The sequence below is a fragment of the Taudactylus pleione genome, unplaced genomic scaffold, assembly GCF_031769625.1.
Source record: "Taudactylus pleione unplaced genomic scaffold, aTauple2 ptg000053l, whole genome shotgun sequence".
Classification (NCBI taxonomy): domain Eukaryota; kingdom Metazoa; phylum Chordata; class Amphibia; order Anura; family Myobatrachidae; genus Taudactylus; species Taudactylus pleione.
Genome location: NW_028284455.1, coordinates 24169053 through 24313231, shown reverse-complemented (window position 1 = coordinate 24313231; position 144179 = coordinate 24169053). Strand labels below are relative to the sequence as shown.

Below are 144179 nucleotides of genomic sequence, written 5' to 3'. Positions count from 1 at the left end.
GTGATCGCGCACAGCGACAAAATATGTGGGTCCCAGGGACCCGCCACTTAAAAAAAATGGGGTCCTACCTGACCATTTCTGGGTCCCATTGTAATTTATGCTTCAGAGCTCCCACGTACCCCCCAGACCTCCCCACATGCCACCACACTTTCCCACATAACCATAGAATGCTCATCTGATACCCCCAAAGGCATCAGTCTTGTACATAGATGTCAGACTTAAGTACCCATTGACAATAATGGGGACTGCAGCCTGCTGCGGTAGTTAGTCTTCTGCAGGAGATTTCTGTGAAATCTTCTGTTTTAGACTGTTTTTACATAGTGGTGCTACATAAAATTATGCAGAAACTGTAGTTTCTGCATAATTTTACGAAAAACCACTGCCCAATAAATACATTTTAAAAATATACCAAAAAGATTTTCTTCTCTTACCTTTGAAAAACATCCTCAAGAATTATCTGCTTCAAGCTGTGCACTCTTCTGTCCTTTTTTTCTGTGTGAACTGGATGGGGAGGGCTGCTCTCATCCTGCAGGTGCTTATGGCTCCTCATCTTCTTGACGTGTGGGAGGCGGAGCCGGGGACAGGAGTAGGAGGTGAGGAGCTGGGGACAGGAGGATTTGGGCTAGGGAGCCGGGGATGGGAGTAGGAGTTGGGGAGCCGGGGACGGGAGTAGGAGGTGGGGTGCCGGGGACAGGAGTATGAGGTGGGGAGCTGAGGACAGGAGTAGGATGTGGGGAGCCGGGGACAGGAGGAGGTGGGGAGCAGGGGACAGGAGGAGGAGCCGGGGACGCGAGGAGGTGGTGGGGTCCCGGGGACGGAAGTAGGAGGTGGGGAGCCGAGGACAGGAGTAGGAAGTGGAGAGCCGAGGACAGGAGGAGGAGGTGGGGAGCCGGGGACAGGAGGAGGAGGTGGAGAGCCAGGAACAGGAGGAGGAGGTGCGGAGCCAGGGACAGGAGGAGGAGGTGGGGAGCTGGGAACAGGAAGAATTGGGGAGTCACATTATAGGTGGAGGGGAGCTGGGACAGAAGTAGGAGGCGGGAAGCCGGGAACAGGTGTAGGAGGTGTGGAGTAAGAGTTGGGGAGCAAGGAATAGAAGGAGGAGGTGGGGATCCGGGAACATGAAGAATCGGTGAGTCAGAGTATAGGTGGAGGGGAGCTGGGTACATGAGGAGTAGGCGGGGACAGGAGAAGGGGCTGGGTACCAGTATTAGATGTTGAGGGGGAGCTGGGGACAGGAGGAGTAGGCAGAGACAGGAGAAGGGGCTGGGTGCTGGTATTTCATGTGGAGGGAAGCCACAGACAGGAGGTGGAGTGGAACTAGGGACTGCAGAATCAAGCAGGGACAGGAGAAGGGCTGGGTACAGGATATTAGATGTGGAGAGGAGGCAGGGATTAAAGGTACAAAGCCAGGGACTGCTGGAGCCAGGCGCGTTGCGTACTCCGTCATAATTGTCAGCATTATTCTGTCAGGCCTGCTGCTGACTTCTGCTCCACCTTGTGAGCCTGATCTCCACACAATATGACAAAACCCCATCACACTAACAAGCCCACTACTGCACCAACTTCCTCCCCCCCACGCTCCCACTATCGCGGCGCTAACCGCTATATACTTACATGTCCCAGGGAGTGTAGCCAGTGTCTTGCCTGGTCCGCGGCGCCGTCTGTATACCAGGTGCTGTCTTTAAGCCGGGTCACAGTCTTCACTCCAGGGGCCGGGCTGCAGTCTTCACTCCGCGGCAGTTATCACCAGTCCTCACGTATGAGCTGCTGCTGGCTCCACCCCTTGTTAGTCTTGCCAGCAGTTAAGCCAGGGGAGACGTCATTCATCTAGCCAGAAGCCCTGGGATTGCCCGACAGAGAAGCGCTCCCTGGGGACCCTCCCATTTTGAAAAAGTGGGTCCTGGGTCCTCATATGTGGGTAAAATACGCGCTATAGCGTGTATTTGCGCACACTATATATATAATATGTAGAGGAATACCAGGAAGGCGGCACTCGGAGAGTTGCTTTCAGGGTGAAGAAAACTTCTGTTTATCAGTCGATGTTTCGGAGGTCGAATCCCCTTTCTCAAGACACTGACATACAAATAACATACTGCAAAGAACATACTAAAATACCTGATATACACCACAGACCCGCCTCCTCGTGAGCCCAGGATGCCAACTGCACTTCCGGTAATTAAGAGAGGCATCCGGACAAGCCGGCGCTCACCTCATTACGTCACACCAAGCAACACTGTCCCCCGTAATAAAATTTACAAAACTGTATAACGGCAGATCACCATAGCAACCACAAAGAATGTGGGAGCTAATGGAGATGCCACACTACCCAGAACAATACGTGCACATGAAATATAAAATACATTAACAGCGGTGAGGATAATGTCAAATAATACATAGTGGAAACAATTGTACATACTTTCCAAAACAGAATAATGAAGAACATCTTAGCTAAAAAGCATAAGACTGCAATATATATTAACAATAACCATGGAAAGCACAGTACCTCATATAGATAAATGTGAATCAGTAAAACATGAATACAAAGAAGAGGTTGTGACTAATAGCAAGGTTGTGAGCTTTATTGCTATTTAAATGATGGAAAAAATTCTCGCACATATATCTGAATGAAAGCAGAACTTATACAGATAAGGACCCCATCAATCCTAATAAAAATATCAAATGGCATTCAGTTATAAAAAACAATGTATCCCCAAGGAATCATTTAGACCTCTTGGAGACAATGTATCGAACAGAAAAATCCACTTGGACTCAAGTTGAAGAAGCCTCTCAGCCCTATTGCCACCACGTAATGACAAAGGTACCTGATCTATTCAATAACTGAGTGTAGCCATGCCATGTCTCACAGAGGCAAAGTGGTGAGCCACTGGTTGCTCTCATGAATCTGTATTTATAGCTGCTCTTATGGCAGAGCGGTGCTGAGCCATCTGCTCCTTGAATTGTCTTTGTCTTGCCCACGTAATGTAACTCACATGGGCAAGACAGGAGGTATACCACAAACTTAGAAGTACATGACAAGGTATGAAAGATCTTAAATTTTCTTCCAGAGCAAGGGTGAGCAAAATGGTCGCCCGTAATCATGTAACGGCATATAAGGCAACTGATACACTTAAAACAACCATTTTTGCGCTGCAAAAAGTGTAGCAGCAGAAGCTGAGAAACCTGTAATGTCAGTTTGTCCCAAATAATCCTTAATGTTCCGACATCTCGTGTAGCATGGCCGGAGTTTGGTATTAGATAAGACAGATAAATCAGGGTCAAATTGTACCAAGGGCCAGAGCTGTTTGGCTTTTTTGTTACTATAGATGCTGCTAGTGCTATATCTATTAACTGATGTGATCACATTCTGGTTAGGGGATTTATATGAAGGTTTTAAAAGCTTCATTCTGTTACAAGATAAAGCTTTGTTCTTAGCTTGTATCAAAAACACATTAATAGGGTAGCCTCTATCCAGAAATTTCTGTACCATGCGATCAAGCTGTGTTAGTTTTTCTGTGGCATAACTGGTAATTCTACATACCCGCAGCATCTGAGAGCAAGGTAAACTGTGCAGTGTTGGAGTGGGGTGAAAACTATTATGTCTCAAGATTGTATTATGATCAGTGGGTTTCACATAGAAGGATGTCTGCAATTGACCCAAAATAGCTGAAATCTTCACGTCCAGAAAAGTGACCTCATCCATATTGATGGTGTAGGTCAACTTTGCTGGTGCGTTGGAAGAGTTATGTGCAGAGAATAAGATGATGAAACAGATCCTCCATGCCAGTCCAGAGGATCAGTATGTCATCAATATAATGCAACTATAAAAATATAACCCACCTCTTTAGTGCCAAACCCTCCCCCTGACCCCGCACCCAAATGCCCGATACTTACCTTCTGGATGCCGGTGGTCAGGATCCTGGTGCTGGGATCCCGACGCTGACGGTATTTCGACCATCAGCATCCTGCACGCCGGGATGCCAACTACATCCCTATATTATAGAGTGACAGGGTCAGCATAATTCCACATGAAGTAAATGTGGACTATCCAGATCTCCCAGGTTTGGCAGAGCAAAGGCATTGGGATTGTGTAAATGTCCAGTTCAGGTGTTACCTCAATCAGTGCCTGGAAAAGCAACTGATTGCAGACACCTGTGAGAAGCTGGTTTAAAAACTGCAGAGACACTGGGGAAACAGCCTGACGGTGAAATAGTCGCCCAACTTATAGGCCTGGGGGTGACTAGTGTGAGGGTTTCTGGACCTGCGAGTGCACTGAAGTAATATTGCTGTATTGGAAGACTTTGTATGACATCTTGCCTGTGAAACTGCCATATCCTGTGTACCTGCCTGGGTTGAGCAATACAAGCTACTGATGGATTTTACCCGGTCTATGTGATTCTTGTCACATTTGGCGCCCGAACAGGGACACTTGCTGGATACTGCTACGCAGCAAGAGCCCAGATACAGTGACCAGATCCACCCACAGTGGCAGTAAGACACTTTGCAGGACGCTACTGACTTTGCAGTGGCTTGGTGAGTAAGTCACTTTACTAGAAGCTGGGTGGGTGAGAGTGGCAGGCCAGTCATAAAACGGCAGTTCACAGTGATAATGTCTGTGTATAATGCAAATTGTGCACAATATAAAAACTGCTTAATTCCTGTGTATGGGTGAATGGCCAGGGAATGTGGTGCAGTTTTAAGAGAAGCCAACTGATAGTTTGTTGGGAATCTGGCTTTCAAAAGAGAATTTATAAAGCCTTCTAAGTTTGTCCATAAAGGGATAAAACAGAGTAATGTGGATGAGCTTTTGAAAAGTTTTGCTGAAATAGCTGCAGGGCAACAAGCTCTGGCAGCAGCGCATCAAGCACAGATGCAAGAGCAACAAGCTCTGCAGCAGGGCATCAAGCACAGATGCAAGAACAACCTCAAATTTAGTTATTACATGCAGAGCTAACTAAAATAAGGAAAAGTAGGCGTGAACGAGAGGTGCTATAGAAGCTTACGACATTGGAGCTTTTCTGTGCACCTTTGAGCGTACTGCTGCATGTTTAAAATGGCCTGAGGAGTGGGCTGCCAGACTTGCTCCGTATCACATTTTAACCTCAGAGAGCATATGTTGATTTTAAATTGACTGACACAAACTCCTATCCGCACTTGGAAAAGGCCATATTAAGCAGAGTGGGAGTGACTGGACCTAGCAAAGCTAAATTCGTCTGAAGCTCCAAGGGTAGTAAAGCACGGTTGCAGCTGGACAAGAACTCTGCTCAGTGTACAGTAGAGATGGTGGCTTTGGACCATGCTGTGTGGGTACTAGATCATGTGGTGCAACAGTGGGCTCTACAGGCTGATCCTCAAATGTTTGAGGAGTTAGCGGTGGTGATTGAATGGTACCTGACTCTTTGGAAGTTAAACAAAGCCAAACAGGGATTCCAGCCAGTTTCCAAGCCTAGAAACCAGGTCCCAGTTGTTAAAGCCAACAACTCACCTCCAGCTGTGTGTTTTAACTGCGGTGAGCCCGGTCATTTGCGCCAGCAGTGCCCAAAGCAGGACGAGCCAATGGACTGTAGTGCTGGAAAAACTCGACTAGTGGTCAGCATGGCTGCTGGAAGCACTTCCCCGGCGCAAATTACCTTGTTTTGTTAGATGGTGCGAGTGGAAAGCCGGGAGGTCTGGGCCTTAGTGGGTACTGGCAGCAATTTAACCATCATCTCTGCCGACCTGGTTTCACCTGGGGCTGGTCAGGTGCTACCCCCTGTTAAAGATTATATGTGTACATGGGGATGTAGAAGAATGCTCCCGAGTGCACTTCCCAATAGTGATCAAAGGGTGATCCCTGACGGTGATAACCGCAGTAGCCTTTGTTACAAGAAGTGATTACGTGGCATGATTACAGCAGAAGATCCACATCAGAGGTGTCCCAGGAGCCAAGCTCTGCTGTTTCCCAATGTTTGGTGGCTGTAACGCCCTCCTTGGCCAGTGAGAAACTGGAGAGGAGTGAGACCGAGACACAGTGGGTTCCCATTGGTAAGGAAGTGTCCTTGCAGGACTTTGGCCAGGATCAACAGAATGATGGGAACTTGATAAATGCATTTGAAAATGTAGTAGAGATAAATGGTAGAGTAATCACGGCATTACCAGCAGAAGGTGTACCATACTTTGCATTGAAAAATGATGTTATATCGTGTAACCTATTTGGAGGGTGAGAGAGTAGACCAGTTGTTGGTTCCCCAGAAACATGAGCAGTTGGTGTTAATGGCGGCTTATACACACCTGTGGGGTGGCCATTTGGGGAGGAAAAAACTCCAGCGTATTCAGTTAAGATTTTTCTGGCCCAGCATTCACGCAGCAGTAAAAAAGTATTGTCAGAAATGTCCAGTCTGTCAGAAGAAAGCATCCCGGCCAGGGTTTCGGGCACCCTTGGTTCCTCTCCGTCATTTCTGTACCTTTTGAGAGAATTGGTATGGATCTGATAAGGCCGGTGAAAAAATCTGCTCATGGGCATCAATACATATTAGTGGTGGTAGATTATGCCACAAGGTACCCGGAGGCCATCCCACCACATAACATGAAATCTATCACTATTGCCCAGGAATTGTTGATGCTATATACCTGCTTGGGAATACTAAAGGAGGTCTTAACGGACCAAGGTACCCCTTTTGTCTCTAAACTAATGAAAGATATGTGCCGACTGTTAATGGTGGATAATATATCTATCTCAGTTTACCACCCACAAACAGATGGGCTTGTTGAATGCTTTAACCAGACCCTTAAATTATAAAAAGGGCATGTCTGAGAAAAAGAGAGATTGGGACTTACTCCTACCCTATTTAATGTTTGCAATGTGAGAGGTGCCACAATCCACTACGGGATTTAGTCCCTTTCAACTCCTCTATGGGAGGCAACCTAGAGGGATTTTATATCTGTTGAAAGAAGGGTGGGAACAACAGTCATGCCAAGAGCCTAACATCGTTCAGGTTGTGACCCAATTGTATGGCCGTTTAAGGCAAATTGCACCACTTGTGAATGAGCTCATGGATAGGGCAAACAGCGGCAAAAAAGTCGATATGACGTGACCGCAGTTAATTGGGTCTTTTAAACTGGGAGACAAGATACTGGTTCTGGTACCCACCACTGAAAGTAAAATGTATGCCCAGTGGTGAGGCCCTTATGAAGTTATAGAGGCAGTGGGACCTGTTAATTATAAGGTTTGACAGGAGGGTAGAAGGAAAAAAGTGCAAATCTACCATGTAAACCTGTTAAAACCCTGGAAAGAGAGCGCTGGTCAGCCCTCTTTGGTTGCCAAGAAAACCCCAGAATGTCAGGTAGCCATTGAAGTTACCCTTAATTCCCGCCAGAAACAGGAGGCGGTGAGTTTAGTAGCACGGCACCAAGATGTTTTCTCTGCCATTCCAGGAAAGCCCAAATTATCCAGCATAATATAGTTACTCCTCCGAGGGTGGTAATAAATAGAGGCCATACCGTATACCCGAGGCAAAGTGGGCAGCGGTTAAAACAGAAAGTAGAGGAAATGCTGCGCTTAGAGGTCATAGAGGAGTCAAATAGCGAATGAAATAATCCCATAGTTAACATTTACTCTAGCTCCGGCGGCAGACAGGGCGCCGAAGCTAGAGAGGGCAACTTTGTGCGCGCACTGTAGGCACACGCGCGTCTGAAAAAGGGGTGTGGCCATGAAAAGGGGGCATGTCTATAAGACGCGTCCCCTTTTCGTCATACTTGGGGGCGTGCCAGCACTTACGGACACGCTGGGAAGCCCCCAAGCGTTGCAGTGAGAATAGATGCCGGGCGCATGTGCCCAGCGTCTATTCTCCGGTGGTGACCGGGTCACTGCACATTTCTCCACCCGCAGGACACTGCGACCCGTGGGTGAAGACGGCACCCGCAGGCTGTGAGGGCAGGGCGCTTTTTGCCCTCCAGAAGGAGGGCAGGGTGCTTTTTGCCCTCCAGAAGGAGGGCAGGGTGCCGCGCCCCGCTAAAACAGCCTAGCGGGAATGCTACATAGTTTTAGTGCCTAAGCCTTCAGGTGCTTTAAGATTCTGCAATGATTTTCGCAAATTAAGTAAAGTGTCACAGTTTGATTCCTATCCGATGCCCTGGGTGGATGAGCTGGTGGAGAATTTAGCAAACAGTCAGTATCTCACAACCCTAGATTTGACAAAAGGGTATTGGCAGATTCCTTTAACTGAGGCTGCTAAGGCCAAAATAGCCTTTTCGACCCCAGAAGGTTTGTTTCAGTATAAAATGCTGCCGTTTGGTCTCCATGGAGCTCCGGGAAACCTTCCTGAGGGCTATGAACAGATTGCTGCGACTTCACAAGGAATATGCAGCTGCATATCTATATATAGTCATCTTTAGCCTCTACTGGGAGTCACACCTACCAAGAGTAGAAGCAGTGTTGCAATCTTTACGGGGCACATGGGTTTACTGCTAATCCTGAGAAGTGTGCCATTGGAATGGTGGAGTCAAAATATATAGGATATATTGTAGGCTGAGGGCAGGTAAAAACTCAGCCCAGTAAGGTGGACCGGTCCTCACATGGCCTAAACCCAAATGTAAGTCCCGGCTCATAACATTTCTTGGCCTAGTGGGTTACTACCGCAGATTCATTTGTGATTTTGAGACTAGGGCAGCACCATTAACTGAATGTCTTAAAAAACAGTCTCCAGCCAAGATACTGTGGTCTAGAGCAGCAGAAGCTCCATGGCAGGATTTAAGGCACGCCTTGTGTGCAGAACCTGCTTTGCAGGCTCCTAACTTTAAAAAGCAGTTTATATATATATATATATACACACACATAGACACAGTGCATTGCAAAAGTATTCACCCCCCCTTTGCATTTTTTATATTGGGTTGCCTCACAACCTGGAATTAAAATGGATTGTTTGGAGGTGTGCATCATTTCTTCCACAGAACATGCCTACAACTGTGAAGTTGTGTTTTTTTATATTGTGAATCAAACACTTAGGACAACAGAAAACTTCAGCGTGCATAACAATTCATCCCCCTAAAATCAGTACTTTGTCAAGCCACCTTTTGAGGCAATTACAGCTGCAAGTCGGTTTGGATAAGTCTCTATGAGCTTGCCCCTGGGATTTTTGTCCATTCCTTAAGGCAAAACTGATCCAGCTCCTTCATGTTGGATGTTTCCACTTGTGAAGAGCAATCTTCAAGTCTGACCACAGATTCTCAATTGGATTGAGATCTGGGCTTTGACTAGGCCATTCCAACACATTTAAATGTTTCCCCTTAAATCACTCGAGTGTTGCTTTAGTGGTATGTTTTGGGTCATTGTCCTGCTGGAAGGTGAACCTTCATCCCAGTCTCAAATCACAGGCAGACTGAAACAGGTTTTTCAAGAATATTGCTATATTTAGCACCATCCATCTTTCCCTTGACTCGAATCAGTGTCCCAGTCCCAGCTACTGAAAAACATCCCCACTGTACCAAACTAACAGACTACTACGAACAAGGAAACCAAATGAAGGAGCAGTTCATAGCCAAAAACTACAGCAGCGAAACACTCGAAGTAACTCTAAACTAAATAGGCAACGAGGGACGCTCACCACTACTACAATATAAAACCCATTAAGACACAACACACGGAAGACATATCATTCATAATGCAATACAACACTAGTGCAACAAGGATAAAACAAGTTATTAGGAAACACTGGAATTTGCTGCTTAAGGACGATACACTGGCCACGATACTCCCCACACACCCAAAGGTACTTTATCGCAAAGCCCCAAACATCAAAGACAAATTAGTTCGTAACCACATACCCCCATCTTCACTGACACAAATCACCATAGATCATGAACCCCTCAAGAAAGGCTTCTACCACTGTGGGACATGTACCAATTGCCGGACACTAGGACACAGAAGTACCAAACCCACAACCACATTTTCTTCATCAAGAACAGGAAACACCTACAATATCCAGGAACACATAACATGCAACACCAGTCACGTGATATACATGCTACAATGCCCATGCAACCGTCAGTAGATAGGACGCACAATAAGACCCCTCAAAACGAGAATCGCAGAACACATAAGAGGCATAAAAAACAAGACTGATACCCACAACGTCCCTCTACACTTCCAAGAAAATCACAATAGTAACATAAAAGGCATGACATTCACAGGCATCAAAGCACTGAACAAAAACTGGAGAGGAGGAGACGTACTTAAAAGACAAAGAAGAATTAAAATGGATTTTCACCATGCAAACGTTCGCACCACATGGCCTGAACATTGATAATGAAATCAAATCAGTCATAGCCCGTTAGATTCACACCCGTAAGGACAGGTCCAATAAAACAGGAACACACCCACATACTACCAATTACCTAAGAACACCCAATCACTCCACCCCATAAGAAATCCATTAATGTGACCCCACTCGCACCATGACACTCCACAGCGATCCACATATGGACCCCACATCCCACCCAACCTCTTCAGCGTTCACCCAACAATACCACACTACTACACATAAATGCTGGGAAGCATGCAACACAGGCACCCACAAGATGACCAACCTCAAAACACAACCACCACCACACCAACACTCATGGGACACCTGAGCATTGAGCCCCCCCTATATCCGCACCCCAACCCTCACCACTATTAATTTTATGAACCAACACCGGACACTTCCCCCAACTTCATACCCCACCGCACACACACCCAGTGTAACGACTGTCCGATCGGGCTATTAATCACACTCCATGGTTGCATCCCCCCACATCTACTGTATTGACTTTCATCACGGTAACCACTCCACTTCCCTTACAATGCGCCTGCCCACAAACACTTAGGAGAGTTTGATTCATGAGATCGTGCACAGGGACATCCCCTCCACTCAGGCACATATCGCGTTACACATGTCCATTATTATGACACACTAACCACACAATTTTGTTAGTTTAATGCATGCACAAGTACGATACACGGGAACACCCCCACTAACAGGCGTCAATTGCGCAATACACTCTGCACGTAGCGCCCGGGGTAACATTATACCCAATGTAGAGGGCGGCACCATGACAACCAGCATCAACACCGGGACCCCCCCCTGATAGGCCGCACCAAAACACGTGATCCTACGACACAGGGGTATACCTGGACATACACGTCACGCGGCGCGTCACACATCCCCGGGTCACATGACCTATCAGGCCCCCACACAATAGGTCCAAGCACTCACGTGACCGTCAGAGGAGCACCCGACGTTACCAAGACAACGCTCACCTCCCTGCAAGCCCGGCCATTACCACATGGAGGTAACTCCGCGCCCACACACCAAGAGGTCACGCTCGCAGCAGAAGTACAGCACTCAAAGATTAGCCATCACTAATGTCAATCACCGACACTGCCCCCCTCCCACCAACCGCGTCCTACCCAGATCAGCCCCAATGGCTCCGATAGGTCACATCACGTATTGGACACGCCCACACACCCACCCTCCACATATAAAGCACCTTCAGTTCACCACTCAGTAACTCCTTGATAAAGGCTTCAGGCCGAAACGCGTTGGAGAACACGAACCCCCCACGTATCACTGCTGCATCACCTTAACATTGGTGAAATCACCACCCCACCAAGGTGGGACTGAACTGTACGCGGACCGCCGCATCACCCCAAGCCTCGGAACAGTGACGAGCGCCCATCCAGACAACACCCTGTGGGCCCGCAGGGTGCCACCAACCACTGGAAGCACACCAGAGAACACACCTACTGTGCACCAACCAAGGACAACAAACCTACCGGTAGGTAACAACTCACTAGTGCGGGACGCCGCCATTGTCACTGAACGGGACATCTTTGTTAACACACATATCCTGGTCCACTAAGACTGAGGCCATAGGTCCTGCAAAGGGGACGTGCAGAAGTAAGGGCCGCACGGCAAGGAGCCCCCTAAAAGGGCCCACCAACACCCTGACCAGGATCTACAGGAACTACCTATTCATCCCCAACCCATCCCACGATACCACCTAGGGAGCATTGTGCCTCACCAATAAACAGGTGGATTCAAATCAATTACAGTGTCTGACTCATCATTTGTGCATCACCCATCTACCCACTTAGATACACACGACACCCCATTAGCACACCTCCCATCCTTTTCCCCCCCATTCTGTATTCCTCTCCCCCCCCTCCCCTGCACACACACCAAGGAGCGCACGTGTACCTCCTTCCAAAGCATAACCCAACAGGATTGGTACGCCTGTTCCACGTGCAGCACCATTGCCAACCCCCTCCCCCTCTCTCTTTCCTCGCCCCTGTCCAGCCAAACCCCCCCCTTTCCCTCCCCTGCACAATCATTACACCCACCCACCAGAACCTGGAGCGCGGATCAATCTGCTTATTGAATCATCCCCACAGCATGATGCTGCCACCACCATGTTTCACTGTGGGGATGGTGTTCTTGGGTGATGGGATGTGTTGGGTTTGCTCCAGACATAGAGTTTTCCTTTGTGGCCGAAAAGTTAAATTTTAGTCTCATCTGACCAGAGCACCTTCCTCCAGACATTTGGGAAGTCGCCCACATGCCTTTTGGCAAATTCAAATTGTTTCTTATTTCTGGCCACTCTTTCGGAGTGTATGGCTTATTGTGGTCACATGCACAGATACACCAGTCTCTGCTGTGGAACTCTGCAGCTCCTTCAGGGTTACCTTTGGTCTCTGTGCTGCCTCTGTGATTAATGCCCTCCTTGCCTGGTCTGTGTGTTTTGGTGGGCGGCTCTCTCTTGGCAGGTTTGTTGTGGTACCATGTTCTTTCCATTTGATGATGGTGGATTTGATGGTGCTCCGGGGGATCATCAAAGATTGGATATTTTTTTATAACCCAACCCAGAATTGAACTTCTCAACAACTTTGTCCCTGACTTGGAGAGTTGCTTGGTCTTCATGGTGTGATGCCTCTTGCTTAGTGGTGTTGCAGCCTCTGGGGCCTTTCAGAAAAGGTGTGTTTATACTGACAGATCATGTGTCACTTAGATTTCACACAGGTGGACTTCATTTCACTAATTATGTGACACCTGAAGGTAATTGGTTGCACCAGATCTTTTGAGGGGCTTCATAGCAAAGGGGGTGATTACATATGTACATGCCAATTTTCAGAATTTTATTTATAAAGATTCTTTTTATATATATATTTTTCTCATTTCACTTCACCAAATTAGACTATTTTGTACAGATCCATCACATAAAATTGAAATTAAAAAAATAAATAAAATACAGGTTGTAATGTAACAAAAAAGGTAAAAAGCCAAGGGGGGTGAATACTTTTGCAAGGCACTGTGTATGTATGTATATATATATAACATGTGATTTTATGCAAAGTAGCTATTACACAAACAATGCTGACATAGGGGAGAATTTAATTCAGTTCACTGATAGCGCCGGGAGGGAGCTCCCAGAGCAATTCAATTCAGCACACTGTTTAGTCCGACAGCTAGAAGTTGGAGAATGCCAGTTCTCGCGACTTAGCCTGGGTGTTTAGTCGCGAGAACCAACGATATTTGACTAAAGTGTCGGCCGCGAGGCTGTTAGCGCCGCTCTAAGCTGGAAAACAGCCTCGTGGACGGCTCTTTAGTCAAATTTTTCTCCTCACACCCTCAGGAGAGTGCGAGAAGAAATCATTTAGCCGGACTAAACAGCTCACTGAATTGAAAAGATTTGCGAGCTCCTTCTCGGCGCCATCAACAGCACACTGAATTGAATTTTCCCCATAGAATGTCTGAATCTCTATAATTAACGAAAATATGCAGAGACTAATGAAGTGTATCACTTTAGAAATAATGAGTTAATGGTGAGATCTGCCGGACTTTGAATGGAGAGTGACTGTTGGCGGTAGCACCAGAAGTGCGAGCATTATCAAAATGGCTGCACTAATGAATTGTTTGAGGGCAGCATTTTTAAAGTGTTCACAGAGTGAACCAACAAACAAAAAAAATGGGTCTGAGCGCAAGGCCTGTGGCCGTAAATGGCAACTGGTTGCTCAAGCAGGACAGAGAGTGGGCAGATTTCATTCCCACAAATGAGTAACAACATATCACATTATGGGTAATCTGAATCAGGGACCAATTCAGATGGCCTCTCAATGAACAGTACGCCGCACATTACATTGTATGTAATCAGGGTGAAAATTCTAGTTTACTTAGAAAAACAGGAGTTGCATAGTAAATGATTGGAACCAGGTCATGTGGACTGATGTATGTTTTCAAATACACCATCAAAATGGTAGGGTGAGGACATGTAGACAAAAGCACGAAAGCATGGATTATTCTTGCATCATCACATCTTCAGTCTGGTTGAGGCAACTTTATGGAGATGCAGTTAATCGCATTTGGGCTAATATTTCCCACGAACTTTAGGGTTGCTTAGAAGTCTGATGCTCGGCACAATGTTTCTCTGATGCTGCATCTTCAGATGCATGCAGATCTGAGAAGCCAAAGGTGGGAGTCTCATTACACAAGACACCACCTGCAGCTTTTGCATAACTTCTCAGCTCTGCTGCAGCTGAAGACTGACCCAGACTGTATCCACCTCTAAATCAGGCCACAAGTGCAAAGCCAGCCCTTTGCAAAGAAAGCAATACATTTTTACAATTTAAGGTTATATCAGTGTTTATTTTTGGTCTATACTGTATCATAGTCATTGTTTATTTGATAGGCGCCACAAATTACACACAGTGTCATACAGTCAGCATACAAATCCCACAAACACAAATTAAACAATAGCTCAGTGGTTTCCAAACTGTGCCACGGCACCCTGGGATGCCTCGGGACACTTGCAAGGGTGCCTCGGGGTGGTGGTCCAGCACCAAATCAAATTCTTTATGGTCAATGTAATGTAAATATGTGCACAAACCTGTCCATCACTATAAAACCAAACCGAAGTATGATAGGTAAGCACAATTTACATCACTTTACTACTTAACTGCATTTTTTTCTGAATTTCTCGATACCAAACTTTTGGCTTATGGGTGCCGTGAAAACAATGCTGATGCACTAGGGCGCCGTGATTCAAAAAAGATTGGGAACTACTGCAATAGCTTATAAAAGCAAAAATTACAAATAAAAATTATACATGTACAATTATAACATCAAAAAAGTATTAATTCCTAATAGTCAATATTTAGCGCTGCAAGCCGCTTAATAAAGAATTGCTTTCCAGTCCAATCGTGTGGTTCCAAAGCACAAAAAGTTATTTATGTAATGAAAAAGTAACACGGTGAAAGAATTAACAATTAGAGTAAAAAGCAATCAATAATAGTACAAGCCAATACATACGCATGCACACTGGTCCCAGTATACAGTCATCAATCCAGAAGTCTGTGATCATCAAAGAGGATGTCTGTACACTGGGGTCGGGTCACTGCAAAAGAACTAGTTGACAGTTTTCAATTGGTTCTTGCTTCAGGATAATCTGGTCATTGGTTGAATCATACGGTGTCATCAGGGGCATGTCTCAGTTTTCCAACGGTCTCTGTAGTTTCCCGCCGAACAACTGGTTAATACTAGCTACAACACTGCATATAGATACTAACATTCAATGCAATAACTCCCTATCATCCATAACTAGCGAACGCAAGATGTGACTCCTTTGCTGATAGGAACGGGAGTCTGCAAATAAACAGGGATTTAGCATGATACCAAGCATGACATGTCCACTATGCTCTAAACCTTAGATCTCATTTAAGTAAAATACCTTTAATAACTCTGGTTAGTAACTATTGTGAATGGGAACCATCTTGCACATATGCGTTCACATATGTGTGTCTGTGTGTTGAATTAGCAACTATATACAAATGAGCGTCCATGTGTAAGTATGTGCATATGAGCGTCCGTGTATATAAGTATATATACATTTATATGTGTGTTGTGAATATACAGTTCAGCGCATTGGATTGCGCGACGCAAAGTAGCGTCGTGGTTTACTCAACATCAGACTATAGATCGTCAGATAATAATTGTGTGCGATCATATTCAATTATTTGACTTCGACAGTCCACCCTTTGATAGCAAACATAAACCTATCACCTTCTAATCTTAACCTACTTAGTCATGCATAATAAATTATTATTCAATGTTCTAGACGGTGTGACACAATTTGGTCACTGCACTGTCAATAATGCGATTCAAGAAAGGGTAAAACAACCCTTATATGCACTCAGCAGATCTATAGGGGACCATTGGTAAGATGTGGGACCTCATCGAACCTATAAAGGAAGTTTGGGGGAACTGAGACTACATTATCTAGGCTGTTTAACGGAACATTTTGCAATATTTTATCATACATGACCAAGCCTATTCACATGTTCTTTATCTGATTGCACACTCAATTTCAGGATTGTAATGCAGTTCCTCAATAACCTTAGTACCTATACCACCACCAGTCACAACCATCATGATCTCATTTTCATGATTTACATTTTCCACATTTTACCACAGTAAGAACACATCTGACACATAAACCAATTACTAAGATGACAATAAGAATAAGAAGCTTACCTACACTAGCAACCATCTCCTGTACCCACTCTCCCAGACCGGCGAACCAATTGACAGTGTTTAACCATGAGAACCATTTCTCTACCTTTACCTCAGTCTCATACAAGGCAGTATTATGGCCCTTCCAAAATTCCCACTTCAGTTGTAGGATTTCATCCATTTTCCGTTCTATCACCTCTTTGGGGTCATCAGTATTATTGGTGATGTACGTGCAACACTTGACACCAAATTGGGTGGCCAAAGTCACACAATATCCACCAGTAACAGCTGTCAGGTAGTTTAACACTAACCTATGTTGTACCAATTCCTTTTTATAAGCCTGTAGCTCCCTACCCGCATACTTGAAAGTGTCATCATACATCTCGGTGATGTTGTCTATTAATTTAGCCAGGTCTTGGATGTATCTAAAATTTTAAGTTCCCCGAGTGATCCTGGTGGGATCTAATTCTACCAAAATTTGGAAGCCAGTTTCACTAATCAACTGTGTGGCTATATGTTATTCACCAGGGATCATATTTCTTTTGTCACGATGTATATACTGTGTGTGTATGTATGGATGTGGTGCGGTTTTATGGATACCAATCATTTCATCATGTGTAAGGGTCATAATTTCTAGTAATACCCTTCCAAGATAACATAAACCTTCAGAAGTCGGAGAGAGCCATTTGTACGCTTTCCTTCCACATATAAAATACACATCATCTGGGAGAATGGAAGGAACAGAATGCATCATTATCATCGAACACATTATTCTTACAAAGAATCCTATCCCTATTTCTCTCATTTGACTGGTACACATTTCTGGTTGTATAACATTTGCACAGTATCCTAATGCTACTCTGCCAACCATCAATTTGTTGCAACTACGCGTGTACCGATGCCGGAAGTATCTCCCACTTGCAATAATACTGTGTACAAGTTCAGAATCGATAGACTCACTATCAGCTCTGTGTGAAAAGGTAATTGTCTGATTGTTCCCGGTCACCTCCCAATTTCCTGATTGTCTGAAATTTGTGATATTTAAGCATACCAGGGATCTATTTACATGGTAGTGGTGGAGCTTAAGGCTAGGGGGTCTAGATATATTAAATTTCTTGTCCACTGTTCTTCCCCCATGTAATTCAAGTACCTCTGCTAACTTTAATGGGTATGGCACTAATCCAGAGTTACTATGTCATTGAGGTACTTGTGAGTACACCCAACATTCAGTCTGGTTTAAGACCTTACCCACTAAGGAATGGAAATCCTCTACAGGATGCTCGCCCAAATATAGATTACTCTTGGACTGGTATCGTTGGATGCATTTCTCATCAATTAGGGACCCACAGTATTCGCAAATACAATATTCATCAGACAATAACCCCTCACACTGTCTCCGAGTTACATGCCTAACAGATCTCTTAACAATTCCTAAACTGAGTTTGACCATATACCGCCCTGATTGTTTTATCGCTCTCTCCTCCAACTCCTCTATCGACATCACTATCGACCTCTCTCTCCAACATCTGTCCTCCATCACAAAAACAGGAAATCCCGAAACATAAAGATGAGAACCCTGGAAGGAAGCAAAAACAAACAAACACAGCCCGCCACTCCATTGCTGGAATAGTGGTCTGCACACGCCTCTAGCTCAGGTGTTTCACTGCAGTCTCTAGCTCTCCTGAAACAGGCTTGCAATTGATAGGTCCACGTTATCTGTCTCATCTCCTTCGGGTAGTTGACCTTTCTGCAGAGAGTGGAATGGACCCAGGTATCTCTTTCCGCTACCTTCAATGATGTGGTACTTGTCATCAACTCCTGATACGGACCTTCCCACCGGTCTGTCAAACAACCTGAGCATAATAAATTTCGGATGATAACTTATTCTCCAGGTTCAACATCATGACAGTTTGTTTCTGGCATATCAGGTGACAACATTTTCAGTTTCTGTTGCTATTGTTTCAGCTGTTTACTCATTTTTATAAGATATTTCACAGTAACCTCATTATTACACTTCAAATCATCCTGTGGACTTACAATCAAATGAGGTTGCCTTCCAAAATGTGTCTCAAAGGGGGACAGATTAAGAGGAGATCTAGGAGTGGTTCTGATGCTATGGAGGACTAGCGGTAAGGCTTCTGGCCATCCTAATCCAGTTTCAGCCACGATCTTACTCAGTTTATTCTAGTACCGTTCACTCTCTCCACCTTCGTGCTGGCTTGCGGTTGGTAGAGGGTGTGAAGTCTACTATTAATACCCATAAGCTTACACATGTTCTGGAAAACATCACCAGTGAAATGAGTACCCCAATCACTTTCTATGATTCTAGGGATACCGTATCTGCATACAAATTCCTGAACAATCTTTTTAGCAGTATTAGTGGCAGCTGGATATGCCTCTGGATATTTCAATTAATTTCTGCATGTCTGTTGTCTGGAAGACCATTACTTTATCAGTTGTTAAGTGTATGCGCAACCCTGCTGCCCATTTGGCAGCTTCATCTGCTCTGTTATTGCCCATTGACACCGGGTCTTCTTCGCATGTGTGGGCTTTACATTTGATGACAGCTACTGCCTTTGGTAGCTGAATTGCTGTCAGATGTCCTTTTATGTCATGTGAGTGTGCGTGAATGTATATATGTGAAGTGTACATGCGTGTGTGTGTGGGGATATATGATATACTGTATGTCTATTTTAAGGGAATGTTAATTATTCACCTGCACTTCCGGCCCGACTAATGGTCTAGAGATAAATTGTGAAGAGCAATCTATCAGAGAAAATAATTATTTGTGCATGTATGTGCGTGTGTGTTGGTGGGGTCTCATGGTAATGTAACCATGATGGTATAAAAAGAGTGTTCCTCGTTATTTACACCAGCATAACCTGTGCATAATTCTCCTGTGTCTGTCTGCCTGTGACAACTCCCATCCGTGTAAAATGTCAAATTTACAGTTTCTAATGGTGTATCACGTATGTCTGATCTTGCAGTAAAAGTTTGATTCAAATACTCCATACAATCATGTGTGTCAGTATACCTGCAAAACTCACCTTCAACCAGAGACTTACCTTCCTCCACCCTTTGTGCATCTCAAGGCACATAGTAAGTACGTCGCTGGATTTAACGTATTGCACTGTTTAATGGTGATATTTGCAGGTGCCATTAGAGCTAGTTCCCATTTTGTGAACCTAGCTGAAGAGGCATGTCTGATTTGGGCAGAATTCAACAAAGCAGATACTGCATGGGGTGTATAGACAGTTGTATCATGCCCTAATACTACGTCCTCACTCTTATTTACCAGAAGAGCAGTTGCAGCTACACTTCTTAAACACGTTGGGAGTGTTCTTGCTACAATGTCCAACTGTGCACTTGTAGTATGCTACAGGTCTGCTAGTATCACCATATTTCTGTGTGAGGACACCTGCTGCGCAGCCATCAGCTTCCGTACAAAATAACTCAAAGGGTTTTTCATAATCTGGTATTTCCAGGGCAGGTGCTCTTGTCAGACTATCCTTAAGATTAAGGAAAGCCTGCTCTTTCTCCTCAGTGTGTATAACATGGTCGTGTTTTGAGGATGAAACTAATTCCTGTAATGTTAATGCCAAAATAGAAAAACCTGGGATCCACGTCCTGCAGTATCCACACATGCCCTAGAAGGTACGGATTTGATGTTGCTTTTGCGGCAGTGTCATGGTCTGTATGGCCTGTATTCTGTCAGTTGTCAAGTGTCATAGCCCCTGGGTTAGACAGTGTCCCAAGTATTTAACCTTAGTCTGGCATGGCTTTGCAACTTTGTGCCCTGTTTGTGAGAGATGAAGCAACAACAGTTTAAACATGACATAAATGAATCAGAGCACAACAAATCATCTACATATTGAATGAGGACAGACCCATTGTTTGGTTGAAAAGATTGCAAACAGTCATGTAAGGCCTGAGAGAAACTACTGGGCTATCTATGAAACCCCGAGGAAATCGTGTCCATGTGTATTGTGCACCTCTGTAGGAAAAAATGCAAATAGATATTGACAGTCAGTGTAAAGAGAAACAGAGAATGCAGAACATAAATAAAGGACAGTAAAATGAGTACTTGACCCCTAGCACTGACTATCATCCTCCAGCAGAGCGTTTGCTGTCACTGTGTGAGAGGGTAGCTGTTGGAAATTCCCTGAATCTTGTGAGTGCCCTCTTTGAGTGTATCTATGTGTTCCCTTCTTAAATGGCGTCCGATTTCTTGATCTAAAATTTCTTCTTATGTGTCCCTCTATTACAATTATAACACCTTTGTGGTTTATATGTATTGTAAGTTTGTGTCCGTGTATATGCTTCCTGTAAAGCCTGAATGCTCGCTGCCATTAACTTCTCACTCTGTGCCTTTTTCTTCCTGCAAATGTTCTATGGCCGACTCTCTAAGTGCAGCTACAGTAGTTCCTCTCCAGTTAGGTAGAGAGATGTGCACCCTGATCTTTAGATTATCCTTGAAACCCTCCATTAGTACCGTAACAACTACTTCCCTGTGGTGTACATTATCTTTAATATCTGCTATCCCTGTGTACTGGGTTATTGCTAGCAGCGCTCGGGCAAAATAATCTGATGCAAATTCACTTTTGTTTAATAGTGAAAATTTTGCTCCAATTCACTAGAACTGGGAAATATATAGCCAATTGTGTAATTATACAGTTTATTTTTACCTGGTTATCCTCATCCATTAAGGATTCATCCTCCTCCAATTCACAATCCTTAATAAACTTTTGTACATTAATATTGGAAGGGAGACAGGCCCCTAACACCACTCGCGAATCTTTATTAGTTGGCTCATGAGCATTACCTAAATCTTTAACAAATTTCTGGCATTTGGCTGTTTCCTAGGGTCTGGGAAGTCTGACATTATTGAATGTAATTCTGCTCTCGTCCATGGACAATGCATTTCTACATTCCTTATGGGAACTATACCATCTTTGTCCGGTTTCCCATTGGGAACTGCAATTGTACGGACAGGGTGTACACCTACCACATCATTATGTTCAGGATTACTACTTATTTTGGTGCTATGGGTGTTACCTCCTAGTACGGTCTCCACTAGTCTCACCAATTTCAGCTGCTGGCCCTGCTGGTTGGATCGCTGCCTTTCCTCTCTGTGAAACATCTAATATATTAAGAGCATGTGCAATGGCTGAAATTACAATAGGTTCATCATCTTCCTCAATAACATTTTCCTTAAGGGGACTTAAAACAGTACAAGTTACTTATTACGATTTTTTAAATTATTTTTGGTATCGGCTGCACTTTCACCTGCAGTCGCATTTGGCGTCCGTGGTGCGCTTGCGCTGTCTCCTTTATGCGTGATAACGCTACCTTGCAGCGTGGGTACGCTACCTGGCAACGTGTTGCTTTGCGGCATGAGTACGCTGTTTTGCAGTGCGCTTCTGTGCCCCGTGTGTACACTATTTTGCCACACGCCATTTTGTGGAGCGCAATGTTGCCACATTTTCCCCTCGTGCAGCCACAGCATTAAACAATCATTATACTTTACTCTCTTTTTCAAAGATTTGACTAAACATGTGTTATCTCTAACATTACTCAGTACCTTCGAATCAAAACTGCCAACTTTGGGAAAGGGTTTCATACATTCTTTGGTCATCTTGACCCATAGGTCACAGTACGCAGTTGCATACTCGCCATACTTCTCATTCATTATAAACCTTGCCGATCCAATCAGCCCATTCATAAGCAGCTCTCCCTCTACAGTCCCTAGCGACTGCTTAGCACCCATCTGGGACAACGCTTTCACATTTTTCACTAGGGACTTCGACGGTGGACGAATTAAATAAGTTGTGTCCACTCACTTCCACCCGTTGTGCACTGCCGACCGCTAAGTGTTTATCCATTAGCGTGCACAATGAGGAAACAAAAAATAGCCAATGCAATTATTCTGCTTTCCAGACAATTTATACCAAGCTTTGTCCGACCGCTTCCTACTTTGACTCTCCCCTGGTAGAATTTAAGTATTCCATTAACACTTTCCCTTGCCAAGGGTATCCTCCACCACAACCAATTTCACAATCACGGTTCTTTACACAACCATGTGGTCCAATCGCATTGCCCAGAGACACTACCTGATCAATGGACTTTGCGATTACAATTGGAAGTTGACCGAGAAACAACCTCCGGTTTCTCGCCCAGTATACCTGCTGTGTATACCTACTCGGTAGTACTTGTGCCTTGTCAGACACCTACCAGGTCTCTCCTGTCTCACTCCGACAGTGAAGAAAAACCTTTTCCATTTTTCTTTTCCCTTATCACATCACAGGCATATGTTCACATACATATACCTTTGTTTTCTGTGCAGAAAAATGCTTTCCCTATTGGCAATACCTATTCAGAGGATTTTAACAAGTGATACAAGACTATTACAACGATTGTTTAAACATGTGGCAGTAATACAGGGAACTCATTTGCAAAGAAAGACTTTTCTCTCTTGTCCCTGGATAATAATCAGCGCTCCTTGAATCACACAAAAACAGACTATCGGTTTCACAACATAAAAAGAGATAAACAGTCTTTGCACGCAGTGCATTCTTACCCGTATATGATGCGCATCTCCACCCTTTGTTGAGGAACTGAAATCTGTACGGTTTGCGTAATTCCTGGTAGCGTGACCTCAAGGCCGGGCCCCCATCTATTGATTCCGAATAGTCGTTAGTCGCTATTTAGCGCTGCAAGTCGCTTAAGAAAGAATTGCTTTCAAGTCCAATCGTGTGGTTCCAAAGCACAAAAAGTTATTTATGTAATGAAAAAGTAACATGGTGAAAGAACTAACAATTAGAGTAAAGAGCAATCAATAACAGTACAAGCCGATACATACGCATGCGCACTGGTCCCAGTATACAGTCACCAATCCAGAAGTCTGTGATCATCAAAGAGGATGTCTGTACACTGGGGTCGGGTCCCTGCTTATATACCTTACAGAGTTCTACGTTAACAAAAGAACAAGTTGACAGGTTTCAATTGGTTCTCACTTCAGGATAATCTGGTCATTGGTTAATTCATACGGTGTCATCAGGGGCATGTCTCAATTCTCCAACGGTCTCTTTGTGTAGTTTCCCACCGAACAACTGGTTAATACTAGCTACAACACTGCATATAGATACTAACATTCAATGCAATAACTCCCTATCATCCATAACTAGCGGACGCAAGATGTGACTCCTTTGCCGATAGGAACGGGAGTCTGCAAATAAAGAGATTTAGTACGATACCAAACATGACATGTCCACTATGCTCTAAACCTTAGATCTCATTTAAGTAAATATTACATCATCATTATTAGTTAAAAATACCTTTAATAACTCTGGGGGTCATTCAGACCGGCTCGCGAGCGCAGGACGCTCGCAAGTGGGTCAATGTTACCCCAATGCGCATGCGCACGACGGAGGGAGACCCGGACAGCGACAGCCAAGCTGTCGCTCCGGGTCTCGCACCAAAGGGGACGTGCTGTCGATGGTGACTGACAGCACGCCCCCTTTGGTGGGTGTGCCAGGGGCGTGGCTGCCAGATGGAGGCGTTCCCATGGGAACGCCTACCGTCTGGGTCCGGCCCCACTGACATCACTAGTGATGTCAGTGGGAGTGATTTTGGCTCTGATAGAGCCAAAATCACTCCAGGGCTTGCGGTCACCGAGACCCTATCGCAGGGTCTTGTCACAAGCCCGATGGTCGTGATGGTCTTGACCATCGCGACCATCTTTTTGGCCGCTCGCATATGCTGTGGGTGGTCACCCACAGCTATGCGAGCGGCCAGGAGGCTGCTCCATTTTTAGGTAGGGCACTGATTCAGAGCGAGCGCTCTGGTCAGAACGTCCGGCTCTGAATCAGGCCCTCTGGTTAGTAACTATTGTGAATGGGAACCATCTTGCACATACGCGTCCGCATATGTGCGTCTGTGTGTTGAATTAGCAACTATATACAAATGAGCGTCCATGTGTAAGTATGTGCATACGCATATGAGCGTCCGTGTATATAAGAATATATACATTTATGTGTGTGTTATGTGCATCAGTGTATGTGTGTTGTGAATACGCAGTTTAGCGCATCAGATTGCACAACACAAAGTAGCGTAGTGGTTTACTCAACATCAGACTATAGACGACCAGATCGTCAGATAATTGTGTGCGATCATATTCAATTATTTGACTTCAACAAAACTGAAAAAGAGAGTAACACTGTGCTCTGTATTAGCCTAAATAAAAGTCAGAATATAACCATGAGGCTACAATAATTATCCAATATTCACTTTATGCAAAAATAAATACACACTAAATGCAAACATGAGTATATGACTGGTATCAATACATAATAATAGTATAAAACACACTGTTGCAAACTTAAAATGTAGCTTAAGAGATATTTCTCATGATCATGAGACTCAAGTTCAAATGCAAATCACAATGTCTACTTGTTCTCATAAACACGTTATGTGGGATCCCAAAAGTAAAATGCATACTGTTCATAAATATGGAGAAATGGCAGTACATCGTGTATGGATAGTAATAGTTACCCGTGCTGGTGTCCCAGCACAGATATACACTGCTCCATAAACCGTACATTTATATTGATGTCAGGACCCGCTCAGTGGAATCAAATGTCCCCGCTGTTATAGTCACCTGCCGGCAGGGTGGTAGTAGGAGCGGCAAGGTGGTAACCGCTTTCCTTACTTATGATCTCTCAGGCTGGACCTGCTTTTCCGGCCTTGTGGAGCGCTGTTCTGGTGTGGGCTAACACCGGGTAAGCAGAGGAAGCAGGTCAGTGGTGGCCTCTCGAGGTGCACGATTGCTGCTGCCAATAAGAGAGCGCGGTCTCTCAGGCTGGACCTGCTAGTTTGAGCCAGATGACTTGTCCTGCTCTATGTACTGGCGTAGGCTGAGACCAGGTAAACAGAAGTAGCGGGTCAGCGGTAGGAGCTCCAGATGAACGATTGCTGCTGCCAATATGGGATGCCGTTGTCATATGCCATCAATGCATTTTGTCTCTGCTGCACGGATACTTTTTTAAGACTGACAGCTTGTAAAAGAGCACTGTATTTATGCTCTGTTAGGGACCGCCTTCGGTGATTACTTTCCTTTGAGGCTTGTAATTAATTTTAATGGCAGCCGGTGCTAGCACTGCACATTCTTGAGTCCAATTTAATAGACCATCATATAACATCAAAAAGACATATACAGAAAAAATATATAAATATACATTGAGCCTCTTAAAATTATTTCTATTCTGACAAATAGATTAAAGACATATAAAATATATATAATATATGTGGAAAAGGAGGGACCTCTGTTTGGAAAGCTACTCTAAATATCATTTGACCTGTGTCTTTGTGCTTGATCACACAATCTAATAGGATTTTCAGCCCGGAAGAACACAAGTGAGTGGAAAAGTAATCATAATCTCAATAGGAGAAACAAACTATGGCCCTCATTCAGAGCCGTACGCTCTGAGCAGAGCGCACGCTCTGAATGAGGGCCGGGCTCCATTTTCATGGAGCGTCCTCCTGGACGCTCGTATAGCTGTGGGTCACCACCCACAGGCTATACGAGCGTGCATTGTGATGGTCGCGATGGTCGAGACCATCGCGACCATCGAATTTGCGAGCCGGAGCCTGCGGTTGAGGTTTTCAACCGCAAGCTCCGGAGTGATTTTGGCTCTATCAGAGCCAAAATCACTCCCACTGACATCACTAGTGATGTCAGTGGGCCGGCTTTTGATGGGAGGCGTTCCCGTGGGAACGCCCCCGTCAGGGAGGCACGCCCCTGGCACGCCCACCAAAGGGGGCGTGCTGTCAATCAACATTGACAGCACGCCCCCTTTGATCGGACACAACGAGCGAAGGACTTTCCTTCGCTCGTCGCGTCTGGCGCATGCGCACGACGGAGCTTCCTCCGTCGTGCGCATGCTCAGTCCATAACATCGACCCACTTGCGAGCGGACAGCCGCTCGCGAGTGGGTCTGAATCAGGCCCTATATTCTTAACAGGTGTCTAATTGTCAAGAATAATCACATCTCTAAAGGATCCCATATGATCGGCAAGAGGACATTTGGCAACAGACGTCCACTCGCATTACTATTACCGAACGTATGGAATCACTCACCTACTGTAAGTGTGCATAATTAAAGGCCTCATTTAAACTCTTAGGATACAGGGTACCTCATTTAAAAATCCAGACGGACTCTACAAAGCATAACTAAATCTGTTACCCCCTCTTTTGGTCTCCAGAAATCTCTCATCTGCCACAATTAGTAGACCTTCAGGGTCCCCATTGTGATGTGTTGAGAAATGTTTGGAATCACTAGGAGTTTGAATTCTCTTTAAAATATTACGTCTGTGTTCCCTAAACCTTGCTTTAACTGTGCAAATTGTCCTACCGACGTACTGCAACAGGTGCATTCCAATACGTATACACAGCACGTTGAGTCACAGTTTATAAATTATTTTATTTGAAAATTCTTTCCATTTACTTTGGAAGTGATATTAGTGTGTTTGTTCTTCATATATTTACATGTCAGACACACTTATTTATTGCAGCAGAAATTACTTAATGGTTAGGGGTAACCACGATGTTGCTTTTTCAATCTTTAATCAGATCTGTTTTCAATTCATTTGGAGCCAGGAGATTCCTTAAGTTTTTATTCTTGTTAAAAGTGATGCTTGGCCTATCATCGATACATGCATCTAGAATAGTATCCTGTTTGAGAATCATATAATCTTTCTGAATTCATTTGATTTCTCATTAAATTTGGATATAAAAGCAACTTTTTCTCTCCTATATACTGCTATAGGAATATCTTCCTTTTTGTTAATATACAGTACCATTTTTTTGGACAAGACTAGTTCTTATCTAGAGTTTTGCAAAATTATAGGCTTCCATGATAACCTCTTCTCTTGAAATGACCTAATATGTTTTCCACCTGCAAGAAAAAAATCTTCATCTCTAGTACAATTACATTGTAACCTTAATAATCCAAGGTTTATAATGTCCACTCTTGTAGTGTACATAATTATTAGCTCCCACTTGTTTTACAAAGTTAAAAGAAATGACTATGTCATCTTATACCGAGAAAGTTAATCCTATCATAACTAAACGTGTTTGAAACATAAATTAAGTGTTATTATTCAAATAATTAACAAACTCATATTCCAGATTAGAACCCCCTCTCCAAATTATAAACAAATTGTCTATATAATGGCCATAGAGGACAACTTCAAGACATTAAATACTATACACCTTTTAAGAAAGATACTACATTCCAATTTCAATTAAAAAACCTTCAGTATACAGCAAAAACCAAGAATGTTATAGCAGAAGATGAGTATCACTTACTATTTCCAGATCACCCAATTACCCCCATATTCTACCACCTCCCTAAAATCCACAAATCCCTCACTGCACCTCCAGGGAGACCCATAATTTGTGGTGTTGGTTCCCTCACATCTAATTTGTCACATTTAGTTGATGCACATTTACAAAGTCATGTTGTCTAATTAAAGTCATTTATAAAGGATATTTCACATATCCTCAAAAAGACTACAGGGGGTAAATTTACTAAAGGTTGATTTGGCATTTTGAGTGATTTGAGGTGCGATTTTCATTCGATTTTGCTTTTGGGTATTTACTAAAGGCCAAACGAATGTACAATCGGACTTCAAATCGAATTTTGAGTCAAATCGACCATCGGAAAAACATTGGTACTTTTACATAGCCCAACACACAAAACCCTTATTTCCTATCATTCGATTTGAAATCGACCTCAAAATCGGACTTCAATCCCCAATAGAATAGACCTGCTTCATGCTTTCTATTTGAACTCGAGCAGGTCAGATTGACACAATACATGAAGACATCAGTAAGATGCCTGCATGTATCTGACTGAATAAAAGTATTTAAACAGTTAAAATTAAGAAAAAAAATCGACGTGAGGTCCACCCCCCAAATCAGAACCAGCCCCGGACGGCTGAAACACAGGTCTGATTGACTAAGTACAGGGAAAAAATGATGTATGGTCTCCCTGTACTCAGTACAACCAGCACTGGGTTATGGGAAGCAGGGCTGGTTCTGGATTTACAGGGAAAAATTTCCGTAGGGTCTCCCTGTAAATCACAGAACCAGCCCTGGACCCTTTCTAATGGGGGACTGATGCCACAGCCAGGGGAGTCCTATCACCGGTCACAGCATCAGCCTTGAGCGCTAGTTAGCCCAGGGATCCCTGGGGAGTTGGAGACCCTCCACAAAATGGGGTCTCCCTCTCCAGGGCACCCCTAGCCTAGGCTGATAGCCCAGGGCTATCCCCACCACCCATGGGTGTTGGGTGACGGGTTGATTATGTGAGTGATGTGTAAAAATAGTGATAAAATTGTCTTTCCAGTAGAAATGCAGGTCCCAACAAGCCTCCCTGCATGCTGTTACTTGGAGAACCACAAGTACCAGCATGCGGGGCATTAAGTGCCCACTGGGACCTGTAGTTCACCTGTAAAGAAATGTTGCAAGAAACACACACACAGACCTTACACAGTATAAGTTTAATACATACTCACACATACTCACCTATATTACCTCCGGTGGTCCCCTTGTCCAGTAGGCATCCAGCCAATGAACGGCTCCTCCATTGAACTCAATGGTGGGAGCCGCAGGATAAACTTTAATTACCCCTAGGTATGCAATGGACCAAAGGCTGGGGCTTCTTGACCCTGGACATCCAAGCATTGTATACAAATATTCCACATCAAAACAGATTAGAGGCAACAAAATACTATTTAAATGCGGATATTAACATCACAGAGGGTCGACGTGACTTTGTACCTTTAACTATATAATTCATACTCAGTCACAATTATTTTCTTTTTGAACACACATTTTTTCTGCAAGCACTTGGGACGGCCATGGGGACTCAATTCGCCCCAAGTTTTGCGACTCTCTATATGAACCGCTTTGAAGAACAGTACCTCTGAAGCAGACCATACAGAGATAACCTGGTCCTCTATGGCAGTTATATAGACAATTTGTTTATAATTTGGAGAGGGGGTCCTGATCTGGCACCTGAATTTGTTAATTATTTGAATAATAACACTCTCAATTTATGTTCAATTTATGTTTCACACATGTTTAGTTATGATAGATTTAACTTTCTTGATATAACATTCTCGGTACAAAATGGCATAGTAATTTCTTTTAACTTTGTAAAACAAGTGGGAGCTAATTATTTACACTACAAGAGTGGACACTATAAACCTTGGATCAACAATATCCCTAAGAACTAAATTATAAGGTTACGACGTAATTGTAGAGATGAAGAATTTTTTCTTGCAGGTGGAAAACATATTACGTCTCAACCCATCACAATGGGGACATTAAGGGTCTATCCATTGTGGCAATGGAGAGATTTCTGGAGACCAAAAGAGGGGGTAACAGATTTAGAAAGTTATGCTTGGGAGAGTCAGCCTGGATTTCTAAATTAGGAACCCTGTATGCTAAGGGTTTAAATAAGACCTTATATTATGCACACTTAGATGAGCGATCCAATACGTTCAATAATAGTGAATGGACGTCCATCACCACATGTCCTCTTGCTGATCATACGGGATCCTTTAGAGATTTCTGTTTTTCCATAAACTTTTGAGATTAATAGATTTTTGGAGGATACTTTACAAATGGTTTTATGCTCCAGAGTAATTTAGTGCAATATTTTATCCAAATGAGAAGTTTTATATATGATCATATCTGTCTGATTTATCTAGTCTAGACTAGTATTATTACTTATGTATTAATTGAAATTACAATTTTTATGTATGTATTTGTTTTATTCATATCATATGTTAGTAGACAATGCTATGTGATTATTCTTGACAATTCAATACCTTTAAGAACATAGTTTGTGTCTCCCATTGAGATTATGATTACTTTTCCACTCACTTATGTTCTTCTGGTTGTGTAGATTGTGTGATCAAGCACAAAGACACAAGTCAAATGCTATTTAGAGTAGCTTTCCAAAGAGAGATCCCTCCTTTTCCACTAATATAAATTATATATATATATATATATATATATATATAGACACACACATATACACACACAGTCAGGTGCATAAATATTGGGACATTGACAGAATTTTCATATTTTGGCCTCTATTCACCACCACAATGGCTATGAAATGGAACAAGCAATATGTGATTTAACTGCAGACTTTCAGATTTAATTTCAAGGTAATTACATCCAAATCAGGTGAACGGTGTAGGAATTACAACGGTTTTTATATGTGCCTCCCCTGGAGGCATGTAGACGCGGACAAAGTACAGTGAAGGTGTTTGATAGCCATCTTGGGATTCATCTAACAGTAGTGAGTGTACCTGCTCTGAATCGGATGACTAGCAAGTACTCAATTCCTGATGCAAATTGCGAGCGGACGATGATTATGGCCGTGGGCTACATCTGATTCACTGAATGCGTCTTAAATACAATTATGCTAGTACAAGTCATGCAGCAACGCTGTAATAGCAGGATTACAGTGCATAAAATACTTGTTTTTTAAAATAAATCATATTTCATACCTATATGTTAATGAGTGTGGACAGAAAAATGCATATGAATTGTGTGCTGTGGATAAATGAATACCTGGCGATCACCAAATGAGATTACTGGCTTGGGTGGCAAAATTGCAAATGGAGTCCCACTTAACCCATGAACAACAAGTTTTTAAAAAGGGAAGCATAATCTCCGCCTGGGTGTTGTTCTGTATCAGTGCAATACATGTTACATAATGGGGATACAGTTATTATGCCGGCGGACTGGTTGCCGGGAGTCGAAATACCGCCGCCGCACGGGCATAATGCCGTTGCCGATATCCCGATGGACATCAGGATAACGGTGTCGGCATCCCGACCACCTGAATCCCGAACGTCCAGACGGCGGGTAAGTATCAAGGTAGGCCGGGGATGGGGGTGGTTAGGATTAGGCTCCCCCGGAGGGGACTTATGGTTAGGCACCCTCCCGGGAGTGTTAGTTTTTGCGTGCGGGGAGGAGGGGTTAGGGATAGGCACCCCTACCCCCCCCGGGAAACTTAGGTTTAGGGTGCCGGGAGGAGGGGTTAGGCACCACTGGGGGGGGGGGATTTAGGATTAGGCAACCCCCTGGGAGGTTAGGTTTAGGGGGGGGCAGGGTAGGGTTAGTATACTTACCTAGTCGCGTTGGGATCTCCTGCTGTCGGGCTTCCGGAGGTGATATTTGAACCGGCGGCTAAAGAGCAGTCCGTATTTCAATACCTTTCCAAAACATGAAAGCTCTGTACGAGTATAATAAGTGTACAATGCGTATTGAAAGCCAATGTGATAAATAGCAAATATTTATTGTATAGCAAGGGTTTCACCATAAAATATACATCTATGCTAATACATAAATTTGTCTAGGCAAATTAATCCTATGAACTATTGTTGTAATGTACACCTAAAGTCCAGTGTTGATAGTGCATCAAGAGATGGGCATGCCTCACCAACCATCTGTAACCTTCCTTAAACTGTAAACAAAGTTCCAGTGTGGCCTCATCTATTACTGATCGCCAATCCTGGGATCTTTTATGTTGTTCCTAGTGCCTTCCTTAGTGTTCACTCTAGGATTTTTTAGGACAGGGTGCCAATCACCAAGGAAAGAACTTTTTAATTTTAAAGGGCACATTTTTTTCGTCGCACATGCCCAAACTATGGTGTTGTCTCGTGTTGAGTTGGTGTGGCTTCATGGCCCCTCAGACCACCTCACATGCCCATTAACACCCCTCCTGTCTCCAAATTCAGCTTTACCAATATTGAAATCCTTCACTACCTTCCATGATCTCATCTGTACAGTCACAAACATAACTTTAACTATGCTGGTCACTACTGTGCTAGCAAAGACAGTACCCAGCAGTGACTATATAAATTGTAAACTTGTTTGACACATTTTACAGCTATAGTTCTCATGACAAATTGGAAACTAGCAGAAGTAACATGCACCCCCAACTTGCTGAGGACAGCTCGTATGTGGTGGCCATTTGTTGTTGATTCAGGACACCTTCTATACTCTTCAGGTGCTCTTTACAGAGAAAATTTCTACGGAAATTAGCGAGGTGACATCCTGCAGCACTATATTCTATTGGCACTTCCGCGTCACATGACTCGGCTGTCAGACTATGAGACTGGCTTCTAGGAGACAATTGCCACGTAGACATGGGCTGGATTTATAATGATAGCAGTATCATGTGACGTGGACAGACCACTTAGCCAGGAGAATTATTCCATCCAATGTTTAATCCAGCGTTGGTGTTAGCACGATCATGTGATCAGAACACCAGCGATCTTATATATAAAATTCATTGGTCTGTTTGTTTGACTGTCCGGTTATGCATTCAAACACCCCTGCAACGATTGGGATGAAACCAATGCGAGGAGGACCAGTTGGAACCTGGCCAGGTTTTAGGGGGGTTATGGTCCCTGTCGGACCTCCCTTTGGTGTACACTGGTCAGAACTTTGACTCGGGGAGCCTGTTCTGAGCCTCCCTGTTCTGGGGCAATTCAATTACCCTCCGTTTTAACGCCGAAAAATTCCCGTTTTGGGTGAAGACACAGAGGATACGGGATACGTTCCCAGGTTCATGTGTTTTCGCAATTGCGGCCACAAAAAAATGGCACTTGTCGGGGGCTTTGTTTTACCTGCCTCACTGCACATGCGCATGTTGCCTGAGCACCTCACCGGCAGTATTAGGTGCTGATGAAGTGTCGAAAGCCCCTGGATTGATACTTAGAACATTTCATAATGACAAGATATGGAATGTTAATTTGTGTGGGGACATCACAGTTATTAATGAACAGAGCTCCTAGGGTGAACTATATAGACTGTTTAATGTGTCCAGCACTTAAAGCTCGACTAATCTGCAGCTATATCTGTAGATGGTGGTTGTTCAGAATCATACACACTGATCAGCCATCACTGCCATCTAAATATATTTGTTATGAGACATTGGGTAATTATTCTTTCCTCTGTACACACTGGCAGATCATAGTCATGAAATGTGCCAAATATTCATGCAATTTACATAATGGACTGGCCTTCTAGAGCACACAGGAAAGGAAATAGACCTTTTTGTCTTCGTTATCTTCTGCTGCTGTAACCACATTTCGTGTCGCACTACCTGGGCTAAATTTTCCAAATATGGATCCCTTTTATCGTTGAACTCTAGCTCAATTTACAATAACCTTTGAAGCCGTGATTTCTCCTCAGAAGACAAAGAAGAGGTCCAGGATTGGGAGATATTGGGATAAGGACAGTCTTACCTCTCATCCTCTCAGCGCTGCTATCAATGTGAGCAGAATTGGTGCTAGGGTGTTCGGAACCCCCTGCAATATATACATTTGCACCCTCCCATTTTTCTATAAAAGGGACAGCGCACGGCTATGACACACGTCACAAAGAGGGGCGTGATCTCACAAGAAAGGGGCATGGTCTCACACGAAAGGGGGGTGGCCACACAAGAGTATCCCCAATTCAAATACCGCCATACAGTAGCACAATGTTATTCACATTACACCGCACATATAGGGGTATTCAATATGGAGCGAAAACGCAGTTTCTGCAAGGTTTTAGCTCGGATGACGTCATTTTCTCCGTTTTTACTTTTACACCGTATTAAATTTGAAAACTTTTCGCCGGTGCGAAAAGTATATGGCATTCAACCCTGCGAAAAAGTATCACCAAGGAATGGGTGGCGAAAAAAAGTGCAGAATTGGGGTTTTGGGGTGCAACATTTTGGAAACCACCCTGCAACCCTCAGACAGTCCCCGAAAGGTAAACTGTGTCAAAACATTTTTAAAAAATACCTCAGAAGGCCCCAAAAAAAGCACTTTCATTTTGGGAGCGAAAAAAAAAGTTGGGGGGTACAAAGTTAAAAACTAGCGAACTACAATCTAGGGGGGACCCCAAGTATGCCCCAGATGTTTTTTTCACTGCAGGTGTTTGCGGCAGGTGGATTTTTCATGTTTTTTAAAACTTCACTTTAGCAACTTTTAAATATGCTCACCCCCATTTTCAAATACCCCAAATTTGCTGGGACTACTTATTTTCAGCAAAAAAAACCTTCTAAATACTATTCTTCACCACCTTCCCAAATCCCCAAAATAGCAGCTATTGAACCCGTTTAAAGACCCCAAAAACCTTCAGCAGGGCTAATCGGGGGTATCCAGAGTGATCCCGTATGTCAGAGCATCTTTTTGGGAGTGTTACGATGATTTCCCCAAAAATCAGCAAAGTTTTCGCTCATTTCACATTCGCCGGGTGCAGATTTCATATTGAATACGAGTATAATCGGGGGCGCGTAATACTTTTTCGACGCAAAAAGCTCCGATGTGCGGCGAAAACTTCGACACGCATAGACGGCAAAGTTTTCCTTTCCTATTGAATACCCCTAATAGTGCCTCTGATTCACATTACACCACATAGTAGTGTTCCTTATTCACGTTACAACACACAGTAGTGCCCCTTATACACAATGCCTACAGCAGTAGTGCCCCTTATGCAGTGTCCACTGTAGAAGTGCCCCCAGTACAAGTGCCCCTTACCCAGTACCCCCCGTAGTGGTGCCCCGTATCCAGTGCCCTCAGTAGTGCTCCTAGTAGCAGTGGCCCTTATGCAGTGCCCCTTACACATAAAGACACAACACTATACTTACCTGAAGCCTCACTCCTGCACCCACCGTTCAACTGTTCCTTGCGCTCAGCACTATGGGAGGGACGTTATGACGTCTCTCCCTTCACCCACTGCTGGAGCTGGAAGGTGGAGCTCAGGAGTGAGCTCCAGCCTCCGGCTACCGCTGCAGGGAAGGAGCTGATGGCAGCAACGGCGCCTCTCTGCAGCGCAGGGCCAGCTGAGCGCATTCGCTGGCCCTGAGTGTGAGCTTGAAGGAGGTGCTACTCTGAATAGAATGTGTTCCCAGGAGGAGCCCTGCTATGATGTTACCACTATACTGGAGCCTACTCCAGGGCCTGCTGAGTGTGTCTGCTGTGATCCCCAGCCCCAGGATGCGTCTTCCTTGATCTCCAGCCACACAATGGCCCCCTCAATAAATTACACCCATTGGCTAATGCTGAGAAATAAATACATAAATAAATGCATAATGTTGAGTACAAAGTGATAGCGAGAGTGCAAACCTCAATAATTATTCTCTCATCCTGCTGTTGGCTTTCCCATATCACAGGTCTATGCTGAGCCTGGAGCTAGTATTCCACATGCATCTGTACTGTGTCCTACATCTGGGCTACCTATCAGCACCTGCTCCTGCACATACTGTAGCACAACCATTATAAAAGCACTTCCTCCAAAAATATCCCCTGTGTATCTATAACAGTGACTGTGGCCCCTGCTCCTATCTGGGTGTGCTTGGATTATTAGTTCTACAGTGTTCCCACGCCAAAGCTGTCTGCTGTGGAGGCCTCCGCTCCCACGATGAGATCAGGACATGCGGTTCTCATCTGGTCCTGCGCTGATGCCGTCTGACCGCTGAACCCTTGTGAGCATAAATTTACATAACCCAGCCCACCTACATGACAGACTAGCTGGCCAACCTATCGCGGGTCGGCCATACACACAGCACGATAAGCCAACATATCTTTAGATATATATCGGCTGTGCTGCTCAGCCGATGCAATATGTCTGTAAATGATATCATTCACAGACATATCACTTGTACACCCACGGTCATTAAACAATATAGCATTGTCCCTGCTGCGGTGGCTGCTAGCTCCAGGGCTGCACGCAGAATTTTGCAATGCTTGCGAGATCTTGTGCATGTTCAGTGGAACCAGCCGAGAGTGAGAGACAGCGCATCAGCACTAGGCTGATGCGCTGTGTGCTCTAGCAGGGACCGCCAGAGGGGGGAGTTTTCACTTCCCCGCACTGGCCGATTAGATGTTAATACATCTCATCATTAGTGGCTCCTGCTTCTCATTTATGTGCTACTACCAACCTCTTGCCACTCTGTGTATGCCACCAGCAGACTTGTGTTCTATATAAGAAACTGTTAATAAAATAATATAACCGCACTCCACAGTCCATTGCGTGCTCTGCGTTCAGCATAAAAACCTCATGCCTTCCACGTACTGTACAGACTACACACACATTTACTTACACAGGCAAACTCATGCCTGCTAGTAAAGCCTTCTCCACCAATCACATAATTGCAGTAGCACTGTGCCCACTAAAATCACACGTCTACAATTACACGTGTCCAGCAAACTAGCCTGATGCTGATGCCCACCACACTCAGGCCCAGAGACGGCTTTTACTGAGTATGCGCAAAATATATAGGTACCAGCCGGGTCAGTTTCGATATTTTCCCCATGGTTATACTATGTATAAATTGCGTATATCGGTTCTAAATATCGATGCGGGCCTGTGATTGGCCTGCTCTAGGGAGGCTTGGAACGCAGCGTGTCAGTGACGTCACACACAGAGACGGTTTATCTCTTTATCTCACTGTCACACACACAGAACTGACGGACCGGCGAGGGAAAATCCATGCTTGGCCTGACAGTGTCACCCCGGGAGCCGCTGTGATGTGGTGCGGAGAAGGCGTCTCGGCTCATCCCTCCTTCCAGCAGCAGCAGGCACCGGTACTCTGGTCAGAGAAGAGGAGGAGGACGCAGCAGCTCTGGAAACAAAACCAAAAGTAACCTGGGTGTCCGGAAGAGCAGCAGCTCCGCCCCGCCCGGTCACCGGGCTCTTCTCTCAGGCCGAGACACAAGTGCAGAAGGAAGGGAGGGACTGGTTCTGTGCCCGTGTAAGCCCTGTGCAGTGAGAGGGCACCAACTTTGTACTGATGAGTCTCGGAAGAGGAGGACAGGACATCTGCTGTGTCAGGCGGATGCTGAGACCCCTCTGCTGCTTCTCCCAGGCATAGAGTACAGTGCATATATCTAACTGTGTGGGCTCAGGCTCCTCTTCAGCACTCCCCGTAAAGGTAAGCCGGTCACAGAGAGTGCTGTACGGGCTGATTACAGGGGGGCAGTCACACAGACGTCAAATGACCAAAAACATAAACATTGCTGTCTAAGTATATCCCCCATACTACATCATCACTTATTATTCATTTGAATTTTAAACACACTCGCTAGCTCCGTGCACAAAGTAACACTGATAACTACATACATATCTTGCCATGTGGGGATTTGAAGGTAGTCTGTCACTTGCCAGGGACAGAACCATTTCAGACACATTTTCAACACCTTTTATAGTCAAGGATAGACTGATAGATGTTTACACCACTACCCTTCCCAGCTCCACCTTTACTGACACCACCACCACCCTTCCCAGCTCCACCTTTACTGACACCACCACCATCCTTCCCAGCTCCACCTTTACCTACACCACCACTACCCTTCCCAGCTCCACCTTTTACTGATACCACCACTACCCTTCCCAGCTCCACCTTTACTGACACAACCACCAGCCTTCCCAGTTCCACCTTTACTGACACCACCACCATCCTTCCCAGCTTCACCTTTACTGATACCACCACTACCCTTCCCAGCTCCACCTTTACTGACACCACCACCACCCTTCCCAGCTCCACCTTTACTGACACCACCACCACCCTTCCCAGCCCCACCTTTACTGACACCACCATGCTCCACCTAAACCATCACCCTTCCCAGCTCCACTTTTTCTTACTTGCTGCCAGGTATGTTCTGTGCACAGTGCTAACTTGTATATAAATTCCACTATGTTACTTTCTTCATATCTAGTGATGAGTGTTTCGGTTTTTGCTCAGATCTTCCTGCCAAGTTCAGATCTTAGAGCGAGGCAAAACTTAGTTTCTACTTCAGGGTCCATAGGGTATCCACAGGATACCTTGGGGTATAGGTGTGACGTCAGTCGCAGGGCACCAAAGAGTTAAGCTTTCAGCCTCCCAGGATGCACTAGGTCCCCCTCCTATACCCCGCCCCCGGGCCAAGGCACCTCAGTTTAGTTTGGTGCCCGGCCGGAGTCGGGTGCACCTGTTGGAGTGGGGGCTAGAAGAGCCCCTGAAGCTTATTCTTCATGCAGCTGTGGCTGCACAACTGGATGAACAGCATGGACAGTCAGTCCTGACGTCCATGCTGTCTTCCCTACACCCCGCCGGTACCAGAACGCCGGTACTGATCCGGGGATGCTGGTGGGCGTCTGGGGTCACAGCTAGCGGTGACCCCAGATGCTCCGGACCATGGCCGGATTCAAGGGGGACAGAGGTAAGCAGCGGGGTCCCGCGGTGGGTCCCCGCTGATTACATGGTCCTAAGTCCCCAGGCAGGGGGCTCCCTGGGGACTGGCTGCAGCGTGGAGCCAGGCGACCAACCTGCGCTTCCACTACCCCCTGGGACAGCGGACCGCAGCAGAGCGGTAGCGCTGCGGCGTCCCAGGGGTTAAATGCATGCCAGGGGAGCGCGCCTTCCCTGTCTCACAGCCGGCGCCTCCCCCGCTGCACACAGCCCTCTCTGCATGCTGCCGACTGGTCCTGTGGCAGCGCTCCTCCCCCAGGCCAGCCTCCTCTCTGCTCCTCGGCGGCCATCTTCTCCAGAACACATGGTGAACGCTGCTGGAAGCGCTGGACGGAAGCATCGTGGTCTGGGTCCCCCCGCATACCTCTCCTCCGCTGGGTCAGGTCTGTGTATGTAGCGCTGTGTCCTACCAGGCCCTGTGTCTGTGTAGTTGAGTGATCAGCGCTGTTAGTGCAGGAATTGTTATTTTTCTGCATTGTATGTGACTGTGCTAGCGCTGCTGCCTGTAATCTTTTCTTCTCTAAACTGTCAGCTTTATTGCTGTCCCTGTTCTTTCTGCTAAAGCCCTTGCGGTGCGGTGCTGCAGGGTGGTCTCTCGCCTATTTAATACTTAATTGGTGAGAGAGGTCACATACGTGGTGCCATCATGTCTGAAAGTGATTTTCCCCTCCGGCTACAGTGTACCACGTGCAAAGTACCGTTAGCGGAGGGGGAGGGTAGCGCGGAGGGCCTTTGCCGGCAGTGTTTGTCCATGGCGCGGCCTATTACGGTTACAGCACCGGTACAGGAGCCGCCCTGGGCTTGTTTCGCTCAGGCGTTAACAGCTTTAGTGGGCCAGTTAGCTCCGCAGCCCGCGTTTACTCCGATGGGTTTGTCCCAGCAGTCTGTGGTGTCGTCACCCATGCAGGGGTTCCCACGACAATTGGTGGTACCCCACAGTCTCCCTATTTCCCCGCTCCCGGGTTCTCAGGAGCCAGCGTGGGTTAACTCCCTGACGAGTTCTGTACAGCACTTGTCGGATGTGTTGCAAGGGGAGTCTGTGATGCGGTCTCATAAAAGGCCGGTGGCGTCTCTGTCCGCTCCTTATGAGGATGACGAAGGGACGTCTGATGATGGGGAGATTCTAGATCCTTACGATCAGGAACCTCTCCATACTAAGGACGCTGATGCTAAGTCCAAAGTATATATTCCTGGACTTATTCGGGCGGTCCGCACAGCCTTGGTGATTGAGGACGAAGTTCCCCCAGCGGCTAAATCTAAGTATGCCTTTTTCAAAGATGTGAAGGGCGATGCCACAGTCTTTCCTCTTTCGGGTCAGTTGGTGGACCATTTAGAGGAGGCGTGGAAACAACCTGGCAAAAGATACCAGCCGCAGAGACGCCTGGCGGTGGCTTATCCGTTCGCGGATAATTATTTTGCGAAGTGGGAATCCCCTCCACAGGTGGATTCTCACGTGACCCGTCTTGTCCGTAGTGCCACATTGCCGATGCCATCCATGTCCTCCCTTAAGGATGCTACGGACCGCAAGGTAGAAATCTGCCTGAAGTCCGCTTATTCCCTTGCAGGGGGGGCAGCACGGCCGGCTATGGCCATTTGCTGGGTTGCCAGAGCGATGGAGCGCTGGGCGGATTCATTAGAGGCTTCTTTTGAATCCGACTGTCCGGCCGATCAGGCGGAGTTGATTGGCAATCTCCGTGATTCGGCCACCTACATCAACGAGGCGGCTCTAGACATTAGTACTCTGGTGTCTAGAATTTCTTCAGCAGCGGTAGCTGCTCGTCGCACCTTGTGGCTGCGATCCTGGAAGGCGGACGCAGATTCCAAGAAAGGTCTGGAAGCGTTGCCGTTTACCGGAGAAGTTCTCTTCGGTCCGGATCTGGATAAGATTGTGGCCACGCTGGCGGCAGCCAAATCTGCCTGTCTCCCGTCGGCCGCTGCTCCTTCTGGTTCGGGACCATCGTCCTTTCGGTCATCTAGGGCCCAGGGCAGGCCCAAACCACAGTCGTTTCCTCGACAGGCTGGCCCTAAGAAATCGGTCAAGCCCCGGAAGCAGGCATGGAGTACCAGACGTCCGGCCCCCAAGCCAGATGACAAGCCTGCGGCCTGATGGTCCGGGCCTCCCTTTGGGGGATCCCAGGGTGGGAGGCCGCCTGCTACAGTTCGCCCAGTGTTGGTCGACCACTACGACAGACACTTGGGTTCTGGAGGTGGTTTCCCACGGATACGCCCTCTCCTTCCGGCACAGACCCCCGGCTCGCTTCTTCACCACGGGTCTCCCATCAGACCGGAACAAGGCTACGGAGCTGCGGAAGGTATTGCACACTATGCTCCAGGCTGGATTTATAGTGGCGGTTCCATTCTCCCAGAGGGGCCACTGTTTCTATTCAAATCTATTTTTGGTACAGAAACCCAATGGGTCATATCGTCCGATTCTCAACCTCAAAGCACTCAACAAGTCTTTGCGGGTCCCGAAGTTTCGGATGGAGACCCTACGGTCCATCATTCTGGCGCTGGAACCTGGGGACTACTTGGTGTCATTGGACATACAGGACGCTTACCTGCATGTCCCTATTCTTTGGCGCCATCAACAGTTCCTCAGGTTTGCAATCAGCAGCGACCACTTCCAGTTTCGGGCGTTACCTTTTGGCCTGGCAACAGCACCACGTGTTTTCACCAAGGTGATGGCGGTCATGGCGGCTTCTCTGCGGCTGCAGGGAGTCCGCATGTTGCCGTATTTGGACGACCTGTTATTGGTGGCAGGATCTCCAGAGCTCCTGTTATGCCACTTGGACCTGACCATTGCACTGCTGCAACGGCACGGCTGGCTAATCAACTGGCAGAAGTCCACTCTAATCCCGTCTCGGAGGATTCTGCATCTTGGAGCCTTATTGGACTCGGGACAGCAAAGGATCTTCGTGACGGAGGACAAGATCTCTGCTTTACAGTCAAGGGTGCGCAGTTGTCTGCACAGCCGCCGGGTGTCCTTACACTCGGCGATGAGGTTACTGGGCTCCATGGTGTCGGTGTTCGACATGGTGGAATACGCCCAGTTTCACTCCAGACCTCTGCAGCACCTGATCCTGTCCAAGTGGAACGGGCTGACTCAGTCTCTGAAGTCCAAGACGATTGTGCTCACCCAGGAGGTTCGCCTGTCCCTTACGTGGTGGTTACAGACGACCCACCTCAACAAGGGACGTCCGTTCTGGGTTCCAAATTGGGTCCTGTTGACAACGGACGCCAGTCTTCGGGGCTGGGGAGCAGTTTCGGGTCCACACTTGTTCCAGGGCAGGTGGACGCCGACAGAAGCGGAGCTTCCAATAAATATCTTGGAACTACGTGCGGTCTTCAATGCTCTCCAGCAGGCACAGCGGTTTCTCCAGGGTCGCCCGGTGCAGGTCCAGTCGGACAACGCTACCACCGTGGCCTACATAAACAGGCAAGGAGGAACTCGCAGTCGGGCGGCTCTCGTAGAGGTCTCTCGGATCCTGGTTTGGGCGGAGCGCAATCTTCCGGCCATATCAGCGGTCTTCATCCCGGGAGTGCTCAATTGGGAGGCGGACTTTCTAAGTCGCCAGGACGTTCATCCGGGGGAATGGTCCCTGCACCCGGACGTTTTTCAACTACTGGTGGACAGGTGGGGTCTTCCAGAAATCGACCTCATGGCGTCCCGGCACAACAACAAGTTGCCGGTGTACGGGTCTCGCACAAGAGACGAAGGGGCGTCTCTGGTGGATGCTCTGTCCGTCCGGTGGACGTTCCGGTTCGCATACCTGTTCCCTCCGGTCTCCCTTCTTCCACGGGTAATCCGGAAATTCAAACAGGAAGGAGGGACGCTCCTGTTGATAGCTCCCGCGTGGCCCAGACGGCACTGGTTCTCAGACCTTCAGGGTCTGTCCGTGGACATTCCTCTGCGGTTGCCGCTACGACCGGACCTTCTGTCTCAGGGTCCTTGCCTTCACCCGGACCTGACTCGGCTGTCTTTGACGGCGTGGCTGTTGAGACGGCCATGCTGAGGTCCCGGGGGTTTTCCAGCTCTGTGGTGCGTACCATGTTGCGAGCTCGGAAACCGTCTTCCGCGAGGATATACCATCGCGTGTGGCATACGTTCTTCCAGTGGTGTCGACCGAGAGGTTATGCACCGCGGGAGTTTCGTCTGTCTCGGATTCTCGCCTTCCTGCAAGCGGGACTAGATCATGGGCTTCGCCTTGCTTCTTTGAAGGTACAGGTTTCGGCCCTATCTGTCTGGTTTCACCGTATGATTGCTACAATCCCGGATGTGCGCACCTTTATGCAGGGTGTTCTCCGCATTCAGCCGCCCTTTGTTCCACCTGTGGCGCCTTGGGATTTGGCTGTGGTCCTGAGGGCTCTCCAAGGACCGCCGTTTGAACCACTGGGCTCAGTGGATCTTAAATGGCTAACAGCTAAGACTGTTTTCCTTCTGGCCATAGCTTCGGCCAGACGTGTTTCTGAGTTAGGGGCTCTTTCTTGTAGACCCCCTTTCTTGGTTTTTTATGGGAACAGGGCAGTGCTCCGCACTCGGCCCGAGTTTCTTCCCAAAGTTGTTTCCCAGTTTCATATTAACGAGGAAATAGTTGTTCCGGCCTTTAACTCACCGGGTCTTTCCGTGGGTGAGGCCTCTTTGGATGTTGTGCGGGCCTTAAGGACTTATGTTGACCGCACTTCTTCGTTTAGGAAGTCGGACGCTTTGTTTGTCCTATTTGGCTTCCGTAAAAAGGGTTGGCCTGCTTCAAAGCAAACTTTGGCAGCCTGGATCCGTATGGCTATTTCTGAAGCTTATCTTCATGAAGGCCTACCGGTCCCTCCTTCTCTGAAGGCTCATTTCACTAGGTCTGTGGGTCCTTCGTGGGCAGCTCGACGTGGTGCCTCGGCAGTTCAGATCTGCAAGGCTGCTACGTGGTCTTCTGTCCATACCTTCGTGAGGTATTACAGGTTTGACACCTTCGCCTCTCAGGATGCTTCCTTCGGGCGGCGGATTCTCCTTTCTGCACAGGAGCGTCCCCACCCTTAAAGGATACTGCTTTGGGACATCCCCAAGGTATCCTGTGGATACCCTATGGACCCTGAAGTAGAAAATATGAGATATGGTAAGAACTTACCCTTGTTATCTCTATTTCTACGAAGTCCATAGGGTTCCACAGGACTCCCGCCCTGTCGCACCTGTGCTGCAGATGGGCTTTGCTCTGGTCACCGGTTTTCCGTCTCCCTCTGGTGAGAATGTGATTCTTGTATGTGTCCAGATCTTTGTTCTCTCTCTTCCTTCTCCTCCTCCGGCCTATGGCTTGGTAACTAACTGAGGTGCCTTGGCCCGGGGGCGGGGTATAGGAGGGGGACCTAGTGCATCCTGGGAGGCTGAAAGCTTAACTCTTTGGTGCCCTGCGACTGACGTCACACCTATACCCCAAGGTATCCTGTGGAACCCTATGGACTTCGTAGAAATAGAGATAACAAGGGTAAGTTCTTACCATATCTCATATTGTTTTTTCGCAGACAAAGATAAAGTTTTGCCTCGTTCCGAGATCTGATGTAGGCTGGAAGATCCGAGCCAAAACTGTCCCACTCACCTCTACTTATAACACCACCTTTGATATGGGTGTGGTATAAAATGGTTGACATTAAATGGTCGACATTCAATAGGTCAGTAACAACCCCCCCGTGGCTGTCCACGGACAGTGGCACCCGCTCCGTGGACAGTGGCAGATGGGGAGTTTGACTGGGGCGGGACACCTGTCAAACCATAATGCAGGTGTCCTAAGGCGAGCTCATGGAGGACAGAAACCTCCCGTGGAGCAGAAGGGCTCCACGGGAGGTTTCTGCCGGGTCTCAGGGAGGATGCCGGTGTCAGGGAAATGTCAGGCGTCTACATGAAACGCCCGGCATTTCACTCTCGCCGGGATATAACAGTCGGGAAGCCGGCAGTCGTTATTAAGGCAGCCGGTTTCCCGATTGTATACCTGCTCACTGACTTCAAGGGCACACCAACAAACGCCTCCAGGCTATGGCCATGCTCTCTTTCAAAAACAAGTGCTCCCTTTTGCCACTCAGTTACTTCACATGTATGACCCATGGTTCCACCTGAATATGTAACAATATCTCAACAAATTCACATACCTCAGATATTCACAATGATCATTCAATAGTTTTAGTGTCACCATCTACACGCATGTTCATGTCCCGTCTTGTTGAACTTGTATCACTTTGCCTTTCTGTATTCCATATGATTTTGTCTGGTGTCTTTAGGCTATCATGGATAAAACAACACTTTTTTTTTTTACTTTTTCTTCCCTGTGGCTCCACCCATGGCGTTGACACCAAAGGGGAGCACACGTCAGAGGTCAATTCCTCCTAGTTTACTCAGCAGTATTGCAGCTAGGTGAGCTACCAAAATAAAGACCGCAATCTACCGGTAGGCGACCACTGATCTAGACCTCATCAAAAGCTAAAAATATGGCCAAGGAAAAGGGGCATGTCTTTAAGACGCGTCCCCTCTTTGTAACTTTCGGGGCGTGCCCAGCATTTACAGACATGCCGGGCTGCCCACAAGTGCTACTGTCAGTGTGAATGGATGCCAGGCGCATGCATTCACCGTTGTGTCCGCTACATCGAAGTTTGTCCCACCGCGGGTGGGGGACGGCACCCGCAGGCTGTTTCAGTGGGACACCGCGCCGGAGAGCTGGGTACTTTTTGCCATTTAGAAATAGTGCAGGTAAACAGCCTAGCGGGAACACTATTATAACCGATTTTTATTTCAATGTTTACATATAAAAGAGATGTCATATCAGTCATAGGGGTCTCAGGGGACACCTGATCAGATTAAAATGAATTGTTTATTGGTGTGATAAAAGGTATGTAGTTCCCCTAGCCTGACCCCCCGAGAGGGTTAGGCTAGGGGAAGGGGGGGTTAGGCACTCCCGGGGGGAGGTTAGAGATAGGCACTGGGGGACGAGGTAAGGGTTAGGCACCCCTAAAGGAGGGTTGGGGGGGGTACGGATTTCAACCGCCGGGCTCATGTCTGGCTTTCATTCATACCGATCCCATGATAAAAGGTCTGAGTGGCCCTGGAGATTCCCGTGACAGAGATGAGTGCGGCCCCTCCTCCGTTGTATCCTATGAATGGTGAAGCAGCTGTGACATATGGCACACACCACAGACTTGTTTTGCAAATACAGTTGGTTTGGGGCTTTACTCGTATACAAAGGGCTCGATTCAATTCAGCGCAGTACTGAATAGTCCTGGGATGGAGCTCCCGGAGCTATTCAATTCAGCGCGCTGTTTGGTCCGACTAAAGGATTTCTTCTCGCACCCCGAGGGTGTGAGGAGAAAACCGACAAAAGTGCCAGCCGCAAGGCTGTTTTCCAGCTTAGCGCGACGCTAACAGCCTCGTGGCCTTCACCTTAGTTGGAGAATTTTCGATTCTCGCGACTAAACATACAGGTTAAGTCGCGAGAACCGCCATTCTCCGACTTAACTGGCAACTGTTGGACCAAACGGCATCGCGCTGAATTGAATCGAGCCCAATGAACTCAGGGAAGAGAGAGCCACATATTTTTCTCTAGAATGCTCTGTTATCTATATGACAACTGGATTTTGTCTGAAATTGGATCATTCAAAAAAGACAATGGATCCTACACATAACAAATCTACAACTAAATACATGAAAAAGATGCACATCAAGGTATTCAAAGGGCGATGTGCTGCTACAATATCTGTGGAATTTGGTGAGGATTAGGTGATTATGTTTTGGAAAAACTCAGGTTTGAATGCTAATTATCTTTATATATTTTTTTTGACTGAGCTCACAGAAGATATAAGTCCTGGGCAATAATGATGCTTTGCAGCCTAAAAATATAGTAAGAAACAAAATATAAATGGTTCAGTGTTGTCGATTCAATTAGGTGCGAATTACTTGCGGCTGCGAGAAAGTGCGGCTATATTCCGCCCTTACGGTACCTTTGGGCTCACAGATTTTTTTTCAGCCACATGGGGTTGAGTCCTGTGCAAGATGAGTCCACGAGGGGGGCGAGTTGTGGTTACTTTGGTGATGTTTCCACACTGTTACAACAGCATCTCACACCCCCCCCCCTCCCACATGTCTTATTGAATTGACCCAAAAGATCCAATTATAAGGAATTTACACAGTAACTAAGCCATCAGTGGTTTCTTATTTTCATTCCATAGAAGAGTAGCGATTCCATCTTTATGTTTTACCTTTCAAAGAACAACTGCTGCTGGGAAATCCAAGACTACGTTGTATGGATTAATCTTTCAGAAATTAAAGCACTTCAAGATGTTTGTTCTGCTAATATATTTATATATTATATATGTACAGACATGGAGGGGGGAAACACTCGTTCCTCATTTGCTTGAAGAAGTACCAAAGCATGTTTTTATATAGCTCTATATGAATGCCGTCTAGGCCTGAAGCCTTGCCCCCTTCTCCTCTGATAGTGGATCGTCTAAAAAGTCTGCATCTTCCTGAGACAAAGAGGTTAAACCAATAGCTGCAACATACAACATTAATTCAGCCTGACTGCAAGACTACCTTGAGGAGTACACCAATTTTAAAGTATGATAGAAACACCACAGCAATGTCTGGGGGTAGTGGACACTACAGAACCGCTATCATCTAGAATTTCTACCACTGTGTTTACGGGGCGGTTGAAGTTAACCAAATTAGCCAAATAACTACTCACCCTATATGCGTGAACATAATGAGAATATGTAGAAAACCTCAATCTGCGACTGGCTTTATCCTGTAAGTGAGACTTCCAGGCGGCTTGTGAAGCCCGCCATTGAAGCTTAGAGGATTCAAGATTCTCACTTAAATATGCCACTTCCAAGTTACGACAAGTAGTCTCGAGCTCCAAATCACGTTTCCTGTGAAACTGGGACGTGCAGTCAGGGTAAGCAGGGGAGGTCATCCTCCAAAGATTTGATATAAAAATGATTAGAATAATACAAAGAAGATATTTATAACTTATAAACATCTTTGTTTATTGTAATAATTTCTATAGTTAACACTCACCAGCTTTGTGGAGCTCCCTGGAACTGCAAGGGGATGAGATATGAGGCAGCCACAGCTCAGCCTCGCTACTGTATAGTCAAACACTGCTTGCAGAGCTGGGGGTGTAAAAATACCACGGGTAGTAATCTGCACAGAAAGAGTGCTAATAGAGGCATGCCTCGGAATATGGGGGTGTGCCTTGAGCACTGATGGACACCTTGGATGTATCATGTGACCAGGAAGTGCCCTGCAGTGATCGGAGCTGAGTCAGCAGCAGCAAGAGAAGACAGTGATGCAGGTAGGAGAATCAATGGACACTGAAGCTTAGTGTAGTGAGGGGAGAGTTACAGTGAGTAGGGGGTGAGACAGGCTCCCAGCACTCAGACTCAACTCCATGTGTGCCTCCCCAGCCATTGACCTCACCACACGTCAGTGTGGTATGTATGGGAAAAACAAGAAAATTGGCATGTGGCAGGATGTTTAAGTCTCCAAGCATCATGCCAGCCAAGGTCAGCCTCCTAGTTAGAAAAACCGCTACCTCCCTGTGGTTATGTCGAGGACTCCTGCCACCTGTCCAAAGCTAAGTTAAAGACATTGTTGAAATCTCCCAAACATATTACTGATGTGGATGGGGAATTTACCGCAAACCCAGCAGCCTTTTTTAAAACCTTGTGGGAAAAAGGAGAGGGGATATGTACAGTAAGAGATGATTTTACAGTCCAAGAACAAAATTCGCCATTTTGGTCAATACGTACAGAGTTTAACACAAATGGGACCATTTTCTTAATTAAAATGGAGACACCCCTAGAATCTGACATATGAGAGGCATGGTATGTCCAGTCCAACCAAGGCCTGTTTAGGGACAGGAGCTTACTCCCTAGTAAATGCGTCTTCGTTAAACATTTGAAAGGTTATGACCCCGACAATTTGTTTGAGGACTGCATAAGCTTATCTTTTAACCCATGATAACCTCCAAGGTACGGTATTAATGAAATCTGCGTCCCATCGTACCCACACAATAAGAAAAAAAAACAACATATATTTCAAAAACAGGCCTATATGTGCTCTGCAGACTCCATATATGCAATTCAACAGATATAAGAAAAAAAGAAAATGTAAAAGAAAAAACATAAAATACACAGAAAAAATACCCCTTACCCCCAACACTCCCCCAACTTAGGCATACTTGGATCGCTAAACTGAACCAAAAAGATTTAACAGGCAAAATGACCTATAAAAAAACTATACATGAGAACTAACCCCCTAGCAAATTAAATGGGGCAATTAATTCCTATAACCACCAAAGCAGTAGAATATATGGGTGTCAATATATAAAGAACATATTAAAGATCTACGATTGTGCGGCTAAAAACATTACGAATTATGCAAATCAGTCAGAAAAGGTAACAGGACAATCTGGCCTCAGCAGAGAAGAGCGAGCATGGTACCACCCCAACACGCAGTAAACCATTCGTAATTAACATAGAGCGAAAGGAGGGCAGGTCGTGCCCAGCGATCTGTAGGGGTATACCAGTCCAGACCAATTTACTACAAGGAACTGTGCAATGGAAACAGCTGCTACCTTTTTACAATATAAAACATATGTTTATTATAATTATGAAATGTATCATCTAGACAAATACAGTACAAAGTATCACTAATGTAACTAACAAAAAATAGAGTAAAAGATAAATAAAAAGCCCAGAGAACCACACACAAAGGGGTAAATTTAAGAATTGTGTTTGGTCGAGATGGCAATCTCAGGTGAGTTTAGGCATTTTTTACAATTCACAAATTTACTAAAGACAAACTCTGGTGAGTTTGGTAGAGATTTCTAATTTTTTACTGAAAAACTCGGGTGAGATTGCAAACACAATTAAATCATCATCAGCCAAACTCGCAAGTACTTTCACTGAAAACAATACAACTCGGGAATTTTACAAAGAATCTTGATTACAATCACGGGTGTAATTGCAACCTCGCAGCTAAATAGAAGTTTCAAATAGACCACCTCCTAAGCTGCGAGTTTGGCAGAAACATACACAGATCAGTGTGATTGTGTATGTTTCTGCATGTATAATACCTAAATTGTAAAAAAAAAAAAGCATAACCAGCCCCGGGCTGATCACGCAGTCTTGGTTCCTAAAATATGGGGGGGAAAACGTGTACGGTTCACCTGTATTTTAGGAACCAGCCTGTCCTGGTTTTAAAAATAGGGGCGGGGAAATTGTGTAGGGGTCCCCCTATTTTTAAAACTAACGCCAGGCTCAAATCTGGCCGGGGTGTAATGCCACAGCCTGGGGACCCTATCCCCGTGTCTCCCCAGCAAAAGCATTATCACCCCAAGCTGGGGATTGCAGGGGAGGTGGGAACCCTGCAATAAAGGTGTCCCGTTCCCAGATGGCGGAGTCCTTAATGCGTTTCGTCGTGTTCACGTCACTTTTTCAAAAGGTACGACTCCATATCTGTAAGGCTGCTTATTTAAGCTCCCAGTGATATCCATAGTAATTACGCTTCAGTAATAGCCGTGATGTATAATGGACCATCGATGGAAACCCAGAGGCACATTATAACATTTATCCCCATATATAAAAGTGCAGTGCATACTTAATATCAAGAGAATATACAGTCAGGTGCATAAATATTGGGACATTGACAGAATTTTCATATTTTGGCCTCTATTCACCACCACAATGGCTTTGAAATGAAACAAACAAGATGTGCTTTAACTGCAGACTTTCAGATTTAATTTGAGGGTAATTACATCCAAATAAGGTGAACGGTGTAGGAATTACAACGGTTTCTATATGTGCCTCACACTTTTTAAGGGGCCAAAAGTAATGAGACTATCAACTCAAAAACTATTTCATGGACAGGTGTGGGCTATTCCCTCGTTATTTCATTATCAATTAAGCAGGTAAAAGGTCTGGAGTTGATTCTGGGTGTGACATTTGCATATGGAATCAGTTGCTGTCGACTCTCAATATGAGATCCAAAGAGCTGTCATGATCAGTGAAGCAAGCCATCATTAGGCTGAAAAATCAAAACAAACCCATCAGAGAGATAGCAAAAACATTAGGTGTGGCCAAATCAACTGTTTGGAAGATTCTTAAAAAGAAAGAACATACCGGGGAGCTCAGCAACACCAAAAGACCCGGAAGACCACGGAAAACAACTGTGGTGGATGACAGAAGAATTATTTCCCTAGTGAAGAAAAACCCCTTCACAACAGTTGGCCAAATCAAGAACACTCTCCAGGAGGTAGGTATATATGTGTCAAAGTCAACATTCAAGAGAAGACTTCACAAGAGTGAATGTGGAGGGTTTGCCACAAGATGTAAACCATTGGTGAGCCACAAAAACAGGAAGACCAGATTAGAGTTTGCCAAACAACATCTAAAAAAGCCATTACAGTTCTGGAAGAACATTCTATGGACAGATGAGACAAAGATCAACTTGTACCAGAGTGATGGGAAGAGAAGAGTATGGAGAAGGAAAGGAACTGCTCATGATCCAAAACATACCACCTCATCAGTGAAGCATGGTGGTGGTAGTGTCATGGCGTGGGCTTGTATGGCTGCCAATTGAACTGGTTCCCTTGTATTTATTGATGATGTGACTGCTGACAAAAGCAGCAGAATGAATTCTGAAGTGTTTCGGGCAATATTATATGCTCATATTCAGTCAAATGCTTCAGAACTCATTGGACGGCTCTTCACAGTGCAGGTGGACAATGACCCGAAGCATACTGCAAAAGCAACCAAAGAGTTTTTTAATGCTAAAAAGTGGAGTGTTATGCATGACCAAGTCGATCCCCTGACCTGAATCCGATTGAGTATGCATTTCACTTGATGAAGACAAAACTGAAGGGAAAATGCCCCAAGAACAAGCAGGAACTGAAGACATATGCAGTAGAGGCCTGGCAGAGCATCACCAGGGATGAAACCCAGCGTCTGGTGATGTCTATGCGTTCCAGACTTCAGGCTGTAATTGCCTGCAAAGGATTTGCAACAAAGTATTAAAAAGTGAAAGCTAGATTTAGGATTGTTTAGTTTGTCCCATTACTTTTGGCCCCTTAAAAAGTGGGAGGCACATATTGAAACCTTTGTAATTCCTACACCGTTCACCTGATTTGGATGTAATTACCCTCAAATTAAATCTGAAAGTCTGCAGTTAAAGCACATCTTGTTTGTTTCATTTCAAAGCCATTGTGGTGGTGAATAGAGGCCAAAATATGAAAATTCTGTCAATGTCCCAATATTTATGCACCTGACTGTGTGTATGTGTGTATGTGTGTGTGTGTGTGTGTGTGTGTGTGTGTGTATATTTATATATAATCTCCCCATTAAGCACTTTTCCCCCTTTGCATCAGACTGGACTCATGCAATCTGTAACAGTTAACCTCCTGAATCAGACTTCTTGTCCTATAAATTATTAGATGGCCATCTTGCCTATTTTCTCTCCTGATGCCCAGTCATGTTTTATTACTGTGTTTGTTCCCAATTGTGAAGTGATGCAGAGTACTGTAAGCTGCTGCTATTTAAATACACATTAATGGTATTTAATAATTCATAGGTATAGATTATCTCTGATAAACACATTTCCAAGTAAAGGAAAATGTGGCAGAGATATAATTTCTTCTATATCTGTAGTTAACAATGTAAGGAAATTAAGTATTTTGGCTAATAGGTTCCATCACACTCTGTACCTCCTGTTTATGCAGTTTAGTTTGTTTCTTTGTGCAGGACGGAGATGGAGTTACCCACCGCAACCAAGCTTGGTGCATATGAGAAATGCGGTCAAACGCGCATTTTCGGGGTTTGACTGCATTTTTCCCTTTCATGTGTGATCTTTTATTTAAGGGCATGTAAATTGTCAGCTCTTATGGTGACTCAGTATTGATCACTATCGCTTCCTGGCAGACAATTCTTCAGTCTTTTACCCCTTTCAGACATAGACAAAAATCTGGGAATTTGCAGGGGCACGCCGAGTTGACCCGGGTCCTGCTTATTTCTGAATGGATCAAACTCAGGTTGACAGTCCAAGGGCTGCGACCCTACAGTCGACCAGGGTTATTCCTGGGACTTGTAACCTGGGTCAGTGCTCTGGTTCATGTCAGAATGCCGCAACCTGCGACCTGGGTTTTTAGAGGAAGCTGATTGGCTGTTCGGGGCTGTTACTCTGCCGTCTACTGCTGACGAGGTCATCTGTATGTCCCCTTTAATTGACTTCACACTGATTGCCAGGGCAGACACGGCTTATGTGTGAAACGGGTCGACCTGGGGAAAAACCCGGGTCTGTGGTGTAGTGTTCTCCAAGCTGGGGCCCAGGCAGAGGCGTCACTAGGGTTGGTGTCACCCAGTGCTGTAACTCATGGATACCGGGCGACACCAGGCGGGCATGATGACATCATGCCCTGCATACTGGGTAGAGAAGATGGACTGGACCAAAATACTGTCGGCGCCAGTCCGTCCGCACCACCCCCTGTAGTGGGGAGTGGACTGGTGGGCGGGGGCAGGGGCGGATTGGGATGAAAAACCAGCCCAGGAAGTTTATGGAAGCAGCCCTAATGGGGACGGGGTCTGTTTAGCACTCCTCATAGTGCCTGATTCTGAATTGCACGCAGTTGTGGCCTGTGCTTCTTTTGCTACAGTTGCGACTGCGACTTTAGGCTAATGCCGCTACAATGGCCTTCTCTGGTGTACATCCGTGTGTCAGAATGTTCAAGGACTGAGATGCCCGCTGTCAGTGCCTACAGATGCTGCAACCTTGCTTTGTGGGTCTTTAGATGCCACTATCTGTCCACCATTGAAACTTTTACCACCCCTATGCTAGGTGCAGGTCATCCGCCTGAGTATGGTCTCGAGTGTGAGCATTTCACTCTCTCTATGCAACCACTTTCAGCAACATGCCCATGTCACTCCAATAACACGCTCATACTAAGTTACATCTGCGTCTAATTAGTCAACGCCCTGTAACTACCTACGAAGGCACAACCCATTTCTAATACACTACACTACTTGGTGCTTGCGTCTGAATCTGTACTGCAACTCTGTACAAATACCATCGGGACGCATGCACAGTGCAACTCTCATGCTCAGAAGAAAAACATAACACGAGAATGAAAAAATGTTGACCCACACAGAAAAAGAAACAAACATATTGGCCCCCACAGGAAAAAAGAATACACGTTAGTCCCCATGAGGAAAAAAAAACACGCAACAGCTTCCACAGGGTAAAAACACCCCCATTGGCCTACACAGGAAAAAATTAAACACATTGATTCAATGATTGCCCCCGCAGGAAAAAAATAAAACACACATTGATTCCCCTCCAGTCCCCTAGAGAAGCCTGAGTGAGCTCACATGCTGAGCTGTCACCAATAGCTGTGGAGCTAATTGCAGGAGACGAGCCTACAGCCGCTCCAGAAAGTCCAGACCAGTGAGTGTCCCATGGTTTCCCTCCAGAGAGTCCAGACCAGACCATTGGGTTGGAACTTAGGGCCTGATTCAGAGCCGCTCGTAAGCGGCCGCTCGTTCGCTCTGAGCGATGTTCGCACAACTGCGTATGGGTCGTAATGCGCATGCGCAAACCAGTCATTGCGGTCGGAAATCATGCGCTCGCAAAACAGCGAGGGGCTGCTAATTTGATTGACAGAATGTACCGTTTGTGGGTGGTAACGGCAAGGTGCTTGAAAACGGGGGAGTGGAGATCCGAACGCAGGCGTGCCTAACGGTCAAAAGGGCGTTTTAATGGGAGTGCATAAATAGTAAAGGCGCGTCATCGACCACGTCACTTGGTTGTCTTTTAGACTGAACTGCTCGCAATGATATCGGTAAGAAAAACCTACCACAAGCACTGCGAGCAGTTCAGATGCCTTTCGTTGTACCTGATTAATCTAATAAATACCGGAGTTGATGTGTGATGCGAACGGCAAAGGGGCGTCTTTACAAAATAGCGAGCGCATTTGTCGTTCGCTTGCTCAGACATAGAGGCGTCAACAAATCGCAAAGAGCGAGCGCTCAATTTAAATAGCCGGCCCCTTTTTTGGAACGACCGTCCGCAAATAGCGTCCGGGTCTGAATCGGGCCCTCAGTCCCGCTCCCTCCCTCACTCACCCAAGCCCCCAGCACCTTATCACCGTCCTCTGCCCTCTTCACCTCAGCCCTTTCCTCTGCCCCTTACCACGATCCTCAGCCCCTCATCACCTTCCCCAGCCCGGCCACCGTGCCATTTTCCCGGTGACCTGCGCATGTGTTCAGCGCTGCCAGCCACCAGAGAGAGAGAGAGAGATGAGGGGGCCCAGGACAGAGACTGCACATGGGCCCCCTCCTCTTTTAATACAGCCCCTGAATAATGTGTGTGTGTGTGTGTGTGTGTATATATGTATCTATATATCTATATCGCGATCTCTAACTTCTTGACACTGCAGCAATTCTCCATAGAAATTAGAACATGAAATGACCAGGCAGATATATCAGATGTAAGTTTACTTACTGACTGTCACTCTGTCAGAAATGGCAGCCTGGTAACAGCTCCTGTTCCCTGCTGATCCAGGCGGCGGGCTGTATTCAGGCTTGAGGCAAAGCTGTTAGTGGTGACTGACAGCTCCGCAAAGGCTTATGGGAGGAGTTGCTGTGGCTGGGCATGCGCTGCAGCTCCTCCATCGGCCATTTTCATTTAACTTTAGTGGCTGATCGGAGCTGATCGTGGCAGCCGGACAGCCTGGAGCAGTGGTGGGCAGCCTTGCTTGAGAGTGGTGGGTGTGGAGGCATGGGGTGCAGACATGAGTGTGCGGATTTTGGTGCCACTCTCTTGGAGGGTGACACCCGGTGCAGCCCGCACCCTCCTAATGACGTCTCTGGGCCCAGGTTACACCTGTGTTGAAAATCCCAGATTGGAGCTGTGTATTTGCCAGGGCATATGTCTGAAAGGGGTGTAAAATTTAACGATACTGGATTTAAACCTCTATACGCTCCTGCCTATACCTTCTAAATCTTGCCTATACCTTCTAGAATTGACGCTATTTGCGTACGCAGTCATACAGTAAATAAATGCCTTCAGACTTTGAAATGTGTTTCCAACGCACAAAGGTTATTATTCAACATAAAAACAGTAGGTTACACGCTGTGATCTAAAGACAATTTAGCGCAAAGAAATCATACAGACCCAAGATATAGTTATTACATACGCATGCGCTCTGGGACCAGTTACCGGCATCAACAAGAAACCTCCGTCAACAGCGTCAGCAAGAAGACTCCAGATTGGGGTCTGAATTCACATATATACCCTTACAGGGATAAACAATACAATAGGCAAGTTTGGCATGATTCCATTGGTTCTCCGTCACAGTGCTTCTGTTACAGGACATTTAACAGGTCGATTCAAATGGACACAGGTCAGCCTCCAACAGCCTTTTGTCTCCTTTTTCCTGCCACATGCAAATCTAAGCTGCTAACATTACATAGTACATTTTAGTGTTTTAACTCTCTACAGTCCATAAGTTGTGAACGCATGTTGCGATCTTCTCACCGATGACACCGGAAAGCTGTTGAGACAGAGTAGATCAGTACAACACCAAACACTGTTTGCTTATCATGTACTAAACCTTAGATATCAAATAGTCTTTATTTCACAACATTTAGTAATAAATGAATAAACCTTGAATATTACACTTTGAAGCTATGGAACCTTTTATGTGAGTGTGCAGTGTGCAAGTATTAGGGGTTTGGGAAAAGACACTAGTTAGATTTATGTAGTGAGGGCTTTTAACTTAGGGAAGATGCATACGCTTGAAGCTAATAAACAGTGTCCGTACGCGGGGAATTATGCATTCGCTAATGTGCGTATTGTTAATGTGTGTGTGGTGTATGGTGAAATATGCGATCGCATGATGCTAATAATAGCATCGCCGTATGTACTTAAGTGTGAGTTTCTCTAAAATGGTGCTGGGCGGCCATTCACAAAATGGCGTCGTGCAGATCTCATTTTCTAAGATGATGTCTTGTGGCCATTCGCAAGATAGCGTCGTTCCAATCTAATTTTAAACTGATTCTGTCTCAGCCAATTATCCAGCTTCGACAAATGGCAGCCAGCTCATCAGGCATGTTTATTTGTACATACAGTTCTGCAGGTCTCTAAATGATCACCTACTTCCGTAGCCAAAAACTACTGTCTTGGCTATATTATGAATTTTGTCAGTATTAGTATCATGAAATCTTAAGGCTGATGCAGGTTGAGATGTATGCCAGCTTGCGTAGTCTACCTAGCATGAAATAGTTCTGCAAATTCTAAAAAGATCGGGTCACTGAAATGTAGACTTATGCGATTTTGGCATTTAGGCTGGCCTCTGTCTGGAGAGAGAGGATGGGATAGTCTACTGTAGTTTATACATATTGTTCTCATGCACACCTGCAGAAACACATATACAGTGGTGTTTGTGAACCCTTCAGAATTTTTTTTATATTTCTGCTGAAATTTGGCCTAAAACTACATCAGGTTTTCACACAAGTCCTAAAAGTAGATTAAGAGAACCAAATCAAACAAATGAGACGTGCTCATTTTTATTGAAGAACATTATCCAATATCACATATCTGTGAGTAGCAACAGTATGTGAACTTTTGCTTTCAGTATCTGGTATGAACCCCTTGTGCAGCAATAACTGCTTCTAAACGTTTCTGGTAATTGTTGATTAGTCCTGAACATCGGCATGGAGGTATTTGACCCCATTCCTCTGTACAAAACCGCTTCATCTCTTATGTTGGTGAGTTTCCTCCTATGAATTGCTTGCTTCAAGTCCTTCCACAACATTTTGATTGGATTAAGGTCAGGACTTTGACTTGGCCATTCCTAAACTTTAAATTTACTCTTCTTTCACCATTCTTTGGTAGAATGACTTGTGTGCCTTGGGTCGTTGCATAACCCATGTTCTCTTGACATGCAGCTCATGGACAGATGTCCTGACATTTTCCTGTAGAGCATTCTGGCATAATTCATAATTCATTGTCCCATCAATAATGGCAAGTTGTCATGGGCCAGATGCAGCAAAACAGGCCCAAACCATAATACCCCACCACCGTGTTTCAAAGATGGTATGAGGAGGTTTTTATGCTGGAATGCAGTGTTCTTTCTCAAACATAACCCTTGTCATTTAAACCAGAAAGCTCTATTTTGGAGTCATCTGTCCACAAAATATTGTTCCAGTAGTCTTCTGGCTTGTCCAGGTGATCTTTAGCAAACTGCGGACGGGCAGGAATATTCTTTATGGAGAGCAGTGGCTTTCTCCTTGCAGTCCTGCCATGCACACCATTTTTGTTCAGTGTCCTCCTGATGGTGGACTCCTGAACATTAACATTCGCTAATGTGATAAAAGCCTTCAGTTGCTTAGAGGTTACTTGTGAACTATTAGACACCTTGCTCTTGGCGTGAACTTTGTTGGTCGACCACTCCTGGGAGGGTAATAATGGTCTGGAATTTCTTCCGTTTGTACACAATCTGTCTGACTGTTGATTGGTGGAGTCCAAACTCTTTTGAGATGGTTTTGTAACCTTTTCCAGCCTGATGGGCATCAACAACTCTTCTTCTGAGGTCCTCAGAAATCTCCTTTGTTCATGGCATGATACACTTCCTCAAACGTGTTCTGAACATCAGACTTTGATGGATCCCTGTTCTTTTAAAAAGACAGGTTGCACACTCACACCTGATATTCATCCTATAAATTGAAAATACCGGATTCTAATTTCACCTTTAAAATATCTGCTAAGCCTAAAGGTTCACATACTTTTGCCACTTACAGATATGTGATATTGGGTCATATTCCTAAAAAAAGAAAAAAAGAGCATGTCTAATTTATTTTGTCTCATTTGTTTGATTGGGTTATCTTTATCTACTTTTAAGGACTTGTGTGAAAATCTGAGATAGTTTTAGGCCAAATTTCAGCAGAAATATAAAAAAATTCTGAAGGGTTCAATACATGCTGATGAATTGTAAACAGGAGCATACTGTATGCTGCTAATTTGGATGTATTGCAAGATATGCAATTCTCTTCATGTGAGCAGAAATGTTTTGGGAATTTTAAAATATAATTTTGATAAACATGTCGAATATAACTTGTAAAAATACAAACTATATAGACATCAGGCGCTCACAACTTCTAATGATGACTAACAATTTGGAATGTTGAGAAATAGCTGCTCCTAATAGTGAAATTGATCACCCTCTGACGAAACCGCCTTTTAATATAGCGGAAGAAACATGTAAGGGTTTTCCCTTCAATGCACCAACCTGGTTTTTCCTGCTCCAGCTGCCAACAGCGATTCGAACATTGTGTACCTGAGCCATTTACAGCCTGAGGAACAATTACCCACACCTTGGTACTATTGACTGTGGAACATTTGTAACGACCAAAGTGAACTATCCATTACATCAGCCGGCCGGCGGTAAGCACTAGTGTCTTGCACGAGTGGGGGAGAATTGACTGGCTGCACACGCTGACAGACGAACACTGCTATCCATATTAAGGCAGATCGCCCTCGATTGCAATACTCTATAAATCAAAGTATATACTGCTGTACGAACTGATTCATAAGAATTATGGGGATGAAACACTTAAGTGAAAACTACTATACTGGCTAAGAGTCTAGCTGGATTATAATCAATAATTTCTCCTGTATGAGAGAACAGACAAACTTATTGTTTACACTATTTGATTAACGCTGTGTGGAGCTGGAGCATATATGGCCATATAAATATTTTTATTTATTTATTTATTTTTTCCTATGTAAGAGACACCCACTGCAGGGGTGTATCTCTTTTTTTATACAGATATAAGCCTATTCACAACCTTTACCATATTGTTTTTTTTTGTATATTTTTGTGTGTCTCTATTTTAACTTTTTATTAAATTTTTTTATTTTTTATATTATTTATTGTGTTTTAGATATATATGCAATTGTACATGTGATGTTAATAAATTGTCATACTTTTTTCTAAATTAGCGCTCTTTGACAAGTTGATACAAGTTTAATAACATATATTATTAGTGATATACAATATATTTTAATTGACGTTATATTCAGACCTTTATTATAATTTTGAAAAACACTATCTGCCTCATTGGGCAGATTCAATCAGTTGTGGGTTAAGTCGCATGTTTTGTTCTCCCTTTTATAAAATGTCCAGAGCTATTTAATTACGGGCTTGCAAGCAGTTCCGCTTATTATGGCTCATACCCTGTGGATGCGAATTAAATCTACCCCAAAGTGTGCTTCCACCAAAACATTGTATTTTACTGTATTTGTATGCATAGTAAAACAACATAAACTATGATGATAGTATTAAAGTATAAATAACTGAATCTCTGCACAGTGAGGATTGAATATGCTGAGTTGTACACCTTTTATGAGATTACTCCACCCCTAACCATACTTTTGATCAAGTTGCCATTATTTCTATCAGCACATCCTTGCCCCAGCTCTATTCTTGGTGCAATAGATCCATATGCACAAGCATATAACCTGTAATTCCATTTGAACACCTAAATCTAGCCTAGATGTTCATGTCCATTCAGCCACGAATGGAGATCTAACTGAGATGCGTAGGACTTGGAATCACTGTAGGTTCTTGGCTACAGAGCAAGCAGAGTGCTAAAAGTCACAAGAAATGTCAGCCACCCTGCATCACCCACAATGGCTTCTTTAGTAACATGCCTTGAGATGCTGGAAGGGCATGTAATTGCTAGGTTGACATTTACAATGTCAATATTGTTAAAATGCCAACAGGCAACATGTCTGCATTTTCAGAATGCCGTCGTGAGGGTTTGGCTGCTGGGATGAAGGGGGTGTGTGGGCTAGGCTGCAGGGGAGTGGGAAATTAGGCCCTAGAGGCAGGGGTAGGGGTTAGGAATAGTGAATACTTACCAGAACGCTGGAGGATCACAGGTGTAACCTGGAAGTAAGAGTCACATGACCTTTGTGACCTGGAAGCCACGCCGAAGCTGGCAGGAGCACGTAGGTTACCGCAGGGCCGCAATAGACTATATAGATATAGACATATATTGCACCCGCTGGAAGTTGCAATGATCATTCTAGGTCCGGAGCGGGGCAGAGTGCTGGACTGTAAAAAGGGCACTGATGCACGCGCCCGTAAGAAAAAGGGGGTGTGGTTTTGAGACACTCCTCCCTGTTCGCTCTTGGGGGCGTGCCCAGCACTTACGGGTATGCTGGGCTGCCCCCAAGCTCTCCACTCGCTGTGAGAAGATGTCGCGTGGTGAGTGCTGCACCTCAACTTTTCCCACCCATGGGACACTGCAGACCGGCAGGCTATTTCAGCAGGGTGCCACATACAATATTGTAGATGCTGTGAACAGAGAGGCTTTAGAATGCCCCTCTGAGCTCTATTTACATTGTGACATACTCACATGTCATGCTGAGCCCAGTGTCCTTCATACTGTTTTGTACTGTACCTCCAGACAATGACTTGTAGTCAGACAGTCTGATGTATGTTTACAAAGGTACTTTTTTAAAATGGAAAATTATGAGGGAATGCTGCTTTACATAAACTAGAAAACAAAAGTGCTCAGAAAAGATATACATCTAGTTCACTGACTTTGAATACTTGATCTCTTTACTGAGATTAAATGTTTAGCAGTATGCTGTAATAAAATGCCTCATTAGAGTTTTTATTACAGTGTGAAAGCTGACCGCAGCAACAATAAGCTCATTTTAATTCTCTTTCTATTTACAGGCAGCATGGATTCCATGATAGATGATGACATTTGTATCCTGACTCATGAGAAGGAAGACTGTATGAGGATGAGAGACCAAGGCGCTCCAGTCTCTGCATCCTCTGGAGAAGCATCGGTGGCCTCTCACTTTGCCCTTGTCACAGCATATGAAGACATCAAGAAACGCTTGAAAGATACTGAAAGGGAAAATTATTCCCTGAAGAAAAAATTAAGACAAATGGAAGAAAAGGTAAGCTTACATAGGTCAAATGTGGGACTCCTATTGCTTTGCTATTGCTCTGACATACGGTCATTAAACAAAATGTGTTAATCGGTACACAGCAGTGCTCCATATTTTGGTATTGCCTTTAAAAATGGCAATTTTAAAAATATATTAAAGTGGTTCAAAATAATTACCCAAGTTCTTTCTGAAATTAACACTGTAATATCCGCAAATAAGCTTTGCTTACAGATGTGTCCTCATACACCTAGCCTGAATACACTATGCGGCGTGAGTAAACCACTCAGTCGCACACAGATGTACAAGTTATCAAATTAATCAGTGCAGGCCCATGAAGCGGTTTGTCGCATCCAAGACGCATTTTCAAGTGAAAACATACGCTTGGCGCAAGCAGAGTTGCACGGGACATGGAGTGCCAAGAAGGGCTGTTTGGCATGACTGCAGCAATAGTATATGAGGACACATCTATAATTTAGCTGATGCTAAAGAATGCTTTGTTTCCCCTATGAAGAAATGTTATTTGTCTGCCACATCTCTTTGTATCCTGGTCGTACCCTTAAAAATGTCTAACCCTGCTTTCAGTCATGCCATACCCTACTACTGCCATTAAGGCATGCCCCCAGGCTCTTGTATTGAGAGGAAGTTCTAATAGATGATTGGTGGTCTTTGCATGGAGATAAGAGAAACCTTTGATTGGATTATATACTGCTAAGAAGCAAAAGAACAAAAAACTCTTTGTGGGGCACTCATTAAATCAATAGAAATGAAATGTATTGTTAAAGATATACATTTTAAAACTTAAATTTTAATTGAAACTATATATATATATATATATATATATATTTATTATGTGTGTTAATTGGTGACACTCTGTGGTTTAGAACAATTAAATGATCATGAAAAATTCCCAAAATCCTGTAGACAAATATTAGCATACATACTGTATATACGGCAAAAATATAGCGTTCCACAATACTAATATGCTAATTAGTAGCTTTTAGGGAATAGGCTAGACGCACACTCAAAAAATGTCTCACTTATGTTCAATTAAGAAAAAATCCATACCAATCAGAGACAACAATATCAGATGAGATATATATATATATATATATATATATATATATATATGTGTGTGTGTGTGTGTGTGTGTGTGTGTGTGTGTGTTTGTGTGTGTGTGTATATTATATTAATTCTGGAGGCAATAATTAAACCGTACATGTAACATATTGATGAGATGAGTCCAAATGTATCTTTGAACATTATTTACCCGGTCAGTCCGCTATACATATTGGCTGTATGTTACTATGACTGCAGCATTTCAACAGCAATTTCAACATCTAGCTTATAACATAAAACATATGAACCTATAGTGAGATTTAGGTGGATGTCTCTATACAAAAATATAGAGGAATGTAGGAAAGCCCAGGGAGCAAGCTGCGTCACAGCACTTCTGATTTTCCTTGTCTTGGAACATCTAACAAGGAATGAGAGAGTGATGATTGTATACCATAGAGAAACATCAGATCGACGCTTCTGCTATCTGAGCTCACAGCCGCATTTGACCTCTGTTACCAGCTGGCATTGCAGAGGTGAGCAACCGCTTCCGCCCAGATGAGAGAGCATGTCAAGAAAAAAAAAAAAAAGATACCTCCGGTCATATAAATCTCGTGGTCAGGCTGTGAGTATTGTGTCAGCCGGGTCGCTGGTGACTGGCAGACCTATCGGGTGGATGTGCGTTTCGCTTCGATGGCTTGATCTCCTGCACATTAGTGGTATGCACAGTGAGAACAAATCTCGGCTTGGCACAGCTTGTTAGTAGGGAGGCCTCTGTGACATGGGGTTTCAAGCCACACATTTGTGATTGGGTTCCCGTTACAGAGCTGTGGTGCATTGAGGTCCTACAGCAACATAATGTGTCAGTTTGTGTCATCACTGGAGTTGGAGTGTTCCACAGAATAGTCGATTGGACAATGCAACAAATGATTGAGACTCAATCAATTGTATGTCCTCTCCTTACTGGCGGAAAAACACTGCAGGTACTCGTTGATGGCTGTGGCTGTGTCATTATTTCATGTTATAAACTTCATATTAATGGTATTTTTAAGCCTAGTAATTTGTGAGTATTTCCTTTTAGGATAATAGTGTTAACATTTTTATACACATTAAAAATATGTACAGTAACTATTGATAATTTCAACATGATTTTCATGTAACATTTATGATAAAATAATCTTACTGCGACTGGATGGGTTAATGGTGCATGCACACGGTCAGATGAACGATTGAACAATTTGCAAACAATTTGCGAATGATTGAATGATTTTTTTACTGTATTAAAATGAATGGAAATCGTCCAAAACTGACTACAAACACATCAGATGTCAGATACCGTTTTCTGACAAACTGGAACGTGCATCGTTCATCGTTCATTGTTGCCCACATGTCAGATTTTTCTTTTAGATATGAACGATTGAACAATTTTTAAAATATTGTTATCGTTTACATCTGAAGAAAAATCTGACTGTGTGTATGCACCATTACTCTGCCAGAAAGGGCTAATGGGGAGTCATTGTTCCTGAGCAACCCGAGTTGGCCATCTGTGCCACTCAAGAGCTATAAACATTCCCTTTCTACTTCAGGGTCCATAGGGTAACCTTGTTACCACCACCTATTTCTACGAAGTCCATAGGGTTCCACAGGATAACTTGGGGTATAGGTGATGGCGGAGTCATTGAGTACCTCAGCATTAAATTTGTAGCTCCCAGGATGCACTGGGGTCCCTCTCCTATACCCCGCCCCCAGTCCAAGGCACCTTCAATTTGGTAGGTGCCCAGCACGGAGTCGGGTCACTGTTCAGAGAGGGGCTGTTTAACACAGCCCCAGAAAAATGTAATGTTCAGAGCGGATAGCACGGACAGTCCAATAGGACGTCCACGCTATTGCTCATAAACCCCGCCGGCGCTAGGGCGCCGGTACTGATCCGGGGATCCTCGCGGGGTTCCGGGACCTTAGCTAGCGGAGGCCCCGGAGGTTCCCTGGACTGTGGCCAGATCTGCAGAGGACTTTAAGGTAAGCGGCGGGTACCTGCCGATGCACAGTCCATTTGTCCCCAGGGTAGGGGGCTCCATGGGGACGGCCTATAGTGGGGCCAGGCACTGAGTCCTGCGACCCACTGGACCACCAGGGACATCGGGCTGGATGTGCGAGTAAATGCTCCAGCGTCCGTGGGGTTAATTGCTGGCTAGGGGAGTGCGCCTTCCATGTCTGACAGCCGGTGCCTCCGCTGCTGCTCACCGCACCTTCCACTGAGGTTCGGCAGGTTGTAGTAGTGTCCCTCCTCCGGACCCGCCTCCTCTCTGCTCCTTCTGGGCCATTTTATTTAATGTGCAAGACTCTGAACGCTGGGCTCTGGGTGGCATTAAGCGGTCCGGGTCCCCCTACATACCTCTCCTCCACACAGGTCAGTGTATGTAGCACTATTCCTATCAGACTTTAGGTCTGTGTAGTTGATTGTGGTGCATTATAGTGCAGGTTTTTCTTGCATTGTATGTGTCTTATGCTAGCTCTGTCTGACTGTTATTTTCTTTCTCTGTCAGCCATTTTACTTCCCTGTACTTTTCCTTACTCACAGCACTCACGGTGCCAGTGCTGTTGGTGTGAAAGTTTACTACACAGTTTAATTGAATATATTATTTCGGTGTGGTGGGACATATACAGTTCACATGTCTGGGAGTGAATCCGGACACATTGATACTCCTCTACTGCAGTCATGCTCCAGGTGCCATGCGGGTATCAGAGAGATTGGGAGATCATTATTGGAGGGTTGTGTACTTTATGTACCAATACTGCAGGTTCGCCTGCTGGGACTGGCTCTTCACAGGAGCCTCCCTGGGCTTGTTTTGCACAAGCTTTAAATTCCCTTTTGGGACGGTTGGCTCCTCCTCCCATGTACCCTCAAATGGGGTTCACGGAGCAGGTGATAGTGCCATCTCCCATGCAGGGGGTCCCCCGACAGATGGTTGTGGTGCAATGCCTTCCTATGCAACCACCACCTTCTCAGGTGTCGCCGGAGCTCATATGGGTTAACTCTTTCTCCACCACGGTGCAAAACCTGTCGGAGATGTTGCAGGGCGATTCTCCCCTGCGGCCGGCTAAGAAAAATCTGTTGTATCAGTCCACACATTATGAGCAGGAGGAGGATGTGCCGTCTGACGATGGGGAAATAAATGACTTATCAGACTCTGAGCTCCCTCAGAAAGATACTGAACCTAAGTCTAAGATTTATGTCCATGGTCAAATACGTGTGGCCATGGAGATCGGGGACGAGTAGACCCCGGCGGCTAAATCCAAACATTCTTTCAGCTGGTGGATCATGTGGAGGAGGCATGGAAATCTCCAGGTAAGCAGTTTCAGCCGCAGAAACGTTTGGCTTACGCCTATCCCTTTTGAGGAAAATAATTTCTCTAAATTGGAAACTTCTCAGGTGGATTCTCATATTACACGCCTGGTGAAGAGTGCGACTCTTCCCATGCCGTCCATGTCATCATTAAAAGATGTTACGGACAGGAAGGTGGAGGTGTGTTTAAAGTCCATTTATTCTCTCCGGAGGGGCTTCCAGACCAGCTATGGCTATCTGCTGGGTTACCAGAGCCATGGAATGCTGGGCTAACTCTCTAGAGGCGTATTTGCCCTTGGATGCTACCAGTGAGAAAATTGAGCTGGTAGGGTTTCATAGAGACTCTGCTACATATATTAATGAGGCTGCTTTAGATGTTAGTCTCTTAACATCTAGAATTTCAGCTGCCGCCGTTTTGGCGCGTCGCTCCCTATGGTTGCAATCTTGGAGAGCAGATGCTGAGTCCAAGAAAGGCTTGGAAGGTTTACCCTTCAATGGATAGGTTCTGTTTGGGCCTGATTTTGGACAAAATTGTGGACACATTGGCAGCAGCCAAATCTGCCTGTCTGCCCACGGCTCCAGCGCCTCACCACAGACACTTGGGTAAGGGAAGTGGTCTCTCACGAGTACGCCCTCTCCTTCCACAGCAGACCTCCTCAACAGCTCTTCACTACGGGACTTCTGGCAGACCAGGAAGGCATCGGAACTCCAGAAAGTTATAAGCACTATGCTTCGGGCAGGAGTCATAGTACTGGTACCAGTTCCTCAGAGGGGAACGGGCTATTATTCCAACCTCTTTCTGGTTCCGAAACCAAATGGTTCATACCGGCCTATCCTCAACCTCAAGTCCCTGAACAAATTTCTCTGAGTACCTCGGTTCAAGATGGAAACCCTGCGGTCTATTATACTGGCTATGGAACCTGTGGATTTTATGATATTCAGGATGCCTACCTGCATGTTCCAAGTGCTACGGCTCACCAGAGGTTCCTCCAGGTTCGCTGTGTTACAGCAACACTTCCAGTTTCAGGCCCTACCGTTTGGTGAACACTCTCGGTGCAGTGGAAAGGTCAAAGTTATGGCGGCCCTTCTACGGCTGCAAGGGGTCTGCTTGTTACCTTACCTGGACGACCTTCTGGTGCTAGCCGGGTCTCCAGAGGTACTTCTCCACCATCTACAGCTGACAATCTCAGTGCAGCAGAATCACAGGTGGCTTATCAACTGGAAGAAGTCTTCCCTGATTCCCTCACAGAGGATGCTCCATCTCGGGGCTTTGGATTCTCAACAGCAGAGGATCTTCCTGATCAGGGACAAGATCTCCATCTTGCAGATGCCTGCACGGTCGTCGAGCGTAGATTCACTCGGCAATGCAATAACTGGGCTCCATGGTGTCGATATTCAACATGGTGGAGTATGCCCCGTTTCATTCCCGGCCTTTACAGAGCCTGATCCTCTCCAGGTGGGACGGATCTTCACGTCGGATAAGGACACAATCAATGGTTCTCTCTCCGGAGGTGCGTCTGTCCCTGACTTGGTGGCTTCAGACTGGTCACCTCACCAAGGGGCGCCCCTTTTGGATTCCAGACTGGGTCCTTCTGACGACGTACGCCAGTCTCCACGGTTGGGGCACAGTGACAGGTGTCCATCGTTTCAGGGACGGTGGACGATAGCGAAATATGCTCTTCCAGTCAACATATTGGAACTTTGGGCAGTATTCAGGGCTCTTCAGCAAGCAAGGCTCATACTTCACGGAAAGCCCGTGCAAGTCCAGTTGGACAACACCACCATGGTGGCTTATATAAACCGCCAAGGAGCAACTGTAAGTCAGACGGCACTGTTAGAGGTGTCCCGCATTCTTACATGGGCGGAAGGCAAACTCCCAGCTATCTCGGCAGTGTTCATTCCAGGAGTGCTCAACTGGGAAGCGGACTTCCTCAGCCATCACGACGTGCATCCCGGGGAATGGTCTCTTCAACTAGAAGTGTTTCAGTTCCTAGTGGGCATGTGGGGCCTTCCCGAAATAGACCTCATGGTCTCCCGACACAACCGCAAGCTGCCAGTGTACGGGTACAGAACAAGAGATGCCAAGACTCTTCTTGTAGACTAAAATACAAATACACCGTATATTAAATAAAATTCCTAATATTCCTTCGGCGCACGTCAGGTCAGCAGCTGTTTAAGAGGAGTGTGTTAATCTCCCCAATAATGGGCATGGTTAAAGTAAAAAAGATGAAAACCGCGCTAGTGGATCTGATGCAATATTGCTTGGTTACAATTAACCTATAAACAATAAATTTTGAATAAATATAATGGAAATATAATATAAAAATGTAAAAAATGTGCGGCTTGGTTTCACATATAATGTGTTTTTATTGGTTAAAATAAACATCTATGACAATAACTCTGATTGGCACGTGTTGGATGAACACAAATAAAATCATATGATTCAGATAGCTAAATGCATGTTACCATACTGACCCAAGGAAGTATAAGTCCATAAGTCTCAATTGATGGTGTGCTGTGGTGGATGAATAATCCGGTGAATATCCAGTAGTGGAGGAGAAATAATCTATAAAGAAATTTGTAGACCATTAAGCAGAAGGTCTGTGCATAGTTCAATCCCAGGTCAACTGACATTCCAACCGATCCTCAACTCCTATACCGGTCCGGTATGTAATGCGGAACTCCAATTGTAATAATCCACAGGACAGCCGTCGTATTTCCAGCGTGTGTGTGTGTGTGTGTGTGTATATATGTGTATATATATATATATATATATATATATATAATATATATATGTATATGTATGCTTTGTGATTAATAGAAGTTTCTCCAACGATGCCATTTAGATCTAATAATCTTAATGTTTTATGTGATTTTTTTTTTCCATTGATTTATTTTTCATACTAACAGCTGTATATAGCTATTAAGCATGTAAATCATCTGCCATTACTGATTACTAATTATTGATAGGCTAATACCATTGGATAATGCCAGTTTAAATATCTGACCTGGACAAGATGGTACCACACCTTCTGATGAAACCGTTGGATATACATAACGGAGAAATGCATTAAGATCTGTTTTGGACAATAATAACGGCTTCTGGACATTTAACTTGTGATTGCTGAGATACCTTGGACGCTGAACTGTGCATGTCTGCTCACAGCATAAGCTGAGTCTCCCTCCACATTACATTAGGCCGTGGATGTGTTTCTTTTGGGACCGCTGCTACATTGTATTCAGCCGGGGAGTGTAATACACAGAGGCCATTCTCCCACCGCAGCTTTTTTGTGATAAACATTGGTGGTGAGATAAAGTCCTTGGAGAGTGAGCACGTGAACTATTTGGCATTTTTGCCACAATATAATACTAATTGGAACATCTCACTATCTAAGTGTCAATTCTATGCCGGAAACTTGAGACCAATCAGTGGCATTTATTGTCTACAGACATTTGTTTCTATTTATTTTATTGTTATTATTTAATAGTGATTTTTTTTTCATGTTATATTAAACAAAATTTGTTTTATTCTATATGTGCTCCCTTGTTCTGTATTTTACAACTCTTCTTGTAGACGCTCTGTCAGTCAAGTGGACCTTGCGGGGAACAAGCCTATAGCTGCATTAGCAGCGGCTACCGGAATACGGCCTTACCATCGGCAGCGACAAGAGGGGACGGGGACCTTCGGGAAAGGACAGGAGCAGGACCAACTTTACTATCACCACAAGGTGGGGCCTCACCAGGATTTTAATTATTATAGACTATCAACAGACCACTGTTTGGTCTGATTGAACATATATTTTGGACTTTGACTTTGGTTGATTCATTAGGTACAGTGGGGTGTGGGACGCCCTCCCTCTGTAATCCTACATTTGCCAGTTACTGAACGGTTCACTAACCAACAATTTCCAGCTTAACTCTTATTTAATCCATACCAGTCCATTACATTATCTCCCACCCCCTTCCCCTCGTGTTCCCCTACTTTTCTACTCACACCCATCATATATACTTGTGATTGACATTACCAATAAATATATCACATGACAAGATTATCAGAGTGTTTCAGACTCATTCATTGATAAACACTGAGAGTTGCATACCACTCACGGAGCGCAGTCCCACCTTTTGACACATGTGCGGGTCCACACATATGTCATTCCTATTTTCTTCCAGTTTGCATACCTGTTTCCTCCGTTCTCCTTTCTTCCTCGGGTCCTTCGGAAGTTCAAAGAGGACGGGGGGCACGATCATGCTGTTGGGTCCAGCATGGCCCAGACGTCACTGGTACTCAGATATACAGAGTCTCCCCATCGACACTCCGGACCTGTTGTCTAAAGGTCTTTGACTTTGCACAGACCTGGGTCATCTGTCTTTGATGTTGTGGCTCTTGAGACATCTCTCGTAAGGTCCAAATGTTTTTCTGGCTCGGTGGTTAACACCATGCTCAGAGCTCGAAAACCGGCTTCTGCCAGGATTTACCACAGGGTGTGGCATACCTACTTTGATCGTTGTTGTCCTAAGGGGTACAATCCCCAGGTGTTTCGGATATCCAGGGTCCTGGCTTTCCTGCAAGCGGGTTTAGATTTAGGGCTCCAGCTTGCCTCACTGAAGGTGCATGTTTCGGCCCTGTCGGTGTGGTTTCAGCGTAGGATTGCTCCTCTTCCTGATATCCGCACCTTTATGCAAGGTGTTCTTCGTATTCAGCCTCCCTTTGTCCCTCCAGTGGATCCTTGGGATTTGGCTGTGGTTCTTAGGGCTCTACAAGGACCTCCATTTGAACCCCTGGGCTCAGTGGATTTCAAATGACTTACTGCTAAGACTGTGTTTCCTCTGGCCATTGCTTCGGCCAGAAGGGTGTCAGATTTGGGGGCTCTCTCCTGTCGCCCATATTTTCTGATTTATTTTTTATTTTTTCCACCTGGACAGGGCGGTGCTTCGGACTCACCCTGGCCGCCTTCCTAAGGTGTTGTCTAGTTTCCGCATTAATGAGGAAATCATAGTGCTGGCCTTGAAAGTCTCCAGACCTTTCGGCAGGTGAGGCCTCACTGGACCGTACCAGTTCCCTTCGGAAATCAGACTCCTTGTTTGTCCTTTATGGTTTCCACAATAAACCAACTTTGGCAAGGTGGATTCGCATGGCAATCTCTGAGGCTTACGGTCATGAGTGCCTTCCAGTACCGCCCTCTGTTATTGCTCATTCTACTCGGCTGCGGGTCCTTCGTGGGCAGCTCACCGTGGCGTCTCTGCTATGCAGCTTTGCAAGGCGGCCACGTGGTCTTCTGTCCATACCTTTTGTGAGGTATTATGCATTTGATACCTTCGCTTCTCAGGATGCTTCCTTCAGGCGGCGGATTCTCCTTCCTGCACAGGAGCGTCCCTGCCCTTGAATGGACTGCTTTGGGACATCCCCAAGGTGTTCTGTGGATACCCTATGGACCCTGAAGTAGAAAATAAGAGAGGTGGTAAGAACCTACCCTTGTTATCTCTATTTCTATCAAGTCGATAGGGTTCCACAGGACTCCCATCCTGTCGCACCTGTGCTGCAGTTGGGCTTTGTTCTGGTCACCGGTTTTCCGTCTCCATTCTTGTGAGTATGGGAGTCTTGTATGTTCCAGACTTTCTCCTCTCCTTCCTTTTTTTTTTTTTTTTTTTATATATCCTCCTCCGGCCTATGGCTCATTACGTAACTGAGGGTACCTTTGCCTGGGGGCGGGGTTTAAAAGAGTGATCCCAGTGCATCCTGGGAGCTGCAAATTTAACTCTGAGGTGCCTGATGACTCCGGCATCGCCTATACCCCAAGGTATCCTGTGGAAACCAAAGGACTTCATAGAAATAGAGATAACAAGGGTAAGTTCTTACCATATCTCTCATTTTCACCATCACTTATAGCCTGCTACTGGCTCCTCCTAGTGCATTTATATAGATTCCCTCACAGGATATAAAAGTAAATATGTAATGGAGTAAAATGTTAATTATTAGTATAGAACCAGATTCAAGAGCTTTGCAAATGTTTGTGCATATAAATGTGTGGTGAGGCTCAACATGAGTAAGAAATAGATCAGATTTTTGAAAGGAGAACCAAAGTACTAATTTTTTGAGGGCACACTTTATATTAAATTATTATTGGGTTAAAAAATAACTTGTATTATGATAAAAAAAAAACCTACCACCTCCAGTAATTAAAAATATTCAAAAATCAAAAGTAGCATGAAATATCAAAAATCTTTGGGCCTGATTCAGAGCTGTACGTGTATGTTCATCCGAGAATGAACGCACATCTCCGATGGTTAGGGCGCTGCTTCTGCACAGGATGACAAGTACGTCCTGGTAAATCCTGTGTTTAAAGCTTAGGAGTGATGTCCCCACTGGTTCCTTTTAAAGACCACTTTTGATGAGCAAGTTTTTCATTATGTTGCGATACGCATATTTATTTAATGTCTCAAAACTAAACTTCAGAAATGATTTCACTAGAGAGCACCTGTTTTCTCACCCTTTTTTAGTATTCCATTATTATTGAGACTTCATAAACAACAGGTCTCCCTGGAGACCAAACGGCTGCCACCTGAAATACAGGAAGTGAATCTAAAGTGTGATGTTTGAAGGACATTCAGATGAAATAGACACTTGAACAGATTTCTTCATTAGTTGTAGTGCAGTGTGCTGTCCCCTGTTTGTTGCAAGGACAGTGAACCGGCAGGGGATGAGAAAATCACGAGACACTCCTTTTTATACCCCTTTCACACTGCCAGCAAATAACCCGAGTTACTGCCAGTGTGAAAGGGCCCAGTTGAAATAACCCAGGTGAAGCGACCTGGCATTTCAATCGGGTAACGAGCAGGGTTGAGCACAAGTTCAACCCGGCTCACAGTTCAGTGTGAACGGTTAACCCGGGTCCCGTTCACTGCATAGGAAGAGCTGGTGATTGGAGATGATCTCATCTCTGAGCGCCGGCTCAGCAGTTATGGCGGTGACGTCATCGACTCAGCATTATTGCCAGGTCGGGCCGCCAGTCTGAAAGGGGTCGTACCCGGGATGGACGTGTGTAGAAATCCCAGGTGCAACCCGGCATTTGCGATGTGAAAAAGGTGGAAGTGAGTTTGAACACTGGGATCAACCCCAGGACAGTCTAAAAATGGCTTAGCATTTGGTGTTTATCTGGAAGTCACAGGATGCAAGCCAGTAAATGTTTCTTAGCTTCAATGAAATGTCATTAAAATAACAATTATTCACAACTGGAAATATTGGGAATAAGCATTATGCAAGATGTTCTTCAGAATACAGAGGATACAGTCCTCCATATGGTCTACCTTCTGAGCTTACAGAATGTTTGTACACATACCCACATTTAATATTTAGAAATGATGCCTTCCAGAATTGAATTTGAACTCCATTTGACTGCAGTCTTTCAATTTGCGTTCATCCTTTGATCATAGAAATCTCTCATATTGCATTAATTCGCTACAGCTAACTGATGTTCAGCACTTTTCATTTTAGAACATGTATATAGTTTAAATAAATTGTAGTCAAGATGGATCTATGGTTGGTAATGCCACCTGGTGTGTATCCTGTGCTATATTTATGTGTGAGTAAGTTCATCTGGAAGCCAGGTTGTGTGTCTAAATGAGCAACTGGCAACACTGAGGTCCATTAACAGTATGTAGAGGTTTGGCTACTCATTGCGCTAGCACTGGTTGGTGTCTGTGTAGACGGGAGTTGGAAGCGTAAAAGAGGAGATTACTGGGGTTAGGTGGTACACTAAAAGTGATGATCATTGGAAAATAAATATTTTTTTATAGTGGGAGCCTCAAAGAAAATTAGGTCCTCCTTATGAATGATTTTTTTATCTAGATTTAAATTGGGAAAACACTATGATGGCAAAGACATTACATTAAGTGCTAAAAGAGGCCTGGCCATCCTCTGACTCTCTAGCTGTTCTGAAACTTCTGAAAGTACCAGCATGCTTTACCAGCTGATCGGTGAGAGTTGCTGGGTTTTGTAGTTTCACAACAGCTAGAGAGCCACAGATTGGCAAGGCCTGTGCTAGAATATCCAACTAAAGGGGAGTTCTGCAACATGTTCAAGCTACAGTTCTATAATATGATTTTACAGTGCAGACCATCAGCTTTAATATGTGAGTATTCACATCCAAATTTGAGGGTTTAGGAATTACAGCAGTTTTTCAAGGGACCAAAAGTAATTGGAGAGTTGATTCAAAAAGCTGTTTCATGGACAGGTGTGGGCTATTTCCTCATTATTTCTAAATCCATTAAGCAGACAAAAGATCTGGAGTTGATTCCAAGTGTGGCATTTGGAAGCTTTTACTGTGAACCCACAACATACCGTCAAAAGAGCTCTCAATGCAAGTGAACAGGTCATTCTTAGGCTGCAAAAACAAGAAAAATCCAACCGAGTCATAGCGGGAACCTTATGAGTGGCTAAATCAACAATTTGGTACATCCTTACCAGTGTGGTAAGTTTGGCAACAGAAAAAGGCCTGGACGTCCCCGGAAGACAGCAGTGGTGGATGATCATAGGATCCTTTCCATGGTAATAAAAGCCGCTTTGACAACATGCAGCCAAGTGAAAACATTCTCCGGGATGGTATATCATTATCCAAGTCTACCATAAAGACCATATACAGATGGTTCACCACAAGGTGCAAACCATTCATAAGACTCAAGAGTAGAAAGGCCAGACTTAGGGGCCTATTCATCATTACTAAAAAAAAATCAATTGGAGGTAATTAAGTTTAGAACTCACATGGAGTTCTACCTAATTCCCGGAGGAATTGATCATTCGTCCTCTCCATAGGTATCTATTCCGAACAGCTGTCATTGTTGCGATGACGACTTTTCAGAAAATAGATAATATTCCCTATCTGCTCTAAATTAACGCAGCTGTAGTCAGTGCTGTGCATGCGCCGTTACGTTCACAAAATTGGCGCGTGCGCAGCACTGATTCCAGCTGCGGCAATTCTGCAGTGTGGAAATTAACACAGACTGACTTAACCAGGAGATATCAGTGATATCCTTAAAAATGTTATTTTAGTGTAGATAAATAGGCCACTTAGACTTTACAAAAATAAAAAAGCCAGTTCAGTTCTGGAACAGCATTCTTTGGACAGATGAAAGAAACTAAGATCAACCTGTACCAGAATGGTGAGAAGAAAAAAGTATGTAATGATCCGAAGCATACTTAAACATCTGTTAAACACGGTGGAGACATTGTGATGACATGGGCTTGCATGGCTTCCAATTGCACTGGGTCACTAGTGCTTATTGATGTGGTGACAGAAGGCGGAAGCAGCCGGATGAATTCTGAAGTGTATAGGAATTTATTGTCTGCTCAGACTTAGCCAAATTCTGCAAAGTTTATTGGATGGCGCTTGACAGTACAGATGGACAATGACCCAAAACCTACTGCGAAAGCAGCGCAGGAGTTTTTTTAAGGCAAAGAAGTGGAATATTCTGCAATGGCCATCAATCACCAGATCTCAACCTGATATCTTTGTGCATCTGAGTCTGTAAACGAAGCACAACTGTACTTGGCGTGGAAATAAGCTGCGGCCTCTCCATTGTAGTACTTTGTAGTTCGTACACAGATTCAGACTCAGTCACACACAGATATACCAGTGCTGCACATCAATTTAATCCGCATATCTCCTGGTGTGTTTTAGTCAGGGCAAAAATACGCTCTGCGCAAGCAGAGTCGCATTGGATCTGGCGCAGAAAGAGGGGCTGTTTGGTGTGACTGCAGCAATAGTGTGTGAGAACACATCTGTTTGAAGCTATAAGATGATTCATTAAGTGAATACTCTACTGTTTTGGTTATTCAGTATTTGTACAGTATATGTGTGCTCATTTCATTCTTCCCAAAACAGCAGTTACCAAAAATTTACAGTGATAATTAATGTACTATAAGTACAAAAACTATATTCAGCAGAGGGGAAGCCCATGTATACTCGCAAAATTACCCTGGAGACATCTTTTGATGGCTCATGTCCAAGATGTTCTGCTTTATTCAGCGTGTAACCATGGATGTATTCAGCTACTTCCTTACTGAGACCCTACTGTTATCCTATTACCCTGACCAGTGGACAGTTGTGTACTACTTAATCAAGATAATTTCCACACATTAAGTTATACATTAAGAAATATGCAAATACGCATAGCCCAGACAGAGCTCTAATGTGAATATGTTCAAATAATGTAAATTCATTTACAATTACTTAATATGGCAACTTTTTTCTCATAACTAATTATTAAAAAATAAACAAAAAAAGTATTGAAGCAATCAATTAAATTGTTTGACTTAAGAGAATGAAATGTCATCTTGGAAATACAAGGAACGTAGCAAAGTTCCTAAAAAGGAAAATACGTTTAGCAAAGGTTGTACTGTAGCTGAGACAAAGTCTGTTTCCAAAAAGTTTTTTCAGTCATATTCGCTGCAAGAAGATAAAACTGATCATATTGGGCCACTAAATGGTAAACAGAGAAAACAGTTGTAGAAATTAAATAAAAAGAATTCTGAACTGTAAAATATGTTGCTTTTTCCATCTGTATTCACGAAGGAGGAATAAAACGGTGTGCTATATTTTCTTTGTCGATGTTCACAATGTTGTCCGTCATTATTTCAACATGGTTGTAATGTCGACATGCCAATATTCATCATGTCGTCACTGTAATGCCCCACCTAACCCTATTGTAAATGCCCACATTATGGCAATGCCGTAATTTTTGATGATGTCATTGTTTGTCAACATTAGTGATGTCAACCATGCTGACATCATCAATGTTGACCTGCTGTCGACATTGTGAATGTCAACATATTAAACATAGATGCTCTTATTGCATACCGGCAAAAAAAATTCTGGGAATGAGTTGTATAGCAGTAGTCTATAAACACCATTACTTAACACAGATGGAGGCACATTTACACCTTACAAGATAAAAACATCTAATGCACCTGGCCCAGATAGCATCCATCCTCTTGTGTTAAAAAATAAATACATTTGCAAACAAGTAGTCTGCTTGTTACCAATGCTGCGGTATATAAGTAACTTAATAATAATAATAAGCAGGTCAGTCACAGTATTCATGGAAAGCAGGTTGGGTACCAGTCTTCCAAAAAAAAGTGTGAGGGCAATAGTAAATTATATGAAGAGACTCTGGGTAGAAGTACTAGGCCTTGAAGAGAGAGCAAGTACCAACTAATCAGCTACTAACTAACATTTTTCAAACACAGCATGTAAAGAAAGAGGCTGATTGGTTGGTAATTTACCTCTTTCCACTTTATCTCTCTACAAGGCTTAGTACATCTTCCCTCTGAGAGAATGAGATTCTGAAAATATGGTACAAAATTGATGAATCAGTGTCAGTATGGTTTTGTGAATGATCTTTTAAGTCTAATAACCAGGGGCCCACTTGTAATCTTAGCATACGGTGCAGAGTGGGTTTTATGAGTTCTTTCCATGTCTGTATTTTAGCATAGACAAACATTATCGAACCAGTGTTTGCGTGTCAGAAACTTGGAGCCCTGTCAGAAACTTGGAGCTTTCTGACCAAAAAATGGTCGCAACCGGCGAGCCTGAGAATTTTAAACATACTGCGTTTTCCCATTCCGAAGCCAACGGTGGTCATCAATGGCCGACCATTAGCATTTTTGATCGGCATCAGGGAATCGCAGTTCTGATGTATGGCCCACCTTTATGTATCGAGGGTTCCTCACACCTCTTAGATTGCAAGCTCATTTGGGCAGGACCATTTTAGCCTTCTGTTTTGTCATTCTATGTAATTTGTTTGTGTTTATCTTGTATATTGTCACCGCTTCATAAATAAAAGATAATTAATGGGTGTCAATATTTACCTATGTCACTAAGCTGTGAATAGTGATCTGATTGCTCCATTGTTTTCTAGCTTTGTGGAAATCGTGGAGAGCAAGGTATGGGGGAAAGTGACAAAGTGAACAAAGCTTATAGTGCCTTTCGCGAGATTTGCATTGAGCGGGACAGTCTGAAAAAGAAACTGATTGCCATGGTAACTATTACAATAAAAAATAACACACACTTTTTTTCAATCAAAATACTTATTGTGCAATTGTACAAATGATTTTCATTCAGCTTCTATGCCGCAAATCCTATGCTACACCCTGCGACACTAGATTACTCATGATCAACGTTATGGTTTTTTTTTATTTTTTTTTATTTGCTTTTTTACATGTCTAGGTTTTACAGATGGAAGTTATATCTAGTCCTAAGCATCAATGAATGACACTTGTGTATTAAGCCAGCTTGGTTAAATGTACCATAAACCTCCACATTGCACTGTGGATACAGGGCCTGATCCAGACCTGCCCGCTAAGCCATGATCGTTCGCTGCCAAAAGCAAACTGGTATGCAAATTCCGCGATCGCACTGTGTGGCGTAAGTACGCCCTCTATGTCTTAGAGAGCGACGGCAGTGAGCGCCCGCTGGTGTGTAAAGACGCCCACTTTTCTTTCTTAACACACGTCATCTCCAGGAAGTGTATGAATAATCGGTAACTTCGAGACCCATTGTAGCTGCTCGCAGCCCTTGAGGTAGCCCCTACCCCACCGCAAGCACTGCGATCAGTTCAGGCTAAAATACAACCAAGTGACGTGTTCAGTGACGCTACTTTGCTAATTATGCACACCCATTAAACTCCGTTTTGACGCTCAGACATGCCTGCGTTCGCAGCACCACTCCCCCTTTCACAAGCACCTTCCCCTGTCGCCACCCACAAACGGCGCGATCTGTCACTCAAAGTAGTGTCCAGTCTGTGTACTACGAGCGCACGATTCCCGGCCGCAGTGACTGGTTCGTGCATGTGTACTTTGACGCATATGCATGCACAGATGTGCGATAATCGCCCCGAGCGAGCGCAGCTTAACGACCGGGTCTGAATCAGGCGCACAGTCTTGTGTATTTTATTTGTCTTCATCAGCTGCCCATGCTCTCCAAATACTCTATTTACTGTCTATCTATGATTCTTCAAGTTTTTTCTTTAACTACCCAAACTCTTACAAACCTAAGATTTTTAGTCATCGTGAATATTTCTTGTGTACAGGAGGAGAAAATTGATTGTACAAGGAATCTGAATGAGCAGTTGCAATCAAAAGAAGTGGAGCTGCTGCAAGTGAAATCAGAACTAGAGACACACCAAGGTACGTATTACATATGTTATATGTGCCTTCACTACAAGGACTGGAGCTTGCGGTCCAAATGTATAATCCATAACTTGCAGCATGCTGTGGGTTTGCACATCAGGGGTTCAAAAAGGTGTGTGTTCCAGTCAGTGGGATAAACCATTAGCTGGTAAGATCTACAGATGGTTATAATAAAACATCAGCAATGGGCACTATAATTCATTGCAGTCCTGTCTTCAGCTTGTACATGTCTTATGCCAGGCCTGATATTTCTCGAAGTTAAGAGCCTAAAAGTTTGTAAAAAAAGACTACCCACCTATACTGCCTATGATCTAACTCCAATGGAGTAGGGCTGAATAGGACGGCAGTCCAAAACATAATGATACTTTGGTCATACCCATCTCATGAGACTTTAAAACTCCTCTGTAGTACAATATGTGAACGCAGCTGATTTAATTCTTGTTCACTTAGTTTAAAGGAAGCATCCCCTCAAGTAACATTTTGGGCCGAATTCAGTTAGCCGTGATAATGCGAAAACCTAACGTATGTTACGTTTTTTTGCACACTTCAGGACTTTGTATGCGATAATTTTGTGTCTTTTGCCTATGCACAGTCCAATTCCAAAAGTCACGATGCGGCATTCTCCCTAAAACGGTCCATGGTGTAATTGGCGAAAAAAGTATATAAGAAAATGGGGAAATCTGTCTGTACCCCAAAAAAAGTTCTTAAATTTGTAAAATGGCTGTTTTGCTATAACAGTGGAAAAATTGTAGTAACCAAAATGTTTTGAGCAAACTAAATGCTGCAGTTAAATAAGGGGTATATTAAAATGGGTACAAGTATTTTTGTGTCATTTAGAGCACTATTATAAAATGTTAAAAATACACCTGGTGCAGCCACCTGCAATGTTTCAAACACATGTCCCATCAATATAGCCACCTAAAATACCTGACCCACTACTTTAAACCCATTTTCAATATAAAAAAAATGTTGACCCCAAAAATAACATGTCATTAATGTCCAAATTATGATAATCAAAAATTTTTTTTTTGTCCTAATTGGTCTTTAAGGGGGTTTTCAAGGGGTTCTGCACCAAGTCCCGACATTTTTACCTTTTGAAATACGGATTTTGCAGGGAATTAGTTAAAATTCCGGTTGTAGGGATATCAGCGCTCACAATGCAGGCACCGGAATCCTTACACCTGTCAGAATCCCGGCGCCAGCATCCCAACATTAATAAGTGGGGTTAGGGTTAGGCACTAGGGGGGGAGGATTCATGTTAGGCACAAGGGAGGGTTAGGTTTACGGAACTGGGGAGGGCGGTTAGCTTTAGGGTGTGGGGAGGGTTAGGGGTAGGGTTAGAATACTTACCAACAGATGTTGGTATCCTATCCCTGTCGAGATGCTGGCATCGGGGTGCCCAACCCGTTTTCCACAACTTATAACCTGCTCTGGTGGTCATGAAAACTTTTTGCCAATTTTGGAGATTTCGAAGATGCAAAAAACGCAACTAATAAGATTGCCCGATAAGTATAAATTTGCACCATAAGCAGTTTTCTGACAAAAAGCAGCTTATTGCAGTTAATTGAATTTGGGCCTAAAACTCCTTTCACCAAACTGTAAGTTTCCATTTGCTTTCTAAAGGCAAAGCCTCACATTAAATCATATTTACGGCTTGGAGACTTCTATATGTATTGATGTATTAATGGAGGTTTACTATCATCCCTCCTTTACAATCCATAACAGCCCAACATACTATGCACTGAGTTTGGTTCTCTAGGGGCAGCCTGACAATGTTGCTATCCTGTCCACACACCTGGAGCATACCAAACCAATGCTTACTATTACTGAGCCCCTCCTGGTAAACACTGGTTAAGGTCAAATTTAGGGCAACTTACTGTGGTAGCATGCACTGACAATCCATGAGTGAGTATTCTTCATGTTGGAGCTTGTACAATTCTTTGCAGCTATTCTTTCTATTACTACTTTAAATCTTTCTATTACTACTTTAAATCTAATGACCACAAGTGAGCCTGGCCGGATTGGCATTTGTCAAGCCAGGCACAGTACACCTTGCAAGGCACTGCAGATAGGAAAGCCGCAAAGTAAATTTGCCGTGTGATTTGGCAGTTAAGGGGGTTGTAGTTCTTACCCTCCAAACTGTAATATGATAAAGCTTGCAGTTCACATCTGAAAACCACATCTAATGTGTAAATTAGATGCAAGTCCGATGTCTCACTGAAATTTTTTCAAAGCTTTTTTTTTTGTAAGAAGAAGAAAGAGGGGTGCTCCGTGGTGCAATCCTATTCTTTTTGAGCTAACCCAATTTAAAGTCCTGTGTGATGAAATATATTTGTAATCTGGCGTTCACGCACATCATCGTATAAAACTGATGAAGCAGGAGTGAACTGTTTGCCCCTTATCCTTAGTGGTAACCTGAAGTGACTGTTACATGCAGTTTCCCATAGACAGCAGCAGCTGTCGCCACATAGCGCGGCAAATGAAGTGTCTGTTTCCGCAAATTGCATGCTGTTTGAAGTAAGGTATCTTAACGTTCGACATAGACGCACCAGGTAGTGCATGACTGCAGGGAAGAGCAGACTAATTGTTCTCTGTCTTGCTGTTTTTTATACCTATTTTTTTTTTTTTTTTTTTTTAATAAAACCTGATACAAGTGTATTCACTGTGTTGTAGAACATTTCTGTTCAGGATGAATTAACCTTTATTTTTTTTACAGTGATGAAAAGTTTAAGCAAGACTCCTACTGACTGGGAGATTGAAAAGCTCAACAGTGAGTTGAAAATCCGGTCACTGGAGCAAGAAGTAAAATTGCTTCAGGAAGAATGCGGATGTCTCCAAGCAGAGCTTCAAAGGACAAAGGTAATTGTCCGTGTTGAGAAGTGTGCAGTAATAGCTTGGTGGTCATAAAGCCACCTACACCTTATAGTGATCTCTGCTCTAGGCAGATTCTAAGGAGGAATCTATTTCAGTTTCACTATTAGTCTCTGTGAATCTCATACTTGTAAGGTTATGCATATAGATTACAGTAGCAGGCTTAATGGCTGAAAAAGGTTAGGTTAACTGCTTAGAAACCGAATAATGATGAGAACTATGCATACTGCTTTCAGATTTCTATACCAAAATGGAACACACATCCTAAACTGAAATGATGGGCATTGGTTTTTAACCCCTTAACTGCTAATGTCGAGAAGGACTCGCACTGCAGATACACACAATGGGGCTGATTCTGGGAGCAAAAAAAAGCAAGTAACTTTGCACCTTGGCAGCACCATGTTGTACCGCAGGTGGGGCAGATATAAATGTGCTGTAAGATTTTGATTTGAAAGGGGCATGTCCAAATTAAAATGTAAAGATAAAGCTGTCCAGCATTGGTGGCCTACGTCCAAAAGCTGCCAGTTTTTTCCCTGGGTGAAAAAGAAGAAAAAAAAAGTATTTGCACCCCTTGTACTGCAACATGGCTAATTCAGGTACAAAGTTACTTGCTTTTGTTTTGCTTTGCGCCCAACTCCGAGTCAGCCCCTATGACTGAAGGCTGTGAGCTCCTCTCATTCGCAGCAGTGCGCACGCTCTGATCACAAGGCGACGGTATACTGGGTATTTTATTCCTCCCCGGCTGGGGCAAGGGGACCGGATCATTCACAGAGTGGTCAATGAATGGGGAGGATCTAAACTACAAGGGCTGGTTGAAAAGTAATGAGACTGCCTCTGTTTTTCTGTCCCATAGGTAGACGTGACAACACTCTGCAGGTTATTGTGAAGCTTCTATATCAATGTGTCAGAACCTGCAGTTGAACTGCCATAGTTTTTTCTTTGTTTGGTTACAGGGAGTGGAAGATCTTCGTACATTTCGTCATCACGGATGAGGATGACGTGTCTGTGAGATTACGTCAGACATGTGTGATTGAATTTTATGTTAAACTTGGAAAAAGCGGAAATTAAACTCGTGAAACGTTACGACAAGCATACTTTGGAGAAACAATTAGCTGTGCTGCAGTATTTCGGTGGTGGAAGCACTTCAAAGAGGGTAGATGTCAACATTGCCAAAGCTGCGGAGATGCTGCAAAATGACAGAAGGTGAACTTTATGTGAACTTTCGGCTTCACTGGCATCTCATTTGAACTGGTTCAGCATATTGTGACAAAAGGAACTGAAAATGCATCACGTGTGTGCCAAGTACCCAGAGATCTCTCAGAAGACCAGATGTGATGCCGAGTTGAATCGTGCAAGCACACTGTTCAAGAGAGAGGACACCTGATTTCCTGGCATTGATTGTGACGAATCGTGGATTCGTCATTCTGATCTGGAATCCAAACAGTCCAGTGTATGGAAATATTTCCGCTTTTTCCAAGTTTAACACAAGATCTTCCACTCGCTGTGACCAAACAAAGAAGACTATGGCAGTCCAACCGCAGGTTCAGACAAATCGATGTATGAGCTACACAATGTCACAATAACCAGCATAGCGTTGCCATATCTACCTATGGGACAGAAAAACAGAGGCAGTCTCATTAATTTTCAGCCCTCCGTAGTATCTAGCTCTCTCATCCTGCTCCTACTCAGAGGTAACCTTAATTGAACGAACGGGATAATGTACATAGATAAAATTTATATACATTTAAAAAGAAAGGGATATAGATAAGTAGGGGTAAGTGTAATAGGCTGTGGCTTTGAGACATCGGCGAATCCCATGCTAGACTACCTGGTTTTGCCTACTAAAAGACTCAAAGCCTCAATGTCTCAAAGCCGCAGCCTATTACATTTACCCCCTAGTCCAGTGGTTCTCAAACGTTTTCCAATCACGGCGCACCAGAGTATCACAGCCCTCCGTGGGAAAAAGTTTCCTATTTTCTCAATAAGTAAATTGTGCTTATATGTCACCTTTAGGTTCAGTTATGTGGTGGTTGACAGGGCTATGCTTCTTTTTTGTCCACATATTTTTTTTATTGGCAGCAGCCAGCACTGGTTTTGCCTGTCACACTGACTAAAAATTAATTTTATTTGGTACTGGACCACCAACCCGTGGCACCCCTGCAAGTGACCTAAGGCACCCCAGGGTGCCACGGCTCCCAGTTTGGGAACCACTGCCCTAGTCTCCTCTTGACTTCCATTCCCAGAGTTTCATTATGCTAAGTTGAGCGCTATAATATGCTATCCCATTACAAGAAAGCTATGCAAATGCCTCTTTTGGCCTCCTAGTTGCTGGTGGATAGGCAGAGCATGGTCCATAATCTAGTACAGGTTGTGGTGTAATGTACATATTTACTAGCTATGGTTATGTTTAGATGATGAGGTTTTTTCAGTAAAAGATTGCAACTGATCTGTAAGAAATCACAAGTTTTGTGTGTACTCACACTTTATGTCCTTAATGCCTCAATACACCTCCTTTTTTTTTAATGTATTGACTCTTTTACTAATTGGTATTCTGCCATGAGTGGAAAAGAAGGTTATATTAATTTATTATACATTAAGTAGATACAATATCTGGGATTATAACCTACAGTTTTTTTTTTCCACATAACTCATAATAAGTCTGTATTCCAAAAATAGCTACATAAGTAATTACCTATTGTAAACTTGAATAAGGAAACAAGACTGAGTATTAACGGACAAAGATTGCCCTGTTCGCAAGCTTCCAATCTATGGGACAATAAGTATTTGATATGAGGTTTAGGACCATATATTGGTCCATATTGGGACATATTGGTATATCTATATTGCAATGGGAAACTGCTTTGTGGGGCTATTTAACCCAGTCATACAATAGTGTTGGATTGAGTCAACATGTTAAGTGTAGAAAGAACACATGCATGTTTTGTGTGAGCTGTGTAGAGGGTAGAAATTGTGAAGTATTGTATAGGGCAGTGGTTCCCAAACTGCGCCGTGGCACCCTGGGGTGTCTCAGGACACTTGCAGTGGTGCCTCAGGGTGGTGGTTCAGCACCAAATCAAATTATGGTCAATGTAATTGTCAGGGCTCAGCCGGGGATCGGCTCCCGCTTACCGCGCCGCCGGCTTCCCCTGTCATCCTGGGTGGTCTGGCAGCTTACGGCGGGGGAGAAGCTGAGCATTCTCCCCGCATGCAGTGGCTTCCTGGTGGGCTGGTGTCTGGCATCGCAAGTCCGGACATGGGCGCCGCCATGACAGTTGGCCCATGTGACTGTATCCTCCTTCCTGATAGGTCTGTGATCAGCTGATGCTGTGCACCTGTCTAAGGGTTCCCCCTGGGTATATAACTGTTCCACAGGTTACAGGAAGTTGCCTGAACAACGGTTGTCTCCTAGCGTGCCTTAGTGAGTTCCCGGTCCAGGTTCCTATTTTCCTTACAGCAGCAGTGTTACCATCTCTACCTGTGTGCCTTTACGTCTCTGGTGAATATCCGTGCAGCAGTGTTACCATCTCTACCTGTGTGCCTTTAACGTCTCTGGTGAATATCCATGCAGCAGTGTTACCATCTCTACCTGTGTGCCTCTCGTCTCTGGTGAACATCCGTGCTACAGTGTATACCACCTCTACCTGTGTGCCTTCTATCTCTGGTGAATTCTCAAGTAACCGTGAGTCGCTCTCCACTTGAAATCCTTATTGATATTTGGTCCTCGTGTCAAGGGCCCTCATTCAGAGCCGTACGCTCTGAGCAGAGCGCACGCTCTGAATGAGGGCCGGGCTCCATTTTCATGGAGCGTCCTCCTGGACGCTCGTATAGCTGTGGGTCACCACCCACAGGCTATACGAGCGTGCTTTGTGATGGCCGCGATGGTCGAGACCATCGCGACCATCGAAATTGCGAGCCGGAGCCTGCGGTTGAGGTTTTCAACCGCAAGCTCCGGAGTGATTTTGGCTCTATCAGAGCCAAAATCACTCCCACTGACATCACTAGTGATGTCAGTGGGCCGGCTTCTGACGGGAGGCGTTCCCGTGGGAACGCCCCCGTCAGGGAGGCACGCCCCCGGCACGCCCACCAAAGGGGGCGTGCCGTCAATCAACATTGACAGCACGCCCCCTTTGATCGGACACAACGAGCGAAGGACTTTCCTTCGCTCGTCGCGTCTGGCGCATGCGCACGACGGAGCTCCCTCCGTCGTGCGCATGCTCAGTGCATAACATCGACCCACTTGCGAGCGGACAGCCGCTCGCGAGTGGGTCTGAATCAGGCCCAAGGTGTATTACTGTACGGTTAGGGTATTGCTTTGTGCCTAAGCAGGCATAACCTCTCTGGGCCACGGGTGTTGTGTCTCTATCCCTGCAGACCTGTGGATGAGGAGAACATATATCCAGGCCCCTCGTCTCCGCTTCCTCCCCCAACTTAGGCCCACCACGTCCTCTACTCCAGTCTCAGACGTGACAGTAATGTAAATATGTGGACAAACAGAAGCTCAAACCTGTCCAACAGCACATAACTGAACCTAAGGATGACAGGTCTTTACTACATTTTTTTTCTGAATTTTTCAATAGCAAACGTTTGGCTTAGGGGTGCTGTGAAAACAATGCTGTTACTGTAGGGTGCCGTGATTCAAAAAAGAGTTTGGGAACCACTGGTGTAGGGAATGAAAGGGTGAAATTAAATCTTACCTCTTCAACTTGCCTGAATAAGCGAGATTTCATGAAGGTGTGCAGGCTAGAGGGAAGCCTTGTTGTGTGAGGGAGGGAATTCCACAGACTAGGTGCAACATTTAAATAATCCTGTAATCAGGATTGGGCTCAGATGAGCAGTGTGGATGAAATGTGCAGATCTTGGATCAAGTACTGTGTACTTTCAGTGTGCAGAAAACAATCCTTCTTACAACAAATTATGGGCCTGATTCAGAGCCGTTCGCTATTTGTGGTCGTTCGTTCAAAAACAAGGGGTGGCTATTCAAATGATCCGTTCGCAAATTGCAGTCTGTTCCCACCTCTAAGTCTGAACGAGCGAGCAAAACATACGCTCGTTTATTTGATAAAAACTCCCCCTGGCCGCACGCACCATACGTCATGTCCGCTATTTATTAGATTAATCGAGTACATCGTACAGCGTATGAACTGCTCGCTATTCTTGTGGTTGGTGTTTTCAACCGCTATTTTGCGAGCAGTTCTGAGTTAAAAAAAAAACAAGTGACGTGGTCAATGACGCTGCTGTATTAATTATGCACTCCCTTAAAACGCCCGTTTTGACCTTTAAGCACGCCTGCGTTCGGATCTCCACTCCCCGTTTTCAAGCACCTTCCCCTGTTACCACCCACATACGCCTCATTCTGTCACTCAAAATAGCAGGCCCTCGCTATATTGCGTACCAACGATTTTCGGCCGCACTGACTGGTTCGCGCATGCGTACTAAAAACCGTATGCATGCGCAGATGTGCGAACATCGCTCGGAACGAGCGTACTGCCGCTAGCGAGTGGCTCTGAATGAGGGCCTATATCCCTTTATATAAAGATGGTTTCAATTGTAGCTTTTCTCTGTGGGAGAGAAAAGCTACAATTGATATCATATTGTAGCCCATTTAACTTCCTCTAGAGCAGTGGTTCCCCACCTTTTTTGAATTATGGCGCCCTAGTGCATCAGCATTGTTTCACGGCACCACTAAGCCAAAATTTTGGTATTGAGAAATTCAGAAAAAAATGTAGAAGTAGCACAGGGAAGTAAATTGTGCTTACCTGTCATCCTTAGGTTTGGTTTTATAGTAGTAGATAGATTTGTGCTTCTATTTGTGCACATATACTGTATACATTACATTGACCATAAAGAATTTGATTTGGTGCTAGACCACCAACCTGAGGCACCCCTGCAAGTGTCCTGAGGCACCCCTGCAAGTGTCCTGAGGCACCCCTGCAAGTGTCCTGAGGCACCCCAGCAAGTGTCCTGAGACACCCCAGGGTGCCGCGGCGCACAGTTTGGGAACCACTGCTCTAGAGATTAGTGCTGTATCATCCTCCCGTGGTTTGGCTTCTCCTGTCATGCCTACAAATTTTAGTACAGGTGGATCGCACATTTGGGCCCCCCGAATATGCTTAGTTCTTCCAATGCAACTGCTGGACAAGTAATTGAGCCCTGAGCTAGTTCAGGGAGAGGGGGAGGGACAGAAAGGAAGTAAAGAGATGATTTATCAGGTATGGAGAGAGCTAGAAAAATGAGCCAGAATGGACAGCCTGACAAGCAGCTAAGCTAAGGGTCTAGAGTTGTGATAAATGGAGAGTGACTCTGATTACATAGATGTGTCCTCATACACCTTTTTCTTTTAGTGCCATATGGCTCAATTCCCGCACTATGCACTTTTTTACTCAATTTTGACACTTTTCCCCCTCGCAGTTTTGCGTCTTAGTTTTCTTATAGTGTACTAGGTATTTAGAATTCATGTTTTAGCACAAAGAATTTGGGAAATACAGCACTCACATCCCTTAGTAAAGTCATTCAACTCCATTAGGGAGAAAGGCCAAACAGGTACTCCAATAAATATCCACGGAGGCTAAAAAAATAGCCAGATGAGGGCACTCACCGCACTAAAGAATAATGGTTCAATCGGATTTATTAAAATAATGATATTCCACCATCAATATAGTCGACGTTTCGACCCCTAAGGGTCATTATCAAGACACATCAGCACTGACAAATATCCAGCATGTTGACAAAAGGCAAATATAATGTATCATCACTAAAAGTTGAAGTCCTCCAAATAGGTATACATTACCCAGACCTACATACATGAACTTACCTTTGTAGCTAAGGGTTGTGATAACATGAAGGTAAAGCTTTCATTAATTTTTTTTCCGTGTCTGAGATGTAATATATTCTGACCTACATTTCTAATGTGATGAAATAATATTCTTCATCTCTGAGTCTTCTGCTTAACACATTGATGGTTTTTTTTTCAACAATAAATTTTTATTGACACATTGATGCATCTTAATTGCAGTTATTAGTAATCTGAGCTAATAATACCAGCTTTAAGGTCACACATGTCCAGATTTCACTGAATAAATGGTTAAGGGTAGAGGCTTTGATCTTACACATGTTAGATGTGAACATGTCTTAGAGTCAGAGCAAGAAAAGTTCAGGCAAGGTGCAAACAGTCATTAAAGTACAAACACTGATTAGTCAGACTCACAGCAATATTACACACACTGCAACATTATAGAAGTGAAGTTTAAAACTAAGGGAGAGATTATTATTATCATTTCATTTATATGGCGCCACAAGTGTTCCGTAGCGCCTTACAAACTACATGAACAAATAAGTAACCAGTGACTTACAATACAATACAATACAAAGGAGGACATGGACATGTATAATAAACATTGCTATATTAGCGACCTGTACGCCCACATAAGCAGCCGAGTGTTGGTTGTAAGAGATAAATTAAATTACAGTAGGGAGAAGCACAAGAGGGTAGAGGGCCTTGCTCGAAAGAGCTTACATTCTTTAAGGGAGGGGAAGACTAACAGGAGTGACACAGAATGGGGTAGGCGGGGAGAAAGGAAGATGTAGCAGCAAGTTAGGATGAGAGCTGGAAGGCTTTAATGAAGTAGTGGGTCTTAAGAGCTCGTTTGAAAGATTGTACAGAGGTGCAGAGTCTGATGGGGAGAGGGAGGGAGTTCCAAAGGTGGGGAGCAGCGCGGGCAAAATCTTGGAGGCGGGAGTGGGAGGAAGTAATCAGTTGGCATGAAAGGCGGCGTGTATTAAGTGAACGAAGAGGGCGGACAGAAGAGTGAAGGGAGAGGAGATCAGAGATGTAAATGGGAGAGGAATGGGTGAGGGCTTTGTAAGTGAGTGTGCGGAAAGTCCTAGGCAGAAAGTCAATGCAATGTAATAGGCAGAAAAGTTTCGCCTATGAATAGCAGGCGGAAAAAAGTGCAGAATTTTGATTTTGGGGTGCAATGTTGCAGGAACCCCCGTGTAGCCTTCAGACAGTCCCCCAAAGGTAAACTGTGTCAAAAATGTTTAAAAAACACTTAAGGACACCCCAAAATATTACTTTGAATTTGGGGGCAAAAAAAATTAAAAATTATATGCAGCTTGCCTATGTGCGTCTGCGGTTGTATCTGCATGCAAAATGCAACGTTACAATGTTACAGCCACTGACACTGTAACGTAGCATTTTGCATGCAGATACAACCGCAGTCGCTCACAGAACATAGGCATTTTAATCAGCAGAAGCTGCTTGTGCTACCTAATCACATCACTGTGTGAATAAGACGCATTTGAAGGTAAAAAGTCGCAGAAAGACGCTCAGAGCTACCAAGTCATGCCATGCCACGGCATGGCACGACTAGAAGGGCTGTTTAATGAGCAAGGAGGCTAGATTTATGAGGACACATCTGTATATCATGCAATTGATACTTCGTAACTGTACAAGTCCGTGGAGAAAGAGCACATTTTTATATGTTGGCTTCTCTATATAGTTGAATACGTATATATTATATTTTTATAGGCCAGTGAGAAAACTGCAATTTCACTACTTTTTATGTCGTCACCTGAAAACATAACTGTCCTAAACTGCAGTGCCCACCAGGTGGCACCAAATTCAATGCTATAATGTAGACAGTTTAACCATGTTGGTTTTATTTTAAACGCTGAAGACATTTTATTTATATATTTTATTACATTTACTTTATAATAGTGGTTGAAATGTAATTCACAATTAATGTACTAGTGATTGGCATGTGTTATACTAAGTGAATTATTTACAATAGTGATTGCTTTATATTTTCAAATTTTAACAACTTTTACTTTTCATTTTATAGATATATTCAAATTCTCTTTAATACAGATATACAAGTAATTAATTCATCATTGTAACAAGGGAAATATTAGGTAGCAAATTTGTTTAAATTGTTTCAATACTTTAAAAACAAATGATTGTGCTTTACAAATATTTCAGTGTGTAAACACAGAACAAACTTTCTTTGGCGACCAGAATATGATGTTACTTTTATCACCTACCTTTTAAAAGTAGGTGGTAATTATTTCACCCACCTAAAGTTCTAGCTACACCCTTGGCAGATATAGTTCATAACTGACAATTCTGTACAAATGAGTGACCTTTCTACCAAAGCAGTGACATCACAAAGGCTGTTTATGTTCTAAGCAAGTCACATGATCAGCATTCCGAGGGAAAAAAATCACATATCTATCTATCTATCTATCTATCTATCTATCTATCTATCTATCTATCTATCATTTAGGTTAAAATAAGCTTACATTGCACGGTCAGAAGACATATTAACAGATACAGTTGATCATTGACAGTTCTGTAGCAAGTCACTTATCAGCCTGTTGAGGTTATGGGGCTATTCATAAAGAAGAGAAAAGCCCTGTTTTGCGGTAAACAGGGCAATTCTCTGCTCTTGGCTATTCATAGAGACGGTAACGCATGGGGAAACATGTTTCTCCAGCATCGCCACTACTTCATTCATGTATCGCGTCACCATACTGTAGTATGGTGACCGCGATTCATGAAGCTGGAGAAAAGTAAACCTAAAGGATCTCAGATACGGTAATCATTTTCCTAATATGCGATGGATGAGAAATAACACTCACCTATGGCGTCCAGAGTGATGACGGCTCCACCCCCTGGTCTCCCATCAGCCCCCGTTGCGGCTTCTCTAGCAGCAGGACACATCAGTATACGCATGCGCAAAGATTATAAAGAAAAAAACCCTGAAAAGAACGTTGTGTCCACGGAGAAGCTCTGATCGCATTAGCTCATTATACCGCTTCACAAGGCATGCCTGGTAGGTCTACATGAATTGCTACTAAAATTAACAATAGGTTGCAACGAACTGTTGCGATCTATAGTGAAAAATAACCACTCTTTAGCGCAGTTTTTAATGAATGGACCTGTGTAAATCATATCCTACCTGCTTTTCACCTTTGATAGCTATCTATAATTTTAATATACCGTTTAAGTATACTGTGATATGTCATATCAGCAGATACAGTTGATAACCAATAGTTCATGTGACTTGCTATAGATCAGCCTATGGAGGTTATAAATCACATCCTACTTGCATTTCACTACATCTATCTATCTATCTATAATTTTCATTAACATTTAGGTAAAAATAAGCATACCTGACACAGGAAGTTGTCATATTAGCAGATACAGTTAACTGGCAGTTCTCTGTTCAAAGTTGGAACGTCACAAAGGCGGTTTATTATCTAAGCAAGTTACATGCTCTGTAAACTGAGGCGAAAAATCACTTCCTGTGTGTGTGTGTATATATGTGTGTGTGTGTGTATATATATATATATATATATATACCGTGTTTCCCCGATAATAAGACACTGTCTTTTTTTTTTTTGTTCAAAAAAACACCATAGGGCTTATTTTCGGGGTAGGTCTTATATTAATTATCATTGACAGCAGTGCCCCTTATGCTGGCCCCCTTGTAGAAGTGCCCCTTATGCAGGCCACCCCCTTGCAGGCCCCCTTGTAGAAGTGCCCCTTATGCAGGCCACCCCCTTGCAGGCCCCCTTGTAGAAGTCCCCTTATGCAGGCCACCCCCTTGCAGGCCCCCTTGTAGAAGTGCCCCTTATACAGGCCACCCCCTTGCAGGCCCCCTTGTAGAAGTGCCCCTTATGCAGGCCACCCCTTGCAGGCCCCCTTGTAGAAGTGCCCCTTATGCAGGCCACCCCCTTGCAGGCCCCCTTGTAGAAGTGTCCCTTATGCAGGCCACCCCCTTGCAGGCCCCCTTGTAGAAGTGCCCCTTATGCAGGCCACCCCCTTGCAGGCCCCCTTGTAGAAGTGCCCCTTATGCAGGCCACCCCCTTGCAGGCCCCCTTGTAGAAGTGCCCCTTATGCAGGCCACCCCCTTGCAGGCCCCCTTGTAGAGTGCCCCTTATGCAGGCCGCCCCCTTGTAGAAGTGACCCTTATGCAGGCCCCCCCCTTGCAGGCCCCCCTGTAGCAGTGTCCCTTATTGCAGTGCACTTACCTGACTCGCCGCCGTCCGGGATGTCGCTCTCACTTGCGCGCTGACTGGATCTAACATGATCCAGCAGGCGCGGCCGCACAGGATCCTCAGCGCGCGGGTGACGTCATGACGTCACCCGCTCACTGCATGACTGGGAACGCTGGTCTCTGCAGCTTTCCCAGCTCAAAATGAGATTCAGGTAGGTCTTATTTTCGGGGTAGGGCTTAATTTGGACCGGGTTACAAATTTAAGGGTAGGGCTTGTTTTCGGGGTAGGTCTTATTATCGGGGAAACACGGTATACTATATTATAGCGCAGTGGCTTTTAATAAAACTCATTTGTTGCTGTAAGCGGTGGCTTTTAATAAAACTATCATTTATTTCTGTAACTGTTATTTCTCTTCCTTTATTACAGTCAGACACACCATCTGACTGTAATATAGGAAGAGAAATAAGTTACAGCAATAAATGAGTTACCTAGTAAAACTATCTAATTTATCAAGTACGCATGATTATATAAATATAACACAAGCCCAAAATTTTAAATTGTTACATTATAATCCCAATATAAGATAGACTTAGCTCGGCACAAACTAATCACGAGATTAGACCGATGACCGAAGGAATTTTTATTACTTGAAGCACCTTTCATTATATCATTTCACACAATTCTTTACACTTTAGACTTTATTTTAATATTTCGCCTATCTTTGGATAATGCTTTCTTTTTAATTAAATAATAATAAAGGTATTTATACATTTATATATTTTAAAAGATTCCAGAGAATATTTCTTGATATAGAAATATGCTGACCCAATGAGTGCATATAAAAGTTCTGGTTCACATAAACAAATTAAAAAAACATAACATAGATCCAATAAATCAGTGAGCCAAGGCCATATATATTGACTTGGCTGACTGTAGCAGTACTACACTATTCCTGGAAGGAGTTATTTGTTTTGGATTGGATATAAGATTAGATAGTGTGTGTTGATTGTATAAAAGGATTGTCGTACCCATTTAGGATTTACCTTAACCGCAAACAATGCTATGACAGGAGGTTTTCAAAATGACTTCACAAGTCACCTAATTTAATGTATATTTTATAAGAGTGACATTACTACTCACCAGATGTAATGATGTATTTTAAGACTATTTTACATATATTAACAAATACATTTTCTCCTTATCTTTCCCTGCTGTTAGGAAATTTAGTTTTTCTATGAAAGATTAATGTATAATTTCTGTATTACAGAATGCAGCTGTAGACAAATGTCTGTCTGATAAAGAGGATTCTGAAGACGCAGTTGAAAGGTAACTATTTAATTGCTGTTGTTTTTTGTGGAAATGCTCAAAATAAATAAACATTTAAATTGTATTTTGGAAAAGTACTAGTTTGCTAATTATTACTAATTATTATTAGTAGTAGTATATTTAAGAACCCAAAGCAGCAATGTCCATGAAGCAAGAATCACTCTTATAGAGAACTAGCTACAGTGCCCCGCCTTGCCTGGCTTTTATTTTTCTCTGTCTTGACTACTACCACCCCATCTCTTTTTTTTTTTTTCTCCATGGAGAGAGATGTACTAAGCTCTGGAAAGTGATTAAATTGGAGAGTGATAAACTACCAGCCACTCAGCTCCTACCTGTCATGTTACAGGCTGTGTCGCCCCATCTCTCTCCCACCTACACTTTCGCCTCACCATTCTCTCTATACTCCCTCCCCCTCTTTTCTCTTTCTTCCCGATCCCAAGACTTTCTCCACACCTGCCTTCCTCCCCAACTGTCTCTCTTTGTCACCGCCCCACACACTGTCCTGTGCATCTCTGACACTTGTGTGAGAAATCGCAGTTCATACCATAATTTCTATCAGCAGTCGATTTTATTACTGAGATTATGTGAAATGCGTACCATTTCTTGCGTACCATACGGCCAAGCTGCTCCCACAACAGCACAATGGGGTTGAGATCTGGTGACTGCGCTGGCCACTCCATTACAGACAGAATACCAGCTGCCTGCTTCTTCCCTAAATAGTTCTTGCATAATTTGGAGGTGTGCTCTGGGTCATTGTCCTGTTGGAGGAGGAAATTGGCTCCAATCAAGTGCTGTCCACAGGGTATGGCATGGCGTTGCAAAATGGAGTGATAGCCTTCCTTATTCAAAATCCCTTTGACCTTTTACAAATCTTCCACTTTACCAGCACCAAAGCAGCCCCAGATATCATATTACCTCCACCATGCTTGACAGATAGCATCAGGCACTCTTCCAGCATCTTTTCACTTGTTCTGCGACTTACAAATGTTCTTCTGTGTGATTCAAACTCCTCAAACTTCGATTAGTCTGTCCAAAACACTTTTTCCAAACTTCCTCTGTCCAATGTCTGTGTTCTTTTGCCCATATTAATCTTTTCCTTTTATTGGTCAGTCTCAGTCTCAGATATGGCTTTTTCTTTGCCACTCTGCCTAGAAGGCCAGCATCCCGGAGTTGACTCTTCACTGTAGACGTTGACACTGGCATTTTGCGGGTACTATTTAATGAAGCTGCCATTTGAGGACTTGTGAGGTGTCTATTTCTCAAACTAGAGACTCTAATGTACTTGTCTTCTTGCACAGTTGTGCATCGGGGCCTCCCACGTCTCTTTCTACTCTGGTTAGAGCCTGTTTGTGATGTTCTCTGAAGGGAGTAGTACACACCGTTGTAGGAAATGTTCAGTTTCTTGGCAGTTTCTAGCATGGAATAACCTTCATTTCTAAGAACAAGAATAGACTGTCGAGTTTCACATGAAAATTCTCTTTTTCCTGCTATTTTGAGAGTATAATCGAACCCACAAATGTGATGCTCCAAATACCATACTAGCTCAAAGAAAGGCCAGTTTTATAGCTACTCTAACGAGCAAACCCGTTTTCAGCTGTGCTAACATAATTGCACAAGGGTTTTCAAGGGTTTTCTAATCATCCATTAGTCTTCTAACGCGCTTAGCAAACACAACGTACCATTAGAACACTGGAGTGATGGTTGCTGGAAATGGGCCTATATACACCTATGTAGATATTCCTTTAAAAAACAGACGTTTGCAGCTAGTATAGTCATTTACCAAATTAACAATGTATAGTGTATTTCAGATTAATTTAATCTTATCTTCAGAAACGGTGCTTTTCTTTCAAAAACAAGGACATTTCTAAGTGACCCCAAACTTTTGAACAGTTGTGTGTGTGTGTGTGTGTGTGTGTGTGTGTGTATATGTATATATATATATATATGTGTGTATATATAATTATATATATCATTACATTGAAACTGATTCAATTTAGATATACATTTTTACTTAAATGTTAATTTTTTTTTTTTTTTTTTTTTTTTTTGGTAGCTTTGTTGATTTTAGGATTTTTGGTATTGGCCACCCCTGTTGTCACAAACTCTCGTATAGGTGATGAAGATGCTGACTGTACACTTTGAGTAGTTGTAGACCGAGAGCAGAGGCGCAGAGTCAAATGTATCGGTGGCCTTACCTGGGACCCCCCACAAGGGGGTTTGGGTTTTGCTGTGCCCGATATACAGGTTGCTTTCCTCTGACTCGGTTCTGTTGTACAGGCTTATGGATATGAAGGAACTGAGGGCAGACAGTGAGACTGGTCGCCGAGGGCGTACTGGATTGTCGTTGTCAGTGGGTCAGGACCAGGGATGCAATACAGTACCAATGGGCAAGCAGAATCGGGTCAAAGGAATAGTCAAAGTCAGCACTACCAGAGGAGTAAGCAAGGAGAATCGCGAGAATCATCAGATGAAGTGTATCAGAACATGGATAACTTGCTGTGGGAGTTCACTGGAAACAGACACTGGGGTAAAGGTATGGTACCTAATAAACCGTGCCCAGGGACTCTCTTTATAGGGAGGGATTGCAAATTTGGCGTGCCTTCCACTTTGAATTTCAAGAAGAGCAGCATGTGTGCTCCTATTTGGGCTGCGGCCGTCTGCAATCCGCCGGAAGAGAGCAGAGCTGCTGTCAGCAGCAGTAGCCGGGGAGAGAGGAGATGCCTATGGTCCCAGCATCAGGCGGGAGAGGGTCCCCTGGCAGCATGGGGAACTTATCTGGCGTCTGCCACCCGGCACCTGGCCGCTACCAGACTGCCACAACCCCGGGGTACCATCGCCGCTGGTCCCAGTAAGTAGGAGTTGCACTCCAGTGTACTGTGACACCTGTACTGTCTGTTTTGGATTTACTGGAATATTTGTATGTTTTATTGTAATTTCACTATACAGTGCCACAGACAGTAGAAGCTAAATAATCCTAGAAAATATTAATCTAGTATGCCATCCATCTGCTTTCCTGATGCTTTTATATCGTTGGAAAATGTTTTACAGTGGAATAGGGAAGACAGGTGGGTCAGGTCACATAGATAGACATCACTCGATACTAACCCCATCACACAGTATCTGTACAGCAATTACCCCTGCGTCACCCAATCCATTACAACCCTCCCGCCCACCCCCCCACCTTTCCTTTGCCCGTCACACTAGCACAGCTATTAAGATCCAATTAGAGCACTGTGACTCTATAATAAAGGAACATTTTCTACAACACTAACGTTCCACTTGTTCTATTATATTTTTTTCGATTATCTGTACACACAGTGTTAATTAACTCAGGCGCAAACCTTAATCCAATACAGAATAATAGTATAAATTCATACCATTTATTTCTTAAAAATAATTCTCTTTAAAAAATTGTGCTTACATAAAGTGCATAAGAGCCAATCATCGCTGCCAATGAGGGACAGATGTACTGACCCACCATCACCCGGAGGTGTGAGGTCAATGGTGGGGTCCACTCAAATGGCAACTTATTTTGACACGTTTGTGAAAACCCAACGAGTTTCCTCCGTTACAGAGGACTTCTTCAGGGCTAATGTTAATGCTCCTTTAATGATAGTGGATCAATATTGATCTCTCAACCCACTGAATATATTTAAAAACGGTCAGAAAAACAGCCTAGTGATAACTTCTATAGACATCCAATATACACCAAAGCAAGACTATGCTGATTACAAGATGACAAAGTAACAGGCTGCCTCACATCCTGTTAACTAGCACAGAAGTCCATTCCACTTATCCGGTATGCAGTACTACATAAGCAGTTTTGCAGTGACCCTGAGATCTACCCTGCTGGACCCAAATCTTAATAGTGTTTTTGGATCATGTTCTGCGTACATCAAGTTTTAATAAAACCTAAAAAGAATGACAGCACACAAAGCCGCTGGAAGCCATACCGACAGCTTCCGCGGCCAATTGAATCCATCCCCATAGACTAAATGTTTAAAACCAGGTTCAAGCTCATTAGCAGACTTCACACCAGTATTGACCTGATTAATATTCAAATATTCCTGCTAACACAGCTGCATAAATTTATGCATATAAACATCATTACATTTAAATATAGGGTTCAAAACTACAGTGAATATCTTAGTTTTCAAACGCTGTCTCGCCCTATGTTGCTAGATTTCACTACATTTAATAATGTTTGCAAGACCCATCATTGCTCCCTTAAATGATCAGGTTATCCCCTGGTGAAGGACACACAATTCCTATGATCTCAAAAATTCATCATCTGCATGCCAAAACCAGGTTTGCCATGCCTTTTGCATGTCTAAATCTGCATACACACCTAATCGTTCGGGCGATATATTTGCCAGCTGAGCCATTTGAATTTTCAATGACTTCTGCTTCAGACATATCGGGCTTTCAGTGGGTTGGTCATACAGACAACCAGATGAAACGATAAATCTGCTGGAACGATCGTCATCGGCTGTGCTGCAGGGCCGATCAGATAGATCTGTGAATGACGTCAGTCATAGACATATCTGGTGTACAGAGAAGGTATGTATGTGGTCCGGTGCGCTCTTACACTGTAAGCTGGTATGTGGGATGGTTTCTCATTAGGTGCTTTTGTACCTGTTTATATCTGAATCCTAATGCTACCTCAAATACCTGTGGCTTTCCTTTGCCACTATGTTTAAGATAGATAATGTAGACCATATAGGGCTCAAATAGAATATAAGATTTTTATTTAGGTCGTATGTAAAAGGGTGATAAAGGAATAAATGTTGGAAAAGATACTACTAATAAAAACATAAAAAATTAAAAACACTATGCATATTTATAATGTTGCCATTCGAATAAAATATGATTTTATGTTTAAACCAACAAGAAGCCAAGATCTCTGTATTGTCAATGGTGTGGATACACCCTTGATTGGTGGATGGATAAAAACATAAAATGTTAATGATTACAATAACGATATTGAAACAATAAACTCAATTTGGCTCATTGTACATTGTATACAGTGATATTCATGATTAGGCAGAATAAATGTAGCTCAAGCTGGTTTCAGCAAACATATATAAAACATGGGGTGCCTTTGAATAAATAGGTTTGAGATGTTAAAGTCCCAGTCTGATTAATGTCTGATGAATCCTTACTGAGTGGAAACATAGGAAAATTGATCTCCCCAAAGTCTGTTAAAATACGTCGGTCGGTGCATGCACCTCCTACCTCTGTGCCGGTAATGACAGTGATGACTATCTTTACTTGTATGCTGTGTCTTGCCTCCGTGCGGTTGTTTCCCGGGTCCTGTCAGCGATGTTGGAGACCCGTCCTGTGTGGGTCCCGTGGTGTAACAGCCAGAACGATGAGAGTCTTCGGCCGCTGTGTTTTTAATTTTTTATGTTTTTATTAGTACAGGTTGAGTCTCCCATATCCAAATATTCCGAATTACGGAATATTCCGAAATATGGAATTTTTTAGCATGACTAAAATAGTGAAACCTTTGCTTTTTGATGGTGTAAAGTACACAAACTTTGTTTAAGGCACAAAATTATTAAAACTATTGTATAAAATTACCTTCAGGCTTTGTGTATAATGTGTATATGAAACATAAATTAATTTCATGTATGTACACAAACTTTGTTTGAGCCACAAAATTATTGAAAATATTGTATAAAATGACCTGCAGGCTGTGTGTGTAAGGTGTATATAACACATAAATGCATTCTGTGATTAGATTTGGGGCCCATTCACAAATATTTATGCAAATATTCCAAAATACGGAATATTCTGATATCCAAAATACCCTTGGTCCCAAGAATTTTGGATATGGGAGACTCAACCTGTAGTATATTTTCCAACATTTATTCCTTTATCACCCTTTTACATACGACCTAAATAAAAATCTTATATCTGGTGTACACACTCGCCGACTACAGATATATATCGCCCATTCAATATAACTTGTGCTATATCTGTAAGTGTGTGCCCAGCTTACTGCATTAGATGTGTATCCTGCATGCAGCCAGAAAAGAATGACCATCCAAAATGTTGGTGGCCAGTAGGTGAAGATGGTCATTTGATGCTCATCATTGTATATTTACAGGGGTATTCAATATGGAGCGAAAACTCAGTTTTTGCGATGTTTTCGCACCAATGACGTCATTTTCGGAGGTTTTGGTTTTACACCGTATTCAATTTCAAAGACTCTTCGCAGGTACGAAAAGTCTTTGAAAAAAAACGGGGATAACTTTTCACCACTGAATAGGTGGTGAAAAAAAGTGCAGAATTGGGGTTTAGGGGTGCAGGCTTAAAAAAAAAATTCTGCACCCCTGGGAATGACATTTTAAAAATAACTGTGTCATAAAAAGTTTAAAAAAAAAATAGGGACACCCCAAAAAATTAATTTAAAAATTGGGGTGAAAAAAAAAAAATTGGGAAAAAAGTGTTTAAAAATAGGGAAATAGGTTCAGGGCTATTCTGCAAGTATGCGGCAGGTGTTTTCTAGAATAGGCTATTAGCGGCAGGTGCATAGTTGCAGAATTTTTTAAAACTTACTTTAGGGACATAAAAATATGCTAGTACCCATTTTCATGTACCCCAAATTTGATGGGACCACTTAAAAAAACGAAAAAAAAAAAAAACCTAAGTACTCTTCTGCAACACTTCTTCAGTGTCGGGAAAAAACACCTGCTGCGGCTATTTAAATCCCCGACTTTCATTTGCAGGCTAAAACGGGGGTACCCATAGTGATCCCCCATGTTTTTACAACTTTAGGGGGGGTCCTACAATTTATTCCAGGAAAATTTCATTTTTTTACGCAGATCCCACTTCGCAGCTTCCCGTTTTCGTAGGTTTTATATTGAATACGGGGATAAAGCGGGCGCGCGCCTGATACTTTATCCCAGGAAAATCTCCAATGTGGAGCGAAAAGTCCAGCACGGATTTTTCGCTCCCATATTGAATACCCCTCTTAGGCTTAAACCTTAAGAACAAACACTATCATTATATAAAATACTTACAAAGTTCCAAGCAGTGTGGCTATAGATGTGTGACTTTACAAATGATTAAACTGGAAGTTACCGCTCTATAGTTGTTACCCCTAACACTATATTCACCACATATAAATTTGTCTAAAAACCACAAAAAACTATACCAGCAAAACGTGCTAACTCAGTAACTGCAAGAGATTTGCATTCTGAAGTATTTCAGTCATTTGAGGAACTGATCTGTGGGAAGCTACACTATATTTAGTTATACAGTAAACAATTACACAAGAAATGTAATAACATTTTAAGGGGGAACTAATATTCACCATACACGTTTCATGGAGAAGCAATGCAGACCAGTAAGTAAATTATCTCACCTCTTACTTCAGGTATTAACAGGTACCATCTGTGGCTGCTGTATTATGAGGGAGATTGGATTAGCATGGTGTCATGTTTTAGTGTTCTGTGTAAAGACAAGTATGTCCACTTGCAAAAACCCTCATTGGCTTTAACAATGCAGGTAATCTGCATTTGAGGGGTAATTCAAAGGGATGCCTTGCTGGAAATTGACAAGTGGAGGTGAGTCTGTATGAGGTTAACCTAGATTACTGATTAAGGAGAAAATTTGTTTTCCAGTCCATCAGTGATCTCGTGGAGTGAAAAAAATTGGGGTCCTATTCCACTTTTACATATTATCGTACAATGCTGGGGGCAGGTAGCAGTTGGGGTAGAGGAGGTTAAGGGCAGGCAGTGCTGGGGGCAGGGAGGGGGTAAGTGCAGACAGCAGTTGGGTCACTGCTGGGGGGCAAGGATGGAGCTAGGGGCAGACAGTGCTAGGGGGGTTAAGGGTAGAAATCTGCTGGGGCAGCATTGGAGCAAGGAGGGAGGTAGGGGCAGGCAGTACTGAGGACAGTGCTGTGGGGGTAGGGAGAAGATAGATATCAGCTAGGACAGTACTGCGAAGCAAGGATGGGGTTTGGGGTAGGCAGTACTGGGGGTAGGGAGGAGGTAAGAGTAGATAGCAGCTGGGGCAAAAAGGGGGTTAAGCACAGACAGTACTATTGGCAGTTTTACATTAATAATAATTAATAATGGAGACTGATTTTCCCAGTAAATACCAAGGCCAGTTAATAACTTCTCTAAGGTCCACACATCTACACAACCCTACCATACATCCATAAGCCTAACCGTCTCCCCGGCATAGATGCCGGCCTGGGGACTGTAGGCGGGCATGGGGTGTCATGGTGGCTCACTGCCCATACACAGAGCACACATCGTGGGGCAGTGACAGAGAGCACCGCCCACCTTTCACAAATGTGAGGTACAATGACCCTCTATTCCTTAGTATGACAGGGTACAGTAGAAGAAAGGGAGAGTTATAATTGACAGTATAGAAAAGGAGAAATTAGCGCTAGCACAAGTCACATACAAATCAGAAAGAAAAATAAAATTTTCTGCAATGGGCACTAATCTCAACTACACAGACCACAGTGGTTGAAAGAAATAGCACTGGGTGACCTGGCCCTTGGTATACAGGGAGACTGGACCCAGCGATTCCCGGAGGCCTGCTTGCCTATAATGGCTGCCGTGTGTCTCTGAGGGGACGGAGGGTGAAGGAGGAGCAGCCCAGGAAACACAGGACTGCAGTGGAACGATGCCCTGAGCTGGGGGAGGTGGCTGCAGGGAGAGTGCCTTTTTCCCCTGGCATAAGCTAAGCACCGGGCTTTCATATACTTGACACCGCGTTGCACACTACATGGTGCCAGATCTAACGTGGTTGTACGCTCCCTGGTATCAGATATAGCCCTTTTGCAACTAACTTGTGCCTTATAAAGTGCTGTCACTCCAGGGGGGCTACCAGCAATGCAGTTGCACACACTATTCTGCTACCTTTATATACATATATTACGCTGTCGCACATTACCTTGGGCCATATATAGCGTCATTGCATACTACACGCTGTCATTTTTAACGCTGTTGCATACTACATCATGCCATATATAGCGCTATTTCATATGATATTGGGTCATATACAGTGCGTTTGCACACTACATTGTGCCATATTTCACATACTGCAACATGTTTACTGCATTGTATCATTACTATGGCGGGCAGAGGAAAGAATAATAAACAGCCTCAGGATCCTGCCCCTATTCTGTTGTCCTTTAAAGCCTGGGAACTTTATTCAGGATGGGCTTTGCACTAATTGCTACACAGCCCCGGTGTCTCTCCCTCAGGACCCTACCTGGGCTTCCTTTCCACAAATGCTGGCAAAAATTTCAGAACAGAGAGCGGTCCCCATAGTGGCTCCCCCTGTGGGATGGCCACAGCAGGTACTCCCTGCAAATCCTTTGCCTCCCCCATGGGTAGTTCAGTTTGGCTACTACTTCTACAGTCTTGCAGCAATTGCTACACAAGGAAAAGCCTTTATTTACCAAACCCACTAAACGTGCTCTGTTTTCCTCCCAGTCCACTCAGTTATCTGATTCTGACATATCATCTGGGGAGGCGGAAGATGCAGACCCTTCTCACTCTGACTCTGTCTCCAGAGAAGAGCCACCCTCTAAGCCACATATACCTGCTCTTGTTAGAGCTGTAAAATCCATTTTACAAATTGAAGAGGATGAACCCGCCTTCTAAGAAAAAGAATGCACTTTTAAAATGACAAAAGGTAGTTTTACCAGAGTTCCCTCAATCAGACCAGCTATCTGATCACATGAGTGAAGCATGGATCATGCCTGGTTAAAGGTTTCAAATCCCAAAACTATTCAGTTCCTTTTACCCTCTTCCAGCTATTGATTGCGCTAATGTAACTCGTTTGGTTACAAATGCCACGTTACCCATTCACACTGCTACCTCCTTGAAGGAGACTACAGATAGACATATTGAAGCTTGTCATAAATTTATTTACTCTCTTACAGGAGCTATTACTCATCCTGCTAGGGCTACGACCTGGGTGTCAAAAGCCATTGAGAGTTGGGCAGAAGCCCTAGAAGAAACGCTTCCCTCTGATGCTTCACGTGAACAACTCTCCTATGTATCTCACATTAGGGATGCTGCCTCCTACTTAGGTGAGGCAGCTATGGATACGGCTCTCCTGGCCTCCAGAATTTCTGCCACTTCGGTAGTGGCCCGTCATATCGTTTGGCTCCGTTCTTGGAAAGCAGATTCAGATTCAAAATGGGCTCTGGAGTCTCTTCCATGTTCGGGGAACATCCTATTTGGTCCAGAGCTAGATAAAATTCCTTGGTGGCTAATGAGACGATGTTCCTGCCCTCTGCATATAATACAAAGCCTCGGATGTCATCCTTTCGCCCTCAAGGAAAAGCCAAAGGTCAGTCTTTTCCATGGCACCAGATGTCAGCCAAGGCCTCCAAACCTAGGTTCAAACAGGCCTGGGTTACTAGACGTACACCAGCCAAGTCTATGGACAAGCCTGCAGCCTGACTGGGCAGGCTTCATCCTGGAGGCTCCCAGGGTGGGAGGCAGACTTCTTAAATTCGCCCAGGTTTGGCATCAGACCACGTCAGATGCCAGGGTAAGAGGAATGGTCTCCTACGGATACGCCTTCTCCTTCCTAAGGCGACCGCCCCAAAAGTTCTTTTGCACAGGACCTCCATTGGACTCAACCAAGGCCCTGCTGAATTCAAGAGTAATAATTCAGGTCCCCTCCCCACAACGGGGTAAGGTCTATTATTCTAACCTTTTCTTAGTTCAGAAACCCAATCAGTCTCATCGGTCTATCATCAATCTCAGATCTCTGAACAAGTTTATCAGAGTGCCCAAGTTTCATATGGAAGCTTTCCATTCTATTATCCTAGCTATGGAGCCTGGAGATTTTATGGTTTCTCTGGATATTTAGGACGCTTACCTACATATGCCTATAGCACCTTCTCATCAACAGTATCTCTGGTTTGCTATACTACAACAACATTACCAATTTCAGGCTCCTCTCAATGGCCCCAGTGGTTTTTACCAAGATCATGTCAGTCATGGCGGCCTCAAGGGATCAGACTGCTCCAATACTTGGACGATCTTTTGCTTTTGGGAAGCCTCCCAGAGACTCTTCAACACCATCTGCAGGTAACCATTACCTTTCTACACATGTACGGTTGACTGATCAACTGGAAGAAGTCTTCCCTGACACTCTCTCAAAGGATGATACATTTGGGAGTCCTCAAGGACTATCCACTTCAGAGAATCTTCATGACGGCAGACAAGATTTCAGTGATACCGTACAGACTTTTCAGACTGCTTCACAGTTGTAGAGTGTTGATTCACTCTGCAATGCAGGCCTTGGGATCAATGGTATCCACCTTCGACATGGTGAAATTCGTCCAGTTTCACTCCAGGCCCCTGCAACACCTGATCCTCTCCAGGTGGAACGGACTACCTCATCTGCTCAGATCCCAGATGATGAGCCTCCCCCCAGAGGTTCGCCTGTGCCTAGCCTGATGGCTACAAACTCCCCATTTGAACCAGGGTCATCCCTTTTGGATCCCGGATTGGGCTCTCCTCACCAAAGACTCAAGCCTCGGATGGTGGGGAGCAGTAACTGGCCAACACTCCTTCCAGGGCCGATGTTCCCCAATCGAGGCAATGTTGCCAATCAACATCCTGGAACTTTGAGTCATATACAGAGGTCTCACTCTGGATCAGAATATTCTGAAAAACAGGCCAGTACAAGTACAGTCCGACAACGCCATGAGTGTGGACTACCTCAATCATCTTGGGGGCTCTCGAAGTCAATCGGCAATGACAGAGGTGTCCCGCATTCTCACAATGGCTGAACATAATCTGCCAGCCATCTCCGCAGTGTTCATCCCGGGGATTCTCAATTGTGAAGCGGATTTCCTCTGCCGTCATGACGTGTATGCAGGAGAATGGTCTCTACACCCAGAAGTCTTTCATCTTCTGGTGGACAAATAAGGCCATGAGAAGTGGATCTCATGGCCTCAAGACACAACAAACTTCCAGGTAATGGCGCAAGTACAAAGGACCCCAACCCGGCCTTCATAGACGCCTTGTCGGTGACATGAACTTTCCAGTTGCTCTAAAGATCTACGTGGATCCTACTACTTCCATTAGGAAATCGGACTCCCTCTTTGTCCTATATGGATTCCACAAGAAGGGATGGCCAGCTAACAAACAGACTCTGGCCAGATGGATTCGCATGACTATCTCATAGGCTTACACGCAGACTGTTCTTTCTGTGCCGACTACAGTCTGTGCTCATTCTGATCGCTCTGTGGGCAGCCCGGCGTGGCGCCTCAGCTGTACAGCTATGCAAGGCGGCCACCTTGTTTTCTGTCCACACCTTTTCTTAGGTTTTATGCCTTTGATTCATTTGCCTCAGGATGCTTCCTTCGGGCATAGGGTTCTCCTATCAGCGCTGGAGCATTCCTGCTTCCTTTGGGCGCCGTATTCTCCTCAGCGCAGGAGCGTCCCCACCTTTAAAGGACTGCTTTGGGACATCACCAATGTCTCCCTGTGGAACCCTTTTGACACTGAAGAAGAAAATGAGCTATGGTAAAACTTACCTTTTGTTAACTCTCTTTCTTCGAAGTCCATAGGGTCCACAGGGCAACCCACCCTGATGCACCTGGTTTCTATGGGTTTCTTCTATTGGTCACTTGTTTCCTTCTCTGTGTGAGAGTGTGATTCTTCAGTGTACCAGTCTTCCTTCTCCCCTGTCCTGCTCCTGCCTTGGGCTTGTTAACAAAACTGAAGTGCCCTCAGGCTGTGGGCAGGGTATAGGAGGAAGAACCAAAGCATCCTGTGATTGAAAAGCTTTGCTGCTGGTGTCCGGTCCCACCTATACCCCAATGTCTCCCTGTGGACCCTATGGACTTTTTTTTAGAAAGAGGATTAACAAAGGTAGGTTTTAACATGACTCTTTGTTTCTAAACACACAAACAAATATACACACACTTTTGTCTTTTTTTTTTTTCTCTCAATTTTTATTACAAACTATTTTGCTACATTATACTGATCACTTTGATGTGCAACATTTGTAAATCTGTCTGTGAATGAGTCTAAATCTGTATATAAAGTGCTATGATGCAGCGGCCGTCTGCAATGTGAATAAGACGCAAACTTTAAAGAAAGACGGTATGCTACGACTCTTGGAGCAGCTTAGTTGCGCCGGTTGTGTATATATATAAAATATACATACTGTGTGTATGTGTGTGTGTGTGTGTATGTGTGTGAGTGTGTGTATGTATGTGTGTGTGTGTATGTATGTGTGTGTGTGTGTATATATATATATATATATATATATATATATATATATATATATATATATATATATATAATGTGTGTGTATATATATATATATATATATATATATATATATATAATTAGTACCAGGCACAAGTTTGGACACACCTTCTCATTCAATGGTTTTTGTTTATTTAAATTATTTTCAACATAGTAGATTAATACTGAAGACATCAAAACTATGAAAGATCCCATGGAGTTATGTTGTAAATAAAAGAGTGTTAAACAAATCAAAATATATTTTTTATTTTAGATTCCTCAAAGTAGCCCCCTTTTGCTTGGATGACAGCTTTGCACACTCTTGGCATTCTCTCAATCAGCTTCATGAGGTAGTCTCCTGGAATGGTTTTGAATTAACAGGTATGCCTTGTCAAGAGTCAATCTGTGGAATTACTTGCCTTCTTAATGTGTTTGAGACCATCAGTTGTGTTGTGCAGAGGTAGGGTTAGTACACAGTGGACACCACTATTTGACTACTGGTATAATCCATATTATGGCACCAACCACTCAACTCAGTAAAGAGAAATGACAGTCCATCATTACTTTAAGACATGAAGGTCAGTCGATACGGAAAATTTCAAGAACTTTGAATGTATCATCAAGAGCAAAAACAATCAAACGCTATTATGAAACTGGCTCTCATGAGGACCGCCCCAGGAAAAAAAGACCCAAGAGTTACCTCTGCTGCAGAGGATAAGTTCATTAGAGTTACCAGCCTTAGAAACCGCTACTTAACAGCACCTCCGATTAGAGACCACATAAATTCTTCACAGAGTTAAAGTAGCAGACAAATCTCAACATCAACTGTTCAGAGGAGACTGCGTGAATCAGGCCTTCATGGTCGTATTGCTGCGAAGAAGCCACTACTGAGGATGAACAACAAGTAGAAGAGAATTGTTTGGTTCAAGAAACACAAGGAATGGACATTAGACCAGTGGAAATCTGTACTTTTGGACTGAGGAGTCCAAATTTGAGATTTTTGGTTCCAACCGCCGTGTCTTTGTGAGATGCAGAGAAGGTGAGCGGATGGTTTCTGCATGTGTGGTTCCCACTGTGAAGCATGGAGGAGGAGATGTGATGGTGCTTTGCTGGTGACACTGTTGGTGATTTATTCAAAATTCAAGGCGCACTTAACCAGCATGGCTACCACAGCATTCTGCAGCGCCATGCCATCCCATCTGGTTGGCGCTTACTGGGACCATCATTTGTTTTTCAACAAGACAATGACCCCAAACACACCTCCAAGCTATGTAAGGGCTACTTGACAAAGAAGGAAAGTGATGGAGTGCTGCGTCAGATGATCTGGCCTCCACAATCACCCGACCTAAATCCAATTGAGCTGGTTTGGGATGAGTTGGACCGCAGAGTGAAGGAAAAGCAGCCAACAAGTGCTCAACACATCTGGGAACTCCTTCAAGACTGTTGGAAAACCATTCCAGGAGACTACCTCATGAAGCTGATTGAGAGAATGCCAAGAGTGTGCAAAGCTGTCATCCAAGCAAAAGGGGGCTACTTTGAGTAATATAAAACCTATTTTGATTTGTTTAACACTTTTTTGTTTACAACATAATTCCATATGTGTTCTTTCATAGTTTTGATGTCTTCAGTATTAATCTACTATGTTGAAAATAATGTAAATAAACAAAAACCATTGAATGAGAAGGCATGTCCAAACTTTTGACTGGTAATAAATAAATAAATATATATATATTATAATTGCTGAAATGCTAAACGTTGTTGGATCAATGCCTAGTATCATGTAGGACCACTCTAGCCCGGTGAGTGCAGCAGGTTGACATGGCATTGATTCCACAAGTGGATGGTAGATCTCTGGAGAGCTATTGACCCATGCCATCTGGATAGCATCCCACAGTTCCCTGATATTTGTAGGTACAGGATCTTGGGTGCAAATGGACCTTTACACCTCATCCCATAAATGATCGATTGCGTTCAATGTCCGGTGAACGTTTTGGCCACGCCATTCGTCAGAACTTACAAAAATGCTCCTCAAACAAATTCTGGACAACTTGGGTCCGATGATCCGATTATCCTGCTGGAATATTCCAACATTGTGGGGTTACAGGAAGTCCATGAACGGCTGCAAATGATCATCAAGCACATCAATGTAGCAGTTACTGGTCAATGATGTGTTCAGGGGGACCAGCGGGCCCAACCCATGCCTCGTGAACACACCTCACCATTATGGAACCATCATCAGCTTGAACGGTGCCTTGTTGACAACTGGGGTCCATGGCCTCAATGGGACTGCGCCACACCGGAACCCTACCATCAGCCCCAAATAACTGGAACCATGACTCATCGGAGCATGCCGAGTCTGACCATTCCTCCAGGGTCTAATTAGTGATGTCACAAGCCCAAGTGAGGCGCTGTGTCCGGTATCGTATCGGGCATTCTGGTGGGTCTTCTGCTCCCATATCCAATGGAAGCTAAAGAACCTTGCACTGACCTGCTGCAAATGCGACTGGTACCTCTTGCAGTGAATGTGATTTGAGCCAGTGTTCCTTATCTTTTACCATGGACAATTCTGTCCAGACGCCGCTGGGCACAATTTTTAAGCACCCACAGTCACCCACTGCGCTGTTATATTCTAGAAATGTTGAATGTTCGCACCACTTCACTGTCATGCCCCGTTTGAACACTGATAATTCATGGTGCCTTGCCATGAGCAGCCTAGCCAGTGTTCAAACTGACTCCCGAAATGTCAGATTACAACTGATGCAGGTCTGGGCATTTCCAAGATGTCACAGTACTGTAAGGCCACCTACCATTACCTTTTATATACTGCTATCCCATGACTTTTGTCATTTCAGTATATATTCGGTGTGGCTATTAATTAACAAGACTGTACTTGTAAAAATTAAACCATGCTGCATGAGTTAAAAGTGCGGGAACATTTTACCTTGGACTATACCAAAACGATTTTGCTTGTTTCAACTAGGGGTGTGCACCGGCCACTTTTCGTGTTTTGGATCTGGATTGGTTTTGCCAAAACCACCCTTTGGTGTTTTGGGTTCTGGGTTTTGTGTTTTGGATCTGTATGTTTTTTTTTAAAAAGCATAAAAACAGCTAAAATCACAGAATGTGTTGATTTTTCTGCTCCTATGCTATTATTAACCTCAAAAAACTTAATTTCCACTCATTTCCAGTCTATTCTGAACAACTCACACCTCACAATAGTGTTTTTATGTCCAAAAGGTTGCACCGAGTTAGATGTGTCGCTTAGCATAGTCATCCGAGTGGGCGGCACAAACACGTGGCCCATCTAGGAGTGACACTGCAGTGGCAGACAGGATGGCAGTTTGAACAACTAGGTCCCAAACAGTACATAATGCAAAGAAAAAAAAGAGGTGCAAGATGGAATTGTCCTTGGGCCCTCCCGCCCACCCTTATGTTGTATAAACAGGACATGCACACTTTAACAAACCAGTCATTTCAGCGCCAGTGTCTGCCACACGACTGTGGCTGAAATGATTGGTTCGTTTGGGCCCCCACAAAACAAGCTGGCAATTAATCTGTCCCTGCACAAACTGGCTCTACGGAGGCAAGATGTCGTCCTCATTCACCGATTCCTCACCCTCTTCAGTGTTGTGTACATCCTCATCCTCACAGAGTATTAATTTGTCCCCACTGGAATCCACCACCACAGGTCCCTCTGTACGTTCTGGAGGCTGGTCTCCCTGGAAGAGTTGATAATTCATTTTTATGAACATCATCTTCTCCACATTTTGTGGAAGCAACCTCCTACGCCTTTTGCTGACAAGGTTCCCGGCTGCACTAAACACTCTTTCAGAGTGCACACTGGAGGGGGGGCAACTCAGGTAAAATAGAGCCAGTTTGTACAGGGGCCTCCAAATTGCCTCTTTTTCCTGCCAGTACATGTACGGACTGTCTGACATGCCTACTTGGATGCTGTCACCGATGTAATCCTTTAACAGACAGACGCACGCTTGTCGCTGCTGCTTTGAGGATGCAGGTGGAATCTAGACGGGATATGGAACCGGGGACACACTACCTCCATCAATTGTCTAAATCCCACTGCACTAATGGCGGATACCGGACGCACGTCTAACACCAACATAGCAGTCAAGGCCTCAGTTATAAGTTTTGTTTCAGGATGACTGCTGTCGTACTTCATCCTCCTCGCTACGGACTGTTGGAGGGTTAATTGTTTAGTAAAAGTAGTGGTGTTCCTACTTCCTCTCTGGGATGATGAACAACTCCCAGCGGCAGCAGCGGCAGCAGTAGGCGTAGCAATGCAGGATCCTCCGGAGGAATCCCGATTAGGAGAGTCAGTCATGCCAGAGACATGGCCTGCAGGACTACTTCCAATCCTGACTAAGGAGGAAATTGACGAGGAGGGAGTTGACGGTGTGGTTTGCAGGCGCTTGGATACAACAGGACAACGGGATTTAGGTGTCCCTGGACTGCTTACGGTCTTAGCCAAAGTTTCTGAACTTGACAGTAACTTTTTATGAACGTGCTGCAGGTGCCGTATAAGGGAGGATGTTCCTAGGTGGTTAACGTCCCTACCCCTACTTATTTCACCTTTACATATGGCAAGACAGTTGTTGTCCGGATTTGGATAGAAATATTGCCAGACCAAAGAGGTGGAATGTTTGGTCTTCTGCCCAGGCATGACCGTGATGGGCTTTTTCATCCCACAGACAACAACTGTCTCCCCCGGAGCCTGATTTAAACAAACCATATCACCATCAGAATCCTCCTCGCCAACTTCCTCCTCAGCGCCAGCTACACCAGTATCCTCATCCTGTTGTACTTCAACAGTGACATCTTCAATTTGCATATCAGCAAGTGGACTGTGGGTGCTCCTTTCAGCACTTGCAGGGGGCGTGCAAATGGTGGAAAGAGCCACCTCTTCCCGTCCAGTGCTTGGAAGGTCAGGCATCGCAACCGCCACCACACTTGGACTCTCCTTGGGGATTTGTGATATCTTCTTAGAACGCACAGTTCTTCGTTGTGCTTTTGCCAGGTTAACTCGTTTGATTTTTTTTAGCGGGAGGAGGGCTTCCATCGTCATGTGAAGCTGAACCACTAGTCATGAACATAGGGAAAGACCTTAGCCGTTCCTTGCCACTCCGTGTCATAAATGGCATATTGGCAAGTTTACGTTTCTCTTCAGATGATTTAAATGTTTTTTTTAAGGTAATTTTCCTGAACTTTGTCATTTGGGATTGTATGTGCCCTCTACTATGACAATGGGCATTGGCCTTGGCACACGACGTTGATGGCATGTTATCGTCTATGTCATGACTAGTGGCAGCAGCTTCAGCACTAGGAGGAAGTGGTTCTTGATCTTTCCCTATTTTATTTTTATCGGAGAAAGTTTGGTCCTCCATTTATGTTATATTGATTTGATATATATACGTGCGGCTAAGGCGCACACAAACACAGAATTTTTATTTTTATTTTTGTTGGAGACTAGTGCCCTTTGGGGGTTACAGCACCCTTTAACGGTCAAGCCAGCGGCCCTTTACTTATGGGACACAGGCGCACGCTTGGCACTACTTTGTTGATGCACGTGCGGCTACTGCGCACACAATTCACGAACACAGAAAATATATATTTTTTTTGTTTGGAGTGTACTTTGGGGGTTACAGCACCCTTTAACGGACAAGCCAGCCGGCCCTTTACTTATGGGACACAGGCGCACGCTTGGCGCTGCCACTTTGTTGATGCACGTGCAGCCACAGTGCACACAATTCACAAACACAGAAAAAATATTATTATTTTTTTTGCATTTGGGGGGAGCACCCCTGATGGACAGAGCACCCCCTGGACAACACTACAGCACCCCTTTAGGACTGGGACACTGCACAGGACTTTGGAGTGGACGCAGCCCCTATGGACAACTGACTGCACAACATAGTCCAGCCAGCCCCTATGGACTTTGAAGGAGTGGACACAGCCCCTATGGACAACAGCAGCACAACACTACACAGCCCAACCAGCCCTAACTCCCACCCTCCCTCTTCACTGTCCACAGCCGAGTGAGAAAATGGCGCCGACGCGGGTACCTTATATAGGATCCAAAGCCCGCGAGACCCGGAAGGCGGGATGATGACGTTTTGCCTCGACTTTAGATCCGAGTCAGGTGGGAAAAGTCGAGCCTGACTCGGATCGGCGGGGCTCGGGGGGGGGGGTTCGGATTTCAGAAATCCGAACCCGCTCACCCCTAGTTTCAACCCACTGGCACAGATAGTTTGCTGTCACATAGCATTTGAACAAGTTGTGTTTTTCCCATGCAACTTTAAAACTGCTTAGTTGAAAAGTAGAGCAACGTGTTAACTTGAAATGTTAGTTAAATTGAACTAAACTCCCACCAAATCTTTCTGTATGCTATCCGAGGCTTATGGGGCAGATTGTATATCACGTGCATGTGTGTTTGAGTGGCACAAAAGATTTAGTGACGGTCGTAAGGATGTCAAAGGTGATGAACGTCCCGGAAGGCCTTGCACATCAAAGACCAATGAAAATTAGGCAAGTTTTACATCAAGATCTTAACATGACAAAAGTTTGTGCTAAGTTGATTCCAAGGCTTCTCACTGCTGAGCAGAAAGAAATTCGAAAGTGAATTTGTACAGACATTTTGGAACAAATTCAAGCGGATTTGCTTTTTTAGATAGGAGCCTGGGGCTAAATTAATAGTGTGAGCCAGTACCTCTGTGGGCATACATGTGAGTATTCCTGTTTTTTTAAAGAGGCAAGCATGTTAAAGTCAAAAACAACCTGGTTTTGCCTTTAACATGCTTGTGGTTTTAAAAAAACGAGAGTATTCGCATGTAATCCTGCAGCGGCGCTGGCTCGCACTCTATTACATTTAGCCCCTGGTCTGATCACTTATGCTATGACGTCATTTGGAAGGCCGGGCGCGCGTGTTTCGTTTTCCTGAGGAAGAGATGGCACAAGGATGCACTATGGGAAGAAGGCAAGCTAAGAGAGGTTGTGTCATGCCCTGGGCAAATTTCTGCTGGGAAACCTTGGGTCCTGGCATTCATGTGGACGTTACTTTGGCATTGTTTGAGACAATTTACACCTCTTCATGGCAACGGTATTCCCTAATGGCAGTGGCCTCTGTCAGCATAGATAGGATTGTCCACTAAGCTACTCAAAACGTATTACATGTATGTACACCAATCCGTGGTTTTAGAGACAAAACATGGAGGACCCATACCCTTAAGTGTAAACAGCAATTTTCCCTTACTCTAAAGAAATAGAAGATATAAATGTCTCACAGCTCCTCCCAGATCTTTTGTTCTTGTATAGACTAGAGGCAACAATCCGTTTTCTTATTTCAAGTGAAGGGTGATGGTAGTTTTATTCTCCAACAGGATCTTTTACATTTTGATCCTCACAGCATAATCACATGTGATGTAACTAGAACACTCATAAAACACAAAAGATAACAGTAGTTGTTCATCTACAGATCTCTGTAGACCAGGAGCTGCTTCAGGTACCTTTCGGCCTGATTTTGTAGGGCTTTGAAAGTCATAAAGCCAATCTTGAGATAGATTTGCCATCTTACAGGCAGCCAGTGAAGGGAGTAGAGAATGGGTGTTATGTGGCAGGAATGGGGTTGGTTAGTTAATAGACTAGCAGCTACATTTTGTACCGGCTGCAAGCGATCAATATTTTTACTGGGAGACCCAGGTAGAGGGCACTGCAGTAGTCTAAGCATGATGATACAAATGCATGTATGACTTTAGGCACATCTTCTGATGGAGTTAAGTGCTTGATTCTGGTTATGTTCCTTAGATGAAAGAATGAGAATTTGATTGTGGCTGATACCTGATGTTTTAAGTGTCAAGCCACCATCCAGGAACACACCAAGATTCCGTACATGTTCAGTGTTTTGTAATTCTGAACTCTCAAACATAACTTCAGTTGGTTGGCTAAGCTGTCCTTTCATGGTGAGCTTCTATCATAAGGACCTCTGTGATGGCCTCCAAATTGCTCAGATCTCAAGCCGATCGAGCATCTGTGGGATGTGCTGCAAAAACAAGTCTGAGCCATGGAGGCCTCACCTCATAACTTACAGGACTTAAAGGATCTGATGCTAATTTCTTGGTGCCAGATACCACAGGACACCTTCAGAGGTCTTGTGTAGTCCATGCCTCAACGGGTGAGAGTTGTTTTGGCAGTGCAAGGGGGATCTACACAGTATTAGGCAGGTGGTTTAATGTTCTGGCTGATCGGTGTGTGTGTGTAATATATATGCACACGAACAGTCTGTCAAGCGCAATACGCGGTCTTTGCTTCTTTACAAGCACAGTAAGGTAGTTGTGTACTGTAATGTTATGGTGCAGCTCTCATCTCTGAATGGATAATCAGGGGTGCCCAATAGTGAAAGTAATTAAAAGCAGGGGGGCAGCCATCATCTTTCAGTAGTGTTGTTTAAAGGGTGAAGTATGTCATACCTATCCTGAGCTGGCACTGTCTGTCTAGCTTCCAGACTGACCTCCAGTCTATTAATTTCAAACTATTAGGATTCTCTTGATTTCCTTTTTTTTTTTTTTATTAGGTCTCTATAATCTACTTAAATTCTTATGCTTTGGATTTTTTGCATTATGGTTTTCATCGGAGACGACATTTGCAGAGTAGCACGTGACCTTTTAGGTAGCTACTGTATGCTCAAAGTTTAATTTTTATATTGAGTCTACTTGATCCTTCTGTATTTTACACTGTTTACTTCTCTCCCCTCCCTAAGCTTCTAAACGAAGTTGACATGTAACCCTTTGGCTTGTTCATTCTGTTTGACGCTCATTTTCTGTAAATATGTCCATTAGTTGCACTAATCCTCTTGCCCTCCCATTCTCATTCTTAGGATATTGAGCCTTCTCTGTATGTAGATGACGCTTGACGTTACAACTCCTAGCACTTAAGATTTTTACCTATCAGTCTCTCTGTATATGTGTTCAATCACCTCCTTCTCTTCCTATTTTATTCCAAGGTCTGAAATTGCTGCTGTTTTGTCTTTCGGTCATACAGTATGTTATAGTGTGCTACATACATACTAGCCCATATAAATTATCCTGCATATATAATTATATTTTGTCCTCTTTACTGTGTTTACTTACATCTTTGAGTAAGTTGTAGATCATGTCTCACACACTCACTGGAATTGTCATATTGCCGGCTCTACTGCATACTTGTTTAGAGGTGATCTAATGTGGGAGATTTATTTGTCCCCTCACCCATTTTATTTCAACATGTACAGAGAGCAGTTCTCTATCATTTTGTCACTGTTACTCTTTGCAGCTCTCAGATGTTTTCTTTCTATTGATAATGGAAAATATGTATTTTGTGCATCCACAAGGGGGAGAACAAGTGCTTGGCATTGGCACACTTTCACCAGGCACCTTAATGTATGATCTCTTCTAAGATTCAAAATAAATTGATGCAAAGCACTAAAAATAAATTAGAATAAATGTACTGTGCTGCAGATTGTGCAGTATTACTTGCCTTACAGAAACATCTGCTTGCCTCTTAAAACCCCAAAGTGTTTTGTGCATAGGTGTAAACCACTTAATTAACAACTGGAGGCCTAAGGAAGCTGGTACTTCTTCCATGCCTTTTTATATCCAAGTATAAATATGCCTGAATTTACATATTATATTGTTATTTGCAAATATAAAGTAATAATTCTACCTCTGCCGGTCACTCTATGGGACATTCTCACTTTTAAACACAAAACATTACTTATTGCAAAATACTATGTGTGAGGCATCCAATTATGAATCTGAATGTGATAAGTTGGTAATATAGAGAGACTGACATATGATCTGCTGTCTCAGCTCGTAATGAAATAGGTGTTGCTTTGTTTATGTTCTTTGATGTTGGCACAAGGACAGAGGACTTTGCTAACCTAACCTAGTGGCTTAGGACATGGGAGCAATTGCCTTTAATATAGGGAGAATTTTAGTGGGCAAAAAAAGCATTGTAAAAAAAAAATGTTTTAAAGAGGAAAGAAGAACATTTCTGAATCTATAGGCAAGAGTGTTATCGGTTTCCCAGTTACTGAATCCTAAGGGCTACAACCTGAGAAATGAAGCAAACCTTAAATTGGCCCTTAAATCCCTTATGTCTTCCTTGTTAAGTGTGTTTTCCCATACTGCAACTATCTTTTTGTATTTAATTTTCATCTGTTGCTTATACAGTATGTGTGTACTCCATTTATTAGTCACTTATCAGTGACCTGTTCCTGCCAGTGGCCTGCTCTCCTGTGTGTTATGTTATTGAGAACAGGGCTGCTATTGGTATGGCCAGTACCCTAATAGGAGGGGGATGGAACTTTAGAACTGTCCCCATCTCCACTCTGTGCCACACTTTCTCTTATTGTGCCCCCCCTACCATTTGTTTTTATGTCTGAATTTATTCTGTCAATCTTGTATATCCCGTTTTTATGTAAGTCCTGTTATTCCATACTGTCAGACACTGCAGACCACTCCTTAGATATAAAAAATAATCATGATAATAGAAGTAAGCAAGACAGCTCTAACTAACAGTTATATAGTGGGAAGAGGCAGAGTCCACAATAGCTGAGAATAGTAATGTGAGGCTTCTGTCCTATTGATACTGGATGATTGTGCTGTCATCATTGCATGAGATCCAGCTTATTCTGATTTGGCAGCTTAGACGTAGTCACTCTTCGACACACATTAACAAGATTTTTGGTTCCATAGATAAAACTGGATTTAAAGAAACACTAAACCACACAATGTTCAGATATGAACCCTACTGATTAAACTGACTTTCCATTGCAGCTCTGTTAAAAAGTATTACCTTCCCACTCTACTAGAGAGATTTGAAGCTCCGCCCGTGCCTATAGAACAGGGTCCTGATGGGATCCCATAGAAGTCAAACATCTGAGAGTGCAGTGACTTGAGTTATGATGACATCACTAAACCTGCCACAATGTATGCATCCATCCACCTGAGCAGACAATGCATTTCTGCACAGCACCCCTGCAAGACTGACTCTGCTTATACCAAAAAAATACCTCCTAACATGGCAACCTGCTGCAGCTGAGTGAGAGAGAACATAATGCACCTGTTATTAGAAAAACTGTAGTCACTTAAAGTATATTATGCAGCTCCTAAATACATGGCCTTTCAGGTAATATATCTTATTCATTTAAAATAGTAGTTGTACTTGCTATTTTAAGTTATGTTTTTATTCTGTTTTATCTTATTGTTGCTATTTCCTCTGATACCTATGACAGTCATCCAGAGCTGGTGCTTATGTATTTTATGATTTTTTAATACACATTTGCCATAATGTGTACCAGTAGCTTTCATATTATTTTTAACTTGGAAATAGTGTTCCAATTACCAAATAGTTTTGTTTGTCTCAGTTTTAGAGGTATATTTACTTCTTTATTCAGAGTCTACTTATCATTTATCTAGTACCTTCTATCAAATGATAGCTAGAATCTGATAGGTTGCTATGCGCAATGCCTCCACTTCTAGAAACCCACACTGTAAGTAAATATAACCCTTAAGCTGGCCACACAATAGACCAACTTTCATCCAACCATCCAACTTGTTGATTGGTTGGAATGAAAATATGGTAAGGAATGAAAGCAAATGACAATCAGCAATTTGCTCCCAAATGCCGGAAAATGGACAAAAACTGTTGTTTGAACAAATTGTTTAGATTAAACATTTAACAAACTTGTCTGAATGACCATTTTCATCTGTTTTCTGGCATTTAGGAGCAAATTGATGATCATCATTTACTCCCATACCTTACCAGATTTTCATTCCAACCAATCAACAAGTTGGTTGGATGCAAGTTGGTCTAGTGTGTGGGCAGCTTTAGTGTCTACCAGGCACTTAATACACCGTGGAGGTGGCCACTCTGTTACTCAAGTATTCAGGCAATTCATGAACTATGAACCTTGTCCCTCATATGTCAGTGAAGTTAGCGTCTAGTGAAATTATAGACTACGTTTTCATAAGTATGGACTTTGACTACAACTATCATGATTGAATGACAAGTACATTATAAGGAGAAAATTTGCTCTCCTTTTACTTTAGTGTTTGAAATTTTATGGCTGTAATTTTTTAGTTGTGGCAATTTTGTTGGTTTGAATTTTGGCAGAGGTAGGGATGGACATCTGAAAATGATGGTTGGCAACTATTGATCTGCCCAGCTCAATGCAAATTGTTTTTCCATTCAATGCAGAGTTTGTAATTGTTGCTAACTATCGTAAGCTTCTTTCCGATGCCCATACAATTCGTTTTACTTCTGCAGCATAAACACAAAACTACCATCGGTGGCTAATCCATGGTTATCTTGCAATGTTAGGCATAGTTGGGCAGCTTCTGTAGGTGGCATTGCAGTCACTATTCAATGGATATCTTCCAGTGACCATCCCTAGGCAGAGGGATGGCCTCTACTTATAGTGAAAATATTTAGGTCAGAATCAATTTTATTTATTTATGCAGAACACATTGTTGGATATTAAGCTTTTAGAGATGCTTGAATAATTAAAATTAAGAGATTTGATTTAAATTTGGGAGGTTCAAGGGTCTCAAACTTTTTTTTTTTTTTTTTTTATGATCATGCATTTAAGCTGACTTGATTTTGCGGTTCAAAGTTTATTGTTCGCAGTTTGTGTCCAAGGTTTTTCACTTACACTTCTTTAAAATTAAATTAACCTGCTGCCTATTTCAGCTTAAATGGCTACATTTTATAGTATTGCTAACACATTTCTCATTGGAACACTGAACATTACTGATTTGATTTTGCGTTTCATACTGGAAACTTGTTAAAAATGCAATATAATGTAGCCATTAAACTCTAACGTGATCAAATATATTTGATTTGCTAGACTTTGGTGCAAATCTTTTAGCCTGTCTAAAGACTTTCTAGCAAATTTTCTTTCAATTCAAAAGCAATTTAACAATCTGTTTGAAAACCACTTTCTACTTCAGGGTCCATAGGGGGTCCACAGTTTTGATCTTTGGGTATAGCTGGATCTGGATCCACGGGCACCACGTAGTTAAAGCTTTTGCTGCTCCCAGGATGCACTTGGGTCCATCCTCCTCTATACCCCGCCCCCGAGCCACAGGCACCTCAGTTTTAGTTTGTGCCCGGCCGGAGTCGGGTCACCCGTGCGCAGTGGGGCTGAAGGAGCAGCCCCATAGCTTATTTTTAATGAAGAAAAGAAGTTTATTTTTCACTCTTCAGAGCGGCAGCATCAGACTGTCCATTAGGACGTCCACACTGCCGCTCCTACACCCCGCTGGCGATGCAATGCCAGTACAGCTCTGGGGATCGCAGCGGGACCCCGGAGTCTACAAGCAGGGCTCCGGGACCTCCCAAGACTGCTGCCAGATCACCGGGGACAGGTAAGCCGCGAGCAGCACTAGCTTGCGTTGCTTGTGGGGAAATGCAGTCTTTAGCCGCCGGTCCCTGTTAGCGGCGGCGGCCGCGCATCCGCTAGACCACCAGGGAGTAATGGCTGGAGGCAGGAACAGGCGTCCCTGGGGTTAATGACTAGCCAGGGGAGAGAGCCTTCCCTGTTTAGCGGCTCCTCCCCTCAGCTTAGCGCGCCTTTTCTCACGTGTACTGGCGTCGCTGAGCTGTGTTCCTCATGCGGCCACTCATCTGAGGTCTCCGGCAGCCATCTTCACTGGCACAACGCAGATCTCTCTGGCAGCGCGCGGACCGGTCCCCCTGTGTACCTATCCCCTGCTAAAGGACAGTGTACACAGCACTATAGCCCTCCCAGACACTGAATCTGGGCGGTTGATTGTAGTGGAAAGGTGCAGTGAGTATTACTTTCTGCGTGGTATGTGACTTTTGCTAGTGCTGCCTGTCTGTGCTGTTTTCTACTTACTGTCAGCTTATACCTATCCCTTTCCTTCTCCTACAGCCCGGCAGGTGCGTGGGGGAAGGGCGTTTTCCGTGGACCTCACGTGTATAAATCATGTATTTGTGGGGGTCAGTCCCATACAGTTGGGTGTTACACAGTACTATACTGGGGGCTGTTGTGTGTGTGTGTGTGTGTGTGTGTGTGTGTGTGTGTGTGTGTGTATGTATGTATGTATGTATGTGTATATATATATATATATATATCCTGTTTTGTAAGAACGGCACTCGCAAAAAGTCAACTTGTTGGGGTGCAAAGCTCAGGTTGCCCAGCGGAGTCCATCCATATGCAGCCACACATAAATGCAAAGGAAGAGAGAGCACTCACCAATCTTCATATAATGGGCAGGCAACTTTAATAATTCACGTCATCACATTAGACAGTTCGAAAAAAGTCGACGTTTCGGGCCACTCAGTGCCCTTTGTCAAGACCATAGTATCACATCCCACGTCCACTTGCTACCTGGACTACTTGGGATGTGATACTATGGTCTTGACAAAGGGCACTGAGTGGCCCGAAACGTCAACTTTTTTCGACCTGTCTAATGTGATGACATGAATTATTACAGTTGCCTGCCCATTATATGAAGATTGGTGAGTGCTCTCTCTTCCTTTGCATATATATATATATATATATATATATATATATAATGTGTGTGTGTGTGTATGTATATATGTGTGTATATATGTATAGAAAAATTTATGTACATTGAATGTATATTTTGTCATGTCTGATGAGGAGGTTGAGCGCTCTGTGGCCCGTGTTGTTCTCCTGCAGGCGCTGTTCTGCGGGAGTGGAGAGGATTTATCACAGGATGGTCTGTGTGGGCAGTGCCAGCTATTGCCTGGTCCCTCTCAACCCCCTACGTTGCAGTACCATCCTTGGGCGATGTTTTCACAGGTGTTGGTGTCAATCGCGGACTGTCTGGTGGTCCTGACTGCTGTCCCTACTAGGGCGTTGCCCTAGCCGACCATCCCCCATTCCCCGGGTATTCTGCAGTTATTGCAGTCTCCCCCCGGGTCTCAGACTGTTGGTCAGTATACGGGGTTGCCTATGTATATTCAGTCTACCCCAGTGATGCAGCAGTCTTTCAGGGTTTTTCCTCAGGCGGCTCCTCCACCATGGGTACTCTCCAGCTCTGTCCAGAGTTTGGCGGCCTCGTCTTTTCAGTCGATGGTACAAGGTGACATGCCTCCAAAGGCGTCTAAGCATCCAGTGCTGGCTGCCCAGGCTGCGCATTTAACGGACACTGACGTGTCTTCAGATGACGGGGAGGTACATGAGGACTCTGACTCGGACGCCACGGCTCAAGAGGTAGATACTAAGTCCTCCATTAATGTGTCAGCATTGTTTATGGCGGTGCGGGCCATCCTTCACAAAGAGGATGATGCACCGGCCCCTAGGTCGAAGTATCCTAATTTTAAGAAGGCCAAGGTGACTTCGACTGTTTTTCCCCTGTCTGACCAGCTGACGGATCATATGGCGGGGGCCTAGCAGTTGCCCAGTAAGAGATTCCAGCCACAAAAACGGCTGGCATCTAATTATCCGTTTCCTTAGGCTCATTGCAGGAAATTGGATACCCCACCGGCGGTGGATTCACATGTCACCCGCTTAATCAAAAGCGCTACATTGCCCTTACCGTCTATCTCCTCCCTGAAGGATCCCACGGACAGGAAGGTGGAGACTTGTTTAAAGTCCATTTATTCTCCCTCGGGCAGTGGCCATCCGTCCATGGCCATCTCCTGGGTGGCTAACGCCATTGAGAGCTGGGCCAACGCATTAGAGGATACCTTTCCAGACGATGCTCCGGATGTCCAGAGAGCGTTAATCGGACAGATTAGAGATGCTGCGTTCTATATTGGGGAAGCGTCTTTGGATGCAAGTATATTGACCTCTAGGGTTTTGGCGGCAGCAGTGTCTGCTCGTCGGTCCTTGTGGCTGAGGTCCTGGAGAGCAGACGCAGATTCTAAGAAGGGCCTGGAGGCCTTACCCTTTAAAGGGGAGTTATTTGGTCCAGACTTGGACAAAATAGTGGATACTCTGGCTAAATCCAAGTCAGCTTTTCTCCCTTCGACCATAACACATGCTAAGGTCAGGAGCTCTGCCTTTCGGTCCTTTCAGGGTAAGGCCAAAGGTCAGTCTTTCCCGAGGCAGACGGCGACCAAGGACGCCTCTATGCCCAAGAAGCAGGGCTGGAGTGCTAGGCGCCCTTCTTCTAAGCAGGAAGATAAACCTTCTGCCTGATGGGACGGGCCTCCCTCTGGGGAACCCCAGAGTGGGAGGCCGACTTCTTCAATTTGCCCAGTGCTGGCACAATACCACCACGGATGCCTGGGTTCAAGAAGTGGTGTCCCAGGGGTACACCCTGTCTTTTCGGCACAGTCCGCCCCACCAGTTTTTCTGCACGAGTCCTTCTCAGGACAAAACCAAAGCTTTACAGATTCAGGTAGCTATAGAGTCCTTGCTGAAAGCAGGGGTCATTGTTCCCGTTCCTCAGTCACAACGGGGGACGGGCTACTACTCTACTTTCTGGTGCAGAAATCAAATGGTTCTCATCGCCCTATCCTCAATTTGAAGTCTCTGAACAAATTTCTCAGAGTGCCTAAGTTCAGGATGGAAACGTTACGTTCCATCATTCTTGCGATGGAAGCTGGGAATTATATGGTCTCCCTGTATATCCAGAACGCCTACCTCCATGTTCCTATAGCACCTTCACACCAGCGGTATCTGAGGTTTGCTATACTGCAACATCACTACCAGTTTCGGGCGCTACCCTTTGGTCTCTCCACGGCACCAAGGGTATTCACCAAAGTGATGGCGATCATGGCCGCCCACCTTCGGAACCAGAATATACGACTGCTACCGTATCTAGACAACCTCCTCTTGCTGGCGAGCTTTCCAGAGGTACTGCTTCAACATCTCCACCTGACGATCACTTGCTGCAAGCGCACGGGTGGTTGATAAATTGGGAAAAAGTCCTCCCTGATTCCATCACAGCAGATGGTTCATTTGGGAGCCCTGCTAGATTCTCGTCAGCAAAGGATCTTCCTGACTCCAGAAAATGTCTCCTCTCTGCAGCTGCGGATACACAGTTGCCTGAGCAGTGCCCGGGTGTCGGTCCACTCGGCAATGAGAGTTCTGGGGTCCATGGTGTCGGCATTCGACATGGTGGAATTTGCCCAGTTCCATTCCAGGCCCCTGCAGGGGCTGATTCTATCCGAATGGAACGGGTTACCTCACCGGATCCGGTCTCAGATGCTTGTGTTGTCCTTGGAGGTTTGGCTGTCTCTAGCTTGGTAGCTTCAGACAGCTCATCTCATCGAGGGGCGCCCCTTTTGGATCCCGGACTGAGTTCTGATCAGAACAGATGCCAGTCTCCGGGGTCGGGGGACAGTGACAGGCTCGTTGTCACTTCAGGGCCGGTGGACTGCGAAAGAAGCGGTTCTCCCCATCAACGTTCTGGAACTGCGGGCCATATACAGGGCCCTGCAGTCGTCCGGCACCGATCTTCAAGGAAGGGCAGTACTTCAATCCGACAACGCCACCACGGTGGCGTACATCAACCACCAGGGAGGAACTCGCAGTTGTGCTGCGATGTTAGAGGTGTCTTGCATCTTAGCTTGGGCGGAGTGCCACCTTCCAGCTATCTCGGCAGTCTTCATCCCCGGAGTCCTCAATTGGGAGGCGGACTTCCTCAGTCATCACGACGTGCATCCCGAGGAATGGTTGCTTCACCTAGAGGTATTTCAACTACTCGTGGACAGATGGGGGCTGCTGGAGCTGGACCTGATGGCCTCCCGTCACAATCACAAGTTGCCCAAGGACAAGAGACGCAGGCGCAAGTCTGGTAGACGCACTGTCGGTGAAATGGACGTTTCAACTGGTGTATCTGTTTCCTCCGATATCCCTGCTGCCTCGGGTCCTGCGGAAATTCAAGCAGGACGGCGCCACGCTTCTGCTTTTGGCTCCAGCGTGACCCAGATGTCCTTGGCACTCCGACGCGGAGCCTCTCCATCAACGCTTTGTACCTTCTTCCTCAGTGTCGGGACCTGTTGTCTCAGGGGCACTGCCTTTACCCGGATCTGGGTCGGCTGTCTTTGAAGGCGTGGCTCTTGAGATAGCCATCTTAAGATTTCGGGGCTTCTCAGGCTCTGTTATTAGTACCACGCTTCAAGCATGCAAGTCTGCTTCTGCTAGGATTTACTAGGAGTGTGGCACATTTACTTTCAGTGGTGTGAGTCCAGAAACTTTGATCCTCAAGTGTTCCGGGATTCTAGGATTAGGGCTTTTCTTCAGTCAGGTTTGGACCTCTGCTTACGTCTTGCATCTCTGAAGGTTCATTTGTCTACACTGCCAGATGTTCACACCTTTTTCCAAGGAGTTCTTCGAATCCAGCCTCCCTTTGTGCCTCCAGTGGCTTCTTGGGATTTGGCGGTGGTTCTTCGGGCCCTGCAGGGTCCTCCTTTTGAGTCTGAGTCGGTGGAACTCAAGTGGTTGATGTTTAAGACTGTGTTTCTCCTGGCCGTTGCTCCAGCCAGGAGGGTGTCAGAATTGGGGGCGCTTTCCTGTCGTCCCCATTTTCTGATTTTTCACCAGGACAGAGCGGTGCTTCGCACTCGTCCTGAGTTTTTGCCTAAAGTGGTTTTTAAGTTCCACATTAATCAGGAAATTGTTGTGCCAGCATTTCGGTCACCTGATCTGTCGGCTGGTGAGGCTTCCTTGGATGTAGTCCGTGCTCTCAGAATTTAGGTGAATCGGACTGATTCCATTAGGAAGTCTGATTCCTTGTTTGTCCTCTTTGGTATTCACAGGAGGGGTTGGCCTGCCAACAAACAAACTTTAGCCCGTTGGCTTTGTTCTGTTATTTGTGAGGCTTATACACAGGAGTGTTTACCTGTTCCAGCCTCCGTTAAGGCTCATTCCACTCGGTCTGTGGGTCCTTCTTGGGCTGCTAGAAGGTGCGCCTCTGCTGTTCAACTATGTAAGGTGGCCACCTGGTCTTCCATTCAGACATTTTTGAAGTTCTATGCATTTGACACCTTTGCCTCTCAGGATGCATCCTTCGGGCGCCGGATTCTCTTTTCTGCACAGGAGTGTCCCCGCCCTTAGTTGAACTGCTTTGGGACATCCCCAAAGTCAACCCTGTGGACCCCCTATGGACCCTGAAGAAGAAAACAACAGATCTGGTAAGACCTTACCTTTGTTATCTCTGTTTCTACGAAGTCCGTAGGGTCCACAGGGCATCCGTCCTGACGCACCTGGCTTCATATGGGCTGTGTGGCTGGTCACCGGTTTTCCGTCTACCATTTCTGTGAGTATGGTTTCTTGTGTGTTCCAGTCTTCCTTCTCTCTGTTTAGTCTCCTCCTCCGGCCTTGGCTGCTTACCAACTGAGGTGCCTGTGGCTCGGGGTATAGAGGAGGATGGACCCAAGTGCATCCTGGGAGCAGCAAAAGCTTTAACTGCGTGGTGCCTGTGGATCCAGATCCAGCTATACCCCAAGGTCAACCCTGTGGACCCTATGGACTTCGTAGAAACAGAGATAACAAAGGTAAGTTCTTACCATATCTCTTGTTTTTTTTTTAAACATCTCTAACTATACACTAATGCTACATGCCTCTGTTTGCTTTTTATGTGATTTTTATGTTGTGATGTCCGGTAATATTTTTACTGCTCTGCTCTACCATACACATACAAATTGTGGGAGGTTGATAGCAAATGTTAAATTGAATGTCATAGTGCTGCCAAATATACAAATAAATGTTATAATCTGCAGAAATAACATGGCTACCACTACCTTAGTACCTGAGTAATAAGAAGTTGTTGAGAAGTTTGTTTGCCATATTATCTTCTAAAAACGAGTGTTCATTAAAGGATTTTGGTTTTTGCTTAATCATTAATGACTGACTTGTATAACTATAAATATTGAATTACTACTAATTATTGAGTAACTAAACGATCACTGATCTCACTAGTTAAATTGTGTGTTGACAGCATACTAAAAGTATATCCCTCACATGCATTCAGTTTAGGCAGCCATTTTGTGGGTTAAATCAATATTTGCATGGTCAGTTCACTAGGAACTACTGTATGGGGCATATAGACACATTTGCATAGCTTGTCCTACATGTAATTGCTCAGTAATGTCTAGATTCTGCCAACATGGCTGCCTGTTGGGTACAAACTCACATTCATGATGAATTGTTGTAAACCAGGTACATATGCTGCCGATTGCAGAGGTGGATACATCTCCAGATGTTTACATCTGTGCATACATACTGTATATGTGGAAATATGTTTCTGAACAAATCTCTGGGAATCAAATGCTTTATTGAAGCGACTGGTTCCTAATGAAATAACATGAATCTTGCTACGGCCCACAAAATGGCTGCATCAGAACTTGATATCACAGAGTAATACATTGCAATTAAAATCAAGTGAAATCACCTGCACTTGTTGCACTAGTTTATTGAAATAAAATTGTAATATTATATGAGCGTTTTATTATATAGAGATAGATATATATATATATATATATATATATATATATATATATCTCGCACATATATATATATATTATAAAAACCATACACTCGTAAACTCCTTGTTAAGTTTTGCAGTGGGCTATGAAGTGTGAATTGCCCTAAACCACTGCTACTGTACATATGTGAAGGGGAAAATGAAAGACGATTCTGCAAGGCAGCAAATAAAACCTTTTGCATTTTCTTTATTACCAGTGAGAGCAGCATGCGTCAGGCGTACTGGGAGCTGAAGAAGGAAATGTCTAATTTACATCTAGTGACTGAAGTACAAGCCGAGGTGCTAAGAAAGCTGAAAGGAACAGTGGCTGCAACCAAGAAAGGCAAGTCACATTGCCTGCTGTAATAGGACTAAACCTCAGATCCCTGCAATGCCATTTACAGAGTAACTGGCTATCATATCTCATCAGAATCTCTCTGTGTGAGGCTGATGTGCCTGAGTATATTAGAGCTGCAGCCTACCCGTTTTCTGGTTCGGCTTCTGTCTCATACTGGTCAACTTCACACATAGAGGTGTTGCTGATGTTTTTCTGCTGTGCTGTATTCTGTTCCCCCTTGTGGCTTTTTTTTTCTCAGCCAGCTTAAGTGTACAGGCAGAGGTGTGAACAGTTTATTTGTATATGACCTTTTACCATATCTGCCTCACATAAAAACAATGCATAGGTTTTCACCTGCAAATACTTCCTTTTCTCCATTGTCATCATTAGGATTCATTTTATTTCAGGAAACAAAATGCACAGATTTGGCCTTACTTACTGGTCGTCCATATGCCATACAGCATAAGACGCCCAACGTGACTGAGACACTCTGAGAGGAGTAGCATACAGTATTTTTCTTTCAATTGTATGTGTTATTTGCATTGTAGATTCAGCAAACAGCTGCTCACAGTGCACTAGAAACGCTGGGCTGCCACTTTAGCCGCACAGGAATTTGTCTGACACATGTACAAAGTCGCAGATGAAACCCAACAGAACCTGGAGTGAGGAAAAGCCTCGGCTGCTCACATCTTTTTTTACACTGTCGCACAGAAATGTACAAGTGTCACACACCCCATGACCGGTGTACGCTAGCATGCTTCTACATGTTCTAAGCAAATAAGATGCACATTTTCAGCAAGAAATACACTCATGGCGGTCGAGACGAAACTATTTGGAAGACTGAAGCTTCAGTAAAAAAGGAAACCTGTCCTATAGATAAATAATTATAGAGATGTAATTTACTATATAAAAATAAGATACATGTGCATTAAAATATAGTATCCGTATCACATTGAATGTAGACCTGTTGTTATAATTTTTCCTATAATAGATTCTTGACAGCTCAGTACTTTTAACTTCTAAAATGATTCACAAGAGCCTCTTTATTGCATACATAGAGGCTTTATATTTTACTTTAGTTTTGTACTTTGTTTTTTATATTTCTGTTTGTTTTATCAATATGCTTTTTGTATATATGGGCAAAGGGCTGATTCCCATTAGAGATTCTTGAACAATACACCCAACCACTGGCCACATTGGTGCATTTAAAACTTCATATAAATAAACTGTGAAAAAAAAAAAAGGTTAAGGAATTTAACTACTTTGATCATTTATAACTACTGCCAAATATATTCTTCCACTACTAGAATGTTTTCTAATTGTGTCCTTAGAGGCTTGATGCCGCTGTAAGTCAACATTAACAAACAACTTTGCAGAACATAACTTTTTGATTTTTCTAAAAATTATCAGAAATGCCGCCATCATGTCGACAATCATACGTTTGACGCCAGAATGTTGAATGTTATGGTGACAACTATGCTAAATGTCAACACACTTAAATGTTGACTTGTGACATGTCGAAATAGTCTAAATGCAAACCGTGTCCTTTCTGGCGCAAGTTCCCCCAATTGAGTTGTTGGTACCACTTCTTCAAAATAAGTAGTTACTTGAAGATTCGTAGTATGACATTAATACAAACATGTCTTGATCATCTGGTGCAGCATGTGATAAACTGCATAAACTTTGTTGCGCGTTTCACAGGACTGCTGCCCGCTTCTTCACACAGTTTATGCCTATTCCACTATGACAGTCCTATTGCTGAAATCAGAATAAACACGCTTTTTATCTTTTCAGAGTGTATCTTTTCAGATGTTTAGGCTGTGCGCAAGCCCCGGAGCGAGAGAGAAATTCTCTCGCTCCGGAGCTCACTACAAAAGGGGCGGCTGTCGATGTTGATCGATAGCTCGGCCTGTTTTGTAGGCGGGGCGGGGGGGTGGTTTCACAAACTGAGGCGTTCCTTAGGGAACGCCTGCCGTTTTGTGGGTGGCCGCACTGACATCAGCAGTGATGTCAGTGGGGAGCTTCCTGCTCGATCAGAGCAGGAAGCTCCCTGGGGCTTGCGGTTGCCGAGACCCAACCTTGGGGTATCGACGCAAGCCCCGATGGGCCATCGCGACCATCAACCTGGTCGGTCGCTAAAGCTGTGGGTGGTAACCCACAGCTTAGCTAGCGACCAGGAGGCCGCACTTAAAAATAGAAGTGGCTGCCCTCATTCAGAACGAGCGCTCGATTCTTGCGAGCGCCTCTGAATGAGGGCCTTAGGCACTCTGCTAAAAGTCCCCAGCATAGAACAAGCCAGACTCTGGCACTCTGCAGGGATATAAAGTGTGTTTATTCTGATTCCACCATTAGGACTGTCACAGTGGATTAGGCATAAACTGTGTGAAGAAGCGGGCAGCAGTCTTGTGAAACGCACAACAAAGTTTGTGCAATGATATCACATGCTGGTCCAGATGTTCGAGACAAATGCCATACCATGAATCTTCAATAAACTATTCATTTAGAAGAAGTGGTACCGACAACTGAATTGGGGGAACTTGCGCCCAAAGAACATTTTTGCATTTGGATTCTGTTGGAGAATTTTTGGAATTTTCTTCTCCTTTTAAAGGCAGCAAACCCCCAATTGTTTGGTCCGAATTCCCCAAGTGGTTAGGGCGTTGGTCCGCATATATCCACTCAGAAATAGTCGAAAATGTCAACAAAAGAATTGTTCGGGTCAACATTATGAATGTCGACAGATATATACTAAAACCAAAAATTCTTGATGACCGTAAACTTTAAAAGCAGTAGAGGCAGAATGCTTTGAATTTGGTAATGTGCAGTATCAGAAAATGGATAGTTCACAGTACTCATCCACGCAGGTGCTTTAGACCGCCAAACGCAGACCTCTTTTAGGGTGGAATGTACTAAGCATCTCATCTGCTATGCGGTACATCCCGATGGTCTTCAGGTATATACCACGGTTCATTAACGCGGTATGTACCTGGATTATCGAAAATTACAGCTCTCCAGATAAGAGCTGTCCTCTGTGATGGCTCTGCACCGAGGGACTTCTTTTAACACCCAGAAGTCCCTCTGGCGTCCTTCTGCGCATCTGATGATGGGGAATGCGGTAAAACCCACGACAACTGCATTTTGGGGGTTTTTACAGCATTTTCCCATTTTGTACATCCCGCCCTTTGTGTTCAGTGTTCTGAATTGTAATTTCCGTTTAAAGGCATCCTTTCCATGAATAGCCCTACAGCCGGGGTTATTCCACCAAGAGATCTGCCATTATTTACCTCTCCATTCACTGCACATAGCTATGGAAACGGTAGAAATACCATGTTTGTGTTATAGTTTGTGATCATGATTGGATGATTGGGTTAGTGAGCATTGAAATGTCCATTTGGGGTGGACATCTTCTTTACAATTTAATTCTGATATTTGTTTGAAAGGGGTCTATTCAGCAATGATTTTTTAACTTAAAAAAATGCAGTAACTCTCATTTCCACTATTCAGCAATGGGATAATGGAGAATATAACGCAATTATCTGCTCCATTAATTCCCATATCGCAGAGTACCGCACTGTAGGGATCAGTGCTTCAAAGCTTTTGCTATTCAGCAAAGCAAAAGGTGTTAAATTGCACAACAAAAAAAATCTTTATTTTATATAACTCCATCTCAGAATGTTGTTATATGAAGCAAATCCTTAAATTTCCCAAAAACTGCAAGGAAAGAGAGACATTTTCCCATAAGTCCCTGCAGGATCTTGAAGCTCCGCCCCAGTCTCCGTCCCTGCTTTGCGGTGATCACCCACTGTAAGTCCAACTCCAGCCTGTCAAGTGTCTAAATTGAGTGAAATGTGTACACAGGCTTTATATACGTAGACATATTATATATATATATATATATATATATATATATATAATGTGTGTATATATATATATATATATATATATATATAATGTATATGTAAACATTTATATTTATGTGCTTTTATATTTAAGATTTATATATACATTTTAAATATAAAAGCACATAAAGATAAATGTATACAGACTAGAATACAACCGTGTACACATTTCAATCAATTTAGACAGTTTTGACACTCGGTGGTCGGTCACCACAAAGCAGGGACGGAGACTATTCCCAAGCGCATGACTGAGCATGCACATAAGAAGTTACATAAGGTATTTGTTTTCGTAACCAACGCCTTCTGCAACATCACAGGGACAGCGTGTTACCGCAACCGCTGTCCCTGCATAAAAAATGCTGAATAGCAGCCATAAAATTTACTAATTGATAAAATAATTGTGACGATGATGCCTGATAATATTCGGGGCAACATAGTCACTCTTGCTGAATAGGGCCCAAAGGGTGAGAGGTAGATGCTTTTACACACTTGGTTACTGAGCATTCTTAAAATGAGTCCACCCTAAAACAAAAGTAACATCACTACTGTGAAATGAAAGTTAAATTCAAGGACAACTAAATTAAGCATTAAGGAAATGCAATAGATGGGCTACACATCTGTGCACTGTTTTCTGAGAATTGCTGACTTCATTCCTTTTTATTTAAAGACATTTAGTTATTTGGTAACCTTCTACTTTACATATAGTCATAGACACTACATTCTCATGATAATCTATGTACAGCACTGCATAATTGGTGGTTCTATATAAATTAATAACAATGCCATGGATTTCAATGTGTAAACCTTAACCAATGTATATAATACCAATTGTACAAGTACACATAAGGCTGTACACTGCAGGATCATATTCAGGATACTTATTTGAAGTACAGTTTCAATTTTGCACATAGAAATTACTAGAGCCATTTTTGTAGATACATTTTGAATTCCATCTTTTGTTTTTGTCACACATGCTGGGGCAACATTAAAACTTAGTCAATCATTAAAGACTTGTGTGCCCAAAAGAAGTGCTGGAACTGCGTTCCTTGCATTCCGATTAATTAAGCCCTGGAAGTAGGTACAGGTTGAGTCTCCCATATCCAAAATGCTTGGGACCAGAGGTATTTTGGATAATGGAATATTCCGTATTTTGGAATAATTGCATACCATAATGAGATATCTTGGGAATAGGGCCCAATATACACACAGAATGCATTTATGTATTATATACACCTTATACACAGCCTGCAGGTCATTTTATACAATATTTTCAATAATTTTGTGTCTCAAAGTTTGAGTACTGTACATACATGAAATTAATTTATTTTTCATATACACCTTATACACACAGCCTGTAGGTCATTTTATACATTATATTTAATACTTTGTGCCTTAGACAAAGTTTGTCTACATTGAACCATCAAAAATCTAAAGGTTTCATTATCTCAGTCCTGCCAAAAAAATTCCGTATTTTGGAATATTCCGTATTTCGGAATATTTGGATATGGGAGACTCAACCTGTAGTCTTATAACAAACAATAAATTGTTTAAGTGATGGTGCATAGCAGGTCTTTAACTGCAAAGGTGGACACACCAAAAAGATGTATTTATTTAGCAACACAAGATATGATCACTAATGTATATAAGGAAATGTGTGTTCTGTTTTCAGTGGTTATTTTTGGTGAATGATTATTACTGTGTTTTGCTTTTTGATATCAAATAGAAAAAAAACCCTTTCTAAATGAATAAAAATGTGAAAAACTAGAACACTCCATAGAATTTGTTGTTTTTTACCTTTGTGTTTTTTTAATGGGTGTCCAGGGAAAAAGGTGCCTGGGGAAAGACTCTTAGGAGAGACAGGGGTGGGTGTCGGCACCCTATCCTGCTCATCAATATGTATAAATACTTTTCTACATATTGCTTCAGAGAGAGCTTTAACACTGTAAACCAGAATCTATGAAATGGCATGACAGTATACACCCATATTACAGAGGAGTAACTCAGTGGTGAAATTGGGTTGGGTATGGGATGCCGCTGGTCAGAATACCGACAGCAGCATCCCGACACCCATAGAGAACAGCGGTGAGTATTTTTGTAACCCCTAACCCTCCCTTCCCGGTGCCTAACTCTAACCTTCCCCCCTAGTGCATAACCCTAACCTCCCCCTCCCCGCACCCTAAACCTAACACTCCCTACCAGGTGCCTAACCCTAACCCCTCCCCCTAACACCCCGATACTTACCTTCGGGATGCTGGCGGTCGGGATACTGGTGCCGGGATCTCGATCTGTCGGGATTTCGGCGCTGGTATTCAGACCGTCGGCATCCCGCATGCCGGGATGCTGACTACATTCCAGTGAAATGCACTGCCCAAATAATAGGAACACAGAGATTATCTTGTTTAAATCCCAGTAACTGTTTCTTGTGACCCTGGTCACATGGACTTGCCGCCAACTACCTTGTGCGAACAGTCTCAGGGGCATACTCTGTTTTCACCACATTGCTGTCTTAAAGATAGCAGGTGATAATAGCAATACTAACTACTGATTTAAAAAACATGAATATCTTGTAACTACTAACTACCTTTTTATATTTCTTCCCAAAAAAGCAATACAAGCTCTGTTTGGAGAAAACTCAGAGCTAACAGAACAAAGTCCTGTCCGGTTATATATGTACCCTTCCATAAGGATTATCTAGTAATGAATCTCCAATTATAGAGGAGCATGACAGGATCAATTGCCCGTGTTCTTGAGCCCCTAGTTCAGTAAAAATCATATTTAGCACTGACCTCTGTCTTTGAGAATTCACTAAAGCTGGAGAAGATGCCCTCTGCAGCCCTAACTGCTCCACCGCTCACAGCTCTTCCCCCGTCCTTCTGCCACAAGGGAGGCCCAGTGCATATCTATTGAAGATATGCTAAGTGTGCGTGTGTGTGTGTGTGTGTGTGTGTATATATATATATATATATATATATATATACATACATACATACATACATACATACATACATACATACATACATACACAGTCAGGTCCATAAATATTGGGACATTGACAGAATTTTCATATTTTGTCCTCTATTCACCACCACAATGGCTTTGAAATGAAACAAACAAGATGTGATTTAACTGCAGACTTTCAGATTTAATTTGAGGGTAATTACATCCAAATCAGGTGAATGGTGTAGGAATTGCAACGGTTTCTATATGTGCCTCCCACTTTTTAAGGAGCCAAAACTAATGGGACAAACTAAACAATCCTAAATCTAACTTTCACTTTTTAATACTTTGTTGCAAATCCTTTGCAGGCAATTACAGCCTGAAGTCTGGAACGCATAGACATCACCAGACGCTGGGTTTCATCCCTGGTGATGCTCTACCAGGCCTCTACTTCAAATGTCTTCAGTTCCTGCTTGTTCTTGGGGCATTTTCCCTTCAGTTTTGTCTTCATTAAGTATAATGCATGCTCATTCGGATTCAGGTCAGAGGATTGACTTGGCCATTGCATAACATTCCACTTTTTAGCCTTAAAAAAAACTCTTTGGTTGCTTTTGCAGTATGCTTCGGGTCATTGTCCATCTGCCCTGTGAAGCGCTGTCCAATGAGTTCTGATGCATTTGACTGAATATGAGCATATAATATTGCCCGAAACACTTCAGAATTCATTCTGCTGCTTTTGTCAGCAGTCATATTATCAATAAATACAAGGGAACCAGTTCCATTGGCAGCCATACATGCCCACGCCATGACACTACCACCACCATGCTTCACTGATGAGGTGGTATGTTTTGGATCATGAGCAGTTCCTTCTCTTCTCTTCCCATCACTCTGGTACAAGTTGATCTTTGTCTCATCTGTCAATAGGATGTTGTTCCAGAACTGTAATGGCTTTTTTAGATGTTGTTTGGCAAACTCTAATCTGGTCTTCCTGTTTTTGTGGCTCACCAATGGTTTGCATCTTGTGGTGAACCCTCTATATTCACTCTTGTGAAGTCTTCTCTTGATTGTTGACTTTGACACATATACATCTACCTCCTGGAGAGTGTTCTTGATTTGGCCAACTGTTGTGAAGGGGTTTTTCTTCACCAGGGAAATAATTCTTTTGTCATCCACCACAGTTGTTTTCCGTGGTCTTCCGGGTCTTTTGGTGTTGCTGAGCTCTCCGGTGCGTTCTTTCTTTTTAAGAATGTTCCAAACAGCTGATTTGGCCACACCTAATGTTTTTGCTATCTCTCTGATGGGTTTGTTTTGATTTTTCAGTCTAATGATGGCTTGTTTCACTGATAGTGACAGCTCTTTGGATCTCATATTGAGAGTTGACAGCAACTGATTCCAAATGCAAATGTCACACCTAGAATCAACTCCAGACCTTTTACCTGCTTAATTGATAATCAAATAACGAGGGAATAGCCCACACCTGTCCATGAAATAGCTTTTGAGTTGATAGTCCCATTACTTTTGGCCCCTTAAAAAGTGGGAGGCACATATTGAAACTGTTGTAATTCCTACACCGTTCACCCGATTTGGATGTAATTACCCTCAAATTAAATGTGAAAGTCTGCAGTTAAAGGACATCCTTGTTTGTTTCATTTCAAAACCATTGTGGTGGTGAACAGAGGCCTAAATCTGAAAATTCTGTCAATGTCCCAATATTGATGGACCTGACTGTATATGTGTGTACTTCCTCTGGCAGCGGCACTCCACATGAAGGATAACAGTAGGCAGGAATTATTGCATCAACGTTTCGATGCCCTTTAATGCATTGTTCTCAAGATACAAACAATACAAAAACACGGTACTTACATACCCTTCACCACACCACGGGAAAACGCCGCGGCATCCGGGTCCAGCATAGAGACGCCCACTGATGACCTCACAGGCGCGACTATCGTTGCCATGCCAACAATAGTGAAACTAAAAACAAGTTAAAGGAACCTTGTTCATAGAGGCGCAGTACTGTAAACGCACATACAATAATCCTAGATAATAATGTACTAGCATCAAGTCACTAATAACACCATAACATGAACCCCATCTCTTTACCAACGATCCAGCTAATACATAACAATCACGTAGATGGTAATAAAATTACACCAATCATTGATCACCATAACACATTAATCAGGCAGAGAGTCAAAAACTCATAATAGATAATTACACATGTCAGTTATATTACACAAATTGTTACAAGGCGCTCATAAGCCATATATCTTAGTGAGGCCAATAACCCGGACCGACGTACGTAGTCATGACATCCCACCAATGATGTAAATAACCCACTGCGGTGTATGTATCAACACATGAGACTCATGATCAAGCACTTCGTGAAACAAAAAGCATCTCATCTAGAGATATGATCCCCACAGCCCTATAGGAAGCAATGTAATCCTAAATTTTCATTAAGTCCTTTTGGATAGATAGTCCCCAGTCTCTGAATCCAACGGGATTCACACTGGAGTAGTTTTAATGATCTATTGCCACCCCGTGCCCAAACTGGTACATGATCTATGATAAAATATCTTAATGTGGGTAGATTATGCTGTGCCTCATAGAAGTGCCTGGCCACTGGTTGGTCACTTGCACCAGATTTACTGGCGGCCCTGATGGCTGATCGGTGCAAAGCCATTCTCTCCCACAAGGTACGGTCCGTCTTCCCAATATAGCTAAGACCACAAGGGCATGTGATCATGTATATTATGAATTTGGTCGTACACGTCACCCTGTATCAGACACAGGGTGACGTGTACGACCAAATTCATAATATACATGATCACATGTATTATGTATGCAGTTGTCCGTGCATATCTGAAGCAATTTTATTTGCATTTATATAGGAAGAATGTTTTACCCTAAATTAAGAATATTATATTAACTTTCAGCCATTGGGTATGTTTGGTGTGAGGGTCTGCTTGCAGGATCCAAAGAGATAGACAGACCTTCAATTCCAGTGGCCTTCCAATCCTGGAATAAGGGTAAAGTTAAATTATACCTATTCTGAATGTTTGCTACCTTGGACTCATCTCATCCTTAAAGTTTGATCAAGTGACTGTTTCGAAACATCCCAATGGTGTTAAAATGAATGAACTACATTCATTCGATTCCAGTCTTGTTTGTTGAATTGAGAAATTTTAATTTGTGTTCAAATGATCAAACAGGTGCTAATGCAACGTTTCTGTTTATTATCAAAACTGTCATCAGCATAACAGAGACATTAAACCCATCTTACCTTAAATAACACCCACAATTAGACAAACCCTGACATCCCCGACTGCAAGCTGCTGGCATGGCTCCCAGTGACGTCACTGCGCCCATCAGTGACCCCCCCCCCTGAGCCCTGACCAGTCCATAGCAACCATAGTAAACAACCAGTTTAACAAGTGTAACAGAAGACTGGATAAATACAGGTTGAGTCTCCCATATCCAAAATGCTTGTGACCAGGGGTATTTTGGTTAACGGAATATTTGCATATCATAATGAAATATCTTGGGAATAGGACCCAAATATACACACAGAATGCATTTATGTGTTTAGATACATCTTATACACACAGCCTGAAGGTAATTTTATACAATATTTTTAATAATTTGTGCCTTATAAAAAGTTTGTGTACATTGAACCATCAAAAATCAAATGTTTCATTATCTGTCATGCCAAAATAATTCCGTATTTCTGAATATTTGGATATGGGAGACTCAACCTGTATATAGTGTGAATATTGTCTTGATATTGTTGTATTTTTAAACATTGGCACATTTTTGTGAAATATGGCTTAAACCATGACTTCTGTTCATGAAAATAAATCTTTTTTTGAAAAATATATTGTGGAGAACATAGCGCTTAGTTTGCAATAATTAGTGATGCATCCTTCTTGCAGCTTCTCATGGCCCTGTACAGTGTGAAGATGACTTAGAAACGACCTGCAGTAGATTGCGCATAACGACTGCTGGTGTCACTTATGAAAAGGTGCCCTCTGTCTCACCTAAAGGACACCCGTTTTGTGGCGGTGCTGCCGCGCCTCAGCTGCACGAAGGCACTAATTCATTTTATGAAAAGACTGATCGCACACAATGGACAAGTGAGAGGCCCATTCCAGTAGGTGGAGGAGACTGTGAAGAGACTGACTCATACCAGAAATCATCTTCTGAAGAAACTTCCTGGGTAATGCCAAGTCCTCCGAAGCCCAATGAAACACTGTTTTGGGAAACAAAGAATAACAGTTCAGCAAACAATATGGGGAATTATTACAATCACACCTTTAAAAGTTAGAAAATGTTTTAGAAGGCTAGCATTGAATTTCCTGGTCCTCAAAGATTTTTTTTTTTTTTTTTTTAATCTAAGTAATTTGTGCAAGCTTAACTTTATTCCTCAGGAACAATTTCGCATTGGTTTGATAATTTTTTTTATTGTTGCTTGTTCAAGAGGTTACCTGCTATCTAGTGTAACTGTCATTGTGTAACTTTCCACAGATGAACTGCAATCCAGATATAAATCGCAAAATCCCCATGCATTTATTTAGCATATTAGAAAAATATATGAAATGATGATAGTTTTTTTTGATTGGGTAGTTTTTGTTTTAATCCAACTTTTCCTCTGTATGCAGGAGGAGTGAACACTGCAACATAGAAGTTTTTAATTAATTTTGTTTTTCAGTAGATTTACAACTTTATATGATTTTTTTTTTTTGTATCCTTTATTTTGCCAGGAGAAAGTTTGTGACAAAACAAAACCTTACTTACTGATTAGATTACCTGCCTTTAGTGGGAGCTATGCTAGATTTTTTTTGCTTCCTTACCAAAGGTATGTAGAATTTTGGACCAGGATGCCAGGGCAGGGGAGAGATACAGCACATGTAAATTTAGGGAAAGTTCTGCCTTTGCTTAGATGTCCTGCAGAATGTCATTCAACCCTGTATTTGTAAAGTCACATTTTGCGGAATATATAGTCTACAAATAGAGCTGAGAAAACGACAGTCCATTTATGCTCTGTGGTGTGGTTAGGGTAGGCCTGGGAACACATAATGGTAATTTGTGATTTCATGTCATTTGTCTAAATCTTATTCCGTTATTCCCAATCCATTGTGGAGTCATCAGTCTCCACATTCCCTGTCAGCCTCTGGGACCTTTAATTCTCCAATAACAGGTAAGCCAAATGGTGATTAATCCCAAATTACACTAATGCATGTTACCATAATATATAAATTATGCTCATAACCTGTATTTCCATTCTCATCCATCTTAAGAAAAAGTAGAATTATTTTGCTATGGACATGATCACCTAAAACAATCTGGTTTGGCTCAGTATTTGTTGACAAGAGGAGTTATGCAGGTGTACAGTCATCACTACAGTGTCACCATCCTAGTATTTTTTTAGAGCACAGTCTAATGTTGGTTATGGGTTGGAAAGATATTGGGGGTTTTTGGCATACAAAATGTCTGTTACTAGAGTTGACAGTTTTCTCCTCTATATAACTTACACTCCATAAATTATATTCCATTTTAGGTACTAATTCAGGTGATTTAGACCAAATGGTTCTCTTAAGCATAACTGCATTACAATTGTTTGGCGGACTGTGGTAAACCAAGTTTTTTTCTACAGATTTGCACATATTGACTGTATTTCTGGGAAACGATAACATTTTATTTTCCAGTAAACTTTTGTTTCGGTGATGTCTTAATGCATTGAGACAATTATGTCTCAATTCTGTCCTTACCAAGCAAGCCTTAATTTCCATACCACGAACTCATTACAAAGGATCCACTTAACATTACATCTATAATGTGAGAAGCTCTGGAAAACTTTAACAGTTGTGGATAATGTAGGACACTTTCAGTGAACAAGTATTGGTAAATAAGTAGCAGGTAGTCTGAAGTATACTCTAGCACATATGAAATATTAAAGTTCCACTAATAAGTATAAAAAAAATGATGCACGTCTCTGTCTAATGTAACCTGCTTCATTAAAACAATTTCCGGAGCCTTTGCCTAAAATGTTTCAGCCTTTTATGCAATAACCTTTACACTAGTGTAATATAGATCATTATAACCTTCCCAATGCATTTACATGTGATTGTCTCAAACAAATGCTACCGCCAAGCAAGTAAAATGCCAATGTGTGCGGGAACACTAGAAACAACAGTCTCAGACTTATTTACAGTCGCACGTAAAAAAATAATATATATGCTGGTTGTTCAGAACTGTTCTGGAACAGATAAAGGTACACTTCTATGATATGACCTGGGAGGGAGTTTCCATTTGGAGTTTATTGGAATAAAACTAGTTATTTTCCAGTAAATATGAACAAGAATAAAATGTGTTTGGCTGGGAGCCTCCTGAATATTGGGTGCCGCTCCCGGCCCCACGGAAAGACGGGCAAGCCTCCCGTCCGCCTCCCCGCAGGGGTTTTCTCAAGAAAAGACTTTCAAATATATTTTATTGTTGCCAATAAGGTTGTATTTATTTTTTTAATTTGGCATGTAAAATATGGTTATTTTCCATACAAATTAGCTAACTTCGTTAGACACATAAAAGTAACATTAAAGGCAAATGGTCTGTTTGTAAGTATAACCACATTCCTACATCCTGTAACCATTGTATAGAAACAATCTCTGATAGTGTACATCTAGCATGTTGTACACCAGCTTCTGCTATTTGCAGGCCTGTCTATCTTCGACCACATCACTGTGTCACAAACCCCAACTCGTCAGCATTGAATTGGGTTGTGCAAATCGATTTCCATGCCAGTCTATGGTACAGTGATGTAGCGGTGATGGCCAACTGAGAAGAAGGCACCACACACCTGGAACCCAAAGATGGCAGAAGCTGCAATATAGGTAACCGCTGTATAGACACTTATTACAGTAAATCTAGCAAATGGTTATTGATTGATTAGGTGTTATATTGGCAAAAGATTCTTTGAGTATCCTGCACATTTAGGAGGTAACTTACAGTTCATAGTAAATCCATCTGTGGGGTTAATAATGTGCACCTGGAAAAACTAGTTTATGCTGCAGAGGAGAAAATGTAAGAGGCACAGCCTAATTTAGAACTATGAGGGGGAAACGGCCTCTCCTACAGTAATTTTAAAATGCAGTGTAAAGTAAAGCTGGCCAGGAAGCCACGTATGCATTTGTACCCAACGCAATGCAAGATGGTTTCCTCGGCTGCAAAATCCCAAGGAGAATAGTCTTAATATATGTAAAAAAAATTAAATCTGGTTTTATTGTTGTTTCAAATCTTAAATTCTTCAAGTTTGGGCCACTTTTGTGACTACAGCTACATGGGTAGTATGAGTACTGATGGGGCATGTTTTATGTCATTTAGTGCACCTTAGATATTGTGTACCAAAGCATTGCATATAACCAATCCCAAGCCTTTCATGTTCAATAAAAATGTAAATAAAACCATTTGTATTGACATTAGCTGAGTTAATCATTGCATATTTGTCTACATTGGGTGTATACTTTAAAGGAATTTCTGTTTTCATTTTGTAGTTACATCAAATACTGATGTTTTCTTCAGTGCAAATGAACAATATTCATAAACCATATAGTATTGTTCTCTTGATATCATGTAGCTTTCCATTATCTTGCTCACATCTACAGTCTGTAAATAATGGGAACAGTGAGAGATGCTGAACTTATTGTGACCAGTGAACACGGCAGACTCGAGGGATTGCAATCTCCAGCAAAGTAATAGAACACAACTCAATATGCATAAAACAAATCCTACTCACTAGGCTTTAGCTGATAGAATTAACTACCTGTGTAATAACAAAGCAGAAGCAACTATTTCTCTTGTGACTGCAAATATTCTCCTTCTGATCGCTAATGTAGCTTGTTTTTTTTTTTGTTTTTTTTTTGTAATTAGTGAGCGCTGGTCACAATTTTCAAAGGTAATGAGAAAAAAAAAACCTTGATTGCCTGTGTGATTAATGCTACTGTATGCTGTGTTTTCTATAACTGCACATGTACAAATAAGGATTAGATAAATATAATTATTATTTTTTGCTGTGTTTGTATAAAAAATATCCTAGAAGTACAAATTAGTCTGTACAGGAATTTCCAATTGTACTGTTAAATAAAAGTGTATAAATTCCCATGTATAATTATATTTAATCACAGTAAAGTGTCATAAATCTATTGTGTGTTTTATTTTTTTAGTGTTTGAGACTTATTTTAAAGTAATGTAATGTATTCTCCGATTTGGCCAATGTGTCGGTATATTTTATTATTATGCTTAATTTATATGGCGCCACAAGGTGTCCGCATCACTTTTCTTCTGTTCATACGGTCTGGCTATGAACTCTGCAAAGAGTTTTAAAAAAATTCTGCAGCAGCAGTCATAGTACCCAAATAAGCAGTAGGGCGGCCAAACCCGTGTATGGTGCTGTTGTTGGCAGTGGGAAGATAATGATGGCTTAAGTGAGGAAAAGCACATAAGGGAAGAGGACTCTGCTCATGAGAGCTTACAATCTAAAACCATTCCATTCCAAACAAGCCACAAGTCATCTGACTTTGAAAACAATTGCTGCATTAAAGCTATTGTCTAAGGCAAAACCATGTTGGCTTGACTAATACCACTTTTCCACCAAAGGCAATGGTCTGACCCTATTTCCATCGCAGCGGCGATCCGGATTAATCCCGGATCGGC

General features: G+C 43.7%; 1 protein-coding gene across 1 annotated transcript; it reads left to right on the top strand.

Annotated features, from left to right (window-relative positions):
- Window positions 1-37023: 37023 nt before the first annotated feature.
- On the top strand, window positions 37024-143662 carry AZI2 (5-azacytidine induced 2). The gene is made up of 8 exons (XM_088462754.1): window positions 37024-37531; window positions 61594-61823; window positions 78127-78246; window positions 79297-79393; window positions 82113-82255; window positions 94533-94591; window positions 128519-128643; window positions 139406-143662. Exons 2-8 carry the CDS (start codon window positions 61599-61601, stop codon window positions 139795-139797), a joined length of 1161 nt encoding a protein of 386 aa, XP_088318880.1. The 5' UTR covers window positions 37024-37531; window positions 61594-61598; the 3' UTR covers window positions 139798-143662.
- The last annotated feature ends 517 nt before the right edge of the window (window positions 143663-144179 follow it).

Excerpts from the sequence above, each read along its gene's own strand:
- AZI2 (XM_088462754.1), top strand. The coding sequence starts at position 61,599 with ATGGATTCCATGATAGATGATGACATTTGTATCCTGACTCATGAGAAG. Across the intron at positions 61,824-78,126 it reads TAAGACAAATGGAAGAAAAG|CTTTGTGGAAATCGTGGAGA; the intron begins GTAAGCTTACAT and ends ATTGTTTTCTAG. Across the intron at positions 128,644-139,405 it reads AGTGGCTGCAACCAAGAAAG|CTTCTCATGGCCCTGTACAG; the intron begins GCAAGTCACATT and ends TCCTTCTTGCAG.